At 38.6% G+C, this 126,101-nt stretch overlaps 6 protein-coding genes across 11 annotated transcripts; 3 read left to right on the top strand and 3 right to left on the bottom strand.

Moving 5' to 3' along the window:
- The first annotated feature begins 36,133 nt into the window (after positions 1-36,133).
- LOC129370292 (amphoterin-induced protein 3-like) lies at positions 36,134-43,020 on the top strand. Of its 3 annotated transcripts, XM_055046176.1 has the most exons (3): positions 36,134-36,496; positions 38,403-39,473; positions 42,436-43,020. In XM_055046176.1, exons 2-3 carry the CDS (start codon positions 38,456-38,458, stop codon positions 42,459-42,461), a joined length of 1,044 nt encoding a protein of 347 aa, XP_054902151.1. In that variant the 5' UTR covers positions 36,134-36,496; positions 38,403-38,455; the 3' UTR covers positions 42,462-43,020. The 3 variants fall into 3 exon arrangements, with proteins under 3 accessions (XP_054902151.1, XP_054902150.1, XP_054902149.1); XM_055046175.1 differs by having other exon boundaries at positions 36,134-36,410; positions 38,403-43,020; XM_055046174.1 differs by having other exon boundaries at positions 38,403-43,020.
- A 5,073-nt stretch (positions 43,021-48,093) lies between these two features.
- Positions 48,094-65,558, bottom strand: tasorb (transcription activation suppressor b). 3 transcript variants are annotated; one of them, XM_055046171.1, is made up of 23 exons: positions 65,125-65,558; positions 63,629-63,774; positions 63,419-63,511; positions 62,513-62,585; positions 62,231-62,322; positions 62,009-62,143; positions 61,809-61,933; positions 61,666-61,697; positions 61,308-61,413; positions 61,039-61,142; positions 60,808-60,917; positions 59,883-59,955; positions 59,687-59,761; positions 58,586-59,449; positions 56,555-56,865; positions 56,357-56,459; positions 54,527-55,356; positions 53,185-53,331; positions 52,812-52,971; positions 51,842-51,950; positions 51,100-51,278; positions 49,992-50,126; positions 48,094-49,859 (listed from the first exon to the last, which is right to left on the bottom strand). In XM_055046171.1, the coding sequence occupies exons 1-23, from the start codon at positions 65,426-65,428 to the stop codon at positions 48,616-48,618; spliced, it is 5,550 nt and encodes a 1,849-aa protein (XP_054902146.1). In that variant the 5' UTR covers positions 65,429-65,558; the 3' UTR covers positions 48,094-48,615. The 3 variants fall into 3 exon arrangements, with proteins under 3 accessions (XP_054902146.1, XP_054902147.1, XP_054902148.1); XM_055046172.1 differs by having other exon boundaries at positions 48,094-49,856; XM_055046173.1 differs by having other exon boundaries at positions 53,185-53,307; positions 65,125-65,557.
- A 384-nt stretch (positions 65,559-65,942) lies between these two features.
- On the bottom strand, positions 65,943-70,641 carry asb14b (ankyrin repeat and SOCS box containing 14b). Of its 2 annotated transcripts, XM_055046163.1 has the most exons (10): positions 70,610-70,641; positions 69,969-70,093; positions 69,001-69,053; positions 68,782-68,913; positions 68,529-68,687; positions 68,195-68,440; positions 67,794-67,962; positions 67,172-67,706; positions 66,926-67,079; positions 65,943-66,807 (listed from the first exon to the last, which is right to left on the bottom strand). In XM_055046163.1, the coding sequence occupies exons 2-10, from the start codon at positions 70,091-70,093 to the stop codon at positions 66,632-66,634; spliced, it is 1,749 nt and encodes a 582-aa protein (XP_054902138.1). In that variant the 5' UTR covers positions 70,610-70,641; the 3' UTR covers positions 65,943-66,631. The 2 variants fall into 2 exon arrangements, with proteins under 2 accessions (XP_054902138.1, XP_054902137.1); XM_055046162.1 differs by lacking the exon at positions 70,610-70,641 and having other exon boundaries at positions 69,969-70,587.
- A 774-nt stretch (positions 70,642-71,415) lies between these two features.
- On the bottom strand, positions 71,416-100,417 carry dnah12 (dynein, axonemal, heavy chain 12). The gene is made up of 73 exons (XM_055046161.1): positions 100,331-100,417; positions 99,904-100,131; positions 99,686-99,776; positions 98,646-98,835; positions 98,229-98,298; positions 97,994-98,143; positions 97,717-97,912; positions 97,282-97,470; positions 97,044-97,197; positions 96,216-96,307; positions 95,937-96,115; positions 95,701-95,836; positions 95,487-95,612; positions 95,266-95,400; positions 93,110-93,303; positions 92,787-93,030; positions 92,491-92,676; positions 92,191-92,391; positions 91,870-92,064; positions 91,669-91,790; positions 91,442-91,577; positions 91,211-91,357; positions 90,650-90,769; positions 90,317-90,473; positions 90,063-90,235; positions 89,806-89,958; positions 89,484-89,723; positions 89,123-89,368; positions 88,885-89,004; positions 88,686-88,795; positions 88,425-88,608; positions 87,518-87,658; positions 87,355-87,438; positions 87,034-87,222; positions 86,801-86,920; positions 86,473-86,661; positions 86,241-86,392; positions 85,610-85,748; positions 85,290-85,456; positions 84,932-85,187; positions 84,197-84,493; positions 83,837-84,015; positions 83,456-83,648; positions 82,981-83,142; positions 82,691-82,885; positions 82,348-82,481; positions 82,099-82,261; positions 81,910-81,990; positions 81,177-81,353; positions 80,944-81,075; positions 80,771-80,860; positions 80,534-80,674; positions 80,198-80,439; positions 79,970-80,117; positions 79,738-79,883; positions 79,402-79,616; positions 79,116-79,308; positions 78,167-78,359; positions 77,902-78,074; positions 77,325-77,465; positions 77,037-77,195; positions 76,630-76,925; positions 76,296-76,549; positions 75,330-75,470; positions 75,111-75,248; positions 74,804-75,037; positions 74,535-74,723; positions 73,626-73,729; positions 73,343-73,547; positions 73,094-73,231; positions 72,916-73,007; positions 72,046-72,113; positions 71,416-71,691 (listed from the first exon to the last, which is right to left on the bottom strand). The coding sequence occupies exons 2-73, from the start codon at positions 100,113-100,115 to the stop codon at positions 71,498-71,500; spliced, it is 11,892 nt and encodes a 3,963-aa protein (XP_054902136.1). The 5' UTR covers positions 100,116-100,131; positions 100,331-100,417; the 3' UTR covers positions 71,416-71,497.
- A 1,308-nt stretch (positions 100,418-101,725) lies between these two features.
- Positions 101,726-103,997, top strand: LOC129370335 (glucose-induced degradation protein 8-A homolog). Its single transcript, XM_055046265.1, has 5 exons — positions 101,726-101,830; positions 102,159-102,294; positions 102,387-102,583; positions 102,705-102,902; positions 103,498-103,997. The coding sequence occupies exons 2-5, from the start codon at positions 102,177-102,179 to the stop codon at positions 103,669-103,671; spliced, it is 687 nt and encodes a 228-aa protein (XP_054902240.1). The 5' UTR covers positions 101,726-101,830; positions 102,159-102,176; the 3' UTR covers positions 103,672-103,997.
- A 1,576-nt stretch (positions 103,998-105,573) lies between these two features.
- slc17a9b (solute carrier family 17 member 9b) lies at positions 105,574-115,957 on the top strand. The gene is made up of 13 exons (XM_055046462.1): positions 105,574-105,980; positions 107,161-107,358; positions 109,279-109,418; positions 110,263-110,362; positions 110,634-110,764; positions 110,994-111,090; positions 112,334-112,430; positions 112,659-112,746; positions 112,831-112,865; positions 113,389-113,504; positions 114,251-114,306; positions 114,407-114,436; positions 114,944-115,957. The coding sequence occupies exons 1-13, from the start codon at positions 105,847-105,849 to the stop codon at positions 115,120-115,122; spliced, it is 1,401 nt and encodes a 466-aa protein (XP_054902437.1). The 5' UTR covers positions 105,574-105,846; the 3' UTR covers positions 115,123-115,957.
- Positions 115,958-126,101: the final 10,144 nt, after the last annotated feature.

Below are 126,101 nucleotides of genomic sequence, written 5' to 3'. Positions count from 1 at the left end.
TTTACTCTAATCCATGCAGTATGTTCAGATCTTTGAGCATTTTAGCACCTGGCACAGTTTAGAGAAAAGAAAAAAAAAACTGAATCAATAAATCAGATTAATTATTGACCATCGTGTAAAGACAGCGAGACATAGGTATTTTGTGTTCAGAGCAAAGTCTTTCTGTGTGAAGAAGCTTTCTAGACACCTAATAAGGCAAGGTTGCCAGGCAACCATAACCTATAAAAAACATCTTTACATTAGCTTATTACCAGAATAAGAGAATGGTGTTTCTGGGTATGTGGTGGGTCATTAAAGAAAGACCCAATTTGACAGCATACAAAGGTATATAAATAATAATGAGGATTTCTTTTTTTTTTTTTTTTTAGTTAAAACATTTCTTTTATTGTTTGTTGCAGCAAAATAAAAAAATAAAAAAGAAATAGTTCCTCTGAATGGTATAATGAAACCTGAGGACTTTTATATTTATAATAATAATAATAATAATATTATAGTAACAGTTATATTTTACTGAAATTATCTTACATGGAAAATATATACAATATACTATCGTTTACCTGCGGGTGGATGTGCCGTGTCGTCATGATCCGCAGTAGCATCTCCAGCCTGGCTAGCTTTCTGAGAGGACAAACTGCCGTTTCTTAGCCCTCTCGAAAGCAGACTCTCTCATTGCCGGTGCAGTGAAGTTATTCCAGGCAAACAGGGAAGGAACAGCTCCACTTCTAAGGCGGCTGGTGGTGGATCCGCTAACAAAATCCTCCGGTGTGAAGTGGCGGCTACATACGAAAGTGCTCCCCGTCTTTATGCAAAAGTCCGGACCTTCATCTCCTCGGATCGCCTGGATCCACTGCCCCCGTTGCTCCGGGTCCGTCGGATAAGGCTGTTTTCTTGCCCCACATGAACAAACAGGGCCTGAAAAAAAACAACTGCGCCGAGACTGAGCCATTTTCCTAGCCTTTTAATATAGCTAACGCTATAGCCACCGTAAGTTGTCCAACCCCACATCCGCTTGCAATTTACCCTTCAAAAGACTTGTTAAAGATTCGATTTAATATCGATGACAATAAATGCTCCTTCTGTGAACAAGATATCGAAACGATCGACCATATCTTCTATGATTGCAACCATACCAGAACCTTTTGGTCTTGTTTAGAAAAGTGGCTCAGTCCAAACTCAAATTTCATGATTCTATCTCTAAGGATATGATAATTTTTGGAGTTCTGTTACCAAACAAAACTATGGAACTATGTTGTAATTTAATTTTTTGTTTGGCAAAATGTTTTATACATAAATAAAGAGTGCTGAAATCGTCCCCAATCTTTAATATTTTCCTTTCTGAATTCCAGTTATATTTGAAATCCTTGAAATATATTGATTCACATAAAACCCTAACTGAAATCTTGATGGAATTGCCCACTGATGTACATTAATACAAATACCTTAATCCCCTTACCACTATTTTGATAGTTTTTTTTTTTTTTACTTTTACTAATTGTAATTCTAATTTTTATTGTCAATATTACCTTGTATTCCAATTTAAGTATGCCTCTTATTCATATATCTTATACAGAATTGTACTAATGTGATTGCCTTACTTGTTTATGATTATTTTGTTTCTAAATTGTGTTCATGTAATGTCAGGGTGGTGTGACGTCTATGTGTATAGCCCCTGACAGTATTGTGTATATGTATTCTCAGCCACGGAGTTAATAAACATGCAGCGACAACCCCGGCTTCTGCCAGCTGAAGGAGACATTTATTGGATTTTCCTGAAGGATAACTGCTTTGGTTGGGGCAATTTCTCTGCAAATACTTCAACAAACCCCATTCCTGTGTGTTAATTACACAGTCTGAGATGTGCTAAACATTTTTACAGCCGGGATAATTTGGAATGTTTGATAAACCATCACAGCAGAAAAAGGGTTAAAGCTAAACCGTCTAAGCCTGACATTGATTGGTGTCTGTATTTTCTGCAGAAGCTTTACTGGAGGGGATCAAAAAAGAAAAGTGGACGGTTCTGAGAAAAAGCTTTCATTTAGCTTTCAGTGTTAAACATTAATATTTGACATTGATCTTCTCATCAAACTTTCAACAAGGAAGCCAATAACTGAGAGGATGACCCATTTGTTACTAAAATGCCACGAAACAACTTCTGAGTGACAGAAAACTAATAACTACTAATAAATCCTTGTGTGGCCACATTTATTTCCTGGAATTGAGACAATTTGGTTTATCGTTTCTGCTATTGAAATATTGCAGGGATCCTTCCATCCATTTTCCTTTTTGGAAGTCACAGTTGTTCCTTCCAAACAAATCAGAAACATAACAAAAGATAAAACCTTCACTTTCATAACAAATCAAGATGCTTTCTCAGGAAAAGCGTGTCCAGCTCAACTGTTTTGATCTATGATTTCCATTTCCATTCAACGATGGGATTGTGGGAAGCTGTTCCCACAGTAAACATTGTCCAGTAATAAAAGGCTTTTTTTTTTTTTGAGTACACACTGTGACTTCAAATGAAATGTAACTTTTTGTTTGCATTTAACCTCCCCTCCCTCACCATCCTTTCCTCTTCCCCTCTGTCAGCTCAGGCGTCTTTTAGTTACAAACCATGACAAGTTTTAAACGTCAGCATATCAGATTTCACCGGATTAAAACATTCTTGTTAATGAACACAATATTCTCTGCAGATAGGCATAACCTCATAAATCCTTTCTCTGAGGTTGGCAAGCCTGCTAATTTGTTGCTCATTTTGATTTATGCTTTTGTTGCCTGGTCACTCCATAACGACTTTGTGTTCAACACATTTGTTCTGCTCAAACCCCTCATGAAATTCTTCTACTTTCCTTAAAAGCCAGCCAAATTATTGGACAATCAAGACCATTGTTCCATATTTCATGTGAGCTCTGAGCATTTGAAAAAGCACTGCTGTTGTCGTCATTAAAACTGTATGAGTAGATTACGCCCTTGCTTGTCAAATAAGCTGCAGTGCTGTTTGTGATAGGGGGGGGACATATTTTTTTCTCATCTTGCACAGCTCATTACCATATGGAGTTGCGGTGCGGTGGAGGACAGGGCTGCTTATTTCAGACAAGTGCCCCTGTAGTTTTCCTCCAGAGTTAAGAAATTGAGCACAAAGGTACAGGCGCCTGCATTTTGAAAAAGAATGTGTTTAGTACGAGCACTTGTCGCCTTGCAATTCATCAGGAACATGAATTAATTTCCCGCACTCATTAGGCGGAAATTAACGGCACAGCAATTACTGCACATGGATATCACATACGGTGGAACGATAAATCACTACCTTTCTGGAAAAGCTATAAGCTTGATTAGAGACTGCCTCCTGAGCCTTATGTCACCTACTTTAGCTGGAGGCAGAACACAATTAAAAGAGGTTCAAGTTAAACTGTTCCCCCATCCTGACCGAAGCGAAGAGTGCAGTCTGACGGTAATCTCTCGGGTTTAAGTGCTCAGGAAGGTGCATGCCTTCAAGGATCCCTCATGTCACTTCGCCCCAGCCTTTTCTCCCTTAAGGTCCCAGTGGGCCAGAGATCCCACGGGACAACTGTGGCTGGAGCTGTTTGTCACAAAAGCAGCTGTGTCCCCAGGCCTGTTCCCCCGTCAGTCCACTGGAAACCTTCCGTAACCATCCCAGCTGTTCTCAGAACAGTGCGTTCCACATTCATCGGCATCTCAGCATGGCTACTGGGATTTAAAAGAGTGGCTTGTTATTGACCCATGGTGACCCCAAGATGCCACTCTTTGTTGCAATTCTATATCAAGAGGCTCTGGATATTTCTTTCACTGGATTTTCTCATTCTGCATGATGCCATGAAAAATTTTGGTTTGTTTTGTAACAAAGTCATACATTATTAATTAAAGTCTTTGGGATAACTTGAAAAAGAAGCTGTTAAGAGTGGCTCTTTTGTGGGGTTAGTGATTATGTTGACTCATGTCAGAGCTAGGTTTTTCTCATTAGTGAGAGAGTATAATGCAGTAGATGATGAATTTATTTCAAGTATATGGATTAATATGTATATAAATATATGTGAGTATGTGTGTGTTCACACACAGCTACCCACTGATGTACGTTAGTCATGGCTCGTTTTAGACAGAGCCTGAAGATGAGAAGAGTGACCGCTAAGTCAGGCTGCTCAGACCGCAGTGTCATCTACAGCTGAGGAATCGCATTTCCTGAAAGAAAGTAACAGCGAGCACACTGTGTTTACAGAGTTTGCGGGGAGGGATGATTGTGTTTTGTAGCATTTAATGGGCGCCCAACAGTGTCAAGTGAAAGTGAGTGCTGTCAGCACAGGGCACACCACACCACAATACAGACAAAGCAGAATGGGACTTCTTATGGCTGCTCTGGGATAGAATGGAGCCCAGTTCATTTGCCGCATATCACGTTTTGTTTTATGCTTTGCAACATTTCCTCATATTTCTTTCCGGGAGCCAGCAATGGGTTGTTTTATATCATTCCTATTTCCCCACCTCTCTGCTCACTTTAAGCTCCTCCGTGTCACGATGGTGTTTTTTTTTTTTTTTTTTTCCTCTTCTTTTGGAATTTCTCCCCTCCTGCTTTCAAGCTGAAAATCAAATCTATAAATCAAAGGCAATGGGAGAAAGACGTGGAGACTGAAGGGCATTTAAATCCTTTCAGGGTTCCCAAAGCTTCAGAGGGCGAAATAAACAGGAAATTAAAATGGAGCAGGGAATGGCAGCAATCCTTCTTTTTTGGGGGGGAGGGACTGAAAGCAGGTGCATTTCTCAAAGCTTCCTGCTTTAGATTCTGATCTAATGGGAATGAATCATCCTCTCGCTTATTAATTTGTCTGAGAAAGAAATACCCTGTGCTAGAAAAGCTGAAAAATTTATCGCTTTGTTGTGTTATGAGTCATGGCTGTTGTGCAAAAAACTATTCATATTCCAATTTCTAGGGTTTTAAATTGTTTCTTCTTATAGTTATTTCAAACAGTCTACAGCCACAGCTGCTCACCTTGCTGTGAATTCAACAAAGATACTGGCAGGTTTTCAGAACACTCTTCAGTGGCATAGAGCTACATAATTATAGAACATTAACAAAGACAAAAAACTCCACCAACTTGTTAAGCTATTCATACTCAAACGTTAAAATTAAAATTATGATATTCCGTTTTTCATGCAATGTTTTTCAGTGCTAAGCAACGCATCACAGAATTCAGCATGCATATGATCAGGAACCAAAGTGACAAAAGTTTCATAGGATAAAGTTTTATAATATATCTACGCAACAATTTTATAATTCACACAATTGCATGACTAACAAATTGGAAGATCTCAATTACATATAAAACAGAAAAATGAGAAATACCCCCCATTTTTTTGTTGTAAAGAAAAATAGAAGCAAAAGAAAATTAAAATCAAGGCAGGTAGATTTCATCAAAAGAGACGCGCTGCCCTGTGCACAGAACATTGCTGTACAAGGTTATACCTGGAGGCTGAGATGAGCAAAATGTAACGGTGCTTGCTGCAGCAGGGGTAAAAAAAAAAAAAAAAAAAAAAATCTTACATGTGAATTGTAGGTTTATTTTTATATTCTGAAGAGCGTCTGTTAGGTGGTGTTCATCCTGCTGAGCAGCTTGTTCAACACAGCTTTTTCTTTCTATTGTCAGCACCAGAGCATCCCCCAGCAAACAATCTGACTGACTTTTTCTATTAGTTTGTCCAGCTTCTGTGAGTCACAGGTTGGAAACTGCTGCCCAGTTGCAAAGCCTTTGTAAGTGGTCACAGCCTGTAAATATTCGATCTACAGACTTCATCCGAGCGATCTGCTGGTAAATTAAAACACTTTTGTATCTTCATGCGACGCAATCCTGTCAAATTGTCTGGTGTTTATGTTGTAGAAGGTTTTTTTTTATATATATATTTTAAATTTATTGTGACAGTTATTGTAGAATTCAACAAGGAGGAAATGTACAATAAAATAAACTTACATCTTACAATCACGTGGTTGCATAACAGCAAACACTCATAGACAAAGACGTTGTTATCTACCTTTTGATTCAGTTTCAACATTTAATCCCTTGAGTACCTACCTAACATCAAGAAGAGTGAATCTGATTTGCTGACAATAAAGTTGAGCTATGTTGACAGTATTTCCAGAGATTTGAGAGGATCTGATTGCACAAGGCATATCAGCAGGAGAAGGGTGTAAATGGCCTTCCTACCTCAAAGATTCTAATCCACAGAAATAGATTATGAAAATAATCAGGGATGTTAAGAACAGTTTGGCTCCTGAAATGTGGAAAAGATGTATCAAAGAGAAGCATAAATATGTCTCAGTATGCAATGTTAAAAACTCAGTTTTCTTTCTTCAAAACTAAATGGAATTGGATTAAAATTATTTTAAAGGTAAAACTACTAAGCATTTGAATAATTTTGGTCTTAACCACTGTACAGTGTTTCATTAGCTGCAGACTTTCAATGGGAGTTAGCTGCTACTCTGGAACCTGTGTAGACATTTCTTCATTAAATGAAGAACATTATGAAATGAAGAACAGCCATGAGCATCCTCTACATCAGCATTACACTCAGAGTCTTCCAGTCAAGTTTCTTTTAAAGAACATTCAATAACAAGCCAATGAAAAGTGCTACACATGAAAAAAACAGAACACAACTGAAACACAACTGACAAAACTAAAAAGAAACATATTACAGTGGCAGAATAATAAGTATTGAAAAATCATAATCCAGACAACTTGTTTTCCAGTTACTATTAATAACAGGTAACTCTAAAGCCTTTATGTATTAAGTATTAAAGATATCATCATTCCAGCAGTTTTGAAGAAGCTTGGACAATATGAGTTGCAACAATGTTTTTTTTTTTACTTTTTTTTAAGGATTTGAATTTTGTTTAAAGTAAACTAGAAATTTGAGGTGAAGGCATCCTAAATCACGGATGGTACTGAACTTTCTACGTCTCAAGAGATGAGATTAACATCTAAAAAAATAAACACTATTCTAGAAAGAGATGTTAGTGTTCTTGGGCCTCCAGTCACATAGAGATCTTTTTCTGCATATTTTTACTTAATTCTTTATGGTGGATGAAAAAATAAGCTCAGCTGTTTGTCAGTGATCTGTCAATTTCATCAAAAGCAAATCCTTTTCTTCAAAACTGTCAAATGTCATTTCGATTATTGCAATGCTTTGCACTGTCAGTCATTTCTTTAAATGATGCAAAATGCAGCAGCTCACTTGATAGGAGACTATCACTCCAACACTGGCCTTTCTACACTGGCTGTCTGTTGTTCAGGACTCAACTGAAGCTAAAAAACATTGAAGGAAATTCAAAATACCCAACTGATTTATTGAAACATTACGGCCTAATTAGACATTTCAACATCTCAGTTGCTACTGGAAGTCTTTCCCTCTAAATAAAGATCTAGAGATGATTATCACCATCACTTTCAATCAGAACTGACCCCAGACATTTAACATTCTTGATTAAGACATACGTGTTAACCAGCTTTTAACTTATGAGTATGTTTATATCAATTTGATTACTTATTTACATTTTTTTTTATTTTAGTTATGCTACTTTCACTAATATTTGAGCTTTGCTTTATTTCATGTGTTTCTCTTTATCATATGGTACATCATCTTGCAATGGCAAGAAGTTGTTTGTAGACGAGCTATTTAATGACAATAAATTTAACAATGACATTGTTTTCAATTAAATATTTTTTTAGCAATTGCTTTGTTGATAAATCTAAGAACTTTAACCAACTCCTCATCTTGCATTTAGAAAGGCATTAAACATTTGATTAATTGCCTCAATCTTTTGAGCTCATTACTTCTTCAAAAGACCCAGTTTCTTCCGTTCCAGAGGCACAAAAACAAACCCCTTAAACAGATACATTTTCCAACAGGTTTTATTGATTATGGTGGAGGACCCAAATGCAAGCCTAATGAAAGTAGAAATATCATATATTGTGGGTTTTAACAAGTCTGTCAGCAAATACAGTAGCTGAGGACAGATCATGAAACGCAACACATAAACTGACTGGACACAATTAGTGGCTAAAAAATGAGCACAAAACTAAAAACAAGTGGGAAACTCAAAGCCCATCGTATTATAAAATGCAGAGCAATCATTAAGCCTCAACATTCTGTGTAAAACATTTCCTCAGAAATACAGATGCTTGTGTTCTGTTAAAATATTTCACACAAAGTAGTAGTAGCCTTTCTTTCAGCAAAGGTGTCCTCCTTGGTTTACATCCACTGAGCCTTGTCAGGTTCAGAGTGCATCAAGTGGAACAGGTGGAAAACTACCACTCACATTGCTTCAGGTCAGCCTGACGGGCTTCATGTCTCTTTCATTGCGAGTGTGCGTTTTTTCCCCCACAGTCCACACTAACTGCACTGACTTCTGTTATTGAATGGCATGTTCTGGAATAATCTCAGTTTAAATATGGCTTTGAAACTTTTTCATGATGTTGCAAACTGCTGAAACAAGATAATTATTGATTGTTTTGCAGCCTCTGAATTGCCATATGTTTTCTTAATATCATTTCAGATGCTCTGAAATGATATTCACCTTTCTTTTCTTTGGCATTGTGTGAAAAATCTGAAGTCGTCTTTTACAGCAGTAAAAAATAATATTTACTTATTTATTTATTTTAATTTAGGTCGAGTTAAGAGCAAGGAAGTCTCGTTTGCTTTTTTTGTTAGAGAATCTTAAGATTGTATAAAATAAAAAAGAGTAAATAAAATCTTTGTCTCTTCTTATGACTGCATTATGTTTTAGTGCTTTTATGATGTAAATCACTTTGAAGTGACTTACTGCTGAAATGTGCTATGGAAGTAAACTTGAGTGAGTGATTCTTATTCAGTGGCTTTCAAAGTTTCATCAGAATATTTAAAATATTCATCACACTGATAGCTCTTTTTTTATCAACGCAACATCTATCCAGCAGACCAACGTTGATGTTTTGTCAAAGACAAACTCCCACTGCAGCTAAAATAGCAAAGCTGACTTGAATTTTTATCTAAGCAGGCCTTTACAGCCAAATGTGAAAGAACTAATCACAGAGACATTAAAGGGAACACTGAGGCATTGTGTTGACTCATTCACAGGAAATACATAACTCTCAATTCTATACGGTGCAGATGAAGGGCTATCACAGGCAAACATTATGAGTCATGTAATTCCTGACAGCCTCTTTGCTGAATTTTAATTAAAGCTAAGCCTAATGCCTGTGCATACATAGCAGCCTGTGATCACCCAAAGCAATACTATTGATTAACATCATATAGATCCTTGCACACGACATCAAAAAGGCTGCTAATATTATTCATCACAAAGCGATGTCTCCTTATCAAAAGAAGGCTGAGAACTTTGTACAAACACAAATAAATTAGCAGCTCATTAAGCATACATCACTGATTCTTATTCATTATCTTCAGCTGAGTTGTAAATGGGAAATCCAAAACTGGAACCTAATCCGAATGATTGTTGCGTGAAAAACGACACTTCTGGCTTTTTTTTCTTCATTGAACACTCCTGTTCGATAAATTGCGTACCTTGAGTCTAAAGTTATAAATCTTGGCACTCCGAGGCAGAAGCAGGAGCGAGAGGCATGCTTTGCTTTTAAGTGGAAGCTTACAATTGAACCTCAGGCACTAGAGTCCATAAATTGCAGCATCAATTATTAACCCAAATCTGTTTTAATGTGCCAAAAGAAACCCCTGTGGGCACGCTAATGCAACTAACAGGAAACAAGAAGAACAGATAAAATGACCAGTGTTGGCCCTTTTTTACCTTGGAGCTGACTGAAAGTGCAAGAAAGTGTCCAGCAGAATAAAAAGAAAAAGAAAACATCCTGTCAGACATTAGCGGCCATGCAGTTATATAAGCAGTTGAATAATACAGAGTCCCATTCATTGAAAAATGGAAATGTGCTGCTATAATTGAGTCGCATCGATGTAATTGATCATTTTAAGAGACACGTCCATGATGGAGAAAAGAAGTAGCATGTCAACATTTTGACAGCCGGTATACTTTGATGATACATGCATGAGAGTTGAAACTGAAAGTGCACTGAAAGCAAACAATTCACCAACTAAGAGAGGACCTGAGCCATCAGCAGAGAAATGTGCTGGCTGAAAATTGAATTAAATAAATGTCCTTGGCTGAAAATGAAAAGCAATTTCACCATCTTCCAAGTATCTGTCCTCCTAATGTTTTGCAGTGTTATATACACTTTGTTTGTCTTAAAAATCAGTATACAACGCCCGACAAATACTGCAAATCTATCAGGATAGGGATGTCCATATTAACTGATAAGCCAAGCAAGGAGAGAATCAATGAGATAAGCAGGCAAGAAAGCCACAGAAACTCTAGAGGAACTTCCTCCACAGCAGATTCTTCCACAGCTCAGGTGGAAGAATCTGCTGACAGCATAGTTTGGTTCAGAGTGGTGAGAAGGAAGACACAATGGAAGTGGTTTTTAGAATTTCTTCAAGCCAAGTAAGCATCCATCCATTCACCTATTATCTCACTCGCTTATCCTTGCAGGGGCTTGAGGGGGGCTGGTGCCTATCTCCAGCAGTTATCACATGAGAGACAGGATGCACCCTAGAAAGGTAGCTAGTCCACTGCAGGGCAACACAGAGACAGGAAGGACAAGCAACTGTGCACATGCACACTCCCAAGGACAAGTTTAGAGAAGCCAGTTAACCCAACAGTCATGTTTTTGAACTGTGAAAGGAAGGCGGCGTACCCAGAGAGAACCCGTGAATGCACAGGGAGAACATCCAAACTCCATGGAGAAAGACTGCAAGCCAGGATCTGGACTGGGTGATACTAACTGTGCCTCTGTGCAATCCTGCAGTAGGCAACAAAGTAAAAAAAAAAAAATTATAATATGTATATCGCCAGGAACACACCATCTGCAAAGTTGATTCTACAAAATGTTATTTGAGACAAGCTGATAAGGAAAGCATTAGTTCTTGGATTTTTTATTTTATTTTTTATTTTTTTTTGCACAAAAAAGTGTAATTTCACTTCACAATTAGGTTTTACTTTGTGTTAGTTTATTGCAAAAATCAAAAGAAATGGATTTTTCAGAGTCTCATTCTTCAGCAGGTTGTGTCAAATTTTGTACATTCCATTGCTTGGCGTATGAATAAATAAAATGAAGAGAATGAAGATCAAGCTTTGAAAACAAAAACAACAAAACACTGCAGGACACATTTCGCTTTTCTCACATCTGAAAATTTGTTCAATTTGAGTCAAGACACAAATGACATTTTCTCTCCTTCGACTGCTTAATATTTAATAATTCACCATGTTTCTGGAAGGGGAAAAAAAGGCATCCTGATATGAGAGCAAGCCCCAATTTTGAAAATGAGTGCTTGCCAGTATAGTGCAGCAATCCAATTCCCTCTGCTGGGCATACATGATGCAAAACCTGTAAATGTTTTTGATTCTCATGCATTAAAATATTGCTCAGGGCACACTACAACACTGCTGCACATCTAGCCAGTCGGCGGGTGGAGGTTGTTTTTACTTATTTAAGCGATTGGCTTTAATTTCCACCCAGCGATCACTGCGGAGGCTCTTCAGGACATCCTCACATCTCTGCCTTCATCTGACAGAGGAGGAGCTCGGAGTGTGCGATGGAAACGCCAAGGCTGTCTTATTAGTGCTTAACTCTCCCACTTAGGCTTCCGGATTGACAGAAAAAGTAAGAAAAAGTGCTCACGCAGGCTGTGCCATAAACAGTGGCAGTGATAAATATCTGCTGTCACTTCCAACATGACTCACTTGTCTGAGTTTTAGCTTTACTGCACACAAAAGAGGCTGGGCCAGAGCAGCCCTATATGCCACAGTAAAATCTTTATCAGATAACACATAATAGATGCACTCCATGAAAAAGCTTATATTACCACAGAGTGCACTGAAGTGGAACATAGCTCAGCTCCAAATAGAGAATAATGATAGCAGTTTTAGAAAGGCACAAACCGACACTGATCCAGGTAAAGAGGAATACAAGTCCCCATTAATCTCACAAAGGAGGGCCCATTCATGGACTTTTGTGAGAAGTTCACTTCCATTTCTGTCGGACCAGACTTCAGAAAGGAAGACAACTATTCATCACATGCTGTTCTCATTTGTAGCCTGCTTTTAGGTAGGTTAGTTTCAGCAAGCGAATGGGCTGAATAGAAAAGTCTCTGGAAAATAATACTGTGTATGACAATATGGCATTCAGCTTAAAAAAAGCAATTCAATGACTGCACTGCTAATGGAAACATACAAAAATAAAGGTTCAGAGGTTTGCTAAGGGGACGCTTATGTTAATGCAGAGAAATATTCCCTGAAAGTGTTGATCTACAATATGCGGTCAACTTTTCAAACATTTCTCATGTAGTTATGATGTGATGCTCTGCTGTGAAACTTTGGTCTGTCAATTTCAATGAATGCTACTTTCCACAGCAATGTTGTTGCAGTTTAAGACCCTCCAATGACAATGATGCCCCACAACATGAGTCCACAATCAAAAAGAAAACCAGAAAATACTTTTTGAAAGAGCTTGTAGGAATGTAGTATATCACCAGTATTCAAAATGATAGACTGATCATTTAGATTGCAAATCTTACATTTGATATTTTTCTTCTAACTGAAACTTTTATGCATTATATTTATATTTATTTTTTAATGTTGTCATATTACAAGCACAGACTCAAACAAAGTATTGCCTCATTGTGAAAAAGTTTAATTATGCTTAGATCTAACCAGAGCACAGACTTCCAGACATTTGCTGTGTTTCCTGCATAGCAAATTCTGGCAAAACTGAAAATGATACTTTTTATGGCTTTCTTCTTGCAAGAAGACCAGATTTATGGTTGAACAATCAGTAGTAGTCTTTTCAACAGATTCACCCATGTGAGCTTTGAATCTGTAGCTCCGTCAGTTATCATGGCTGGTCTAATTCCCAGTTACTGCCATTAATGTTTTGGGTTTATTTTACATACTCACAACAGTATCTCAATCCAGATTATGCAGTGGAATACCTGCATTTTCGCCTGCACCAAAGGATACTATGGAGACGGTCAAAAAAGCCTCGGCCTCATTAGCAGGTTCTCTAGCATGACAAGTTGTTTGCAATCCTCCACACATTAATGAAAGCTAAACTCATTCAGAAGAGCATACTGTTGTATAAATTATTTACATTGGTTTGTTTGAATCAGTTTGTAACATACTAAGAAAGTAATGTTATGTGTCTTTCTTTTAATATAATTTTGATTAATGAAACTTCATTTTGAAAATAATAAAAGCTGCATAAAAAACATCAAACTACAAAAATAAATTCCCCAATTTACATAAGAATTGGTAGCTCTGTTAAAAAAAGTGAGTTCTTCTCCTGGTAAACTTTGAGCAAAACATTGTCAAAGTGTTTTACAAATATCTAATGATCCAGTCTGACGTGAAAGCAGAATGTACTGGGCTCAAGTCAGTCCTGAGCATGTTTTATTAGATTGTCCCTCTAGAGTCTAAACACATGCAAATCAGGTGATTTAATGACTCCAGCTCAGGTGTTATAGCGACTTATTACTTGAATCATTTAGGGCACGGTGACAAAGGTTGTTTTTTGTCTGAGATGCTGAGAAATTTTCCTCAGGGTTTTGAATAATACTGGGAAATTGGGGAAAATGAATGAATTTTATGCACTTATTTTCACTCTGATGCAGCAGAAATATGCAGACTAAAGACTGGAATCAACCTGCTGAAAGCTTCTTCCAAGTTAAAATGAGTCTAAACTGAATTTACAGAATGCATTATTTGGATGCCATTTATAATATAATAATAATTAAAAAAAATAACAAGTATTTGTACTTTATATGGTTTTAAATTACAATGCTGGGCAAAAATATTTATGCCAACTCAATTTGATACAAATCTATGTTGTGTTCTGCTGTACAATTTCATATTGGCTTATTTTGGGATATCTGGCTAAATGGAGTAAATTATTTTTGAAGTTTTATTTGTAATATATATCATTCTGGTTCCATTTGCAATTACACACTACGTTATGTTAGTCTATCACATTAAATTCCAGTAAGTTTGTGGCTGCAATGTTGAAAAGATGAAGTGGTCTATGGGGTACGACTCTGGATGGCAATATACCATATTAAGCTAGGAGGAATGACAGAAGCAGATAATTGAAGGTTAAAACCAACTGTATAATCAGTAAATTAGTCTCAATTAAGGTTGCTGACCACTTGCCTCCCAGAAAGAAATCATCCAAAATGTATTACCATTTATGCCCTGCCAGCCACATGATGAATTATGAAGTGAAACTCGATAATAGGAACCGGTAATACTTTTTTTCCCCCAAAAAGCCATCAAAGTCATCCTGCTGGTGTTCTGTTTGATGAAAATACATGTGGAGATTTACACACAGCTGCCAGGAGTGCAGTTATGTGTGTCTCTTTCTTGGAATATTGCCCATGTAGAGAATTAGCCAAATTAGGTTATAGAAAAATAATCGATGTGACTTAATTAAATCTTGCTTCCTTAAAGCATAAACATAATTAATCTATATTTTCTTCCTGAGGAAAGGAGGCATTTTTTGTTCCAGTTAAAGTTTACCTCTGAGTAATTTAGATTGACTACCTCCCCACTAAATGCCAGACACAGTGGGGTTGAAGCAGGATTGGCAGCCTTTTACAACTCCTCCAGTTTCGTTTCGCAGAACACCAACAACATGCAGGGCACATATGCTACAAAACAGCCTTTGCAACAACACTCCAAAGACACTTCTAACCTGGATTGAAACTTTTCAGCTGTTTGAATGCATTGAGCAACAGAGGAAAAGCCATTACTGAGATGGTACAGGTCTTAAAAAGCTCATGTGTGCATGCTCTCCCATGTGCAATGAGCTAGTTTGTTTGTTGAAAACCTTCCAAGTGGCAAAAAAAGCAGCTGCTATCTCAGCAGTCTCAGGGGGCTAGTTAAATTTAGAAAGATAATCTCCTGCAATATGCTGAGGGATTAGGACGCTAAAAAGCACCGGCCTGGGAAGACGATAACGCCGTATAGTTGTGGACAACAAGAGGCCTCCAGTGCATTGTGGGGAACAGAGAAGTATGTTTAATATCAGGCTAATCAGTATGCAGATCAGGAAAAACAAACAGCAGTTGTGCAATGACACGTCTTTGTAATTTGCCACCGCGCCCTCTGTCTAAGAGCTACAAATGACGATGATGACAATGACAGTTCATCTTTGGGCTATTAGCATTGTCTCCCAAGGCTTCATTGCGGTACTTTAAGAGAACATTACCTGCAGGAATGCTACACTAAAGCAGGGGATGTGCTGTCTGTGGCTTAATCAATGTAATTTGCATATGCAGGATAAAACTAATCCTCGTCAAGGGGAAGGTTTCACACCTGAGGCCATTTCTTGTCCTTCCCAAACCATCCCAGTCCTAATAAACGATCTCTTGGCACCATTCACCTTGCCAGGAAGAGAACAAAACGCACTGTGTGCAGAGGGAGGGGAACAGTACAGGGATGTTTGGACTATGAATGAAAGTGCGATGTGATGCAGAGAAGAAAAACTTCTGCAAGGCCTGGCTGAGTGTTTGGGGGTGATGAGCATACCGGGGATAATGCCGCTCTGTCTGGAAGTCAACTCAACAGCAAGCTCCAGGTGAATAACAAAATGTGAATCTGCAGGAATCGGGTTCGAATGAAAGGGACCACAGTGAGTTTGGCCACCAGCTTGCTGACAGGGATAAGACCAAGGTTGTCGAAAATGTAGCTGGAGGTAACAGCTCTCCTGCTGATTCTTGGTTGTGCTGCAGTGCTACACATATTTTAAAGGGCCAAAAAAAATACAGAAACCATAACTCAAGGTAACCTGAGAAAGGAGGTGGTATTCCTCGGTCAGGGGGATTTGTGTCACATTAAAGGAATGCTGAGCAGAAAAAGACTGGTTTTCTAAACATCCCTTAAGGCCCTGCATTGTGGAGGCAACCCTTTCCATCTTGAGCTCTTCATTCTTCATACGATAAGCAAATTTACACTGGCAGACAAACGTGACATTTTCCTTGAGCAGGAAAAGCTTAACAGCCAGCTTCATAGGTGGGCAAGGTTGATAAGATGACAGCTGGGGACTGAAGAGAGTGGAACAGCACCGTAAAAAGAAGATGACAGAAATCAGTAGGAGAGGGATTTTTTTTTTCCAGACATCTATTTTGTAAAGGGTGAGGTGAGAGCAGAAGTGACCTGCCTTCACCACCCAAGTGTTCCTCTTTATGCCTGCCTCTTTATGGTAATGCCTACCTAAGGGTTGAATTTTCTTCAGCTTTTATGAGCCGAGGCTCATGTAGTTCTCAGCAAACGTAGTGTTGCTTATCACCTGTGTGAGGCAGAGCACCAAATTCTATGACAAATATGTACAAATATGCAAAAATATTAATAATACTTCACTTTTTATTACATTACTACCACAAAAACTGAATTCTAAATCTGTATTTTATGTCATAGACCAGCATCAATTCTGCAATTTTTCTTTATCACACAAGGTTTTCAATGAAACATATCAAAATGGGGGCATGTATTTACCACAGTTTAATCTGCGACCCCACAATAAATTAAAAGAGAATCAGTTGGTAGGCACACAGTACTTGTAAAGGAGTAGCGAAGACCCTCAGCTATGTAATTTGTATAAAGGCCAACAATAACCCATGTACTCAACACATCTGGTTATTTATGCAATATAACCAGATGTTATTTCATGTAAATCTGAAATAATAATCTAAAACATAACAGAAAATAGTATGACAACAGGTTGTTTTGCATCTAATCTATAGGTTACAACAGGACATTTAAAAAAAAAATTCACTGAAGTAAGTTTTTTTAGTCTTTTTGCCGCCCCGAAAAGTTGATAATCACAGCAATGAATTATCTCTTATTTTATTGTCATATGTTCCCTACTAGATTAAAAGGAAAGTGTGTTTTTATTTTCTCTTATTTTTCTCTACACCGCTCTGCCTGTGGAGTTGCACAAAACCTGGAGCTGCGTCTCCTGCTGCGTGCTGCTGTGAGGCATGCTGGTGTGATGTAATGCAACGTGAAGTTCTCCAGGGCCCAGCAACGCCATACGTGAGATGCTTTAACATCACCAGCCATCATGAATAATAGGTAGAAGAAACTTGTGTAGTTCAGCTTAGAAATGACAGCATTGGCCAAAGTCTCTCTAAATCAGATTGATGATCCATTTTCCCCGCCCTGGGCCTGGAGTAATGTAAGGGCCCAGAATCCACCGAGGCTGCAAAGAGACAGATGGGACCTTGTCTGCCGTGACCTTGCTGAGCTAATATTTCTCGCAGGCCTTGTCTGTTGCTTCGTCATTAAAGGTGCCAGGTCTATTTACATTGGGAGAATACTTCAAAGATACTGTTTACTTGGACAAAACACAAGTGAGGTGAAAAAAAAAACCCTCAGCAGTTGGGCAACAAACAGAACTGCTATCCAAATGGCCAGTGTTGTGTGAGTGCTTAATATATTTGGGAATTTCATTTGGAAATGATATATTTCAATCCAGATGCAGCAAAGGCAATTTGTGTGTTCATAACCCAGCCCTGGGATGTTTATCTACAGGTTAACACTTGGCTGAACAGCAAAAATGTAAGTTTTGATGATGGTGCTAGCACACGATACACTCAAATAGATGGGAAAAACACCAACTAGGGAATATCATATGGTAATAAATTAAAAGTAATAAAGCAACAATACTTAGCTCATCTCTTGTCTTTGAAATAGCTTAAGGTTGTGCTCCAACTTTACTTCTTTCTTTATTTCTATTTGTGCAGATGCTATAGAGACAGGTAGATGAGGATCTTGTGAGACTTCAGCTCCTCTGTGGGTTTAATCTCGTGGTTTCTTCTGTCTTTTTCTGTGTTTTGTTGTCGGGTACACAGTCTGTTGCAGAACGTTTCGCTCTTCTTGTCACTAGAGACACCTTCTTCTCAACTGCAGATGGTTTACAGTCAGATCTGAGTGAATTTGGGTCAGATCAGATGGCTTCCTTGCGGTACAGTTTTAACTGGCACTATGTCCAAATGCCTATAAGTTTTCCAAAGTTAGTATGATTTAAGAAAGATTTCAGTGTGAAACTTTTGTTTTAGACTTACATATATTTTATATATATATAAAATATTAATTTATTTTTTAAGTTACTTGAGCAAAAGATACATTATGCAAGAAGAAGAAACCTACAAATTATTCACTTTTGGCAAAACTTATGCAGACCTAATTTAAACCCTAATTTCACCTGCCTCTACTTGTTGTGATTAAGTTTGATTTACTTGGAGTTATATTGTGTTGTTTGAGTGTTCCCTTTATTTTTTTGAGCAGTACATTGTTTATCATCAAATTAGACTAGACTTTACCTGATAATATCAAATCATTTCCTCTTGCTTCTCACAATTGCTGGCTACACTTTTGGTAAATTCCTCCCAATAGAGCTTCTGGAACAGGGACCATCACAGCAAATGATAACTACATCTATGAGATATATTTGAATTTAATTAATTATTGTTTTTCTAATTTAATCTGAGAGTTACATTTTAAACATTGACCTGTCCTGTTTATGCAAAATTCAGGCAAGTTTTAACTTTTGAATCAAAGGATTATGAGGCACATACATTGGACAGGATGAGGTGTGAAAAACATTTTTCTCAAGAGAAATAAAGGGCAGGTGTAGCACCACCTAATGTCTCTCTGTGAGAGTGTGTCTTAAAATGTCACGCTTGTAAATATCTGCTTTCAAGTGTACAACATACAACAAGATTTTGTCTTCCGATGGAGACTCTGAGTGAGATTACCTGCTTAAAGACAATGCCATAACTTGGTATACAAAAGATCTTATATTCTTTAAGACTGTAACGCCTTTGAAATTAACTAAACGGCTACTACAAGAGAAATATGAAAGTTTAAATATTGCAAATACTTAAAAAGGACTAGAATAACTGCTGTTTTCTAATGAACAAAACTGCGTAATTCTATTGGGCAAGCATCATTCATGATGCACACAACATTAAGCTCTTCTCCAGTGTTAAACCAACACAGTTAGCACACCTCACACAACACATTCTATTTAATGATGTAATGTACAAACAAGAGTCTGTAAGACTCTGTAGAACAGGGGCCTTAAGGGTCAGTGTTCTGGAACATTTAAATGTGTCCCTGGTCCAACACACCTGAATCAAATGGCTGCATTACCTCCTCAGTATGCAGTCAAGTTCTCCAGAGTCCTGCTAATGACCTAAATAATTGATTCAGGTGTGTTGAAGCAGAGACACATCTAAAAGTTGCAGGACAACAGCCCCTGAGGCCTGGAGTTTAAAATCCTTGTTATAGATTACAGGTATAGAAAATACAGTCAGCTGTTTTCCTTATTTTTACGATGTCATTTAAAGTTCAGAGGCCTTTTTTCTTTTAAGGCTTTTTTTGGTTTAAGATTAAAGGAAGCTATGTTTTAGTTCACCATTTTCTCAAAGCAGACATTTGTCTGCTAATATTCTTACAAATATTTTGTATGACTATTCATACAATATATTTGTTGATTGTCCAAACGATTGACAAGTAAAACAGACAAATCACTAAATTCTTCTGACTGTAAACAACTGACAATATCTTCTAGACAGCCAGTAGTTACAGAGGGCAACACAAGTCTTAACTGCAACTTGTCTTAAACGTCTTTGCTTGTGTCTGTGTGGAGGCATCTGTGATGCTGTGTTTGATAGAGAATGAAAAAAGTGCTTTTTAAAGCACATTCATTGAATATGGCTTTATTTTTGCAAGTCACAGAGTTTATGAATTATGTATGTCTGCACCAAATAACTTATTGCCAGCAGAATTTTGATTTTGCTGTCTAAACCTCAACCACATTGTTACTTATCTTTTCGTGAATGTCGGTGCATATAAAAAAGTGTCTTTTTTACTCTTTTCTGGTAGTACCTAGAGATAGATCTTGTCGGCACCTGGACCCTTACAACCAACCTTACTTGGCTGTAAGGGTTTTCCTACTTACAATGATTTTGTGGTAGAAGACCCTCATTAAGAATCTACTTCACTTACATATGAAGTGTGTGTAACCTTAAGTTTGTATCCACATGTGCAACAACTTGTTTACCTTCACTTTCTTAGATTTTTCAAAAGTTTTCAGGCTCTCCATTAATGCAGCAACAGTGTTATGTTGATACCTAGAGGGAAAATAAGTGTACACCATGGACGTATGCTATCACCTTGCAACGAATCTCTTGCCACCAAAGTCAGCTATGATTGTGTTTTAAAAATACAGAATGAACGTGAAAGTGTTTGGGCCAACTCTCCAACTAGCACTGCAACAATTTTTAAATTATGATGTGGAATTGAGGAATTTACAGAATATAATCTTCTGTTTTCACTTATCTATTTTGTATTGATACATAATAAAATGTGGAAGAAGTCAGTCTTTTTCTGCTTTTTGTAAGACTTTAAGCCTCAGAATAAATCTTTCAATTAAGAAAGAATCCCATAATTTTACTCAGATAGGAAACGTGGGCTAAGCAGCAGTTCGGCAGGTCACTGTTACCATCAGCCAGGAACACAGAGATAAGAAAATAATCAAAAGGAATAGGCAGAGGGTAACTTCAGCTACACTTCACTGGCAGATGAGCACCCAGTTTTCATTCTTTTGGGTACCTATTTTCCCATACTTTATCTAAACCAAACAACACTCTGTCTGTTGGTGTGTTTTGCTTTTTTGAAGACCTTTTAATCTTTCACAACCTTTCTGCTGCTGCAGTGCCAAACATGCAATAAAGTAAAAGAAGAGCATAGAAGCCCGAACTCTTTTTATCTGCAGTTTCTTATCTCTCATTAGCCATGGTCTGTGATGAGAGCCAGGGCTTTGCAAGGGGGGATTATCTATTGAAATATGGCTTCATTTTGGAAAGACTTTATCAGCAAAGCTATTTAAATTTTGATAATGAAGAACACTGTAAATCCCCCAAGTGCATTTATACCACAGCATACACACAGAACAACAGAGAGCAGTGGGTCGCAATCATTGTGTAATCATTCAGACAACAGCACACATACAAGTCCCTGAGCCTCCAGCAGCCCCACCACCCCAAGGCAGCCCAGCCCCCAATATTTGCTGGGCTTATGATTTGTTCTGGGATCCAAGCAATAAGTAAAGGCTTCCTCATGGCCTTGTAGCCAGATTGAATTGCAAAAAACACGTTGCACCTGGTGCAGCAAGAGTGGGAAGCAGAAGGCAGCAACACTGTCTGTACACACTACCTGATGGCTGAAACCTTATTGAAAATCTGATAATGATATTTGGGGAACCTAATGGTTTTCCTCTGCAGGCAACAATCAGTCTCACTCAATTCCATTTTCATCCCACTGTCCCCCATATCTCCCATTCTCTTTTTCATCTTCTGCCTCTCCCTTCACAGCATGCGGCCGACAGAAATGTATGATACACAGATGCATGGCACAGTTTTAGAACCAGCGGCACCATGTCGCCTTGCCTTTGCATTTTGTTTTCTAGCAGAATTAGTCTCGGCGTTATTGAATAATCAATGAGTGTCACTGCAGGTGATCAACACAAGTTTGCTGGCTTGTTATGTTTATTCCATTACATTAAAATTCATCAAATGGAAAGCATTTGATGAGGGATTAAAATATAGATTCTTTGTCATGCTTGAAAGGGGAATTATTACTTTAAAAACTATTTCACCTTATGAAACTATTGACTCTGTTGCCTTAAATTTCAATAAAAGGTATGTGTTTACACCTCTGCTGAAAACAAAGGTGTGATGGCCCATTTTTTCCATGGAGAACATAAGATTTTTCTATAATGAGCTCTAATCATGCCATATAGATGTTATCTGAGAGATGGGAATCCACATATAAAGCCTTGTCTATAAGCTGCTTCAACAGCAGACACAAACAACACATCACCTCATTGAATGAGCTCAAGGCTTTCAACTCACACTGCCGTTTTCATTGTAACACATTCACAATAATTAACAGAGCTAAGTTTTTTATTGCGATTAATAATGGAGTAGACGATAGCGTTATTGAGCCTCACATCAAATTGCACTCATTAATTTGACTTTCCTCAACACACCAACTTGGAGTTCCATAAAGCAGGACTGCTGAAAGGTCAGTGTGATCGTTATATAACTTAGCTGAAGAACAATTATGAAATGGTGTAATAGGAGTGTTTTCTAATGAGCGACATGAGAGTGACATCTCCCTCTCTGTGGAGCTAATCTATTTAATTGTTAAAAGATGAAGATCCACTTCAGAGATCCAGCACAACTCAGATATGTAACTTAACCCACTTCTCAAAATTACTGCAGCTGGATGGTAATGCACTTTTATTGCATTTGTCTTTTTCATGCTGTTGTAGATTTGTATACCTCTCAAACTTACACTCTTTACTTTGATAGTTGTTTTGTGTGTTTTAAAGGGTGCCAATTACGGTGCATCAATATAAAAATGGCAATTTGATAATCTAACAGTCAAAGCAAACCTACACGCACACCCCAGTTTTCAAACAACTCAAACTTTGCATGCATCACAAACTTTATACAAATACATATCAGATTAAATTCAAAAGTTTGTTTATAGAAACTAAATCTGTTCAAACCAGACTGTGTGCTTCTTCTCACCTCCTGAATATACAAATGAAGATTTGATTCTAAAATGCCAACACTGAGCAAACAATATCTGTCTGGGCTTGTAAAATCTGGCAACATTTAAATGAAAAATGATGTATGCATTTGAAGCGACTGCCCATTTATGTAATAAACAGTGCTGCACTCTTAAAGACCAGAGCTTTTTGATTCAAGCATTTAACATGACAAAACTGTTCATCTTTTTTCTCTTTTTCTAGAGAAAATTTCTAATGTACTCGGTACGTCTTTAAAGCATCAATGCAAATATAATTTACTAGCATATTTAATGTAATCACATTTTTCATTTTTACTGTTTTTATAGTAAGATACTAGAAGTATATCTTGCACTTTTTTTATTTAGGAATGAATTGAATGAAGGAATCATTCAAGTATCCATTACAATCAGAAGCTCTAAAATAAAAACATCTTCACCACAAATTAATTTTGAACCATAATTCTGAATGTTCGTCCTTCCTGCTGCAGTCAGAGGTTGTGTTTAAAATTTTAAGGAGTGTCTAGATCTTGTGAGCACCTGGAGCTCTATGTGGGGAATATGTTTCTCTATCTCTTTGATCACTTGTACACCTGCTGTGTTTGTGACTGAAGGAAGAAAAACTGTGTTGTGATGCATAAACAGGTGCAAACTGCTTGCATCTGCTGGACCTGATGAATTTGTGAGTCAGGCACAGAAATAACGCATAAATAAATAACAAATGTAAAATGTGCAAAAACAAAAGTAATTTGCATCGCTTTGTGAATTTGCCGCAGATTTCTAAGCAAACTTATGTAAATCATGCATACATAATTGAGCTACAAACTCAGCTTCTTCATTTGCATTGTAGAATTATAAAAGGTAATATTTACATTTAAGTTTTCTTAAATAATGTACAGAGGCTGGGTATGTTGCTTTTGAACTAGAGTTTGAAATATTTGCAAAATCAAGGATTATTTCAGTTGTATTTTAGCTTCACTACAAATGAAGCTAAAATACTATACAAAATAATAGGGATATATGAGTATTTTTGCTGCAAACTTGTAGCATACATTAGTGCATATTGAGTTACACTCCACTTGGGAGACGAAAAACACTGCAGGCTGCTCACAATAAACAAATGGCTGATTAAAACCTGCTCTACCAGCTCAGTGACCTTCATCGATAACCTCTGGATCTATTGGTCCTCCTCTTCCTTTTTGAAAGAGGAGGATGCAATCTTAATAAACATGGCATAAAGCTACTCACATCAAACCTTTTTTATTTTATCAACAAGGACAGCAACAGGATCATCGCGTCAGAAGAACAAGCTCAAGGATGTCTGACTAGGACGGAGCCCGCCGCATATCAGGAGCATGATATTCCAAGACAAGCTGATAAATCGACTGGAGATGAAGCGACTGATTCCCTCCCTCCTTTCCCCCCTCCCTCTCTGCTCCTCCAATCATTCACAGGATTCAATAGATACCAATGAAGAAATCTCTTCCGGACCAGAGTTTCTTAAATTTACAGATGAAATGAATCAACAGGTTCGCCTCGGCACATCTCTCATTAGCACTCACGTCGCAGACCTCACTACATTTAAGCCACCTCCCCCTGACTTTCCAGATGATCCATCAAGCTGCGTTTTTGAGGTCTAAGGCGGAGGACCAGATATCATCTTTACACCTGTCTCCATCCAGAATGTGTCTGGCCCCCGGGTTCTGCAGAACAGGACATTACCTGTCCAGATCACTACAAGAAAATTTACAAAAAATAGAAATATGAAATTCAGCGGTCCTAATTCAAACCTTAGAGTGATCCCCTGCCTTAAGGAACCTCAGACTGAAAATCTTTTTGCCTCCAAGCCACTTAAAGTAGCTCTTTTAAATATCAGATCACTCTGTGCTAAAGCTCTATTAATTAATGATTTCATCACTGAGTATAATGTTGTTATGTTTCTGACAGAAACATGGTTGAATGGCAATAATGACCAAATTGTACTAATTGAATCAGCGCCTCGTAACTACAATTTTTTTAAGTGAGAACAGAAAACATAAAAAAGGAGGAGGCGTGGCTTCTATATTTAAGAAAACCATAAATTGTAGTAAAATGTCTTTGGGTCATTTCAGTTCTTTTGAGTATCTTGGAATTCATTTTAAAGGCTACAAACAAACTTTGACACTAACTTTATACAAAACTCCAGCATATGTGGAAAATTTCTTTACTGACTTGAATGATCTTCTTTCTCTCATATGCATTGATTATGATTGTTTAATAATTGTTGGTGACTTCAACATTCATGTGGACAAACCCCAAGACAGAGGGGCAAAAAAAGCTCTTTAATATTTTAGAAAAGTTTGGTTTAACACAACATGTCAAACAAGCAACACACACTCAAGGACATACTGTCACAAAACGTTCTTTCACACAAAACACAGCAGAAACATTTAATCAGATCTACTTGTGACAGGCTCACAAACCTTCATATGACGTTACCACCTGAGTGGTAACGTCATATGATATATATATATAACAGAATGCATTTCATTCTATTCTCTCAAAGTGTGTTTCAGTAAACAGCTGTTGTCTGAACACTTCATTTGAAAAACAAATCACCTTTGTCTGATTTTATCATTAAAGTGAAACTTTTTTTTAAACTGCTGTGATCTAAAGAAAGTTGTTTGTGTTTTTAAAAACCAACTATTGTAATGCTTTCTGTGTCTGTGCTGCCCCAGTCATTTCTAAGTCCCATCCAACTCGTTAAGAATGCAGCAGCTCACCTTTTAACTCACAGTCCCAGTGGGGGGAATACATTTCAAACTATTAATATTTGCTTTAAAAGCTCTTCGCAGCAGCTACTGATCCGCATTAGGTCCTCGAGGTCAGACAGTCAACATTTACTTTTAGTTATACAGGCAAAGAACATATGGTAGAATCTATATGTGGCAGCAGCTGGATTCTAGACAAGATTTTTGATCTAAAGCTCAACGTTTCAAAACCCAAAACTGCTTTTATGCAAGTTTGCTTTTAATACTTAAAAATGTGGTGGCAATAATCTTGGTTATTCAATCAAACAGGATTGATTGATTTATCAATCTTACTTTTTTACCAGATTTTCTCATATATGTATTTTATTAAACACTTTAGTCATTAGCATTACGAATGTGTAAAAGGTAATAACACATAAATAAATGATGACCCATGGCGAAATCACATTGCAGCAGTGACTGTAAAAAAGCTTACCTGGCTAGAAAACCTTCTACTCTCCAAGGTTTCGCCACTCCCCGTTTCCATTTCCTGTGGGTGAAAAAAATCCCCAGTAAACTAAAACTTTTTCTCCTTCTCCCTCTTTGTCAAAGCCTAAAGTTTCCAATCCAAGCAAGGACAGAGTTTTCTAAGAGAAAAAGTCATGAAATGTTTCAGGTAAACATTTTCTTTATGTCTGAAGAAAATGAGAAGAAAGATGTTTGTCTTGTCTACCATTCATCATCCTGTCTCTTGTGCAGAGTGTGACCAGAAGTTACCCCCAAAGTACACCCCTGTTCGTGTTTGTGTAGTTTAATTTTTATCATTGTAAATAAAGAGTGTTTTGCCTTTTCATGGTTTCTGTTTTGGATCCAGAACATAATAAGAAACATTGCACAAATTCGGAGGCCTAATTTCCATGAAAGTGTCACTTGCTTTTAAATCTTAGGCTCTCGCCCAGATACCAGGACTGAAGTCGAGTTCTGTCCCCGTCTCTTGCTCTCCAATGAACGAGTCTTAGCCTATTTCCCTGACAAACTGTCTCAGTAGCTCTAAGGAATTAAAGAAGGCAACAGCTGACTCGGATTAAACAATTCTTTCGAATCTCAGCCGGGATCACGTCACAATAAAATAGCTGATATATTAAAAGGTTGAGTTGACTCAAGGGACATTGACAAGTTGATCATAAGAAAATTGTCTTTTTGTAATGAAAAATCTTGTCTTTCCCAGAAAAACTTGCAGATAAAAGGTGTAAGTAGTAAATCAGGGAACAGGCTTTCGGAATGGTGTTGGTCGGTGATATTAACAAGAAATCAAATTAGACTGCAGTGTGGAGCAGCCTATCTTGATGAAAGCAGAACTTCACATATCTCACCTGTTCTTACGGTTCTTGTTCCTCTTTTTATAGGACTTTGGGGGGTTTGGTGGGGTTTTTTTTTGTTTTGTTTTTTTACTTTGGTCTTCTCAAATTGTCTGCCAGGTCTTGGACTGTTGCCATAAAGAAAATAAGACATGATCACATATCACACGGCAATTTGCATAATATGTCGACACAGATGTCAAACATTTTAGTCATAATCTTCAACTAATTTTCATCAAGCTTGGAGATTTTCACACAAAATCCTAAACTGTAATCTGAGCTCACCAAACTCATCAAAATACGTCTTTATATCTTACAAATGATTATTACCATTGTAACACAATCATTATTAAAATTACTTTTAAGCGTTAATTTCATAACGACTGAAGGACAGTGTATTAGTTCAAGTGCACAACAAAGTAATCAATGCTGCAACAACAGCTCTAAAATAATGTAAAATGCCCAGATTTCTCTGTTTGCACATGTACTCTGTGAATTTCTGCCAGCCACAATCGATCTCAAGGCCTTGGCTATACAATGAAAACAATGAACTCCCTGCAAGGTGCAATTAGAAAGAACATCGTGATTGACCTAACGGAGGAATCGAAAGCTTCACAACTGAAGGCTGTCTAATACTGCACTGGCTGATTGATTGAATACATTTTGGTCCCAGACAACATCAGAGACCTAAAAGAAAACTTGTGCTGATTTATTTTCCAAATGCCAGGCTGAATATAAAGTTGATTCCCCCCACCGTTTGATGGAACATTCAGTGGACATCCTTGTTTATTTTAGGGGAATTATGCAGAAGTAAATTTTCCAGAAACGATTTCAGACTGAGTGGGGTGAGCATTAGCAAATAAAATTGTCTTTGCACAGCGAGTCTCTGTTGGGAATCATTGGATAGTCCTTTTCTGAAAATAAATGAAAAGCTGATACAAAATTTCATCTTACACCGGCAGCACCCTTTGCAGTCAAGCTGCTCTTTGCAAATGTAATGGGTACAGTTTAGAAATGCACAAACCTGAATTACTGTTTTAAAAAAAAAACTGCTTGCAATTCTATGCTCTGGCTTTATACACTCACCAGCAAACTGTTGTCAGCTCATCTTCCTCGAGTCTTCTTCTTCAGAAACAACTTGAGTAATGTTGCTAGAGACCAATAAAATGTGACAATTTTATTCAATCAAGCATAGCATCTCATAGGAATGGATCGTGCTGATTGCCGATATTTCAGTGGTTCCTGGTAATGGCGTCTGTGGTTGAAATAGGTCAGCTGGTAAACATCAATCTGCCAACAGTATCATTCAGTATTGCACACACAAAAAAATGGGACTACAACTAGGTACAATGCATACAGATCCAGGTATATATAAAAATACTGTGCAGTATCTTGGCTGTGCCAAGGACTGCACATTTCTGGACTGAGATGTCTGATGTTCCTGGGATCTGTTGTAGCCACTGCTCCAGTTTGGGGGTTACTGCCCCGAGGGCCCCGATGACCACAGGCACCACTGTGGTCTTCACCTTCCAGGCCCTCTCCAGTTCTTCCCTGAGGCCCTGGTATTTCTCCAGTTTCTCGTGCTCCTTTTTCCTGTTGTTGCAATCACTTGGTATTGCTACATCTACCACAACGGCTTTCCTCTGTTGTTTATCTACTATATATATAATTATTATTATTTTTTTTTTTTTTTCCCCATTCCTCGACAACCTCTCATAGAATAAAATACACGGTTTCTAAACTTCGGACACAAAGAGAAACAGAAACATGATGAAAGTTCAAAGACATTTGAGATCACATGAGCGGTTCTTTGAAGTATAGCACAAAGTTGGGAATAGTTCCAGATGACCAACTATCTCCTTTACAAGCTCCAGCACTCAATAGCTCCATGATTAAAGCCAGTCGAGTCTATTGATTGAAAAAGAAGGAGAAAACGTCCTGAACCTCTCTCCTCCCCAGTCTCCGCTCCCCCGTCTATGAAAGTGCTGGAAAACCCTGACCATGTCCAGGCAATTTGGGTGAAGTGGGCCTGTCCTGTTGCACTCACTGACTCCGGCCATGCTCTGTTACCTCATCTCATCAGCTGCGAAAGTATTTGTGCTTGTAGCTGCTGAGAAAGTGGCTACGAGTTAAATTGAGTTACCTGCTCGGCGATGGTTTCATTTTCCACGGATGGCCCCGGAGATCCTTGATGGAACCGCAAACTACTCATCACCCAACACGTCCCCGAGTGTCTGTCTGAGCAGAGAGCAGTGACATAATGGCAGCGGTGGCATGGCTCAGGTGGTGCAGAAAGGTTCGCTGACGGATCCATCACAGTTTCCCAAAGTTGGAGTGCAGACATATAAGAAACACATTGATATTCCCATCTTTCATCTGTGTGAAACGAACACCCTTTTTCCCTTCATGCTATATTTTATTTTTTTCTTCTTACAAACTTTGACTTAAGTCTTCTCTTCAGCTTTAATTGGAATTGAAATTAAAGCAAACATTTTCAATTGCATATTGGACGAGTCCAATTCAAAGAAATTCCCTAAATAATGAGTAATTTTATATATCTATAATTTACATATGACACTCATTTTATGATTGTGATTTTTATTGACTGCACTGGTTACAAAGCTATGTGCACTTATCTTCAATATCATGGAACTTACAGTTTTCTTATACACAGTTTTATTTGTATATTCTTATTTTTTATTCATATATATTTGTATTTGGTCTAACTGAACTCTGAGTTCATAATTTCATTTCACCTCCTGCACTACATGTGCTATGAATGACAACAAAGTCTCCTTGAACCCTGAACCTTACACACCCATAATATTTGTAAAAATTTAATTTAGCAAGTTTTAAACAAAGAGAAACATACACTTCTTATAATCATCAACAGTCTTCTGGTTTAATTCTTGCACCGATCTTCTTATCAGTACTGGTAGAGCTCATTTAAACTGGTTAGTTGGCATGTATTTATGGCAGGTTTCAGGTGAGACTTGTTTAAGAAGCTCATTATTAGCACGCATTGCAAAACAAATTATTCATGTTGGAGATCACTATATTTTTGGAACAAAGTTATAACCACCTAGCTGTTGATACAGGATGTATTAAAACACATAAAGATTAAGACCTTTTTTAATTATTATATGTATTTTGTGCAGTTCACCAAGACCACAAAACAGTCATTTCAGATTGCTTAACTGTTGATAAAATGTTGTTAGGTCTTATAGCCTCTTTTTCCCTCCTCCAAACAAGCTTGATGTCATTGTGACCCAAGGAGCTCATTTTACGTCTTGTCTGATCATAAAAGAAGATACTTGGCAGGTCCATGTTGGCAGCAGCAAATTTAAGTTGAGCTTGAAGGTGTTGCTTTTGGAACAGATGCGTCTTTCTTGGTCTGCAGATGACAGTTTGCCCCGAAAAACTGAACATTTGATACAGCTGGGTGCTTCAGCTGGACAATGGTCTCAAATAAAACAATAAATCTGGCTTTGGAATGGATAAAGTCGAATAAGGTCCTATAGGGGCCCTGATCTATAAAAATGTTATGTGCAATGCTTAAAAATTGGGTACAAGCCAAAAATCCAGGCAGTTTAAACAAGCTCTACCATTTTCTGTCAAATGTCCAACTACAGTTATGCCAGATGTGCATTGATGGCTATAAAAAGTGCTTAGTTTCTCTGCAGTTTACTAAGGGGTAACATTCCATAAAATAGTTGGGATTGTAAGCATATATTTGACCCCATGTCGTTATTATTCTATGTAAATTAGAGATAATTTATTATAATCCAACGTGCGCATCCGGTTGTTTTATAACCATTTGAACTTGAAAATAGAATGATTCAAATGCCTCATTAAACACCAAATTGATATGCCATTCATAGGCGAAGTATGTAAACTGATTAGAATTACACGTTTTGTAACATATGTGAATACACTTTAAAGTTTTATGAACAGGAAACAGAAACTTGGTTAATGTTTTGACTGTGACCACAAGGCAGAAGATTATAAGCAGGGAAGAGAGGTGTAAACAACCAACACGAGGAGATAAAGAATCCACAGGATAAATGCAGAACGGGAAGCAAACGATTAGAGGAGAAGAAGACAGGCACAAAAGATGAAACCAGAAAAAAGATTTCCTCGATGAGCAGGGAGGAGGGAAAAGAGACTAGACTAGCCATGTGAACGGAGAGAAGAGCAGGAGATAAAAATAAGAGGAATGTAAGTATGAAGGAGATGAGAGAATAACAGATAAAAGAGCAGGGGAAGAGTTGACAGCCTTCCACCCCACAGTCCCGTCACGCAATTTACTGTGTTTTGGTCCATAATGTTTTATGGCATGAGCACTGATAGCACAGTAGTCAGTAGCGATCTCATTTCACAAGCCATATCCTTCAGTAATGTGAACACAAAGGCAGAGGCAGGGCCATTAGCAGCGTCCAGCGCTCATCTACTGCCGCTAATGCATAATTGGCTTCCATGGAAGGAAGCAAGAAAGGATAAACAGCAAGCAATCATATTAACTCCTGTGAATCCTAATTGAAATCCGTTAACAATCAACAGAGATAATAGAGGCTAAAGAGATGTGGGGCAGTCCCTAGCCCGAGCCCTCAGCTCTGCATGCCGCTATAGATGAGCTGATAAAAGTGAAAACATGAGCTCGGATTCTAATCAAGAGTTATGCTTGTGGCTCGTGGGTCATGTAAAAGCCAGAAAACAAACATCTGAACATCTACATCAGATTTTACTCCTGTCTGAGATTTCAATCATTATTTTATTATTTCTGGCTGGAGAGCAGAGACAGATAGCTTGGCTCTACAAGCAAGATGAGTTTGTACATACTGAATGTTGTAGCACTTCCAATAAAAATTTAACAACTGCTAAGATTATAATACTAAGATTATTATCATGTAAAATACCTGACAGCAACAGCAAGTATTAACATCGTCACAGTGGTGTATTTGTTTGATATCTAAAGATATTTGGTAATGAAATGTAACACTATAGAGCATAAGATTTTACAATTTTATCATAAATAAATTTGTCAGCACAGAGAGAACATGTTAAACCACCTCTGATTTTTTTATGAAGATTTTTATCTCCATTTCTAGTAGCTCTATTACTTCTACCTTGTTTCTAGCAAGAAACAAGTAGTGGAATGTGGCTGGAAAACAAAAGAAGCATGACTGGGTTTAGAAAAGCAATCTGCAGCAGATGAACAGTGTATAAAACTAGTCATATTATGTTCCTGCCGAAAATTCTCCCACATTAATTTGTCATAAATCATCTTTGCAACATGCTTCCATCAACAACTTAATAATAGTCAATACTTTTGGTAATTACACAGAACTACAGAGATAACTAATTGATTAATAGTTTCAGGGGCTGATGTAGTTTTATGGCAAAATCTGAAACTCTGCTAACATTTACTTGACAGAGAATTGTCATGTAAATTAGCGGCAGTTATTAAATCTTGCTGCTACGTGTTAATTTAGTGTGTTGGTAGCTCTGCTCTTAACTCCTAGTATTTTATTGTTTCAATATTTGTAATAAAAGAGCTCACTAAATCATAATGATTCAAATGGAGCCTTAAGCCACTAGATGGTGTGGTTGTCTCTTCTCATTGACTGTACTAAGCAGCACATTAATGAGCTGGGCTTGAGTGGAGAACCTGGAGATGGAATCGTATTGTGTTTCAGTCCAGAGTGCAATGTGTGCCACAAATATTATGCAACATATACAGACCAAAATCCATCCAGGATTTGGGGGTTTGAGGGATGGATTTTCTCAGATAATGCAATGCAATCAACATGAATGCAGAGCATGTGGTGCCACTGAGCAGTGATTTGTGACGAGCAAACAATCGCATTCTGCTTGAAACTCCCTTTTTTTAGGACAAAAGCTCATCCAGACTGAAAATTGACTGAGGAAAGGAAGAGAAAAACAACTAAGCCGAGTGAATCTTTATCCAGACACTGACTCATTCATATTTTAAAGTCTGGCTACAAGCCCTGCTGACAAAACACTGTAGAAAGAAAGGAATAAGAGCTTAACAAATGTGCACATGATCAGGTTCAAAGGTTCACAATGGGCAGAGAGCGGTTGTGGTGATGTCACACCTCCAGGGGCTGCAAAGCTTCTGCAGACTTACAAAAATTGTATCAGAAATTACCAAAGATGTTTATTTTCCACAGATTTTTCAGCTAACCTTTCTGAAGTTAGTTCATAAAACAATATTGCTTTGATATATTTACACTTTTTTTTTCCTCCTAAAGATATGTTTCCTTGGCATTTTGTGTTGTATCTCATAGTGTTTGCCAAATATATTTTTTTCATTTGCCAACAAAAACAAAAGCTGAAAGGAAAAGCTTGTCTTCTAAATGGTAAACAGTATTTCCAAACAAATAAACATAATGACATAGTAAGTCTCTGCAAGATTTTGTTCTACAAAAGTACTCTGTGCGTTTAAGAGCGTAAAAGTTTATAGAAACGACTGTGTGCTTTGCCGTTTCTCAAGGGCAAGATAAGAGCAAGCATTTCCCTGTGCTACAGACTATATTTTTTTCCCAACCTCTCTCCCTCTTCTGGAGCAGATGGTTAAAAGAAAATCGCTTTCTGCTGGAGGCGGGATGCAGAGAGGTCAGGATTTAAGCTTGGAAGTCCACTCTGAACCTGACTGACTAGGACTGTTCTGCATATACTGAGTCTAATCAAATGTATGAGGAAGACCGGATTTGCGTAGCTGCTTGATGCAAAGATACTGATTAGATTAGGGATTTTTCAGAACAGCAGGCTCAAGTTGCACTATGGAGCCCATCAACACACACATAGGCAGGAAGACGCAGAATCAAACAGGGCCTTGCAAAAGATCTGCAGAGCAATCCACGAATGAAAGAGGAGGAAGGATCTGTTGATGCTACAATCCAAGCAAACCTTATTCAGACAGAATACACAATGTCTTGCAAAATCCTTTAAGCTCTTTGAACTGTTCCACATTGTGTCCCTCTGCAACCACAGACTTCAATACCTTTTATTAGGATTTGTTGTGATAAACCAAAACAAAGACGTGGATAATTGTGAGAAAGTAGGAAAATGAGACATAATTTAAATTTTTTGATATAATAATAGCTGATGAAGAAATAATATTGGCCATTTTCAGCGCAACAAAACCAATGAAAGCCGCAAGTGGCATCGCACGGCCCTCGCGGCTCAGCGCCGCTTCGGCTTCATGGCGACCACAGGGGTTCCAGCGCCTAAAAAGTCTAAAAGACTTAAAAACTCACCCAAGCTGTCAAACGTTTCAACTCCTCATAAACAAGAGGAGGGGCAACAGACGCATTAGAGGGATAGAGGATACGGCAGAGAGCATTAGAGCTTTAGGCACTTAGTCTGTTAAAACCAGAACATATCTGTGCCATAGCAGATAATTGTGCAATGAACTGTTACTGTGTGTCTGTTTATTTGTTTTAATATATGTATTTGAATATATGTATTTATATGCAATACATACTATGTATTTATGGTACTTTCTTTCGACTAGAGTCTTAATATCTCAGCAGGTACATCATCAAGAGATTATTCCATCTGATTTTTACTTAAAGGGGCTAAATATAAACACACTGCACACATTTTACCTTTGTTATTGGCTAAAAAGCTGAAAATCACAAATTATCTTTGCACCTCACAATTATGTGAACTTTTTTTGTTCGACTAAAAAAGTCCAACAAAAGTGCAACAGAATTCCAATCAAACACACTTTGCAAGATTACTACAGATAATCAACAAAAAATAAGAGCTACAACTGACTAAAGAACACACAAAAACGTCAATACTTCTTCATAAAGTTGTGATTAGATTGATCTTTGAAGACAATGAGACACAATTAAATGCAGAAAGAACGTCCTTTCAGCCAATGCTGAAAACAATAAGGTGGAGAAATATTGTGTCAACAATAGCACTTCAAGATGTGTGAAAACAGAAGATGTTTCCCTTTGAAAGCTGCAAACAAATGCAATTATTGACGTTTCCCTGGCATGATTATAGAACTGTTCTAAAAGCATCATATGCAGAAGCATGAATCATTACAAGCTTCTACAGATAAACATTCTGCTTTAAAGGGTTTATGTGACCCAGTTGCATGCAGAGAAACACACTCACAGCTTACTGGAGCAATCTATTCAACAAACACCACCGTTATGTAATGCTTGCAAACAATGAAATAAATTGAAATATTTTAAGGGATGTCCAGAAAAAGGTTTGGTAAAAAGAAATAGAAACTAATTTGAAAAAAGTCAAAACCACGTTATACTCCCACGTAAACACATCTACCAGTAATGCCTGTTTTTTTTTTAAAAAGCCTTTTTAACATGTCTCGAATGCACTTGTGTGGGTGAATATCTTACATGTTGCTGTAAAGCTGATGACTAGCCTGGGGACAAGATTGTGTGTAATGCCATTGCTTACACACAGCATGTGCATTGCTTTAAACACAAATGCATCCAACACTGAAAAGGGACTTTTTTTTTTCTTCTCTCAGAAATCTGACTGAAGGCTTGTATCTAGCATTTCCTTGCTCCCTGCATTTGCCTCCATAACCCGGGCTCACCTCCAGAGAAGTGAACCCCATCCAGGAGATCCCCATTCTTCTTCCGAATGAGTGAGTGGGAGTCAGTTGGCGCTGCGGGCGCTCATGAAGAAGGGAGGTGGAGGGTTAGTGCTGGCGGTGAGTAGGTGGATGCTGGGAGGCAAAGCTAATTTGCTGTGACAGAAATCAGAGCTGTCAGGCCTACCATGACCAAGCAGCATGGACAGCATAGATCCAGTGAAAATCCACAGCTATGGAAAAAAAGGAATGTTGGCGACCCAGAAAGGGGGGGAAGAAACAGGGATGTGGTGCAGAAAATCCTGGGGAGCATGACTGAGTGTGCATGGAAAGAGGAAAGGAAGGATTTACCCATCCAGGACCACAAAAACAAGGAAAACTGCACTAGAGTTTACTCTGCAGTTATAGAGGTGAGTAACTCAGACATTTAGGAGAAAACCAACAGAGTGAGAGTCGCGCACTAAATTTCTGCCCCCTAGAGAGCACCGGTAAAAGGTTACCAGGATAACTCATCTAAAATTCATGAGAAAAACTCCTGGGCTCTACTTCGCTACTGTAAGCAAAACATTGAAAAATCTCATGGAAAATAATATAATAGAAAGGAAAAAAAAAAAAAAAAAGAGCCTCAGAGAAGGGCAGCCACTGGAATCATCACTTAACGATGAGAGGGGAAGACTCTAAATGACAGAGAGGAAAAGAGGAGGGATTGTGGGAGATTAAGTGAGCTTGGTGCTGTTTGTAAAACACTGCAAAGCACCACAGGATGTTTGTCGACTGGCACTCCTATTCGGGATGAAGAGAAAGTCAGGAGGGAGACCCTAAACTTGGTTGCAGAGAAAGCGAGGGAAGAACATTATCCCCTGAGCGGCGCTGAGTCTGAGCAGAGGATCCAAGAAGGAGATAAGGATTAAGCTGCTGTGTTGTGCGTCTTCATTAATGGGATACAAGTTTGAAAAAGGAGACTGAGAAGAAGAGAAAAGAAAAAAAAACCTCAAAAGTTGGAGGTTAGTGCTGTCAGGCGGTTTATTTTGGGATTTGGGATTCTGGTTACCTTCTTTCATGTTTTGGAGAGAAGAATTGAATCAAACAAGTAAGTCAAAATATTCACTCTTTTGGAACTTTTAACCTTTGACCTCTGCATCCAAACATACTGTTTGCATAGGGAAAGCTGTCTAAGCTTCAGTTTATTTGTTTGCAAATGAGAAGAAAGGACTGCAGAAGGTCAAGCCTGTCAATATTCTTTTACATATGTTAATGTCAAACCTTCCTTTATAATTACAAATGTATTTTCCACCCATGTAAAGCTTTTTCATATCATCTCTGACTCAAATACTATTGGAACAACCCAAACTGTAATTTGAGCACATTTGGTCAGTGGGAAGCAAAAACCCATTGCTAATAGAAAACCACTAAGTGTTCTCCTAATAATGTTGCACAAGATTTTAGAATACAGAGATGAATTATTTATCATTTGTCTTCAATTCTGGATATCAAATTTCAGTCTGCGATGTCTAATGTCCTGCAACATGTTTACATGTTTCAGAGCTCTAGTAAACTCAAATAAAATGGTAAAATTAACTCCTAAAGTTGTACTTATATTGACCTAATTATTTGCAGAAGCAGACAGAGACATCTAAACGCTGCAGGTCACAGCTGGAGTTTAACAGCAGGGATTTAGACTGTCCAAAGTCTCGGGTCATCTCTGTTCTCTGTGTCTCATTTTATGGGAGAAACTTGATTTAGAGTCTGAACATGGTTACATGTTTTGGATTATTCTTATCTTAAATTTTCCCCACTTCTTAGTTTTCTGGTTGAGTTCATAATGCTAGATGACATTTGTTGGTTCAGTTCACAAAAAGCAAACTTTTTTTTGCCTCCCTTTCCATTCAAAGTGCCAACATAAATACTTAGTATGCATTGATACACTAAGTGGATAATGTTTTTGCATACCAAAGAAACTAATATGTACAGTCTTCCTTATTTCTATCATAGGGAGTAGATTAAATCAGACCCAAGGAAAATATATAGAGTATATGAATTGCCTGGTTTATAAACAGCCAGTAACATGTGGCTTGGTATTTCAGCTTGCCCACCCCAAAACATTTTAGATATGCTCTCGTCAGACATCTGTGAATAGGCACGTTTTCCGTGAATAATTTGGAGTCACATTGCTCAGGTAAATCTGCGAATAAGTAAATCGGCGAACACTGAACCATGAAGAGGTGGGGATGCGACGTAAATGGCTCCTTGTCCACCACTGCAGCCAGTGGCTGTAGAAATGAATACTACTGGACAGAAAAGAGTCATGACTTACGGGAAGACTAGAGTCTAAACAAGAGATAAACAAAAATAGTTTAATATCAGACTAAAGACAGACTTTTCCTAAAGTATTCAGGGTGAGGATTATGCTACTGCAATATCATATAGATATTTTGTAAGGCTTTTTACAAAATTAACAAGGAGTTCCACATGTGTTTATTTCTGTAGTTTAATTGTATTGATAAAAAATTATCTGGATTTATTCAGAGAAAGGTAGTGAATAAAGGGGTGTTTTGATGATTAATCATTTGAGTCATTTATCAAAGACAAAAAAGGGCAATTTTCTCATCAAAGCTGGCCAGATGTATTTTTAACTTCAAAGAAAATAATCCTACTGAAATTCCCTGAAGCTTTGGATAAAATGTGAGCTTCATTTTTATGACCAAGTAATGAAAACCTAAATAAAGTACCCATTAACAGATAAATTTATATATACTCGGAGTCTGTGATAGCTTAAAAAAAATGCCATCATAAAAAAATATAGCTTAAGGCGATCCTTCTTTCATGCAAAGTGATTTTTTTAGGGAAAAATTGTCTATTTTCCTCACTTGTCAATTGAGTTAGTAGAAGACCTTATGAGGTAGTTTTCCCGTATATCTGCTAAAATGTCATAGCTTGCAAATAAAATAGCCCATGTCTAATATTCTTGCCTTTTTTTCCATTTGATTATCATCTAGCCAGACGGAGCCAGAGGGAATTCAAGAATTTAAAGGATCTGACTCCCTGAATTATGACCTCTGAACACTTTCAAGTTCTTTCCCTCCTGCTGTTCTGCGTCCTCCACAGCTCTGAGCAAACCTGCCCTTCTAAATGCTTCTGCATGTCTGACACAGTGAGATGTAGTTCTGTTGGTCTGCACGAACTTCCTCAATCCCTGCCCTCCTTTCCCACCAACCTTGACTTCAGCCACAACCACATCATCCGGCTGGATCCAGACACCTTAACCATGACGCCCCGACTGGAAAAGCTCTGGATGGCCCACAATGAAATACGTACATTGAGTCATAACGTTTTTCGTAATGTGTCTGGCCTGAGACTGCTGGACTTGTCCTCCAACAGGCTTCAGATGGTGGAGCAACACTACTTCCAAGGGCTGTGGAGGCTGGAGGAGCTCCGTCTCTTCAACAATAGGATCACACAAGTGGAGGGCAGCTCGCTGAGCGGTCTGAGCAGCTTGAAAAAAGTTTACTTCAGCTTCAACCAGATCACACACTTCCCATTTTTCTTCATCCAGGATCACACTCACCCTTTTCTGGCTATGCTGGACCTGTCGTCCAACCGGATGTCGAGTCTTCCGTGGGAGGATGTGAAAGCTTTGCCACAGTTGGTGCAGCAGGGGCTGTACACTCACAACAACTCATTCATCTGCAACTGCTCCATGTACGACATGTTTAGGCACTGGAATCTGAGTAAATACAACTCGATCAAAGACTTTACAGATGAGCACACCTGCAATGTTAATGGGGACCCTTGTAAATCCATCCGGTTCTTTCGTGACAATGGGTTTTTCCAGAACTGCACTGAAAAACCCATCATACAGCCTGAAACGGATCTCCCAGATGTGGTGGTCTTTGAGGGTAACAGGGTGCACCTGGACTGCCAAACATCCATTAGCAGTACAAACCTCTCATTTACATGGCTTTCCCCAAGTAGGGGCTTCATCACCCAAAGCAGCATGAATGACACACGTATTAACATGTTTCCCGATGGCACCTTGGAGATACACGCAACCACGACCAACAACTCAGGTGTGTATCTTTGCACCGCTGTGGACATTAAACAGGCATTGAATGCAACATGTAAGGTGAAAGTGATCGTGCTGCTGCGGTTCCACACTGGTTACACAACACTGCTAGGCTGCATTGTGACTTTGGTTCTTATCCTCGCATACCTTTTTCTCACTCCATGTCACTGCAGCTTCTGCAAACAGCCTCCAGTGCACTCCAACCAAGGCACCTTGTCGTGCATTTTCTCATATTTTACAAGAAAACAACCCAACACTGACACCTTGAAGCATGTGGCCTTCATGGAGCATCCAATGGGTGAAGATAGGATAGAATGGATACCTCAAAGCTGAGGATAGGCCATGTTCTTTGGTTAGTTTGTCAGTAGACAAAGAGATTTGGTTAACCTTATTGTTTGGAAGAGCTGAGATGTCATTTGAGTGTAAATGCAGTAAGAAAAATCAAGCTCTAATGTCTCTTTTTCATCTTCAAGAGAGGGGGGGGAAAAAATCAATTTTCTGTTCCAATTATTTTTTGTCTCATGACCAGGTAGTCGATATAAAAGTTTCAGCAATGGTTTATTACCTTCACTGTAGAGCTTTTATCAGTCCTACAATTCAGCTAATAACTTATTTTTTGCACTCAGCCACAGCTGTGTGAGGAGTATTTCTTGTAGGATCAGACTGAATCTGACTCACTTCTCACATAAAGTATTTAGTGTGAATTAAAACTCCCTCAGTATGTTCAAGCTGAGTGATTGTGTGAACTGCACGAGTGTAGGTTTGAAAAGAAAAGCAAAATGTTGACTTGTTCATCAGCTGCAGCTCTGATGGATTATTGTACAATACCTGGAAAAAGTATTTACACTCTTGAGTTTTGTTCACATTTTGTCACATTACAGCCACAAACATGGTAGCCAACACTAAGAGGTGAGGTGAAGTGAAAGGAAAAGATGCCTGGTTTTTTAATTTGCATTTCTTGAGCAGTATCACAATGATACAGATTTTTTTTTTTACAAATTAAAAACTAAAAAGTGTGTATTACTTTTGTATTTAGCCCATTTTACTCTGAAGCACATTAAAAAAATAGTGCGTTACTTTCAAAAGTGATCCCATTTTTGGGAAGATGGATGAAAAACTTCAGACTGAGTCAGAGGTTCACATTCCAGTAGAAAAAAAAACTACAATTGACTAGCTTAAATTCAAGCAAATTTCTGTATTGCAATGGCCTATACACAGTTGGCACACACACAGCTAACTAACAATCTGTGGAAAAACTTTGATATTCACAAGTGCTCATCATTAACGCTGATGCTTGAGCTATTTTGCAAAGAGTTTGCAAAAATTACATTCTTAAACTATGCCAAGCTGATAAGAAAAATTTGCAGATGTAACTTGCAGATAGCTGACTCTTGAGAGCCAAATACACTAACATTCAAAGAACCACTGCAATTACTCACTTTTAATGTAGCTTTTATTTTTAGTTTTATTTTCTAATTGGGGTCTTTCAAAGACAGCTGCTTGCAATGAATTGCATTTAGGAGTCTGAGAGTAAAGGGGGCTTATCTGACAACACATTTTATAGATTACCTTCCACTTGACATCTGTGGACTGTTTAGTGTTGATTTCCCATATAAAATGTAAAAATAAAAACAGAGTATATGATTGCAATGCCAAAAAACCCCCAAAACAAACAAACAAAAAAAAACCACAAAAGTTTGAGAGATGTAAATAGCTGCATGTAGGTCTATGGATCAGTCTGTCCTGAAACTTTCCCATTTCCCTAATAAAGGATTTAGCACCTAATTAAGATCTAAATATCATCTTCCCTTCCATGGCTTATCTGTCAGAAAACAGAGGTTCCCCCGGAGTAATCCATCATGCATATACATAACACATTCAAACCTGTTGCATTAATCTGCCAGAAAACAAGCCTAAAAATCTCCATCTGCACTCCGCTTATCTGACAAATGGTGAAACAGAGAAATAAGGAGTCTCGACAAACAAAAACCAAGCAGCGACTGGGCTGCTCTTCAAAGAAGGCAACTCTTTGATCATGCACTGCCGAGCACTTTGAGTGCAGAGGAACAAACATGAGAACTAAATTTGAACTGAAGTGACAAATTCTTCAAGCAGCTCTGACGCACAGCCAGCGGGGGCATTACTTTGTATGGCTTTTTTTTTTCTTGTTATTTGTATGTATGGGGGGTTTTGTGTATGTAATTGATCTCAACATGCTTGAAATGACAAAATTACACACCACAACGACAGAGATTAAAGCAGTAGAGGATGGACTTTTATATACTTTCATGGAGGCGCACGAGCATTCATGATAAGGAAAAAATAGTGTTATTCTTGTAAAAGACTGAAGAGAGAGTGAGGCTGACTGAGCATGAAAGAGTATAAAAAATAACATCCCTTAATCAATTTGTCCACACCCATGCTGCCATATTTCATTGAGTTTGTATTTTAATCTTGATGCAAACACTGAGTGGGCTGCAGAAGATTGAAGGGAATTAGATGTAATCCTTCATGTAAAGTCTAAGAGGTGCTGTCTCTCTCTGCACATCTCACAAAGAAAAACATACTCTTTGAGTGGGCACCTTGAACAGAAACTCAAGCACAAAAATGGTCATCTATAATGAAACAGTGCATGAAACTTTCAGAAACTCTTTGGGATTAAGCCAAAATCTGTCAGATGAGGAGAGCACTGCATTGTTCTTTCTTGTTTCCATTTTTTTTTTCAGGTTGGGAAGCAACATTTAAATCCTTCAACAACGATTACACAACATACTGCTTCGTGCTAGATGCAACGTCATGACCGCCTTTTTGGTTTTCATAGCCAGTGCAAAAGAGACACAAACTGATGTGATGACTCTGGATCTGGCTTTAGCAGAATAACATGAGGACACACGATCAGGTCTTTTGTTAATTCCTGTATTTTAAAAATCCCTCTAATCTGGTTCTGTTCTCTTACGTGCACACAGCTGGAGGTTGGATTTACGGTTTCTGATGTGATTTGATGAAAAGCGGAAACACAGATGACTCGATGTGAACATTTCAAAGGTCAAAAGGATCATCAGCGGACCGCGTTTATGTAAGACAACAGGAATATAAGATTTCAGGAAGAAGATACAGAAAAGAATCTCATCCAAGTGTGTTTGTGCAGCTTGAACTGTTTTTACATGTGACAACATTCTAATCATAGACTTTAACGTACTTTATTTGCATTTCATGTGATACGCATACATAAAATGCTGCATAATTGTATTATGAAATGAAAACTGTAACAATACATGTTTCGGAAAATTAAAAACAAAAAAGTGGAAAGGAATTACTTGCTTTGGTTTTCTGCCTGCCCGTAGTGATACATTGTAGAGACAAGTAGGCAATTTCACCTGCAGGTCATTTGCACATGTCCTGATCTAGAATTGCAATTTGTCTATTTTTCTTTGCAAAAAATATCAGTGTCAGTCATGGAAAGCTTTGCTTTAAATCCACTTTCAAACGTTCCACTGGTTCTGATTTACTTGAGCTCTTCACTGTCCGTTTTGGTGAGGTTGTGGCTCTTGTTTTTTCAAATGATGGGTCAATTATGTTTCTTTATAAACCCTATATTAAACCTTCCTTATGCTCCTTGTCCACTAATGTTCTTTATAACATTTAACATGACAAAATGTGAAAAAAAGTTAGAGTATGAAACCCTGCACACAACATGCAGGGTAAGGTACATTTCATTTATTTCCATAGAATAAAATATAATGTCTTCATTTAGGAGCTGTGCATGTTCAAATTTAGTTCAGAGGAAGACGGACATATTTAGTTGGCTATAATTAAAGCCGTTCTCTTAGCAATTGTTTCATGCTAACAATTACACAACATACCTTCCCAATAATCACGCCAAAAAACTGAGAACTAATTTCTAGCCTACACACAAAGCCTACATGGCTCAGTCTGCCTGCCTTCTGCAAATTATCCAGAGTCATTCTAACAAATTACCCAGATGTAAATGAAGCAGCCCTTGATGTTTGAAAAGATGCCCTTCTCCTAAGCAAAACACTCCATCAGGCTTCAATTAAGGCATACACTTCCCTTCCCAGATTAATTGTTTTTTCCTAGTTCGGCTGAGTTCCCAGGGATTCAAAATCATCTTAGTCAAGAATCTAATTACTGTGAAAGGGGAGTTTTATCCTGAATAGTACGAGTTGAATTGCCTTCACTTGTGGAGGGAGGCTTTGACTGTCAGTGTAGGCTATTACTGAGCTGTCAAAACAGTCATCAAGCAAGAGTGGAGGCACCCGGCTGTGTCAGATACATACGCATCTCTCAGACTAAGTGACATCCTCATACACAAGCCAATGGGAGGCCCGGTGTCACAAAAAGCCCTTATTCTGTTCTAACTGGAAACCCAGAACGGAGCATAAGCCTGAGAAATACGGCAGGCGTTCGTTTTTTTGAGCAGCTACAAGCCTGGGTAGTCTGCTGCTCCCTGGATCTTTTTTGAGAGCTAGGTCAGTTGCTTCCAAAAAAAGATCAAAACAAATGCACACTGTTACAGCAGACAACAGGCTGTTTATCATACCTCTGAATCCGCAGGCCATGTTCCGTGTTTACAAAGTGGCATTAAAGCTGCGAGATGTCACACGAGCCGAACAGAAATCTGGTCTTGGAGCGCCGTGGGGAATGAAACACGCATCGATGCCACAGGCCAATAGGTAAATCATATTTCACTTCAAACAAACAAATGAGTTACACACGACAGATCTAAGACTGTCAGCACGTTAGGCGCAGTGTTTTGAGGCTGTTATATTTTTACAGTGCTGTGGTAAGTGGAATTTAGTTAGGCATTATAGGATTTGACAAGCACAATGGCTCTGAGTATTTTAAATTTTATATACTGGCTCTAGTGACATTTTTTACAGCAACTTTTCGTATTTTATTCTTCCTCTGTGCAGTTCCTGACATAAATCTGTACTGATGCATCTGGTTAGATAGATAGCTACATAAAAGTATAGATATGGGTAGTAGATCCATTTCTTTTGTCTCTCTAAGTAAAGGAAGTAGTGTGAAGCAGGTTTTGAATAACAGAAAACCTACGAGTAATTAAAAACATGTTATCTCATAAAGAAAACAGATTTATTGTTTCATTGATGCTTTCTAATTCTATAACACAGGCAGCAGAAAGATGTAGAAAATCCAAAGTGTGCATTTTAAAACGCAACTGAACCTTGTGAGACTTCTGAAATACTTTCCTTTCACTAAATATCTTTCATACCTTGATGCACGAAAAAATATACGCCAGTGTTGTCATGGTCGGTTCTTACCTCACGGACTGAAGTGATGACTCATGTGGACGACCTTCCGTCTGACCTTACAACACAGCCAGGCAGAAAGGACAGTCACGCAGGCGGTGGTGAGGCAACAAGAGCGAGCCGGGAGGAAGGTAAAGGCTGTTATTGAGCCCCCAGGCTGCTGCCAACAGGGGCCCGAACCTCTCACCTTTAACCATGCAAGATAGATACGGTGGAGTGAAAAACTTTTGCTCCCTTACAGATTTCTTCTCTTTCTGCTTTTTTGTGTTTGTAATTGCTTCAGACCGTCAAAGAAATGTTAACTTCATGGTCGCGGTAGTGCAATGGTCAGGGGCTGCATTGTTGCTTTTACAATTATTTTCTACCAGAGTATGTTGCCCCATCATCAGTTTGGAGTCTTAATCTCCAGAAGCCTGATAAAACAGGACAATCATCCTTTCTACACCTGCTCGTTCACCTCAGAACAGCTCCAAAATAAAAATAAAAATCTTAGCAATTCCCAAGTTTTTGCACTGGCCTATTTAGAGTGAGCACCAAAATGTAGCTGGCTTTACCTAAAGCAGACTATTCATGCTAGAAGCAATCTCATGTCATTGATTTAAGGGAATCTGACAAATATGGCATGGGGCCGACTATGAAAAAACTGGATTTGGATTTGGTTTCAGACATTTTCTCATCAGGTTAATTTTCTAATAAATCATGAGCTCGTTCCAGCTTTTTGCATTAAGTCATCGTATCTTATCTTTTCTTTTTTTTCCCTTAGTCTTAGTTTGATAAACTGAAACGAAACACCAAAATAGATGAAATTAAAATATAGGCAAATACTTTATATAGCACTTTATGTCACACAAGCCTAACAGAAATCTGGTCTGTTAGGCTTGTGAGAGTCAATGACAACTAATAATGCACCAGCTTTATAGGAATGTCACATTACTTTGTAGAATATTTTAATCACTGTATTAATCATAGTGGGTGCTTTTTAGCGACATTGTTGTAATTATATATGCTCTTTGTCACTATGGTTTTTCAGTTCGCTATTTTTTCTGTCTTTTGTAAAAGCAGATTCTAATTATGTTTTCTTGTATTCTCTCTGTCCTTCTCCCTCTCCTCTATTCTTATTTCAACTCTTAACAGCACCTCTCTTTATGTTCCGTCTCAGTGTCCATTGCATTTAAAATGAACCTAAAGCTACATGCATGCAATGGGATAATGGGAGAGGTAGTGTTCTCCCAGAAAATGAGATTCAGTCTTTGTGTATACCACAAATGTAGCAGGAGCTATTCAAATATAACTCCAACATATCTTATGTAAAAGAATAAAGGACTTTCAATAAAGCAATTTAGATTTATACAAAATGTACGTCAAAATGTTCCAGTATTTATATATATATATATATGTATATATATATATATATATATATATATATATATATATATATATATATATATATATATATATATATATATATAAGCATCTCCTAAATTAAAATATGTACCTTGATTAGAGCATTAGCTTGACATTTCAACAAAGCTCTTTCACATTTGATGCTTTCTCCCCGAAATCAAATTAACTGAACAAGAACAAAACAATGATGTTATTAGAGTAAAATATGTAAAAAAAAAAAAAGAAAAAAAAGTCAAACTAAATCAGCATGAAAACACAAATCTGTGCTAATAGTATCTGAATTAATCATTTAAACAATATACTCTTAATTTGTTGTTTGCAATCTTGTTGTTTGTAACATATTTTTGACGTTTAGTCAATTTTCACATTAACTTTATATTTTTCACTGTCAAATGTGTAATGGAAAGTTAACACTTGAGTAGGCTTACCAAATACTTTTTTTACTCAAGTAACTTCTTTGATTATTTCATGGATACTTTTTTTTTAGCAAAAATACAACAAACTAACAGTATTCAACTAATATATCCCACCAATTATAGCATTTATCTAACTTGAGTTCAAATAGTAAATATTAAAGGGGAAGAATAATGTAGCATATTCCAGGCACATAGTGCAATTGTGTAGCACAATCAACTTTGCGTTACCTTCACTTGTTATACAATTGCTGCATATCGACTGAAAAGAAATTTGAAATGGATCCTCTGACTCTTAAGAAGACGCTGCCTTCAGAACGTCATCGCGTTTAATTTCACCGAGAAGTAGTTGACGCGAGCTCGGCAGGTGCGCAATCACCAGGTGTTTGCATCTTCTTCCTCTTTTCCGCCACCTGCCGGACTGGAATGTGAACGCCACGTGTTTGACGCTGTCGCTTGCCTGCAGGACTTGAGTGGGGGTAGTAGCGTGGGGAGCGTGCTCTGTACGGCGGAAGCAACACTGGTTGCTGCGGAAAAGGCAGCAACTGGTGAGATCAAGCCGTTCTGTAAGCAGAACGACTGTCAAGGGAGTCATTCTTTCATCAAACATGAATGAAAGAATCAAACCAACACTCCTGGTACGTATAACGAGGAAATAACATAATATAATGTAAAGCTCAAAAAAGCTGACTTTACATAAGACTGCTATTAAAAAAAAAGAAAGAAAAAAAGTGTGCCCAATGCAAAACACATATACATGTTTTTGTTCTTATGAGGTTGAATTGACATTTCTCTTAAAAACTGAGTGCATGTGGATTATTTAGTTTGTGCAACATACTTTCTTTTTTTGTCTCCAAGAACAATCTGTGGTGGGTTTTCAGGTGACTAATGCATGGCATAGTCATCTAAATTGCATTACTTGTGGGTTTTCCAGGGCTAACAAAGCATTTCCAAAGTGTAGTGTTGCAGCAAACATAGACATTTGTGTGTTTGTGTGTGATGGATGGATTTACCAGCAGCTCCCTTAATGGTTTAAATAGAATTTTCCTGGTCAGTTATTCTGGAATTGACAACACACTGCCAGAAATGGGCGGAGGTTTCTTAAATTTAGGGGCAAATGGCGCCCTCTGGTGTGTGTTTCTATAAAACACGGGATCGTGAGGCGAGCAAAGACCCTCCCTACCCCCAACCCTGTAGTCCTTCCTGGACAAACGTCAACCATCGTAATTACACTTTCAGTGGTGATAGGGCAGAGCCAGGAGCACTCAGCATGGAGTCTGCACTTCTAACAAACTCCTCAACACACAGCTCACACTGCAGGGGAATATAGATCTGGTAAGGTGCATTTATGTTAAGAAATGTTTCCCTCAGTATTCAAAAGTTTTTATCTGAAAAAATCATTTTCTAAATCCCATTTAAGCCTAGTTTTTACAGTTCACTTCAGTTTTTCAATGTGAAGTTGGGAATTTCTAAATCAAACCCATATTTTTGAGTGAAATGACAATGAGACGAGAGGTATTTTTCTTTTTTTAATGGTTTGATTGACACCGTCAAACCCATCACACAAACAGGTTTTGAAATGTTTTATTTTTAATAGAATTTTGGACAAAGAAATGTCAAATAAAAAACAAAACAAAACAAAAACAGCAAAAGTGAGATTCCATTCACTTCATTTTGTTTTTCTCTAAAAAAATACCAGCCGTTTGCCCCGTTATTCAGAAACCGTTTCAAAAACCAGAATGAACAGAAATAGTGTGGTCAAGTCTGAGAAGCTGGAAGGCCATAAACATTTGTTGGCAAATATAAATATAGTGGTTTGAACGGGGTCTCAAATAGATCACACGGAAAGAGTGTACAGACAGTTTTCACAACAGTAGGACACCTGGCACTGCCTGTATCAACTTTTATTAATGTAGAAAACCAGAATTAATATTTATCGATTTAAATCAATGCTTTTATGACAAGAAAATATATACATTCAGCCAGTTCTGTCTCTGGTTTATGCTGCTTGCATTGCCCCTTTCATCCAGGTGATTGTCTATTCAGGGGCATAGTTGTGAGTGTATGTGTAGTCTGTGTAGTAATTCTGTGGCCCACCCCTACCTGATGGGTAAATCCAAGGGCAGGGCCCAGTTCCACTCCCGTCCCCTAGTTCCTGTCCTCGTCCTGCCCGAGGCCAGATTCCTACCGGAGGGACCCCTCTGCCTCTGAAGCCCCCTAAATGACCAGGAACCAAGGCCCCCCGCACAGGTCCGTGCTCCATATGTCCAGGAATGCCACCTATACTGCCATAACCCAAACCCCCCACTGGATGTGGAGGAAGCTTTGGTCTGGGTACAGAGCCCCCTCTGGTGGCCGCTGGGAGAATGCCCACTGGAGTTCCAAGGCTTTCAGTGCCATTCCCCTGAGTCCTACACCCCTGGGCGCCAGGTGTGCTTCCCACAGGGATCTCACCTGTTTTTGGGACGCCGCTTGGGTCCGCTGACCTGGATGTTACAGCACCCTGGCTGCAAGCAGGGTCACACGTGCTCGTTCCCGTCGAGCCCCAAATGCTTTCCGCAGATCCACTGAGTATCCTGTCATGCTGGGTGGGGGTCCCACCAGCATTTTTAGGAATGGCCCCCATGTACCCGGGCTGGGCCGTGTCACTGTGGTCTTTATAAGGTAGAGTGCTGACGAGCAAGGAGGCGCCGGCAGAGACCGCTCCTCCAGCATCTGACCCGTACGGCTGCCCCTGCATCATGAAGGGAGGAGGAGGTGGAGGTTTGACTTCCAAGGGTAGGGAAGCCAGGTTTGCGAGAGGTCCTGCCATGGCCATGACGGGCGGAGTCGGAAGTGCTGGAGCGGTGGTGGTTGGGGGGCGGTACTCTTGCTCCTGGATGCTGCTACAGGGCGAGGCGGGATAAGCTGGAGATGCCACATAGTTGGAGGAACTGCTGTAGGATGACCAGGAAGCGGAGGGGCACAGAAAACTCTGGTGGGTGTTGACAGGAAAACCTCCTGGTGACAAGCTGCCGATGTCTGAGCAAGCCAACCCGATCTGGTTGGTAGCTTTGAACTGGGAGATGGCCGTTTTGAGAGAGCTGGACTCGAGTGCCGACGTTCTGTCAGGGGTTGTTGGCAGGTCTGGGAGTGGAGGGCGAAAGTCTTCCTTCTCCAACTGAGGCAGCTCAAGCTTATTCTTAGCCTCAACCTGTTCTAGGGGATCAGACATGGTTGGTGGCTCGCCATCATCGGAGTCTAATGACATGTCCTCTGCCTCCACACACTCATCATTCACTACTGGGAGAAGAGGGGAGGGCAGAGAGAGCGGGAGAAACAAAGCCGTGAAGGAATGAAAATAAATGAGGAAAACTGGAATCTCTGTTTTTTTTTTGTGTGTGTGTGCTTAATGTTCCTGTTGATGATACTCACCAGTGGAAGGTGGTGTAGGAAGCTCATTCTGATTAATGGATCCAATCAGACTGTGGAAACCGCTCATAACATCGTCGATGCTCGCAATCACTATTCCGTTTCTAGAGTACTGCAGGAACATTTCGAATGGCCTCTCTGTTCAAACAAGAAATTTAAAAAATTGTTTTGAGTAAATCTTCTAACACTAGAAAAAAGATCAAAACGAGAGCTGTACCCTTTCTGTCCTGTTTTCATGAAGGTCTGACCTTTGACTCCAATTATTTTTCTAAAAACTAAAACATACAAAAGAAAAATTGTTCCAGATTTTAGGGTAGAGGTTTAAATATTACATACCACAGAAATGGAGAAATATAATATTTAAATTTATGTCACAAAGATAATCTGAATTTAAATATACTAAAAAATAAAGAGCACAAAATTACATACAGTTTACTGATGTCTTACAACAATTTAACCTAATAACTACCAAACAGCTTTTTGCATGTTTGCTCTGGTATTTTGATGTTCATCTTTATTAATGAGACCTTGATGAGTCTGAGGTTGGAATGCCTCCCACACCCACATCCTAATCTCTGGCTCCCTCTACTGGGACTGGTTCACTCCCAAAATGTTAGCATTACTTTAAATGAGAAGAAACATGTTGGTGATTTTAAAAGATTACATTAAACTTGACAAAGTATGATTAATTTTGCTGTTGTACAAAGAATGTAACATTTGGACATACTTGACGAAAGCAGGAATATATATTGAAAAATGTTTGAATATTAGTATACTTAACTTAATACTTTATGAACTCCTTAGGAGCATTGAACAACAGTAATTGTCCTGCAGGTCTAAAAACTACCTAAATCAATGACAACTCTTCATGCTGTCAAAAACTTATTTATTAAGTGCTGATGGATAAATGGGGGGGAAGCAACTTGTACAAATCCCAGGAAATGTGACTCAGTCTCAGCTTTGATGAATTTTAGAAATAAGGGGAGAAATTTAAAAAGTTTTTTTATTTGATTTGACCATCGATCAGTGGTCATCGATCAGTTGGTTGATTTCCAAACTTTGTCTGGGAAGTAGAAATCAAAATGATGAAAGCGGTAAAAGGTTATGATACCTGTGAGGAAGATCAGGTGCCGCTGTTGTGTGTGCTGAGCTTGGAGCTTGATGAGGCATTCCAGATCCGGAGCCTGGCGGGACTGAGTGTCACACTCATGATATGGGAGGAACTCCACCAGGTGCTTCTTCTGGTAAGTTGTTAAAAGGTTCAGGAGGCCCATGGCATTGGCGTTTAGCCTTAAAGAGACAGAACATTACATGAGAAACCACAGGGATAGACAATCCTTTCAAAGATCAACGGTTACAAGAGTCGGTGCCAAAGCAGAATATCCTATTTTTCTATCAACTCGTTTATCAAGACATTACACTGAAACTTAAGAATTGGAACATTTTCATAAAGCTCAATTAATGTTCCAGGTTGAAAACATTATGGCTCCAAAAGGTGTCTAAAAGTTGTTATGAATCAGAGAACATAACTATGAACCAGAGGAAAGATGTTTCTTTGTATCTCTGCAAAGATCCAAATTGCTACTGAAGAAAAATCTTAGTTCCTGAAACAGGTGGGTGTAAATTATAGATGTCGATGTTTTGTTGCGAGTATGAGAATTACTTTGGTAAATGGAGAAATTGCAAACAAAAAAAACGGCAAGGATCATTGTTATCTTTGTTCTGTCATTCTGGGTTAGTATTTGATGATCAAGTTGTTTGCCTTCGGTGACAGGCTAAAAAGGGAGAAATAATTATTTTTAAAAAATTTTAAAAAGCAGTTGTGTGATCTGATTGCTGTGGTTCATACTGACCTGCCCAGCTCTTTAAGCTTCTTCTGGGACTTGCAGTGAACCTTCCACTGCCAGGGATGTTCAGGAGTGCTCTGTTCCTCCAGGAACTTGAGCAGCCCCTGCAAACGATCTGCACAGAGCAAGCAAAGACATCAGCATTCATTAGCGTCATTGCTATGAACTTTTCTTTAGCTTCAATTTCCCATCTGAAAGGCTTTTCACTGAACATACAGTCCCTGCAGACTAAACCACAACAAACCTAGCAGGTAGTACAGATCTAAAGCAATCTATGGCAACTTTTCAGATGCATGGAATGCTGTATGTTTGTTCTGAATCATGAAAATGAATAATATTAACGCTTGTCTAGACAGAAGTGAGTAGCAGCAGAAGAATTAGTTTTAGCTTACAGGTAAGGTGAGAGATCATTGACTCATTGTGAATCAGGTCAAAAGCATTTTGTTAATGATAGGCAAAGGACATGAAATTTTTAATTATGTCCAAAATATTTATTGTGACTGTATAAATGTATTTTGTATTCCCATTGTGGCCATGGAAGTTGCAATGGAATCGTGAAGTAACTAAAAATTCTCAACCCAAACGCAAACTGATCACTTCCAGCCAAATAAGAGGTTTGCTTTCAAAACTTGATCAAAAGCAATTACTTTCCTGTGTCATTTAAAAAATGGGTGCTAATAAACATCTAAGGAGACCCGGCATGTAAAGCTTTGTTCCAAACATTTGTGGCGCCCAAACCCAGCAGCCTTCATTTCTTCTAAATTGATTTCAAAAAGCCCATGCTGACTGCAGCTGAGGCTCTGATGAATTAATTACACACCGTTTTTATTTCGATACAGCCTTTCATACAAACATGGAGAAATGAAAGTGGTGTACTTGGTCAAGGAAATTTCATAACAGAGTCCAAACATTAACAAATCCGGCCTCAACATTCTGATTCCGCTTCTTTGTTCCTGCTATGAAAAGTCAGACCCACCCTGCGTGATGAGATCAGGGTTCAGGACGAACTCGTCAGACACCATGAACCCCCCCGACACAAACAGTTCGTTGTATGTGTGGTTCTTCACGTCGTCCAGAGAGTCCACTCCAGCAAAGCTCACAGAGGGCAGCTTCTTTAGAGACACCAGAGCTGGAATCTGCAGTGAGACGAGTCATATTCATTTTCAGAATAATCCGACAATAAATATCACAATAAATATCAAGGTATACTTTAGACTGTAATGTCATCGTCATGGATGTTTGCTCCGGGAGCTTTACTGTGCGTTTAAGTTTAGGCGCAAGTATTGCTGCGAACACAGAGTTAAAGACTGGAAGTGGAAGACAAGCAGCATGAGGAGAAGCTACTGAACCTTGTGCACATGTGCAGCGATGTCCTCGTTTCTGATGATGATGAGGAGCTTGTCCAAACTTCCACTGTTTTCTAGAAACGTCTGCGGGCTGCAGTCACTGTTGCCGAGACTTTTCAAGTACTCCTTTGTGACAGACAGGAGAGCCGTCTTGTTAGAGGCAGAAAGACAAAATGACTGTTCTCCTTCAACAATGAGTGACACATACACACAGTACAGCACTGACACAGGAAAACAGGACGAATCCTGCCTGTGCTTCAGACATTTGCACTTCATTTGTAAACATCCGCGTGTGCAGACTGCACCAGAGGCTGAGGATTTAATTAGAATATGTATATACATGCAAACATTGCAGCAATTAAATTAGGAATGGAACTAAAATCTTATAATTGAAATTGGAAATTGTAATTTAAAAACTCTCGAGATCAGTTTTTTTTTTTTTATGTCTAACCAGTGAAATGCAACGAATTATCAAAGAATTTGAGTCTAATTAGAAAAATAACAGTTAAGTCTATCTGGAAAAATCTCCTAAGGAAAACGCAAAGCTGATTGATCCTGTAAAAAACTCTTTAACCAGTCAACTGTATCTATGATGTCATTAAACATAACGTTTTGCATTTTGACAGGAGGATTCTGAAGCTGTCCCACTATTTCAGTCTACAAACACACCAGTCAATGTTAATAAAATCTGATTAGAGTTAAGGACATGGTGATAATCCTCATAAAATAAAAACAGGGCTCAAACGATTAACCAGATTTATAGTGATGTATGAAATAAAATGATTAATATAGTAATTGATTGTCAACTGGCCCATACAGAATCAATAAAACCAATTTACTAAAAGAACACCAAACTCAGAAGAGGAATTAAACCAAAAATGTAAAAGTATTTAAAAGCATTTTGTATTCAAGATAAAAAACCAACAAAACTTTTCTATACGTAAGTTCTACCCAGAACTCCACATGTTGTACAGGTAGTCAGGGAGGACTGTGCTCTTCACATGTTGATATTAGAAATACATTTTTTACCTGCAAATGAATACTAAAAAGGCATGTGTGGCTAAATGTAAAATCTAAAGAATGTTTCCATTTTCTTAACTTGATTATTCATCTGAATAAGTGATAGTACAATTGATAAAATAGTCATACGTTCAAGCCTAATCAAATTACTTCAATATTTATGTTTTACCTGTAGAGGGAAAAATATAAATGATAACAATCAGCAGCTCAGCACGAACAGAACATTTTTATCAGGCAAAGACAGCCTGATCGGTGCATCTCCAACTGAAAAAATAATGGAAAATGCAGAATCCCCTCATCAGTGAAAAGTCCCTCAAGCTTGTACCTTAATCTCCTTGCAGATGGTGCTGTCCTCGCCTTCTTCCCCGGAGTAGATGTAAAATTTAACCGTGTTCTTCGTCACGTCCTTGAAGATCTCCACCAGGCTGGTGAAAACCTCAGGTTTGAGCTGCCCGATGAGGCTCCCGCTGAGCAGGGTTGACCCGCCGTCCGAAACAGCGCCGGCGGACTGGGCATTTGATTCAGGAGAGTCTGCTGTGGCCTGAGAGGGGGAGTAAAGCCCTCCGCCCAGATCTGGAGAGGACGCTTCCGTTTTGGCCTTGACTGATGTCATCTCGTTGCAGACGCAGCTCGTCTTACCGCTGTCGGCCTTTGAAGCGGAGAGCTCAGCTTTCGCTTTGGAAGTCTGGACAACCGTAGGGGGCGGAGTTGTAAGACTAGAAGTCGTCACAGTGGGGAGTGGCGGGGTGACCTTGGGGGAAGCAGGTGGAGCGGGGATCAACTTGTCCATCTTTTCGCAAAGCGATTCGACGTGTCCCTCGACAGACACGGGGAGAATGTGGGGGACAACATAGTCTGAGAAGCAGCTGCTGGGCTGCCAGCAGTGGCGCAGGAACAGGCGTGAGGGAAGCTGCGAGGCATAGCTGATATGCCGAGTCTGCATAAGGTCTCTGATGTCGGAGGCCAGACTGTGGATCTCCTGGTTCAGTATGGTGTCCAGACTGATGGAGGGAAGGAAGGGGACTTCATCTCCAGCCAACGCAGCTGCAGAACTTTTCACTTCCAGGGCAGCAGGCGTCTTTGGCTCCTGGCTGGTTTCTGCCGGCGGCGCGGCCTCGGGCTCTGGCTTGGACTCTGCGAGAGACTGAGGTTTGTCTGGAGGAGTGCAGAGAGGAGACTCATCACGGTGATGCCAGTTTACTTTGACAGCTTCCTAAAGTTTTAATTGGTTACATTTTTCTAACTTGAGTTATATATAATGATTTTTCTGAAATTTAGCACCATAAAGGCTTGATATCCTTATAATAGGAAATGGGTATATTTTGCCTACAATTGCAATATTTTGCCTTCAGCATTGATTCTAGTTGCCTTTCAATGCATAAGAGTTCGTAAATAAATTGTCCCCCTCAGCAGTTTTTTTTAAAAAGCAACTAAAAATGTAATAAAAATTTATTTTGCCGAAGTTTCTGCATTCACTGATGTTTTATGTTTTCAGTTTCTCTTTTGAACATTGCTTTATGATCCATGTCCTGAAATGTTCAATGTAAGTACATTCACTTGCACAATCTATTATGAACCTTCTGATTCAGATATTGCTTTTTTTAAATTTTTTTTTTTACAAAGGTTCAAAGACTGGTTTGTGTCAAATCCACGGTGCAAATTTATGATGTGTGAAACATTTGTGCTTGTATAACACTAAAGACTTCAGTCAAATCAATGCTTTGTTTGGTACCCACCCAGTTAAACAAACGGTACAGCTTCAATGTTTGAAAAAACATTGAAGATGTAATCTGTGGGGTTTCACTATTAAAAAAAACTATTTAAGTGAAAAAAAAAAAAAAAACTCAACAGCATTCAAATATGAATCACTGCCTCCTTTGAGATTAACCTATAGCTCTGTTCACTACACCACAAGTTCAACTGAAAAGTCCTGACAGAATAGAAGTTTTCATTCAACCTGACAACATTAAGCCTCTTATTCACCTCAATTTGTTTAAAAACTCAATGGAAGCCACAGAAGCACACATTTAATTGGAAACTAAAAAAAACAAAAAAAATAAACAAAAGCGCTACGATGGGAAACCTGAACATCTTTACGACTTCTACGGTCTGAGAAGATTATATGTGAGACCTTTTAGGACCTTCTTTCAGTTACCTTCACTGACAGGAATATCACCAGATATGCTGTCTGTGGGTGGAGCTGATTGCATCGGCGAGTCTGAGCTGAATGGAGTCCCAGGACTACAGTCCATGTCCTCCTGAACAGAAAACACAACATGTTCCAGATCCAGATCCAAAACAAAAACCTTTTAACACTGAAACTCCACTTCAATCAGCTGACTGGTGCTCTCACCTCGGTGTAGTTTGTCTGTGGAACCGTCTCTATTTGCACCGCAGAGGCCGAGTCGGACAAAATGGACTCCATCACTCCTGAAGTGCTGGATGATTCGCCGTGGTTCGCCAGGACGGTCACGGAGCTCTGAGCCATGGCTTTGTTGAGGGTTGCCAGGAGGATTTTGAGGAGGCGCTGCGTCTCATTGGCCGTTGCGGCATCCGTGTTGCTGCGGTTTCTCAGGTCTGTGTCATAGATGCCCATGCTTTCCATCACCGCCGTCAGGTTGTCTCTCTGTCCGGCCTCATCTCCGATGTCGTCCATCTGGCCAGCTAAACAAAAAAAACAATCAGACTGAATCTGGTTCTGATATTGTGAACTCAGTAATTATATCCTTCGATGCAAGCGTGAAGGACAGATGTATTATTATTTTATTCTGTTGGGAATCTAAACTACACTGCTTGAAAAAGAAACACACCAACATCCAAACCCAGCAATGAATAATTCAGAGGAAAATCTGCAGACGTAACATAGTGGAAGGCATTAAGAACAAACTGGCAAAAATGATCAATGTATCCCACGGAGAACTGGATTTAGAACTGGACTCAAACTAAAAGTGGGAAATCAGGTCAGAGGCTGAACCAGCTTCAGCAGAAATTCATTAAGCCCAGTCAAAATGAGGCTCAGTAGTGTGTGTGGCCTTCATGCGTCTGTGGGACCTCACTGAAACACCTGAATGTCCTCCCAGACCTGGAGTATAGCATCGAAACGAGACACAATGTACCACATGTGCTCTATTGCACATGTGTAAAACTCACGGCCCCGGGACAAGGACTGGCCTGCAGTGAGTATTTATCTGTCCCTTAAGACGACAACAACAAAATAAATATAACTTTCAAGATAGTGTGCTTCAATATCTGATGAAATCAAAGCCATTTTATCTGTATCCTGCTAAATTACATAAATATGAAAAGATATTTAGTATCTCATTTTAAGAGGTACTCATCGAATGAAGAGATAGGTATTTATAGATACTTTAGCAGTTTGCTAAAGGGTAGTTTTATCAATACAAGCTGCCATAACCGGCCCTTTGAGGACATTCGTGATTTTGACGTGTCCTCCTGAAATGAAAATGAGTTCGACACCCCTGCTCTGTTGGGGTCAGGTGTGAGGAATGAATAAGCCAGTCCGTAGCAGCAAAGCCTTCATCATGCAGGAATTGCTTACACACTTCAGCTGCATGAGGCCTGGGAACCCAGGGCCCACTGTACCAGCATACGAGCAGTCCGGCTACTTCTAGCTAGCACGCTGGGGAAGGAGCGTCCCTCCAAAGAAATACCCTCTAACACTACTGGTGAAGCTACAGGATGTCACAGCCAGCAAAGCGCTCTCCACGCTGTCTCCAGACTGAGTGCTTCACATGAACCTTACGCTCATCTTTTTTTGATGTGCCATCTAAGATGAGCTGAGCTACCTGAGCGATCACGTCTCGTGCTGCCTCTAGCTGTGAGCGTGCTGACAACACAAAGATGAGCAAGATGTCAGCTGGAAAGGATGAGAAAAGAAAAGGCCTGTGGTCACCATCTGACAACCGCTCCTTGCTAATTGGCTCTTGTTTCCACCTGTGGCCTCTTCCATTTGCACAACAGCAGGTGAAATTAATTCACACTGACTGTCACTTCCTAACTGGACAAGTTGGTTTCACAGATGTGTAATTGACATAGAGAAAGCTGTGGAACATTTTGTTTCCTCTTATCTAAGTCCTTTGAATTAAAAAAATAAATAAACTAAATGAACCCAAACCGGTCTCAGCGAGGAAACCCATCTAGGGAGTACTGCATCTCTAGAAATCATGAATTTTTCAAAAGAATCTGCTAAAGATGCACATCAAGCTTTCAAATTGCTCAGAACTAATCAGGCTGTGCAAACATGCAAATAAAATCTTCAGACTTTCAGAAGAGCTGACTTTGAAAGCAATATGCACAATTAATTGTCAAACAAACTATTAACCAATTAAATTGGAAAGAAAAACTTAATTGCCTCTTGTCTCACCTCTGCTGGGTTGGCCGTTGCTAAGGTGCTCCGTGCGTTGGTGTTTGTTCATCCCTCCACCAGCGTCACCTTCGAACTTCCTTTTCAGGTTGTTGGCGTCCCAGCTCCCGTCCTTTTCCTGATCCTTGCCGGGTTCCTGCACCAGGTTCTTCTTGTGTAACTGGATCAGCTTCAGCAGCTGTTTCATCTTGTCCTGATCGTACTCGCTCTGGGACAGCCGTGCCTTCTGAGGCTCCATGTGGGGCTTGGGCTGCAGGTGGGCGCCGTTTGAATGCGTCGCGTCTTGCCTCCGTTTGGCGCTTTCAGGAGGTACTTTCTCCTGTGGGAGCCTCTCGAGGGAGACCCTCTCTGCCCGGTCCGAGCCTCTGTCTGAGCCTCCCCAGTCCGACACAGGACTGTACTCCACTGGGACTGGAAGAGGAGCACAAACAGGAACTGGAACCGGAACCGGAACAGGAACAGATGCAGGTGGGGGCGCAGGTGGAGGAACGGAGGCAGGGTTCCTTATTCGTTCAATCGTGTCCCGTGCCTTGCCCAGAGGTAAAAAGTAGTTAGCAGAGTTATGGACGTACGACCGTAACACGACGTCCATGTTGAATTTGGGTCTAGGCACCGAGAGAGGGCTCGCCCTTTCGTCAAAACTGTTTTTGTAGTCGGGCAGAATGAAAGGCCGCACCGTTCCCGACTCAATGCGAGTCAGGTAATCTGTGGCTTGCCGTTCCACCCCGAGACTCAGCTCCTTGCCCGGGTTCGGACGCAGCTTAAACAAGGCATAATGTAGTGCAGGAATAAAAGGCTCCACAGTGGACAGGAAGGCCGGTTGGGGCTCCACCGTCAGCGGCTCTGGCTCCAACAGCCTCGAAGCTGCAACAGAGGAGCGGATGTCAGGGTCAGTGGCCAACTCAGCTCTACCAGCTGCACTGTAGCACAGCTGGAAAGGTTAAACAATTAATGTCACTACATCTTCATAAGCAGAAAAGGTTCCCAGAAAATTTTCACAATAGCACAAAAAACATTAATACAGAGATGTTATACTATGAGCTCCATAAAAGCTCATCGCAAAACACCCCGGTTGGTCAGAGACCACGTTAACAGACTTACAATACTTCACAACCATCCTGGACTCCTGAAAAATGAATAATGCTTGCAGCTTCTTCTCCATCCGACCCCGTCGCTCTGGGAAACAAACAGCAGCTTTTTAAAAGCTCATCCCTCACTGAAGGCAACAAGTAGGTGATTTGACTGACAGAGATTTATCAGAGAAAAGGAGGAAAAGTACAGAAAATCTTTCCGGTACCTTTTGACTCGACCATCTGAGCAGAGGACAACAGGAAGAGGAAGCCCCTGTCAAACAAGGACTTTACCAGCACCTGGACACAACGAGCAGATTATGTTGGACTCGCCTGTTTTCTTATAAAATGAACACGGTAATGCCATCATTTATTTAATTAATTTAAACCCAGGAGGAACAAATGCATTTTTCTGTCTGAACATTGGTTATAATAAGGTCATTTTTAAAGATGCACCAATCAGATTTTTAAAAGCTAGCTCTGATTTTGAATTTTCTTGGAACACTGACCAAACAATCCATGCAAAGAACAACCAATGCAAAGAACTAACATGCAGCATAAAGAAAAATATACCCAGGTAGCGTATCGATGTGCTGCTTTTATATGAAGCAACAAAAAAATTCAAAGGCTTCAAGATTCTCCCCATTCATGCATGAAAGCAGAAATATATCAAAATATTTTTCACCATTTATCTTCAGGAAATAAAACACTTTTATAAAATAAAGTCTTAATTTTTGCAACAGAAAACCAGTCATCTCTCGTCAGTGAAAATCTACAGAGATATTTGTAAGTATTGAAAAAAATTACAGTGCATCCTTGTAAGACAGAAAACAACCACCTAAATTTTTTTAGCAAATCTCTAAACAAATTAAATGAATTAAGGACTTTAGTGTTTCAAATTGGCATCACAAATGTTCTATTTTGGTCACTACCCAAATTTTCAGTGTTTGCTTAGTGATTGGTTTGTTTTTAAATTAATGAGAACATGTTTCTTTATCCATTAACAGACAGGTCAGTTTTCAACCATTTCTTAATGAATATTTGACCCGATCTGTCTATATCACAGATTACTTGGTGCATCAATAGTTGGGTTTATTTATTCTGTTGATTATGTCTCGAATAAAAAGCCCGGGTAACAGATAAACATCTCACCATTCGGTCCCTCTCCAGTTTGTTGATCAGTGCTGCCAGACTGCCGCTTGTCGCTTTACCTTTTCCTTCCACCACCTCAAACAGGCTGCAGGACATCCCACACTTCATCACTGCAGACAAAACGACATACAGATCATCTATAGTTATTTTTAATTATACAAACCAAATACTGCATTTAAACTAAAGCTCATCTAGTTTTACAACAGATGTAAATGTGTGTGCACTGCTGACCTTCCCGTGATATACTGTAGGTGTCCCAGGAAAACAAAAAAGGAGGGATCTTCCTCTTCACCTGATCCAGCTGCATACCTTGATTCATCTCTAACTTCTCACGCCTGCAGAGAACAGAAACCGCTCAGCAACCGCGCCGCGATGCATAACTGATTCTTCATTGCATATTTTTTTTAGCATTTCTTTATTTCTCACATGTAAGAATATGTGCAGTGTTAAAGTTCAGCTGAAAGGGGCTTTAATGATTAACAGAGAAAAGGAGTACTTGCAGCTTGAAAGGAAGGTAGGGACGTGAAAAGGACCGTAAACAGACTGGGAATAACTCCTGGCCCTTGTTCACCAGCGGGCCACTCCACACAGTGTAGCAGCTCTTCCCTGCAACACCATCAGGTCAAACAGTCAGAAATTTAACAAAAACCTCATGACCGTAAAGCTGTGGGTAAATATACCACTGAAAACCACACTAACTGTTTTTTTGTTTTTTTTTGCACCAAATGCTGAACCCAAATTCACAATCATTAAACATGTTTTTCTTTTAAGATTCATGGAGACTTAGATGCAAAACTGTTGTATAGCTGAACAGGAAAAACGAGAAATATGGAGTAAATGAAAATAATAATTAAATACCTCTACTTCCTTCAGGAGAAATAGTGTTGAACCTGTTCAAAAGAGAATCTGGATGTTTATATATAGAAACAGATATTAAACAAGCCAAGCAAGCTTCCTATAGATGTTTACGGGGCGTCACCAGTACCTGCAGGATAACGTACCTGTGTGCAGTCATAGGAGATGCTGCAACCTCCTTGCCTTTGTACTGAAAGGAAACCACAGCGTAGGGGCACACGTGCCTGGGCCGCGGTTTGATCTCATCGAACGCAAACTCAAAAAAATATTGCTGCAAAACAAGCAGTTTTAGAGAAACTAAAATGATTGCAGAAAACAGCATATAAAAATATGAGCTAGCATTTACCTGCGTGAGCTCAAAAGCTCTATATGACAGCAAAGACGTGACCCTGTTGGCACTTTTGGACAAGTGACAGTCGAACTTGGGTGAAAGTTCGATGGCGTTCTTAGGCATGTTCTCGTGGATGTGCTTTATTCGTCCCTAAGAAGTAAAACAGAACGACAGACTAGAAGTTTCACATGTTAAATCAAGAACGAGAAAAACAACACAAAATGACTACGGGCTTACCCTCATGACTTTAAAGATGATCATATCTCCAAACGAACCCACTTCCAAAGGATTTATTTGTAATAAATCAGAGTATTTAGAGAGGTAAACACCTACATTGGAAGTTAAAAAAAAAAGACCTACATTACCACAAAACATTGGAAACATAACAAATCTTGTGCATTTCTTTCTGTTTCTGCTGACACAGATCTGTGATGTTGCATTTTGAAAACAGCTACTGGAACATTTCGAGTACTGAAGCATATTTTTTCTTAAACAATAACGCAAAACAGAAGAGCTTACCCACTGATGGGTTTCCTAATGTTGTAATCCTGCAGTGTCCTACTGACAATCCCTTTTCACAGATCCACTGAAGCTGAGTGGAAAAACAAGACAACACTTAGAAAGTCAACACTTATCTAACTGACCAATATCTGTTTAATTTCATTTTATATTTCGAGATAAAATGGATCTGTTCATATAAGTGGACATTTATTTTTAAATGCCACTACAAATTCACATGATTTTTTGGGACCATTCTGATCTAAATTTAAGAACCTTATAAATTATGCTTATAAAAAAATCCCTGGATAGGTTAACTTAATAACCTCTTAACTCAATAACTTACACTGGCTCACGCTCATTGTTTTAGGCTTTGGTATGCAACTGTATTATTTCTGGCCTCATGTTATCAAACTATATTGTAACCATCATAATGATTATCAACACATTTTTGCCAACCCTGATATCTGTAAAATATGAACTGTTCAGAAGAAGATGGCAGTGGATAAGATAACAAGACTGTTATGATTTTTTTCATTTTTAATTCCCTAAAAAAAAACAACAAGCCAGTTTTATATACAGATTATTTGCAGGTGTGTGGGACACGGGTGTTTGGTAAATGACATTATGAGTCTTATAGTTTTTAATCACAGCAGAATATCTCAGTCAGAAGTACAGCTCCGAGAATGAATGATTCCTGTCTCCACACCTCAGTTTATCTGAGGTGTGGAGATGAATGAATGAAAATTAAGACTTAAGATGAGAAATCTGGACATATGGGATGATTTTTAAGGCCCAAAACTGAAGTAATAATATGTAAGACTTTCCGTGACTTTTTTAAGACAAGTAAGCAGATGCTCCCAAAAGAATCAAACACCTCTAGTAACTTTTCGAACCACTGGATTGTAGCTTTCAAAGCAAACTAACCTTGGATTTGTCTGGAAAAAGGAAGCAGTACGACTCAGCAAGCTCTTGATCAGTTCGCCCCTCCTGCTTCATTTCTCTCCGCTTCTCAATGAACTGGCAACAAAAATGAGGCAAAAAGTTCAATCACACCAGGCAAACTGAATCTCTAAAAGACGATGCACATGCAAGCAACAATTTCCGGTTTTTATGCGAATGAGGACTTGGACCAACCTCCTTCTCCAGCAGCTCGTTGTGAATCAGTCTGGCCTTACAGTAGGAGAAGCTCCCGCGTGACGATGCGTCCAAGTAAAAGGAGGAGATGATCTTCACGAGGTCCTCGAACTCCCGACTGTCGGGCGGCAAAAACTGGTACAGACCTGCACACAGACGTTCACAAGAGAATCAGTGCAATGGTAAGCTGTACCAGCAAGCATGTTACAATACATGAGCTGAAAAGTGATACAAGCCGTGGACATTTAAAGTAGCAAAATTCTATTCGACTGGCCAAATTCGTTTTTGCAGTGTGACTGTATTACATTTTTTAATCCAAGGACTCCTTTATGGCTTTAATTCAAAAATATTGTGCAGATCTGATGAGCCGGACAGAAAAAAGAAAAGAATAAATCTGTTCTTTATGGTAAATTGTAAAATTTATGATTCTGCATGGTTTACACCTAAAGTCAAATATTAATTTGAGTGTTCAGCAAATTAATCTCATTAAGAGTAGAGTTGGAGCTTTTTTTTTTTTTTTTTTAAGAAAATCTCCAACTCACTGTCCAACTGTTGCATAGTAACATGCAACAGTTACTATGAATCAACTGCATCTAAAACCTTACACCAGCCGTAATATACACGATATCAATTCAAGTGCAAGCAAACACTTTTAGCCCCAAAGCCTCTATCTGTGAGGAAACTGGTCATACAAAACCCTCACTACATGGGAAAAAAAGATGAAGGCAAGTTCACTCTGTACACCAGCTTTACATTTAAACTCTAGGATGTACATAGTTTTATTTTAAAGGGGCAATATTACAAGAGCAGAATCTAAAGTGACTTAACGCTAACAACTTCTTCTAAACTTCTGCATTTATAAACATTTGTTGGCATTTAAAGAAAGTTTTCACTTTGTTATGTGGACTTCAACATTTCAAAAGGAGGAGGTCCATCTCTGGAAGCTGCATGTGCAGGTTAATGAACAGAGGGATGCTGTGATGAAGTGCTTAGAAAGAGGGATGCTCTGTTATCAGAGTTGGGGTGAATTAAGGGGAGTCCAGCTTTGAAATGGGTTTGGGTTGACTCATGGGTTGAATTAAGCCATGCCCTTCAGTGAGGTCAAAGAGACACCCTCATGTCGTCAGGTGATGGTCGCAACACGTTCGCGCTGAAGCACACGTTCAGGGGGACCAGGGTCCCCGGAAAAGCTGCAGAACCCAAACAACGTTTGCTTTCAGATGGTCACTCCTCAGATGCACAGCTTCCAGACGCAACACTGCTGGTAATCTGAACCTTACCCACCAATGCTAGCGTTATGTCTGCAAACAGTGCTACACCAACCAGTGCTACCCGTGTGTAATCTAATGTGAACTGGGTAAATAGGACGAATCTTTTCAGAAGAATTCAATAAACTTGCGGAACCCAGCAGCTAGCTAGCAGGCTAACTGCATGTAGGAGTTAGAATTATGAAAGCAGGACAGGCTCCGTTCAAAATAGCAGCGTTATGACAACACCTTTCCGTTCTCTCGTTTTCCTCGGAATCTGGAAATTTTTCCGTGGCAGCTCTTCGCTCGATCTCTGCGCCGGCAAGGGAGACCTGCTGGAGCTCCGGGCGTCCGCCAGCACGCTCCTCCGCCGTTCTGGGGCTTCTTGTACGGGCATTACACCGTCTCTGCATCCAGGCTGATCGCCATTTTGGTTGGCTGTGGCCGAAGTGGCGGCTGAATTCTTGTCGGCTTCGCCGCCCTCCGGGAGCGGCTCGCCTGTCTCCGCGCATTCTGAGTCCGCCTTTCCCGCAGCCTTGGGGTTCAGGGCCATTTTGGGGCAGCGTGCGCTCGGTAAAGGCTTTGTAGCTCTGACGATTACGACGCCGCTTTCCACTCACTTGCCTCTTCACCCAGCCTCCGCCATTGTAAAAATGACGTTCACGTTCTTCTCCACCACTGCAAAACGTTGCCGTCACTGTTTACATGCCAGAAAATCCACACCCCCTAACGGCCAGAGGGAGTACTGCAAGACGTGATGTTTTGACAAGCATGAGTGAACGGATGTGAAAGCGAAACTTTAAACTCAATATTGGATGTTACATAATGCTCCATCGTCAATATATTTATAAATTCCTGTTTCCAAGCAATTCTTATACATTGTAATAATGTTTTCTAGATATCTGGGTCTTTAAGATCATTTTTCTCGTGTCCCGCACTTATTATGAGTCCCGTACTATTCCTATTCCGTCGGCTTTTAATTCAATCAGCGATTAAACCGCACACCACTTCTCATTATACATTCCCTGTAAGCAGTTGTCATTTTAAAATTATTGTTGAAGACCAAAAAAATTATATACATTTAATTTAATTTTGCAAGTTTGATAAGAACTATAAACAATATAAAACAAAATACATTGACATGCATCAACCTGCACAATCCAATGGGTGTTCTTGAAATGTAATTAAAGTTAAATACATTATTTGTGTTAACTTAAAAATAAAAAATAAAAAAAACAATATCATGAACAGGAAGCATGTCAAGCGAATGATTGCTGGGGTTGTGCCATTAAAAATATGCCTGTTTAAAATTTGTAAAGACAGCTACTGCCCTTTGTAGGGCAGTTCTTATTAGACCTATAGTCCTACATACTAAAAAACAAACAAAAATGAAACAACAGAGGCACCTTATGACACAGAAAAGTATTTTTTTCCCCATAAAAATAGAGGGAATTTGGCAAATGTGAATTACCCTTAAAGTCTACCTGAAAATGACAACGTAAGAAATGCACAAAACCTTTAAATTTTTTCCACAAATGCTGTTCTTTCTTCCACCACAGAGTAGTAATATAAAAGCAGATGTATTTAATGCAGGCAAAATAATATGTACCTGCATTGATCTTTTTTGTCCTTAGGAAACCCCAGCCAAAACTCTACAATTTATTAGTCATAAGATCTAATTATGGTAAAATAGCAGAAATGTAACAGAAACTTATCAGACTTGCTGATATCAATACCATCTTAGACTTTGTCTTCTTCAGAGGTTAACCATACTCCCCCTACTGTAAACATCAAACTCCTTAAAACGCAGATAGTCTTTCAGTCTAGAAGGAAGAGGAAGGAAGTTGACAAAAACTGGGGCTCTCAAGCGCAGACGGCTGAGATGCTCCCTTATCCTCAACCGACACAGGTGCTTCAGGCTCCGTGTGTTTCCTGTCAGTCAAAAAGAAAACAAACAAAAGCAGTGAGTGCACTTTAGGGTACATCATTTCTGGCAAGTTTTTTAAAAACAGAAATGTAATCCATCCATCATAGAAAGAAAAATTCTCACTTTGAATATGACATATTTCTGGCCACTGCTTCTGCTGCTGCAATGTCTCTTTCAGTTTAGGGCAGAATGAGACATGGTCAGTGTAGTCCAGCATGATACGCACAACCTGACCAGACAAGGGCTTCAACCATGACACTGTTATAACCTCACAGAACTGTGAAGGGTCAAAAAGGCATTGGATACTTAAACATAAATCTGAAAAAGCCTTCTCCTTTTATTAATCTTACTTTCATGCAAGTGTCTCACCACCATGTCTTTGATGACTGAGGTTGTCCAAGGAGCGTAGTCATGAGAACTGTCACCATATGGACAGTCAAAGCAACGCATAACATCATAACCTTGGTTCAGAATCATCCTCAGCATGACTTCATCCTTCAAGGCATATTGCAGGGCTGAGGGGAAGTGAGTGGTGTTTACTCTGGAGTAGTAGTTGACATTTGCTCCGAATTTTAGCAAGGTGTTGATAAGTTCATAGTTGCCCTGTCGGAGGGCCACCTGTAGGCACTTGACAGGATCCTGGTTCACCATTGCTCCAGCTTCTAGCAGTAAGCGGGTGCAATGAAGGTCGTTGTTGGACACTGCAAAAAAGAGGGCAGACCTGCGCTCATCGTCATAGCTGCGGCGCACCCTTGGGTGCAACATAAAGTTTGGGTCAAAGCCAGATTTGAGCAGAATTTCTAAACACTGGACATGTCCTCCAGCAGCAGCAGAATGAAGTGGACTCATTCCACTCGCTTTGATAGCCTGTAGGTCAGTGACTGGGATGAGGATTTCCAGTGCCCTGTTAGAGTTAATATTTAGTGTTAATGTTGAATATTAGTTGAAAACTTGTCTGGAAAATGAGAAAGTGAATTTTGATATTCTTTACAGTCTGTGTCCATGGTATGCCACACGATGAATTGGCAGGTGCCCACTGTAAAGAGGAAGGTTGGGATCTGCCCCGTGGTCCAGGAGCAAGGAGATGATATCAGGGTTTCCTGAAGCTGCTGCATCAAATAACACAGTACCAGACTCCAACTCTGACCTCACATGGGCTCCTGAAATATAATTTGGGCACCATAAAGACACATATTGAACAGGTATTTTGTGGTTTTAAGGTTCTTATTATCTGCAATCAAGAGAGGCAGAATGAGATTTCTTGGTGTTTGCAGGATAAAGGATTTGAATGATATATAGTTTGACGTATGCATTTTTATTTTGCAGTATCCAACCATTACCCTTCACAAGCTACGTAGGAAACCAAAAAGGAATATACATTGCCGTATTTACCTTTTTCCAACAGAGTCTCCACAACATTCAGATGTCCGTTCTGTGCAGCCAACGCAAGTGGAGTTTTCATTTTAACATCAAGTGCATTCGGATTGGCACCCGACTCCAACAGCAAGTAGACAAAGTTCTCCAAACCCAAAAACGCAGACTCATGTAGAGCGGTCCTGTTTAGTGGTCCTGTTTGGTCTACATTGGCATTGTACCGAAGCAAAAGGGTGGCTAAGTCATACTGGTCATTTAGAATAGCTTTGAGTCAAAGAGAAGGGGAGAAAAAAACAACAGTCAGAATACTAGGCCAATGCTAAGGATGGCAAAATGAGCTGATGTTTGATACCTGCCACCAGTGGCGAGTCCTGCTCATCATTTTGAACATCTGGGCTGCAACCATTCTGTAACAGGAATGTGGCGTTCTGTCTCAGCCCATGAACCACGGCAAGAAACAGCGGTGTCTCACCCTTCAGAGTGCGACACTGAACTGCTCCTGGGGGTGATGCTGGAAGAAAATACCCAGAAGTGAATCAACAAGTTAGACCCCCTGGAAAATATGGGTTTCTACAGTCAAATGTTTTAGCTGTCATTTTTATCACCTGAAAATATAATCTCTAGTATTCTTTTGTTGTCCTGCACTGCGGCCTCGTGCAGTGGGATCCATCCCCTCTCATCAACTCTAGACAGAGTCTCAGGTTGCTCTGCTAGTCTATCCAGTGCAGTCTCATCCCCTAAATATGGAAATTCAGAACTTCTGATATTTCACGTTTCTCTGAATAAGATCTTAAAAAGTTGAAAAAAAAAAGAGATTAGCTTACCCTCCTTGATAGCTTTGAAAATCTCATCAGGGTCTGCGCTGGGCTTCAGATCACTAGTTAATAAGTAATTGCAAACATACAAAGGAGCATTTAAATTTAGATTCAGCTGGTGTACTAAATATTGTACATGTCAACCTTTTCTCAGTAAATATTTCAAATAAAATCCCCCATAAAAATTTGCGTTAAAAAGGGAAATACTAAGACAAGCAAGTCCTAAATACCGTTGCTAAATGCAATCAATAATAAGTAAAAGGCGTTTCCTGTAGCATATTTTATTTTGGTGTAATTTTGATCCATTCTTCAACACAAGCTGCCCTCAAAACTTGAAAGTCCCCAGGGGCATTTATCCCTGCCTAGTTTCCACAAGTTTTCGGTTGGATTTATGTTGTATGACTGACTGAACTGTCCTGCCAACATTTACTCTCTTTCTCTAAATAGAGCCAACAATTTGCTCAGCTGTATTTTGGATCATCGTCTCATTTATTCATGTAGTATTTATTTAGACCATCTGTATTCTTTGTCCCAATTCTTTGTCTTTCTGAAGCACTGAGTAATCATTTGCTGTTGAACAGTTCTTCTAATTCTTTTTGTCTCCCATGTGAGAAATCTTTTAATCTTTTGTAGTTGCTCAGCTAAGGTGATTTTTTTTCTTTTCTCTTCTAGATCCCCCATCAGGGCTTACCACAACAAAGTCAAGAGGGTGTTGAGAGAGCTATTTTCTTTAATCCATTACACATTATCAGTGTTAATTAGAAACCTATTTGAAGGCCAGTGATTAGGAATATAGCCATCCATCCATTGTCTATACCCGCTCATGTTTGAGGGCTCACAGGGGGAATAGTTCAGCTATTTGGGGGCGAATTTTATGTCACTATATGTTAAAAATATTTATTTACTGAGAAGAAAATTGGTATGTACAGTATTTAATTTTCTGAATGTAGCCTAATCCAAACGTAAGAAATTCTAACCTCGGATTCAACCCTTTGAGTTTTCTGTACTGACTCAGACTCTGTTCAATTATGTATTGCGTCGCCTCATCCTCATCCAGGTCATCCTCTGACTGATAAAAGTCATCTCCTGTTTGAGAGCTCATCTGATTGTCAGGGGAAAAACAGTGCAGATAAAGGTGCTCTGAGGGAAACATCCAAAAAGCAAACAATAACTGATATATATACATGTGACATTAACATTTGCAATCCTGAGGAAACAATACATTTTAGTCAAGACAGAAATAGAAGTAGCCATACCTTTAGCTGCACCAAATACATTCAGGATATTCATTTATAATCTATATTCCTTTGCAAGTTGCTGAACCAAAGCCAATAACGGTTCAAGCAGATGTCCATAGAATAAACATTATCTATGTTTCATAAAGGTCAAAGCAAAAGCATGAAGATTTACAACATATATTTGACTTGAGATAGCATTTGTTACACAGTAATCTCAATGTAACAGAAAAAGTGTCAGAAAGACACCAAAAGTGAAATCAAATTTCAACATAAGAGCAAAGGTAAAATGACAAAAGTACATCTCACAAGGTTAGAGAGCCATAACATTGACAAATTAATTTAACCAGGTAAAATGTTCCTATTCAGTGTTCAGTGTTTACCTCAAGCAAAATGGCTGTACTCCCCTGGCAGTTTTGACACTAGTAGCCAGTGGGATCCTGAGTGCACACATATACTGCAGCTATTTATAGTTCCCTCTCGCCATAAATATCAGATCACAGGGTTTTTACAAACAGCACCCCACTCTGACCCACTTAACACTGTAAACAGCTGACCAGTTTAAAGATATCTTCAAATGTTGCTTACTTGATATCTTAATCAGTAACAATAATGAAGTCCTTGATATAAACAAAAAAGATCTTGACCTTTCAAACTCTATATAGATTGATTTGAAATCACAGCTTTTTAGTTTGTGTACATTAATGACATTTGAGCTTACATAGTAAGCTAAGAGCTCTAATCATCAGACAATAAGTATTTTATTTTATTTTTTTCTGGAAGAGCACAGGCTTTACAAGCTCGTGTTTCGAGCAAAACTTGTTTCGTAACATTAAAACTCTATGACTGTGATTTTCATTCAGTGCATGTCTACAACTATTCAAAGTTATTTAAAGCTTTTCATTGAAAAACTGAAAGGAAATATTGAAACATTAGCCACTTTTGAGTGACTTATCATGTGAGTACTTATGACCGAAATCCTAATGTTATCATCCATGGCAGAACTTTGGAGAAAAAAATGCTGTCTGTGCAGAGCTCAAATTGAGGCATTCCAGATGTTTCCATTAATTGATAAATAATATTGTAGGCTGTTTATTTTTTTAATGTCATTCCAACTTTCTGTTTTTTTGTGTTATAGTAACTACCTGGAAAAAAACGTACTATGCTCCATGACAGGCATACTTGATAGTTTGTCAAATGCAGAAATTACATTTATTTTCATACATCAAAAACTATTATGCAGTAAATCTCCAGCAAAATGTAATCTGCCCTCAGTCATCAAGCTGGCACAACATGGCCACACCACGCTTAATCCAGTGCTGTGGACGCTTGTTTGTGGGCAACATCATTGAAATGACAAAATTAGTGGAGTGTCCTGTGGTAGAGAGAGTCCCCTTCCTCTCACTGGTCTTATAAAGAGGGCAAACATACAGTTGGTCAGGTGAAGTGTGGCTGCTCTTTTGAGCTGTGTGGAGAGAAGTACACAAAGTAATGAACAAGCAAATAAAAATGGTAAGGACAAAGATAATGAAACAATTTAAATAATAAACAGAATGGCAAAACAAAATTGGACTTGTAAAAATAACTTAAAAAGGTATCTTGAAATATCAAAAATGATTTGATATTTCAAATTTTTGATATTTGTCTACCACATAAAATCTCAATAAAATACAGTCAAATTTTGGGTTTCAACATTACAAAATCTGAGCAAGATCAAGGGCTATAAATAACTTTGCAAAGACATAATTTAAAACAAAATACATTTAACACAAGTTTAGAATACTGGGACTTGTGATGGACACAGCAAGGCTAGACTTACTGGGTTGTATCCAAATGATGGGCATAGAGTCAAACAGTATTTTGGGGTACTGCTCAGCCAGGACTCCACTGATGATAGAAAGATGAACAAAAGTATTATGCAAAGATGTTTTTCTGCATAAACTAAATGTGCCACATTGCTCAATTACTTCAGATACTACAGTTCTAAGTTTGATGCAGTGGAAAATGTCACTCTTTAGTGCAAGCAAGGCCTTGGTTTTAAGCTACTTATTGTGATGTGGTTTGTAAATCATGTTGTACAAAGACCCCAAGTGTACTTGAGACACCACAGGAAAGATGTAAAAGACTCCCTTCAGTCTGCTCATCAGCCTCATGCTAAGCTGGATAATGAGGTCATCTAATTACGTTCATTTAAATGGTCGCGGTGGCTCTGTGACTTTCAGTAACTATAAAACTGCTAAACTAGTTTTACTGAGAGAAAAAACATGATGCATGTCTCCTGCTCACTGGATGATTAATAATCTGTAAAACAGATACTCTTGTAATTTTGGAAAGCTCTCATTATAATGTGTTGATTTTTAACACAAGACTTGAAATAGCTTTCTCTATGTCTACTTTTATTTTCACTCTGCATGTTTAAATATTCTGTGCAGCCAATTCTTGTATTGATATTTTCTGAAGAGTTTGAGTTAGAGAAGAGCAAGGCCATTTGTCAAAGTTATGTTGTTGAAGACATTGTGCTTGTGATCGATGTCTTGGCAATAACTACAAAAAATGTCACAGGTGACAAAGCTGACATTGCTTTAAATTCATTCCATAATTTCCATTTTGCACTGCAGAGCTGTATATTTGTTTAGAAATCTTTTGGTACACGTCTTGTCCTACTTTGAAACCATATAGTTACATCTACCTGTCTCTGTCCCATCGAGCTCCATCGACAAACAATCCATGAACGTAGACACCATCGTTGGGTGCCGTCTCCGAACTGTCAAACGAGAGAACCTGGAGTACAAAAACCAAACAAGTCCCTGTTTTAGAGCAATCAGACTGAATATTTGACACGTGAAGACACAGCGGGTGTTTTATACCTCAAAATCAAACCCTAAAAGATCAATGGGGATATGGTATTTCCTGGCATAGTTTTGCATTGCCCCAGTTAGGAAAGCCTGGGTAAAGAAGAAGCCAGACATCCAGAACACACTGGGCTTTTGGGTTTCATACCAACTCTACAGACAAACAACGTAAAAGTGAAAATAGAATAAAATGTTAAAAAACCTCATACTTCACTTTTTGCATAAATAAAATTTGCTATATGCAATTCTTGCAGGATTCTTTACCTGTAAAAACTTAAGCCTAGAAAGAAAGTCATTGATGTAACTGCCCAGGGGCTTCAGGCTTGGATAAGAGCGGTTTGCCCATTTCTCTGGTACCTTGCCAACAATCAAACTCCCTGCAACAGCCTCCAGATCGGCATCCATCACCACCAAGCCCTTGATAGCTTTCAAAAGGTTCTGTAGACTCACACGGATGGTACTGCACAACCTAAGAAACCAAATCAGGAGTTTTAAATTACATAGACTGATTGGAGATTTTAGCTGAACAATAGTTCATTGTTCGTACGTGTTATAGCGCTCCATCTCTTGGACAAGGACTGTGTTCATACTCTCTTCATAGCGGACAGGGAACTTTAGGAGAGCTGCTTCTGTGTCAAAATTATTCGGAAGCTAGAAAAAAGACCAAATGTATAGATGGAATTATAGATTGATTGTCTTTGTGATAAAAAAAAACCCTGAATAATCAAAAGAAAAATACTTTTAATAAGCTGCCAGCTTTTTTTGTAGTAGGCTAAACAAGAATGTCCTCATATGTTTCAGTGCAGTGAAATAAATTTTCATCCTTCATTTCATTTAGTTAGCAGCAAAATATCTAGAAAAATCTACAACTACAAGGCAGAGGGAAATGCTGGCACTTTGTGCAATGATCCTAAATCCAACTATAAATATGACAACATGCATTCAATAAAAAAATCTTCTGCATTTGCTAAAAATGTTGTCTTCTATATTTGATTAGACTTATTTTTTTAAGAACAAACATATGTAACCATGTCTACTACGAGTCAATTTGTGTTTCAATAATTCAGAGACAGAAATGAAAAAAAAAAATGTCATAACTGAGGATGGTTTCTGTTATCCTCTATATCCTTAAAGCAATAAAATCCCATCTGACCATTGTTTTGAGATATGCAATAAATGTTGTTAGGCGTAACTACGGTAAACAGTTTATTCATTGCTTTAGTTACAACTAAGAAAACACTTTATAATTGATCCTTTTAACTTTGAAATGGCCAACACCAACTTATTACATTGGCATCAAGGTTAGTCTTCTTTCCACTAAATGACATTAATATTAATTACACTGAAGAATAAATTAATTAGTTTCATTTATTTTTGCAGTTGCTGACATTTATATGTGCATACCGATGTTAATAACACACTGATGAATGAAAGATACATTTGAATTGGTTGATACCTGAGTGAGGATGTTATTGGCTATTTCAAACAGGGCGTGGTCACCCCCAGAGCTGCTCCCTCCTTTCTCCCCTCCACCCTGAGTGAGTAGCAGTGAATCAAACAACAGCTTTGTCTGCTGCAAATCTTTGGAAATGTCCACATTTTCATGCATCCCAAACACCTCTGGATTTTGGGTGAATGGAAGATTCTGAAATACAAAGTTAATGTTACTCATACAGTTTAGGGGAACAGAGGGGAAACATTTACCCACATGAAGAATATGTATACCTTGATGAAGAGAACATAATCATCATAGCTAGATTTGGGTGGTGCAAAGTATTCACCACTGGGTGAGAAAGGGTAGCGAAATGTCTCAATAATTTCTTTGTTGTAGAAATCAGCCAAGATTGTCAGCAAGAGCCGCCGGTCCCAGTCATCTGTCACACGGCCACCGTAGTTACACTCTCCAGTAAGATATGTTATGGCCTCCAAGGGCACCTCCTCATACTCATTTATAAATAGCTGCAGAGATAAGAAGTGAAAGATGTTTTGAATTTGTGACGATAAAATTTCCAGTCATTCCTGAATAAAATACCTGGAGTTGTCTGATGCTTATCCGGAGGTCAGACTCATTGAAGCCATAGGGAATATTCCAACCCAGTGGGCCAAACTTTTTCCTTTCCTGAACAAGTGCATGGAAGAAGCACAATCCAAACAGAAGCTTTTCCCAAATCTAATGAAGGAATCCATAAGTTATAAAAGCCCCTCAGTGCAACAGATGAATTTTAATTAATAGATCCCAGACTAAACTCACCATCTCCTTCTCAGGGCAGTTATTGAAGAAGTTTGGGTCAGAGATAGGGTCAGATAAGTAAGACTGCAGGAGGTTGAGACGAAGCCCAGTAGGGGGCTCATTGGTCATTTTCACCCCATTCTGAAGGATGGTCACTGGAAACTGATTTCAAATATACACACTTAGTAATTATGGCTTGACCTTTTTCCACTATATGTAATCAGATATGACAGGTTGCCCTAATTGTTTGCAATTGCTTACTTATGTATCAAGCCTTGCAAGAGTATTCACACCCCCCAATTGCTTTCAGATTTTGTCAGATTATACCAACCACAAACTTCATTGTACTTTATTAAATGTTTTTTTTTCTGGCAAGCCAACAAAACAAGTACGTAACTGTGAAGTGGAGGAGTTTGTCTGATTTGGTCTGGACTTTGACTGGGCCATTGTAACACATTGATGTAAACCATTCTATTGTAGATCTAGCGGTATGTTTAGGGTATCTGCCTTGCTGGTAAACCTCTGACTCAGCATCAAATCTGTCTTTCAGGTTTTCAAAGAGAATCTGCCTTTATTCAGCTCCTTAGTATTTGAGCCCGTCTTCCACATTTTTACAGACCCTTAATGGTCTGTGGCAAACTGTTAACATAGTAATATGTGTCTCTCTTTTAATAAAAAAGAGATACACATACACTTATAATGACTGTAGTCGAGTAAACAGATTTTTCCACCATTGCCACAGGTCCTCCAGATTCGCCATAAAGCCCTCGGCAATTTACACACAGGTGACCTTTTTGTACTAACTAGATGACTTTAAATACAGTGGAATTTATTGTTATTTTAGAGTAAATGGGGTGAATAAACCCCACATTGAAAACCATGCTTCCTTTTCAGTTCCACTTCACATCAATCCACTACTTTCTAAATCCTCAAAAATGCATTGAAGTGTGCAGTACTTTGAGGGTTATAATATTAGTGAACCTGTACCTTAGGTGATGGATAGCTTGTGAGCCACAGGCGGAAGTCTTGGTGGCATGTCGCAGGGCTGAAGTTCTCGCAGATTTTTTCTAAGCTTGTCATCCAAGAAACGGCCAAGTGACAGTTCTGTAAACACACCCATGATCCCTCCTCCATGGCTGTTGATATCATTTTAGAAGCAATAGGACCCTGACCTTGACCCAGAGAGATAGACTGGAACTTGTTGCCGCTCATTTTCTTGTCATTGGCAAACTTTAACAAGCCTACAGGAGGACATTGTTATTTTTAATGAGATGGGCTTAAAAGCGTTTTTAAAATCTATCTTTTGTACTGACAAACTCACTAGCCATGGGGTCGGCTCCTGGAGAAAGCACAAACACAAGTGGGATGGTGGAGTTGGAGTCCAGATAGCTCTTAGCCAAGTCAAAGGGAGGAGGCTGGACAAACTTCTTCCCCAAATTGGAAGATACATATTTAATCATACCTGGCACCATCTTATCAGGTCTAAGGCATCGAATAACAATCATTTTCTGCAGGGTACTGAGTTTGTCACACCAAGGTTCAGGTAGAGGGACACTGAATGGCTCCTTACTCTCATGAACAACCTTAAAGTCATCTGGATTATTGATGAAAGCCTCTCTGTGCAGTTAACAACAAATAAATTCATTATTTACAAGACAGACCATAACAAATGGGAACATAGAATGAACAGCTACCAATGTATTTGGTTGAATGACTACTATTTTTTACCTTATGCCTTGTAATCCGTGCAGTTCATTGGCTCTGCAGATTTCATCCCAGCATTTTTCCTGCAACCAGCTGGAATCTGGGTTAGGAACAGTGTTCTTCAGACCTACTCCTCCGGTCAACAAGAACATGAATTCTGAATGTTCAAGTTCACCCTTTGCTCTGAGAAAGTATTATAATAGGAGTACAAAGACACAAATATATAATACATAAATTTGACCTTTCTACATAGTCTCTTGCAAAAACAAAACAAAAAGTGAATAAACGAAACATTGCTTGTTTTTTACTTACAGGAGCAAATTGCAGCAGAGGAGAAAGGAGAAGAGGAGTTTGTCCTTCTCAAAGAGAGATCGGCAGATGTTGCAGTACAGGTTGAAGGTGAAGTGATCAATTAAATAATGAAGTCTTCTCTCCAGAACCTTGGACTTGTTACTAATCAGTAAAAGAAAATATAGCTAAGTTCAGATGGAGAACAGTTCTCGTCTTTCTCAAAGAATATTAAAGTACACTTTAAAAAAAAAATGTAGAAACCAAGTATTTAAAGGCCAGTAACATGCTTTAGTTTTTATGAAAGACATTTATTTTTTCTGAAGGTGTCAAAATGGCACAAATTAAATTATTTATATGTAATTTGTCTGTGGTTAACTGATTAGGCACAATGCATGTGACTTAACTGTCAAAAATATTTAAAATAGTGACAACATTTTAAAAATCGCACTTCGGATGTAAAAAAAAAAAGCAGTTCACAATCTTATTCTAGTTAACCAAGCTTGTGTATTTGTTGTTTTGTTTTTTTGTCAAATGAGTATTCTCAGATTGTGTCGTGTGCAATGAGCATCTGTTAATCCTTTGCACATATATAACCCACCTGTCTTGTATGGAGTTGATGTAGAGATTCACAAACCAGTTTAGAGAATACTGATACATAGGGTCTATGTTGGTCAAATCAGCGATACTGAAGAACAGGATAGACGAGTGCTTGGCAATAGGTCTGTAACCTTCTCTAGACTCTGCGATCTTGATTTCAGTTTTCTCTGCAATCTTGGAAATGAATAGAACAAAGGGGACAGATGGAACTTTATAGACTCATTAAATTATCCTTCCTAATTTGATTTGTTCAGTATAATTTATACCAGTTGTTTCTTTGTAATCTCATTGGACATGATCTTTGCAGAGTCGAGAATCTGAATAGCACTCTCATCCTCCAGGATATTCCCCTCAGAAGACTGTAGCGTTTCAAGGATTTTGTCTTCAATTTCCTTTAATTGTCTCTTATTTTCAGCTGACTGTAGAATCAGTGCGTTTCTCTCCTCTTCCAGTTCTGGCCTGCAGCACACAAGAGAAATTTCTGTTGCTACAAGCTGGCTGTTTGCAGACATAGCTTAGTAATATCTTACCCAAAGCATGTAGCTCTGAGACTTCATTAGTACAACAATTAGGAAGGTGGGCCGAGACCAAGACTGACTTTCACCATCTTAAATGACTGCATCTCCAAACACATGACCAAATCAATGCACAGTATTTTGTGACTCTTTAAATCATTGTCATAACTATTACACAAAAGCTAATTATTATTTAGGTTGGAGGCAGTGCTCCATAAATGGTCTTCCTCAAGCAAAACAGAAAAAAAATAAATTCTGGTGAGATTATGACTGTAAACCAGCAGTTTAAGACAAGGATATATTTTTTGATATTTTCACTGCCTTACTCTCTGACTACAAATAAATACATCACATTTTTTGTTCTCTGTATGTGTTTCACAAAGAATATCACTGGTGGCAGCCAGACTCCTTCCTCGATTTTCTAAGAAAATAATAAGAATCAGCTTATGTGTGAAGAATCACACAATGTAAACATGATGATGGGTTAAAGAGTCATGAAAGACTGTTTTCATAAACCAATTTGACAGTTTTAAGATGATTAAAGTCTATTTTGCTCTCTGGCTCTCTGGATTAGCTGTTAGCTCCAGCTTCTGGTAACAACCTATCTGTATTCAGACTACGATTAAGAAAATCTCAAAAATCCTGCATTTTCCTTTTGACATAATCCAGTGGTGTAAAAATAGTAAGCATTTAATGCTACCTCTCCTTAGCAACTACAATCCCCAGCAACTGGTCCTCCAATCCCTCTGGTGTGATCATGAAATTGAGTAGAGACACTTTGGTAGACAGCTCTGGCAGGTAGTGTGGGTTCCTCAGCTTTGTGGTGATGTACAAACGGAAATCGCTTGAATACTCGATCACAGACTCACCAAGCTTGATGCAACTTACACCACCTATGTAAAATGAAGAAGTTTGTAAACAGAGAAATGTATTATGTAATTTTAAATCACAGATGTTCCTGTGGTTGCTATCAAGTCTCACGCCACCTTGTTTGAAGATTTGTTTAAGCAGCAGTGGTTCCAGAGAAGGGTCTAGCTCCTCTCCTACATTTTCCAGCAGTAAGGGTGTTCCAAACTGGATGCAGTTTTCTAAGGTTCTTAGGTAATCCGCGTCTGTTAACTTAATTACGCTCAAGTTATTTTCCTTCTCTGAATTCTTCACCCACCTGTTGGCTTGACCCTGAGGGTCAATCATTAAAGGCCTACAAGAAAATCAGATGAACACTGTGTTTACATTTAACCAGAAGTAATATTTCTTTTCACACTACTTTTAAATAAAAATAAAAAGCTATTCAGAAGTAGATTAGAGAAACAAGGACATACCATCTGCGTGAATTACTGACAATGACACCATTATCAATAGAGAAAGAGTCACTGGGAAGGCCTGCAATGTTCCAAGCTCTGATTTTTATGGGATCTCCCAGAGTTTTACTGAGAGAAAAGTCATCTGATGATGGAATATTCTTAGACTGGACACATGTAATTAGGAAAAGAGCAGTTAAGATATATCGGTTGTGAAAGTGCAATAATAAAGGAATAAAGGGAGGGTGATTACTTGACAGAGAGAGGTCCATGTCTTGGTGCAGTTATGTCTAAATCCAGAAGTAAAAGCCCCCAAGTAGGCAATGACACCAGCGGAAATAAGAACATCTCCAGTCAGGTTGTCATACGTGTTCTGCAGGTCATCTGCAGCTTTCGACCATCTAAGAAATGAACACATCACAAAATAAATCAACTGCATGCATTCATGACAACTGGAGAAAACTTGCAACATCACAGTGACCTGGTCTTCTCTCCACCAAGACCTCCAATGAGTTTTTCAGCCCTTTCCAGCTTCTTAGCACACAAATCCACTTGGTATTCGAGCTGAGCTTTTTCCTCTGTTTTTTCTTCGAAGGTTTTCTGAAGTGATGCTAGGCGGTCCTCGACCTCCTTCAACTCAGATCTCTTCTGGTCTAGAAGAGCGACAGTGACAGCCAGGGACTCCTGCGCCTCAGCAAGACTTTGCTTCTTTGGAGCAACGACCTAAAATCAAAGAAGGAATTGTTGACTTACATAAAAGACAGAAACTTGCATGCAAGCATTTCGAAAAAGCAATGAAGGACCAAAATCTCTACACCTTTGCCACTCTGTCATAAACCTCTATTGCTTTGATCCACTTGCAGAGGCCTTCTGCAGCTGATGAGGCTTTAGCCACTTTGCTGGGGTCAAAGTCAGGATTCGTCATGTACTCGCTTCGAATTTTTTGCATCACAGCAATCTGTAATTCAGCAGTCAGTGGGCTAGTTAAAAAGCATTCATTTTTGAGACATTATTTTTTAAAAATATTTAATTGCTGCAATTTTATGACACTTACTGGAATGTTATCCTTGTCATACTCTTTGAGATCTCGTAAAAAGTTCATGTCACCCAGTAGTTTCTTGCTTGGACCCCAGAAATCAAGAACCTAGGTCATAAAAACCATAAGATTGTACAATACGTAATTGATCATCAGGAAATTTTAAAAGTTCTTCTTATACTTTGTGTCACCTTTTTTCCAGTCCCAGCTGGATCAGCTATCCTGTCTGGTTTTATGTCCTTCATCACGCATACAGCTGACATCACCAGCTTCACTCCTGACGGGGGATTTTTCATTGACTTCACAATAGTAACGTCCGCGGGCTGGAATAAGACAGACAGCTTCAAGTATTCTGCTCTCTGAATTGCAAATATTTCAATGTGAAAATTAGTTTTAAAAATAAATGCAAGTGAAGAGCACCAACTTTTAATGTGTCCAGGGCAGCGACAGCAGCTTCCAGAGCAGGGACGGCTTCAGCCAGTTCACTTTCACACTCATTTTTCAGAGCCTGAGCCTCATTAGCTTTTATAGTTGCTGCCTCTTCATCAACTCGCACAACTTTACTTATGGCTTCTACTTCAACTGATTCTTCTTCTATCACCTGTTAAGTCCCATACAAGATTCACATTTACATCCACACACAAAACCTTTCAAAGTTTACGAACCACAATTCAAAGCAAGTGTCAGGATCTTGCATTTTTAGGTTATTTTGTAGTTTGATTTGATTCTAGTTTAATTATTTTGGGTTCTTCTTTTGGTTGGATCTGTCTTGTTCCTGTTTTCCTTTAGTTCAGTTCTTTTTAGTGATTCTAGCTATGTTTCTTGTTTCTACTGATTCTTGTCACTTTATTTTAATTGTGTTTCTTCAGTCTAAGTTATTCTTTAGTGTTATATCTATGTCCTGCTCCCTAGTGTGCCTCCTTCTCTCTCCCTCACACCTGCAATTTTATTTTTTTTAAATCTTTTCTTTAATGAATAAAACAAGGTTAATTCTATGGTGTCTCTTTGTAATTAAATCACTTAAAAATGGACAAAAGCAATTTCTACTTCAAAGAGATGGATATTTAATAGGTTGTCATTAATTTTCTCATGAATGTATAATACTCTAAACTATAGTGTTGATAATGAGATATAATAAAGGTATGATTGGTGGTTACCTTCATCATTTTGTTGTTCTCTATCTTTGCAACTTCAAGCTTGGGTTGTAGCTCTACTAACTCCTTTTTCATTTCAGCAACCTGCACAAAGAAAGCTAACCTGTCACCTTTACTCATTGTAGACATTTTTAAAAATGTCAGAAATGAGAGAGCAAAAACAAACCTGATGAAAGGTATTTCTACACATACCTGAGATTCAGCAAAGGCCAGCTTATCCAGGCCATTTGTGTACCTCTGTTTTGCCTTCATGACAGTGTCTCTCCGCTTAGTCAGGAGTTGATAGAACGTTGCAATCAGCTCCAGGTAGGATGTGGGAGTCACATAATTAGTGCGCCCCAGTTCATCTAGGAATCTAAAATGAAAAAAATTGTGTGACTACATTTTACATCTTAATTTAGTTCACTGATAAATACCATGCTTCATTTCACTGCACATTACTTCTGTGAGAGTTGTTTGGCAGAAGTGTGAAACGTTTTGCAGATGGGGATGACCTCGATCCTCTCATTGTCCGTCATCTCCAGAGTACCCAGGAAGCAATTAGCTACTCTCTCAAGAGCTTCTTCTGGCCATGGCTGTAAGGGCGCAACAAAGAACATGAAACATGACTCGTCACACAGACATGAACAAATGTAAAGATAAAGTTCTTCTGTCCCTTTTTGTTAACCTCTTATCTAATTTTTACTTTTCTTTTATCAAGTCATACACATTTATTTTTACAGCAAAGTGAAATTCAATATATTTTATGTATATAAATATCTGCCGCCTTATAATTCCACAGTACCTGATACCAGTCAATAGTGCAGCAGTTTATTAAAGATGGAAATTGCCGCAGACGATTTCGAAAGGCGATCCCAATAGGACTAAAGGCAACAACCACATGCAGGTTCTCTCTACAGCGTGAGATGAAAAAGGCAAAGAGAGTCAAGGGGCTCAGCTCCAGATTTTTGTTACCAGCCTGGGCAACCGGACGTATTGCCTGCAAAATCAAGAGAAAAGCATTTAAACATACCCTAAAAAGACTAAACAATTTTAGCATCAGTACCTTTCTTTTAAAGGTGTAAAGTAGCTTACCTCCAAGACTTCTTGTTTCTCATCTGCAGCAAACAGATTGGGCACTTCTCCTGTGTTCAGGACACTGTCCACATCTTCCAGAAAACCCTCATCCTTGATCTGGGCATCAGTTAACAAGAACACCATCTTCTGTCCTTTACCCCCAGCATTTTTCAGCAGCATCTACAATTTTTGGCATAGTATGCGTAAATATGTCATACAAAAGCAAATATCAAAACAACCATCTTAGGAAAACATACAGCTCCTTGGACTATATCTGAACTTAATTCATTGTGTGTTGTTGCAACCACAGACGTTGTATTTGTCCTTTGGATTTTTCATATTTTGGTTGTATGTCAAATTAGATGCCGGTACATTGAAACTCATAGCTGTACAATGTCAAAATGAAAAAGGTATCCAAGAACAATATATGGCTTAACAAGGCACAGAATACGACAGTGTGAGGTGGAAGTGTCTTCAAATCTAATAGTCAAACCTTGAGGTCGTCTCTCCACTCCGTCATGCCGTAACTCTTAGAGATCTCAGGCTGGAACAAGGTCATGTGGGCCATTGATGTGGCCAGGCGGGTAATAGACTGGCGGCCGCTGCCTCCGACTCCAGCAAGCAGAGCATTGCCTCCAGGCTGCTTTAGCACACGGCTTACGCGGGACAAGTGCTCCAGTACATAGCTACATAAGGCAAAGTCTTTTACCAGGTGATTAATCATGTTACTTTAATAACATAAAAAAAGCTAAATTTCTGAATTTACAGCATAGAGGTCAAACCTGCTGGTGTTGGATGTATTCTCATCCAAAAATAAAGTATTCATACAAAATAACTTCACATTTTAAACGCTGGGAGGACAAAAGCAATGTACCGGAAGATGACGAGGTTCATCCGATTCTTGTGCAGCTGGTTGTATTCTTCGAGACATGCTTCCACCACCACAGCAAACGCTTCTGTTGATGGCACCTCAGCATATAAGCGCTCATCATCCTCCAGCTCAGGTTCCATGTAGTCACCAAAAAGAAGATTCCGCATGTCTTCCTCTACCAGCTGTAAAGACAAACACAAATTTAGAGTTTTCTAAATACAGTGTAATCTGTCACTGATTACTATGCTTTTACAGTTTAAATTGTAAGAAAAAAAGCATGAACACCTCTTTTGTTTCACACGCTGAAAGTCTAATAAACTGAAATCTATAAAACAGACAAAAGAAAACTGAAGTTTGGCTTACTTTGCTGCCTTGTCTCAGGTGATCAAACACCTGTTCAAAGGACTCTTTAAAATGATCTTTGACGATTCTGTTCATCAGTTCATAGAGCCATGCTCTGTCTTTGTCATCTACTAGACGATCATAGTAGACACGGAAGACTTCATGGACAAACAGGCGTATCATGGTATGTCTGCCTTCCAGAGACTCCGTCTTCAGCAACAGGCAGCCTTGAATGACGCGGGAGAAATCTCGTAGGTTGAAAGTGTAGTGAGACTTGGCTGGAGTCGGAAGAAGGTTTTCCATGGCTTGTTTATACACCTTTAAAGTAGAAAAGGGAAGAGCATATAAAAGACCAAGAACAAATCTGGGGAAAACATAAACATGAAGTTTAATCCGCTTAAACCTTTCCACCATTTGTAAAGTAACAATTACAAACATTAGTTTATTTCATTGGGATCAAAAGAATGTGGCGTATAATAGTGCAACAGCATTTTTTTCAGCCTAAATGAGTCCATCCTTTGTATAGCCTCTTTTTCTCAATGTTGAAAATTTATGGGGTAAATTGAAAAAGTGCTTTCATCATTATCTTTCTGCCTTACATTCATGTGCTACTTTGTGTTAGTCTGTCATATAAAACCTCAAAACATACACTAAAGTTAGTGTTGTAATGACATCAACCCTAATAAAGGCTTAAGAGTGTTTTTACAAGGCGCTAGTCTTAAGTGAAAGTTATAATATGTCTTAGAGGCAACTCACTTCCATTGTAGCTGCCACTATTTGGTTGCCAGTGGTATAATATTCAGGGGCGAATCCATTGTTTTTGAGGTAGAAAGCCACAATGGTGGAGAAAATGCGAACCATGGTGTCGTCACTGAAGGGATTTATGCTAACAATGTTGAAATGCCGAAGAAAGCGAGGCGTTACTGCATTTCTTCCACCACCCGGGGGACCCATTGCACATAGGAACTGGATGTCAATTAAGGTGATCCTTGTTGTATCCTTTAAGTCGTACCTAACAGAGCATAAAAAGTGACATTTAAAGGTTTGAAAAAAATGATTTAGTGCATTTTTCTTTGCCGATTGTTTACAGTGGCTTCTAAGGGTAGGTTGATACCAGTTTCGATGGTCCATGTACTGTCGTAGAAGCTCCACAGGAGGTTGAGCACCAAACTGCTCCAGGGCAGGCATGTTCATGTCATCTACAAAGATGACACACTTTTTTCCCACTGGAGGGCCAAACACTCCTTTCCTTCTCTTGTCCAACCTGGACATGATTATATTCTACAAGATACAACAAATACACAATAAAATTTAGAATGCTGAGAACAGCTAGATGTTACTGTAAGAATACCATTGTATTCAATTAATCAAGCAACTCTTTTAACAGCTAATTAAACAATGGGTATCAACAACTCTCACGTTACCAGAACTAACCTGGGTTTGATTGGCACTTGTCCGGGCTGAAAAGTTGATGAAAAAGGGCAGAAAACTGTCTTTGTCCAGATTGTTCATCAGTTTCTCCTTCACATAAACAGACTTCCCAGTGCCAGTGGGGCCAACAAACAGGGGAGGACTGGGGAGATTATTTGTGAAATGATAAAAGCATGTTAAATACCGTAACTTACAACAATATATAGTGCCAATCAGCAGTTTACCTAAATTCATCATTCACAGGAATTGCATATACATTTTCAACTTTAATGACCCATATTAACATTAAGAAATACAACTGCACTGAGTAATTAAAACAAGAATCGGGTGCAAAAGTAAACATATAATTTGATCTGTCTCTAATTAAACCATGGTCCAATATTGTACAATATTAGTGAAATTATAAGTAACATTAAGTCATTCTATGGATTAGAGGAATTAATAGTAAATTCAAACTAGTCCACATAATTCTAGTTTTTAAGTGTCATTAAGGTGTTCATTTAATCATCATTTGACATCCATGGCCATGATGGATTTATGTAAACTTCTGACAGGTACTGTAGATGAACTTCATATCTGTGGAATACATGCAGTTTTGAAATCTGAGTTGACTGTAATATCTAAGAATACTCACACTCCATGGTGGATGCAGAGGTCCATTAGATAAGTGTAGCGAATGGTATCTATGGTGGGAACAATGATGTCCTGCACCTTTGTGTTTTTATCTCCCAGGGAGACGTTCTTAATTGTTTCATTCCAGTGAAACCATTTTCCTCTTCCTTTAAACTGTGAAGAGGTTTACAATACAATTTATTAACTCAACACTAATAAAAAAAAAAACCCTTCAGAATATATGAGCAGATTACCTCATAAAAGTAGTCATACACCAGGCCTTTTTCCTCCATGTGACACTCCCATTTCCCAACTGTTTCAGGGATTGGACATTCCTGTGTTTCCCCAGCAAGTGTGGCCCTTACAAAATGACTGAACTTCTCTCTGCTGTCTGCATCACAAGCACCCCCCACAGACCACACCAGGGAGAAGGCAAAAGCTGCCTGAAAGCAAAAAAGAAAAGAAACAAAGGATGAGAACAGCAAAACGTTCACATAACAGATTAAAACCAAAAAGGAGGTGTCTTGTTTTTGTAAAGTTGTAAGTTGAAAAAAAAAAATCAACATGATAGAGTGACAGTACCATGATCCAGATGCGAATGTTCTTATCCTGTGGATGTGCCGTTATTGGTTCAACAAGCAACATCTCAAACAGTCGACACAGGGCCACCGCAGTGTTACTGTTGCTAGTGGAAACAACCTCCTGTGAGCAGATCCACATGATCAATTGTGCATTTTTTTGTACAAACGAGAAAAAAATGTTTCTGTAAGAGAAGCTTTTGCATCTATGAATTTGTGGAACAGGGCCCAGTTTACCTTGCACTGCTTGCGTAACTTAACAATGGACGGTGGCAAGAGCCAGAGGAAGAGCTCCATCAGCAGGGCATGATGCTCCTCAGACTTCAGAGGATCAGGAAGAGTGTTCATCCAGGAGATCACCAAAGGCTTCCAGCCCAGCTGAGAGGGTTCCATGTAGACCATACCACATCGACTGACTGTGGCAGGCTGCAGTTGCAAAATAATTTATTTAAAAAGATGCTAAAAAATACTTAATTAGACAACTTAAACATGTGAAAATGCAAGTCTGATGCACCAGAAGCTGCATACCACTATATAAACTGCACCCTTTTAACTTACTGAAGCTTGTGACAGATCCATTGCTTCAAATATAAGACTCATCTGGTTGGACATCTGAATTATCTCACCACTCATCAAGCACAACTGCAGAATTAGAGAAAAAAATATATGTTTATATATTGAAAACATAAGCATGCATATCAGTTTTACTTTAACTATGCACCTTTTTGTTGTCATCCAGTACAGTGTTCATACTTTCAATCCACAGTGTATCTATGGGACCGTCAAACACCACCCACTTGCGCTCTGGTGTGTCTCCCAAAGCAAAGTCACGAAAAGTGTTGGCCACAATACCGTCTGTCCACTGACAGAAAGAGAAAGCCAGTAAGTGAAAAGAAATATCGAAGAATGGGCAGCATATTATTATAGGTGTAGAGACTGATAAAAGTATTTATATGTGATTTTTTCATATTAAAAACACAAATGTCAATATTTTCAATGGAGTTAACTGGGGTTTTCAGACTAACACAAAGTAGTGTTAAAAATTTGATGCAGGAAGTATATTTATATAGTGCATGGCAGCAGCAAGGCAATTCAAAGTGTCGTATGTGATGATGTGGCATGGCATTTTGCATTTAGCAATCTTGAATCAATAGCTTGAAAAAAACACAATAGCTTTTCACATCTAAACACTGACATTTCATCACTTCAATGTAGATAAAATTAAATAAATATCAATTTGATACATGTTGTGGGTGATTCCCCAGCTTTATGGTGAACTTGTGGTCCAACCTGAAGTCTTTATTTTATCATCGTGCAAACAGTTGATCATTTCCTGGATGTAGATTCATCCATCGTCATAGTATCCCTGTCCATGCTGAGGAACAGCAACCCCACAGCTTGATGCTGCCACCACCACCATCATTAGGATGGTATGTTCCTTCATACATATAATTTTTAATATAGGTTGAAATGTTTACCCTGGTCTCATCTGACTAGTGCACCTCCTTCCTTTGTGGTTATAATGTGACAAAATGTGAAAAAGATCAAGCTGTATTTGCAAAGCACTGTCCAAATGAACACATAATGCTTTTGTGATATCTTGCAGATCATAAAAGGGACATATTTACCTCATGAGAAACCAGGTCAAACTGTCCAAAGAGCTGTCCCATAGTAATGGACTTTGGATTTAATGTCCTGAAGATGACCTTCTCTTCTCCTTCATGTCCTTTCTCATTCATGAGAGTCAGAGTGTCAGCTAAAACATGCAACACCTTTGTTTTCCCAGCAAAGGGCTCTCCCACCAGCATAAACCTGTAAAATGACTTTTTTTTGTGTATAATTGTATTTTATGGTAAATATGACCACATGAAAACCTAAGCATGACCTACCCATGTCTAACTATCATCATCTCATATGTCTGTATGATCTTTTGCAAGAAGACTTCAGTTGGCTGCACATTATGCTTTTCACAGCACTCTACGGCAGACTCTAAGAACAGCTGGTAAAAATAAAGAAAGACAGATAAAAACAACAATACATTTAGAATAGCAAGACAGTAGTTTGAGTAAAACTATTAACACATCAGACCTTATAGTCGGCCTCAGGAAGAGAGATGCCCGGAAAAAGATCGCTGGTGATTCCGTTGAACAAAGGAATATCGTGGGACAGAAACTTGGGCTCATTGACATCCTTTATGGATCTCAGTAGCTGAATGATACAACATAAGAAAGTCACAAATAACTTAAGATGATCTGATGACTGAAGCTGCAATGAAAAGCATAAACTGAGGTTTGTCAAACTAATTATGTAACTTCTGCACAATTACCAGAATGTCTTCATTCTCATTGGGATACTTAAGCTTGAGGTTTCCTGCAGCGACTAGCACTGCTTTGACGGCCCTCATGCCATAATCATAGTGAAACTGGGAGGAGAGCTGCTCTGAACAAAGCCTGTAGGTCATCACAATCTTTACTGACAGTGGTTTGGCATTGAGGAAGCCGTATGAATACAGAGAGATCTCTGCAATCAGAGCGTAGTTTGGGACCATCATGGCCACTGTTCGAAACAACACCTGCAGAAAAGCAAAATGTACAGAAAGACTGAAATGTTCCCACGTGTCATTACATTAATAAGGTACGTTAAATGATACAAATAAAACATATCATGCATTATTTCTGACAAAACACCTTGAGGTTGTCCGGAAGCTCTGAGCGTCCCGCGTAACCGGGGTTCATTGTTATGGAAACAAAGCAATTGGGATTGAGCTTAAGCGTAGTTCCTTCAAAATCAAAGTACTCCAGTTTCAGTTCTATGGCCCTCTGGATGCACAGAACCTGCTGAGCCACTACAGACAGCACCTCCAGCTCAATACGGTTAAATTCATCAAAGCATGCCCAAGCTCCAGATGAGGCTAAACCTTTAAAAAACTATGCAAAGGATTAAAATATATATTAAAATAAGATTTTTAACACATACAATAATTCGCATTGAATTTCAAGAAAATAGTACTTTTCCCATTGCAATATAATCCAGCCCATCTGAACAGTTAAAGACCACACACTGCACAGCAAGAGCTTTGGCTAAATCCTTGGTGGTTTCAGTCTTTCCCGTCCCAGCTGGACCCTCAGGTGCCCCACCCAAATTAAGGTAAAAAGCTCCAATCTATAACAGAAGGGAACGGAATCAGATTTCAGCATTTATCAACAAGACAAGATGCATTATTCATATTTAAGATAATTTAAACAAATGTTATTTTTGTTAACTACCAGAGTTCTGTAGCATCTGTCAGTCAGAGGAGTGATGACCAGACGTGGTGAGTTCCCCAGGTACTCATAGGCGTAACAAACATCACAGTTGATAATGTGAACGCGAACGTTTTCATTGGTCCAATAGTAACGAAGCTGAGCTAGCCACTGAAAGTCAGTTTCATGCGATACACCTAAAAACAACAACACTAAAGTTCTTGGAACTGTACAAGAGAGCTCCTTAAATATTTTAATGATTTTAGGGACGGTGTTACCTTTCTCTATAAGATCCATGACAACATCCCGGGCATGGACGTCAATTGTGACGAGCGCTCCCAAAGTAATCCGGGTTTGCTTGGAAAGTTTTCCTCTCACCAACTTTATGATGTCATTCAGCTGATTCTTCAGTTTTTCATAATAGGCTTTTATACCCTTCAGAGAGAACACCATACTGTTATGATTATTTGAAGAAATAATCATTCACTATAGAGTTAATAACATTACCCTTTATACAGCCACACAATTAATCTTCTTAGTCCAATTTAGAAAATCTCATAAAAGTATGGTAAGTTCTCAAATCAAGCAAAATAAAACACAGAAAGACTCACTTTCACCCCTTTTCTGATGGCCTCATGAACCTCCATAGTCCAAAAAATCTGAGAGGTGCAAATAACTACCTGTCCAGGCCACTCTGTGACCCACTGGTCCCGTGGAGTCGCAGGATAGGCCTGCCATTTAAAAACATGAAAACATTTTATGGATCAGAAAATTTCTGTTATGTAAACAGAAGTTTACCCACTCATCATCAACATTGATGCCATTTACATTTCAGGTATTTATTGGTGCACTAGATAAAATTCTCCACAATTAAGGAACATTTCTTTAAAAGTCAGTGAGGGCATATATATTTGATCATGCATAGTTTGGCATTAAGCGTTCCTTTTCTATAACATTGAACCTCGGTTATAGTGGTTTTCTATCGAGAACAATGAGAGAATATCTTTTACTGTATGAACCAGAAAAGATCTGCATTCAATTCAAAATAGTTACCAAATGCTTCAAATGCAAAATTCCAAGCCCCAAATCCATACATTAATGCAAAACAGTCATGGTCATTATGAGTGTAGGTAAACTTCTGACACTAACATTATGTGTAACAGTGATCTTACCAATCTTGAGCGGGCTATCACATCTCTGATACTGCGAAGCATCACATCCTCCACCTGAATCAGCCACTTCTCCACAGCTCCTTTGGCTTCAGATGTAGAGATACGCTGGATTAAATCAACACGTTCGCCTTCGCTGCTAAACATAGCCTGAGCAAAAACAGTACATAGCCAATTAAAACCTAATCACGCACAATGTTACATTACGCATTTTGAATAAGAAAAGTGTTTTACCTGAATATCCAGATTGGGTAAGAAGTCCAGTTTGGAAATACCCTCAAAACACTTTTTCAAATGAGGCTGAACTAGGAGTGGATCTTTGGTTTCAGAGAGAATCTCAAGCATTTCATCATTTGACAGAAAGAAGAATCTGCAAAATAGATCACCATAAAAATTTGAATATTGCCACATATAATAAAACCAATTGGTCGAAAATTGCGGAATTTTTTTTGTTTGTTTACCGTGGGAAAAAGAGCCGTTTCTTCTCCAAATAAGCATTCAAACCTTTCATAATTTTATCGAGGAGCTCGTTAGAACTTTCCAGCTTCTCCAACAAACTAGGAAGCGCGGTGGCTGGCAGAATCTGAGATGAAGTAATGCAGAATAGCTAAAAGATCTGTTGTCAAAAATGAAATCAGTTTTGCTTTATTTTATTTTTTTACCTTAGGATCTTTGACACAATGTCTCATAATCTCTTTCCAGTTTCTGTCGACAGCTTGAAAAAGCCTTCCTTCTTCTGGGATCTGCTGCATGATGTCCTGAGATGAAAAGATGGGCTCCAGGTAAAGCCACTGGGCCTGCACCTTTAGCCACTCATCTATGATTGTCTGAATGTTAAGCAGGCGCTCCTCCCATTCCTAAAAAACAGAAAAGAAACTCTTTTATGATTTGATAGTACAGAACTATGACTAATACTTTTTTACAATGAAAACTTCAAAAAATTGTACTCATTCATAACAGAAATTGTTTCCAGAACAGTTTACCTTAATTTCTTTCTCAAATGGTTTGATGAAAGGAGAGCCCCTCATTGTTTGGGTCTTTACAATTTGATCATCTAACATTGTCTGAATATCATCCAAAGCAGTCAAAATGGAAACGCCAGTCTCTCTGTAAGGTTGATGGCTGAAGGCAACTCCGTCCCAAGTTTGCACCATGGTTTGCATGGCTTTCTCCAGGGAAAACTCCTACAATGAAAGATGATTTACAAGGTTAGCCTACATTCAGATCATAGTCCTTTTGTGACAACCTGTAGAACAAAACAAAACATCTTAAGGGAGTCTCACCTTACTAGCAGCAGCACTGATAGACTCAAACTCAGTCAGATAAGGTGTTAGGTTTTGTTTTAAAACTTTGCGTAATGTTGTTCCAGAATTAGGGGTTAGGTCATGATCGGCTATTTTAGACATGCTGTCCCAGTGACGTTGCCTGATACCCGGGTTACACAAAACAGACACAACGGGAACATATTCCTGTTGATGCAAAGATACATACATTAAAAGCTACACACCAGCAACAAAAATAAAAAAAAACAGTTATGTTATGTCATGTTACAATTCAGTCATCAGCAGTTTTTGAATACCTTAAACGTTTTGATCTGTGCCATAGCAGCAGAACACAGAATTACTGCTGGGTCATCTGGCCTTTTGACCTCTACCTCAGGGACCTTCTGCTTTTTCATTCCAGAAAGCTTTTCCTTCTCTTGTGCAGCCTTAATCTGCTTCTGCTGGAAAAACTTCAGTAATTTAAAAACATCCCTATAGAACTCATCCACTTGACTTTCCATAGTCTCCCCATTTAGTTCCAAGAAAGAGCCATCCATCCATCTGCTCACAAATAGAGAACAGGTTTATCACAGGGTGTTATTAAAATAAAAATGTTGCACTTTAGGGACTGATTTCAGACCTGCTTTCTGTGTTCTGCCATTTAAAGACGAATGCGAACAGCTTATGGTATGGTTCAATTTGTTCCTTGATGGTTTCAACTTCAGGGTAAGACGTCACGTCCCATTGGTAGAAGATTTCTTCCTTATTAACAATTTCTATTGCCTCCTCGGCGTCCCGGATAAGTTTCTGTATCATTCTTACCTTTGAAATATACTGTTCAAAAGGTATGTTTAATAAGATTATGGCTTTGGGGCAATCAAAGATAATGAAAGTTGCAGAAACAGCTGACAAAGAATGTTACTCTCCATTTCATACATTTACCTTGTAAAAGTATTTGTGTCCCTTTTTTATTTATTTATTTTTTTTCTTATTAGAACCACAAGCTTCAATGAACTTTACAAAGATTTTATGAGACAGACTAGCAAAAAGTGAGACAAAGTTCTGTAGTTTTCTAATTTAAAAATGAAAATCCAAAAGGTGTGGCGGAATATTTAACCCCCATTTACTCTGATACTCCTAAATAAAATTCAGTACAACTAACTACTGGCCTTCAGAAGTCATTAGTAAATAAGAGTCCCCCCTCTTATTTACTAAGAGTAAATAAGTGATAAATTTTTATTATACAACCAGCTATTCTGTGAAGGTTAGAGAACATTGTTAGTAACAAACGAAATAACAAAGATCAAGCAGAGAACCAGACAAATCAGGGATGAAGTCATATCTACGTTTTTAGCATGTTTATGTAATTAAATAATAGCTAAATTTTTATGTATAAAGCTAGAGCTTACAGGTCGCCTAAAGTGATTGACTGAGAAAGGAGGGCATTAATCAAAAATGCAAAGACGCCCATGGTATCTCTGGAGGTGCACCTCAGGTGAGAATATCTGTGAAAAAAAAAAGGTTTTGTAATGTGCACTTCACAAATTCTGTCTTCATTGAAGAGCACTAAGAAGAAAACTATTGGTGCCATGAGAACATTAATTTAAAAGTTTGCCACAAGCCATGCTGGGCACACAGCAAAGATGTTGAAGAAGGTGCTCTGTTCAGATGAAACCAAACTTAAGCTTTATATATCTTTACAGCACATCGACCTGTTGAGAACTTTAACAACCCCAACAGTAAAACATGGTGGTGGCAATACTGTGCAGCTGGTCACAAATGACAGAAACATGAATGGAGATTAATGGGACGACTGTGGTAAGAAGGATTGACTCGTGGTCTTGCAGTCAGAAAGTTGTGAGTTCTGTTCCTCGTGCTGTCAATGTCACAATATAATCTACCATCTGTGTATAAGTGTATGAATGTGTGCATGGTGATGCAACATGGTGTATGTGTATATAATTTACAAATTTAAAGTTGCACTGTAGGAAAAACCCAGTTAGAGGCTGCAAAAAAAATTCTGAAGACTCAGGCAGAAGTTGGAATTTGACCAGAACATTGACCCTAAACATATAGTTAGAGAAACAATGAGACGATTTATGTCAAAGTATATGTTGGAATGTACCAGTTAAGCCTATGTTGTCAAATTATATAGTTGTGGAAAGACTGCTTTGCTGCAGAGTTGACAAAAACAACACTGTGTGCCACAGATATATGGAACACTTTTGAAATTTGTATTTTTGAAATTTGTATTTTTTTAAAATTTTGTAAAACCATGCATTTTTGCCTTATTTATAAAGTCATAAAATCTACAACAAGCTTCCATACACAGCAAAACTGCCAAAACACCGTTTCTTTAAATCAAGTCTAACAACCCACATGATTATTGTTGCCTTTGACTAATATCAACTGGAATATTGATCAGTTTATTTCATGTATACTTGATAATGAATACTCTGGGTAATTTTAATATTGGCATCTGACAAAATTTTTATTGCTTGTTTCAGAATTGGTAACTGTATTATCTTATCATGTAAAGCATTTTGAACTGCCTTATTGCTGAAATGCACTATACAAATAAACTTGACTTAAAATACATTGAAGTTTGTGGTTATAACGTGAGAAAATGTGAAAAAGGTTCAGTGGATATAAATACTTTTGAAATGCATGAGATGTGTTAAAATGATCATGGTACCACCTGTCATGCATACCCTCCATGACAGGTCAATTCAAAATTGGTCAACAATCGAAAAAAAAATAGACAAGGTTTATGTAATAGCCAAAATGACACTGTACCTGCTGCAACATATCCAGGCGAGAGCATTCCACTATCTGCTCTGACAAGTTTCCCAATCTTTCAAGGTCAATCTGTAATTTTTCCCTTTTCTCTACCAGCTCTTTCTCTCCTTTCTGCTTGGCTCTCTGCAACACCTGGAAAATAAAAAACGTGTGCAGCGTCAAATCTAAAAAATAAATACATTAGAAATTTAAAGAATGATATAGTTTAGAAGACATACCCCATCGTTGTGCACAAAAGCATCAAGTATATTTTTGGGCCAAAGAAAAACAGTCGAGTTAAGTTCCAAATCCTCTGGTTCAATTATGTGGACATCCAAGAGATACATAAGTCTGGTGGCTGCTTCCTGTAAGTGCATGTTGGGATGTATATGAGATTTAAGAAATGTTTTTCTGCAAGACACAACAGCTAGGACCGAATGTCCAATTAATCACCTGTAGTTTTTCATTTAGGTTTGCAAGAGTCTTTGTCTTGGTCTCAATCATGTAGTCTACCATCTCAGCCATAGAATCTATGTTGTCTGGAATTTCCTGAGATTTATCTCTGATGAGTTCAAATTCAGAGCAGATCCTTTCCACACACAAAAAAGAAATCATGCATAATGAGACCATGAGAATGTCTGGAAATGAAAGACAAGCTTGACTGAAAATGCCACAAGAGGGAAACCTACTCTAGATTGTGCTCCCGATGTTTGGCGACCATTGTTTTCAGAAGAATGTCAGCAAACATTTTGGCTTTATCGCATAAGCTTTGTTTGAGCTCCTCACATTCCAGATGAACCATTGGGAAGTAGACTTTCGATGGGAGGTTGGTAATCTCCCTTGAGAGCGCATGAAACTCCTCCACTTTCTTTACCAGACAAGATTAAATACATTCAGACACAAACCAAGACATGGTGAAGTCAAAATGTGTCATAAAGTGAATTAAGTTCAGCTTTAAGATTCTTTACTTCAGTAAACTCTTCAAAAGTGTGCTCTTCTTCCAGAAAAGTGTCCACTTGAGTCTGCGCAGTTCCATTCACAAGCCAGTCATAGCTTTCAACTTCAAAATAAACCACAAAAGCAAGTTATAAATTTCAATATAATGGAAATAGTTTTTGGGTTTTAATTATGCATTTGTGCTGTTCCTTTTCCCAGCGTGGAATGATCATACAAAAGAGAATATTCTTAGTACGAGTAAATGTCACTTATCAGCACCACTCCAGAAGGTAAATATTAACGACTGAGTAAAGCAAACTAAGCATTTTCAAAACCAGTTTTAAAATTTGCTCGCGATCCTTGTCAGGCTAGAACATCTGATTGCAAAGGCTGAACTACACAATGCTGGAATACCAGTGTCAGTGTCAACAGTGAGCTGAGACTATTGTAGACTGTTGAGGATCCGAAGAAGACTGGTCAGACATCCAGCCACAATCATGGTGGAAGCATGCTGATGGCTAGAAAATGTGTTTGGTCTCTCTACAGCGTAGCACGTTGCATTCATTCAAAAATTAGTGGGAGTGGATGCATATAATTGAGCCTGTATATATCACATGGACCTGATTAATATTAGATAATATAAACACAAAATTCAAACATGTTTACCAAAAACATGCCTTCAAAAATCCTTAACTTTGTTTTTTATAAAAAACAATTTACCACAAGAAAAGAATGGATGAACTCCATTCAATTAATGGTTCAGATAGTACGACCACTGATTAAATGGTTATTTAAATTTTTTGCGGACCAAAATCAAAATAATATTTATGCCGATGATAAGTGCATGAGTGCTATATCACCGTAGGTCTTCAAATGTTTGTCAGGTTCTTCCAAATGTTTGCGCACAGCATTTGTCACAGTGACCCGAGCCCAAGTAAGGATCTCATCGGGAACGCTGGCATCCACACATGGAGATGAAGTTTGGGCCAACCAAGATTGCACAGTCTGTACTTTCTATAAATAAATAAGAAGGTAATTTCTTCTCAACACACACGCATATACACAAACACTAATGAAGCTTCAAATGAGAAATCTTACCTGCAGTGAGCTTGCTATGGAATTGAGAATCTCTAAAACAGAATCTTCTAAATCTTTGAGAGTTGGGTAAATGTCCATTTTTTCATCATCAAATGTCAAAGTCATGAGAAACACTGGCAAGCAGTGTTGATTGCTTGGATCGAAAAAGCTGACAAACCTTTTTACACTTTGCTGAAGCAGAAACTTTAACTATAAATTTGGGGAAAAAATATATATCACTTTAAGTCATAATATGCCTGGGAAATTGTTTATAATATGAAATACACCTCATAAATGATCTGTCTGCCATATTTCTCTATGAAATAATTTCAAGTGAAGGAACCTTTAAACATTAGTCAGTTGCAGACTGTAGCTGCGTCCTGCATTACATTTTCTAATTACATCATAGAAACATATTCTTAAAAGTAAAAACAATAAATAAAAAAACTGAAATACCTGATTGGACATGAGGGTAGATGCACAGTTGTAAAAAGAATCCAGCTGCTCCTCTTTCAGTTCATCTAAGATTTCCTCATTTGTTAATAATTGAATGATTTCAGGAAACCAAGTATTCATAATTTCAGATTCTTTCTTCTGACACTCTACAATTGCACTTCTCTGCACACTTTTACAATCCACAGGTTCGAAGCCTCTGTGGAAAAAAAAAATCCTTCCAGGAGACTGAAGACTTAGAACATAGAGGTGGTTATTTACCTTGATAATGTAATCCTACCTGAATCTACATGACACAAGTAGGACCATACCAGTGAAAGAGGTGTAACCAATATCTAATATAGCCTGCATCACTGGGTGCAGAATATGGAGTTTTCGTCTTATAAGTTTTGCTCTTTTTGTAAAGGTGCAATGGCAAAAACTTTCAATCCTTGAGAGAAATAAAAACAGACAAAAAAATAGTCAAACAAACAAATTAATTATTGAGTAATTATGAAGCCTATTCTAGAACTCACGCTGGTTGGCCAGAGCTCTGTACTTTTGAATCGTCTTCTACTCTGTCGGGATCCTTTAACACTGAGTCCACTAAAAGAAGAAAAAATGCAATAAGAAGACATGATTTACTTAAACTCCATTTGCACAAATCAAATTTCTCTGGAAAGGTACTCAGACTCCTTAAACTCATTCACATTGTGTCACTCTTCAATGAACAAACTATTGTATTTGACTAAGATTATAAATAAAATTACACAAAGTGAAATAACTTTAGAAAGAAATATATGGTTTCAAAATATTTTTATAAAATGTATCTATGTGTACTCATCCTCTTTACTCTGATACCCCTAAATAAAATCCTCTTTACAATTCTGAAATACTTTGTGTTGAGTTTAAGGGGTGCAAATACTTTTGCACACCCATGTAACTAGCAGTACCTGTGTGCTGGACAATCACGGTGTGGAATTCCTCGATGACCTCCATACAAAGCTCCTGCAGAAGTTTATCTGACTGAGGGCGCTCTATCAGTTCAGGAGAGATTCGGGCAACCATTGAGTCTAGCCACTCTTTCTGGATTGGAGCGAACGGTCGCCTCTCTACACAATGCTTCATGAACCTGTATTTCATCTTCAAGCAATGCAGAACAAAATAAAACCAATATGTATTTTAGAAAATCTTAAAATATCTTTGTTTTCTGGAAAATGTAACAGCTTGTTTACGTTCATCACACGGAATCTGTAAAAACTGTTTGAAGTTAGGTTAGCAATATTTCTTTTTTTTTGTACCAGGGTTTGTAATCAAGACTGTGCACATACAAGTTGATATTTTTCTCACAAATTCAGCTTCTCTAATTCAGAGAAAGAGTATTAACTAATAAAAAAAGACATTACAGGAAAGTAAAAAAATGTTGGCTTGTTTCTTTATACAATATTTTTTTCTTCTTTCTACTCCCTTTTCACTTGTGTATAGTAAGAATTGTAAGAGGATGCCATTGTAAATTAATGATGAAGTTTGTTGAATCAAGTGATTCATTTCTCAATAAATGCTCAAACCCCTATGATCTTCTCACCAAGATTCTAGATTATGTTCTTAATGGTCATTCTTTGTCCAGATGAATAAAATTGTCCCTGACATTATTATTGATATTTAATAACTATTTGCTCTGTTCATGGAGGTGGGGAAGGTTCAGGGTGGAATTGAAAAAAAATATTCTGTTGATTGGTCACAGCATGACATAACTTATCTGTGAGAACCAGGACTTCAGTTGCACTACTGAGAATAAAATACTAATTTTACTTCATGACATGCAAACCAGATTATATTATTTACGTAATGTAATTTTGTGTAGCTATTCAGTCTCCACACATGAGAAAAATTTCATCAACTATAGAGACTTTCCTTTTATTCGCAAAGTGAGCACACTTTGAAAATCAACAGGAGACATTCCACCCCAGCAGTAAATAACAAATATTCATACTCGGCGTGGAATCTCTGGTTCTGGAGAAGGAGGTTGACGCCTATCTTCCTTCTCCTTGGCCTTTGTGCGAGCCTCCACTGCGCTGGAGAGCCTGCAGTAAATCATAATGGACCGCAAACAGTGAAAACTGATGGTCAGTTTCAATAGCATCATTCGCCGCAACTGCCACAATCACAATAAATGATTTGTAAATGTAAGCAAAAAAAAAAAACACCTACAATGTCATTTGGAAATGTTTTTCTTGCATTGTTCTCCTTTGTTTCAGTAGCTTCTTGTGAGCCTCTCCTCTCTTCTTAATCTCTTCCGCCATCTCATTTTGTGCAATAATGGATCTCTCCAAAGCTCCTCGGAGTTTTCCTATTGGGGGCAGAACTGGTAGCTTTGGCAGGCCCTCCAGGGAGGCTTTAGAAATCCCCGAAGAGGTAGCCATTCATCACAATAGCCACCTGGGGAGGGGGGCGTAAATTTGAAGGTCGTTTTAAGTTTGTTGCTGGTTTGCTAACCTTAAATTTTGGTTTAAGCTCTCTCCAACTTACAGCACGAATAGAGGCTGAACACTCAAACAGTATTTATAAAAAACAACAAAAAAACAAAACAAAAAAAAAACATCTGCACAGAATAACAAGATGCACCAAATACGTTTACCTTTGGGCTTACGATGAAGTATCAATGCGTTTAAGGACGTGGGTTTGTAGTTTAATATCGCCGTCTTCAAACGTTGTTGGTGCCGTTACCAAGGCAACAGTAAGGGGGGGGCAGGGGGTAGTGGGCGGGGTCTGCACTGCACCAAAATGCACAAGAAAAGTTATCAAGACATCTCAAACTGTAGTTATAATATTAGCAAACAGACTTAAAAAGATTGATAAATACATATCAATGAATACACTAATAAATTTCAATATGACACATCCACTGTATGTCTATTTTTTTCCCCAATTATATTCTAGGTATCATAACATGTTGCTTCTGTTTTTGTAGACTACATGTCAGTAAATAGGAGTTTTTTTATTTGATTCAACCGCTTCGAAAAGTTAAGAGTATTAGTATAATATTCATAATATTCAGTATCAGGCAATGATTATCACTGGAGTACTTAAAACACATCATTTTTGTTCAAATGGAAGCATCATTGTCTCATTCATATATATATATATATATATATATATATATATATATATATATATATATATATATATATATATATATATATATATATATATATATATATATATATATATATATATATATATATTTAAAAAATTCCCTTCTCACCCACCGCGGGTGGTTCTTATCCTCTGAGCTCGGGTCCTCTACCAGAGGCCTGGGAGCTTGAGGGTCCTGAGCAGTATCTTGGCTGTGCCAAGGACTGCACATTTCTGGACTGAGATGTCTGATGTTGTTCCTGGGATCTGTTGTAGCCACTGCTCCAGTTTGGGGGTTACTGCCCCGAGGGCCCCGATGACCACAGGCACCACTGTGGTCTTCACCTTCCAGGCCCTCTCCAGTTCTTCCCTGAGGCCCTGGTATTTCTCCAGTTTCTCGTGCTCCTTTTTCCTGATGTTGCAATCACTTGGTATTGCTACATCTACCACAACGGTATATATATATATATATATATATATATATATATATATATATATATATATATATATATATATATATATATATATATATATATATATATATATATATATATATATATATATATATATATATATATATATATATATATATATATATATATATTATATATATATATATATATATATATATATATATATATATATATATATGTCCAAGGTTTACCTGTGTATTGTTTCATTGTTTCACTTACCTGACTTAATACAGTTAAATGAGTTCTGTGTGATCAACGTATTCTGAATATCAATAAATGTAGAAATTAAAGAGTTCAGCTGATTAACGATGTTTCTTCTAAAGAGAAAGTTATCGCAGATTGACAACACTGTTTGAAAGTACATCTTAGCGTCGTTTCAGTCCATACTCTATACCAGTTGGTGGCGGTATTGCACACCCAATGTTTTTCCCAACCGCCAAAAAAAAAAAAAAAAACCTTAAGAGAAGAAGAAGCGGCTCATCCTTCGTTAGCTTGCTAGCTACTGTTGGGAAGTAGCAACACAATTTCAGGTATTGTGAAGAATAACTTGTACGTTATATTGCAAGTATGTGGTAAGATAAGGAAATTGGATCAAATTAAGCACGACACGACTTGTTTGGGTCTTACATGGAGAAAAATATCTGCATCGGGAGATCGACGTGTTCTGTGTTTTGATCCGTGTTGATGGAAGCCAGGCTTCAGTGTTGTGGTTTTCACCGAAGGCCGTAACAGTTGTTATTTTCGGTTTCCGGTTTCATATTTCTGCTTGAATAGATAGCTAGCTGTTAGTTATCCTATGTGTTTAACATATGAAATCGTCCTGTTTGCTGTTAACACGGCCTCCTTACCCTCTTGTAGGATCTTCTTATCATCATAATGAGTTATGCAGAGAAGCCGGAGGACATAACAAAGGAAGAGTGGATGGATAAACTCAACAATGTCCACATTCAGAGAGCTGATATGAATAGACTGATAATGAACTACCTGGTTACGGGTAACGTACCGTCATTATCAGACGCACGTAAACATTTGTTTTGCAAATGCTGTTAGCTTTAGAATAAAATCATGTCATTTGATGTTTTGCAGAGGGATTCAAAGAGGCAGCAGAAAAGTTCAGGATGGAGTCTGGAATAGAGCCCAGTGTGGACCTGGACTCCTTAGATGAACGGATAAAGATCAGGGAGTTGATATTAAAAGGACAGATTCAGGATGCCATTGCGCTTATTAATAGTCTGCACCCAGAACTGCTTGATACAAACCGTTACCTGTACTTTCACTTACAGGTACTGTAAAACACGAAGTGGTCAACTTGGCTTTATTTTCTGATTGTTTCTCCAACTGCTTGACTTACTCTGTTGTATTTTTTATTCAATAATTTGCACCTGTCTGTTTTGCAATATGCAGCAGCAGCATCTCATTGAGCTGATTCGTCTGAGGGAGACGGAGGCTGCCCTTGAATTTGCCCAGTCGCAGTTAGCAGAGCAAGGAGAGGAGAGCCGAGAGTGTCTGACTGAAATGGAGAGGACACTGGCTCTGCTGGCATTCGACAACCCTGAAGAGTCTCCCTTTGGAGATCTGCTCAATATAATGCAGCGGCAAAAGGTAGAGTCAACAGACATTTGGAATAACATTTTCTGTAATTAAATTGACATATTTAGTTTAGTAAGTTGGTTTATTCTATGTTTTGGGTCTCATTTACCCTGAAATTTTCCTGCTAAAATAAGTAAGTAAAAAAAAAATTGGACAACAGTTCAGTAGAGTTAAATGCATAAAAGTTATGATAACATGGCACAAAAATTAAAAAACAAGATCTCTAAAAGTCCCTTTTGTATTCTTGTAAAAATAATAATTATTTTTATGATAAGGTTATGTTTTATTAAGGCCAAGACAGCAAAATTGTCATGTGCAAAAGTATTGTATAGGAATGCACATTATAAAACATTAAAGATTATTTGCAGTATAACCATGAAAACTCAAATCAAATAATATGTGGTCTGTCCAACTATTAACAAAATCTCCAATCAGAACAGTTTATGTAATGTTTCTATATGTTTAATATTAGAAATTATTTTTGTCCTCATGTTTTCTTTATATGATAATAATTTTCACTGTTTAGTGAATATTATTCAGTGGAGCCTTCACCACTTTAAGACTATTTTTACAAAAGCATTAATATGTGTCTTATTTTCTCTCCCAGGTCTGGAGTGAGGTTAATCAGTGTGTACTAGACTACGAAAACAGAGAATCTACTCCAAAGCTGGCCAAGCTACTGAAGCTACTGCTCTGGGCTCAGAACGAACTTGACCAAAAGAAAATTAAGTATCCCAAAATGACCGACCTGAGCAAGGGAACGATCGAAGACCCCAAATAAAGACTCAGATTAAATAAATAACATGTTGTTACAGAACGGACACAATTCCTTATCTATTTATAACCCAGGAAGCTGAATCAGTTAGAGTACAACCTTTTCTTTTTTTGTAAGGGTTGCCTTTTGATACTTTGTTAATTCTGAACTGGACTGATTGCAATTTAAGGTTACTTCTTACTCTATAACAACCAAACCAGTTACTTTATTTGGTATTATAATTTACATATCTGTCTATGTAAAGCTAAAAATGTTTTATTTACTCTAGTTTTTCTGTCTGCTGGCAGGGAATGTTGTTGGCAGGGGAGGTTGTAAATAAAGCCTAAATTAGGCTCATGGTCTGTGTGTGTGTGTGTGCCCACTGAAAGGATGCAGGGTTTCATCAGGAAGAACTGCTGGCTCAATGTGCAATTCTTAAAATAAAAACCTTCTTTCAGGAAATACATTTCAACCGGTGGAATTTCATCTGATACATGTGGTGAACATAGTCAATAAGCATTACTTGGGGTGTGAAAGTTAAATTTAAGAATCGCAATGTTTTATTTACACATGGTAAAAATTGTGATAGATACACAATCAAAAATAAAACGCTCAAGGTTTAAGTTACGGTAATAATTTGATTGGATTATTACCGGAGTACTAAAATCTACAGCATACTGTGACTAAGCTTGAGTAACATGATGTTTAAAGATGTGAATGGGTAAATACACTTGCAAACATGGAGACACTATTAGACTATTACATATGAGTGATTTACATTTGCCTAAATTCTGATGTGCTTTCTTTTCCCTGGTTTATTATTTGCAATAAAAGTTGATTTATCCTACATGACAAGTCACATAACTTGTGTTTCTCTCCATGGACATTTCAAACTTAGATTTTTTTTTTTATGGATCACTTGAGAAAAGAAATATATTTCAGGCAAATAATTGAATCTAATCTGAATATGATCAGTTTTACATTAAGTAGTTTGGTGTTAATATTTTGTTTAGCTGTAAAACTGGGGTTTTTTTTTTCTTTTTTTTTCGAACTTCGTCTTTAAATTAAAGGTAGAACCTCTCATCAGTTCTAATTTGTCCATAAGATCCTGAACGACACCAGCCAAAATGAGCTGTTAAAGTCTGGTTTGTTTAAAAGATAGCAGAATGATAGGAGTGTTTACGCTTCATCTTAATCATTTTCATGAGGTAGGAAGTATTTTTTTTTACTCATTATTCTTGCCTTACATGCCGAAAGTTCAGTTACACTTAATATTGTATTGTAAATAATTAAGGCCATGCGGTGACTCGTGACGTTTGTGATGTTTCCACAACAGTTGTTGAATTTTCTGACGTGACATTACGACACCAAATGGTGCAGGGGGGGGGGGGGAATAAACGTAGCCTTTTTGAGAAAAGACTCAAATCTATTTTAATGTTTTCCTCCGATTTCACAATTATGTTTATTTTATTGTGTCGGTCTGCGTGACATCCGATTTTGTAATTAAACTAACCATGTATTCATATTGAGACCTCTTACAGTATTAATATTTTTCGTTCAACTAAATAAATAAATAAACAATCTCAATGTATTTCAGAGAGGGGGTAAAACAACGTATCACGCTGCGCATCGTTGAGCCCGACGGCCCGAAAACGCCTCATCAGCTGCTCCCGGTGCCGCGATGTGGACGGGACAGCACGGCGCGGGGAGAGGGGAGTGTTTTTGTTTTACTGCAACGTCACGTTCAGAGAGGCCACGCGAGGCTGAAACGTCTACGTACAGTATCACATGAAACTGTAGCGGAAGAAGAAAGAAAGGACTGGCTGTGCGGAGAAAAAAAAAAAAAGCCTAACATCTGAATCACTTCCTGATTTAACCCTATCGACCGCGCGCAGATCTGCGAGCCTCACAGGCTGGAGCAGCAGCAGGAGGAGGAGGCTGAAGAGAAAAAGTGACACGTGGATTATTCCTCCCAGGGCATCAGGAGCAACACACTCCCTCCTCTAGCTTTTAGTTCCGCGACTTGGTAATAGACTCAAACATCGAAAGCTTGTGAATGTGACCGCGTCATTACTACCACCCCCTCCTTCCACCTCTACACGTTTTTTTTTTCTTGTTTTCCCCCCTCACTGACATATCGAAAATAGGGTGAAAGTGAACAGCGGGAGCCTTTGACGGGAGTCTGCCGTCACCTCGCGTTGAATGGCAGTTATTCAAAAACATGGCAAGAGCTCTAGTCCGGATTTGGTCTGTCACAAGGAGAACGTCCCGCCTGACAAGATCGGAGCACCTGGATGTCACAAGAAGCGGCCCGAGGCGCACTCCAACTGGCCGAGGTAACGTTTCCAACACTTGCAGAGACATTGATTCAAGTGTGGCGAGGGGCTTGACGTCAGCACATAGCAACTCAGCAGGGTGCTGGGGTTCCCGTGAGGGAGCAGTCACTTCTAATCCGAGTCAGCGTCGATACTTGAAAGACAACATAGTCCTTTTTTTTTTTCTTCGCCCGTCTCCGTAATCTGTTAGTGTTTTTATATTTAGATTAAAATGAAAATATATATTTCTTTCAGTTGTCAAAATCACATTGAGTGAAACTTAGATATTATAAAAAGCCATTATTCAGAGTGTTTCATTTCAAGTGTTTATTTCTCATTTATTTTCAGCAGACAGCCTTCAAAAGGAGGGTGAAGCATAAAAGCTTATTGCTGAATAAGAGAATGCTATATCGAGTCATATAATGAGAAAGTTGAGTGGAAGGAAAAAGTATGTTAGGAGCAGGTGCCACTAAAACAGGAATGGCAGAAATAAGAAACAGAGCCGATTTCATAGTTTTTGGATGAGTTACAAGGGGTGGAATGCAACCGGAATCCGTTGTTCAACAGGCATCACACACAAACTTGTTCAGGACGTGGGTTTGCAACTGTTGCATTCATTGCGCCAAGCCACTCCTCAACCAAAGGTGAAATCAGAAGCATTCTACCTGTGGTTAGGAAAGCAAAAGAGTACTGAACTGTTGCTCAACCCTCTTCTCAGAGGAAAGCAAATTTGGCAGCTCACTTGGAAATTAAAGTCTCAGAGGCATAAAATCAAAGTTGTTTGGATCCAGTGTGACGTTTCCACAGTCAGCTATAATTAGGGAGCCATTTCATCTGCTAGTGTTGGTAAACTGTGTTTTATCAGGACGGAAGTCAGCAAAGCTGTCTAAGAAGACATCTTAGAGCACTTTGTGCTTCCCTCTGCTGACAAGCTATATGAAAATGCCGGTTTCATATTCCAGCAGTGCTTGGCTAGCATCTCAATGATACAGTGATTTACTGAGATGAAAGTTTCTATGGTTTTCTACTTTTAGGATGTGTGACCAAGTTCTCTTTAAATCACTTCATCCCCTTTTGGTTCTCTAGAAGGGCCTTCACAAACTCCCTGTCTCTGATAATACATCTCCTACTAATTATTTTTAAGTCCCAGTATTTCTTTTAGAGTCCATTCAATTTAGTCTGCGTCCTCCATTTTTCACAGACCAGTGGCGAGGATATGGACAGTGGTGCTGCTGTTGGGGACATGTCTTCTGTACTGCGCCCGTGTGGCGATGCCCATCTGTGCCGTTAGCATGGCGGAGAAGTTCAACTGGACCAAGAGAGAGTCCGGCATGGTGCTAGGCAGCTTCTTCTGGGGATACTGCTTCACCCAGGTGTTTGGCGGTTACGTCAGTGACCGGTAAGTGCGGATTTCTGCTGGGTTTTCCTTACATAAGAAATAGTTTTAACCTATTTGAATAATAAACAGGACTTTACATTGTTTAATAAATAATAGCTGAAATACATGTATGATAGGATGGAGTCTAATTCTTTTTAAAAGTGCTTTTAGATAATGTGTTGTGAAGTAAATAAACTGAGTAGAATTGAATTAACAGTGGGAAAATAACCACTTTGTTTTGAAAATTAAGAAACCTCTGGCAGACAAAGTATGAGCCTACATTTGCCGCTACTTGCAATGGGTTTAGAGTACAGGAAGGAAATAAATAAGACACACAATCCCTGAGCAAGGACAGTCATTTACTATCCTTAAGGACAGTAAATGAGAGACAGTATGCATAGTTAATGGAAGCGCTCCATGCCATCTTCCTGGGAAAAGCCACCACAAAAGAAGGAATCATTAAGCAAGAAGTACTCCAAAGAAAAACAAAGTCAGAAAAAATATACAGCAAAGGCTGTCTAGAGATTAGATTAAACTAAATACAGATCAATGGTGACGGAGGCAGTTACAATAATTCTGAAAGTTGTTTTTTTTTTGTCAACAATGGTTCTGATTAAGAAGGATACACGGCTAAATAATAAAGGATTGAGCCAGGTTTCCTTTCTGTGCAGAGAAAGCAATATTCATCCTTAAAGTATTGAATAATGGCAAACATGGAGAAAATAGCAGAGTGAGGAAGAGTGGTTAGGATATCCTTTCCAGCAACCAGTGAGCCTGTGGCAGCATAAATATAGTCATTGCTCAGGAAAAACTAGAGGGCCGACTTCTAATCTTCTTTAGAAATGATTAAATTATACACTTATTCTTCTTATGTACATACATCTTTAGAGGTAAAACTTTGACTCTTTTCGGCTTTCTGCTGGTCTTTGGAGTATTGTGAAACTTTGCAGACTGTGGTCAACCACTCTGTAGCAGTGATGCAAACAAGTGCAGCAGTGTTTACTTAGCCTGGGAGATAATGCACTGTATTAGATTCTACATTATCACGTTAGGGAATTGCAAACAGGGTCATTATGAAACAGGAGCACCCAGAGATGGCATGTGTAAGGTGTAAGAATCCAAAAATTACAGTGTATGTCTTAATCATTGATCCACTGTTGCGACAGTCTTGTATTATGTCATTTCATCATATTTTGTTTCCAAGTCCAATCCCTTTTTTGTACCATCTTTATTATTAAGGCTATTGGAGAATTTTGTTTTTCTTTGTATTTTGCTTGCTTCTTAACTGTAGAAGGTGAATGCTTACCTTGATTTAAAGATTTCAAAAGGGCTGACCATAGTTTCACTTTGAACATTTTCCTTGACAAACAGCTTAAAAGCTCAATTTTACTGCACTCTGTTCAACTTCTCATTAGGAGTTTTCAAATTTTACTCTGTCTTTCTCTGACACAAGTTGTGGTAGAAATAATATATTTAAGATTTAAAATATATTATTTAGCACTTTAAAAAACATAATTAAAGTGTATTAAATTAAAATGTTAAATACGTTAACATATATTGCCATGTATGTCAACATAGCAATGTATGCAACACGATGAATCATCTTTGCTTACTGTTGAACCAGAAAAACCTCATGTCCCAATTACTTGTTACCAAAATGTATTAAAAGGTCAGAAAATTAATATTTTTAATATGATCTTTCTGTTGAAACATAACACATGTATTACAAGATAGAACAAGCCATGTTTGGAGACATGTAAAATTCTGGGTCAGTCACAGATATTTTTAAATTCCAGTCCCTAAAGAACATGCCGTCTCACGCACATTCATTGACAAAAAATGTGGTGTTGCAGGTTATGCCATTTTCAAGAGTTTGAAATCACAAATAAACAACTCTTTCTATATATATGTCTTTATCTCGTTCTCTTCGTGTCTGTCTAGTGTTGGAGGTGAGAAGGTCCTCCTGCTGTCAGCAGCAGCCTGGGGGTCCATGACAGCTTTCACTCCGATCCTCGCCCACCTTTGCTCCCAGCCAATCTTCTCCATGACACTGGCCCGCTTCCTCATGGGCCTGTTACAAGGTGAGACTGAAGCAGTGCAAGATGACTCATCGCTCCAGAACTAGTCAGCGTGGTTAAAGATCCAGACCATGAGAGGACTTGTTTCTGTCATGATAACACAGACATGACTTGATAAAGTTTGAAACCCTTTGGCAATTTTAAGTGTAATCATAGCAGAAAAACACAGGTCTTTTTGAGAAGAGTTTTATTCACATCCTAATGCTTTGTATTTGTATTTTTTACTACAGTTAAGCCAGATATTTTCCCATGCTGTATAGGAAGGCAGATAACCTTTTTTTCCTGCTGTCTGATGTTAAATCAAACTAAATGTTTCCTGTTTTATGTACTTAGTATTGCTTATCATTGCTTAAAAAGAAACTTTTGTAGATTATTAGCAGGATCAGTAGTATGTTGATAATATTTTTTTCTAGTCTAGTCCAGTACTAGACTAGAATTACTACTAGACTTAGTCATTCTAAATATCCTAAAACAGAAAAAAATGTAGTTTAATTTAATTTTACACAGTGAAGAAAAATGAATGTGTTATTTTATATATTGTATGCAAACATCTGACTTCAGCTAAAGGGAAGTGACTGTTATGTTTTTTGAATAATCATGAAGCAACATACAGGACTGTGGAAGCAATAAATTGCAGTATGTTTCCTCTGCCCAGTGTAGCATTAAGAGTTTATTTAGATATTTGACAACACAATATTGCTATAAAATGTAATAGAAATCAAATGTAGTAATAGACACCTTAAGCAGTGTTAAGCTCAAGCTTTTTGTTTCGGCTAAGTTGTTTTTTGTGGCTTTTCTAAAAGAGAATCCTTCTTCCCATTTCTTTTTGTCTGTGTATTGACTTTAGGAGTTCATTACCCTTCGCTGGCAAGCCTGTGCTCACAGAAGGTGGTTGAGAGTGAGCGAGGCTTCCTCATGAGCACTGTGGGGAGTGGCTCCTACCTGGGGTGAGTCAAATGTTTGGCACTGAAGAAAAATTGGTTGTAAAGCCATCAGTATTTCCTTGGAAAAACACCTTCCTGAAAAGAATAAACCAGGTTGTTGTGAACTGAAAAGCTGTTTTAAGAGCCATTTGGTGTGTGGAGAAACTTATCTGATAGATTCACATCCAGATGTATACACCCTGTGACTGTGTCAGCTTTGGTCGTGCTGTGCATGGACATCAAGTTACACGGAAGTTTTTGTTTGACTTTGTTCCCTTTCCGTCTCTTTTTTAAGCACGCTTGTGATTGGAGGTGTTGGTTCTCTCATGCTGGACCTGTATGGCTGGGAGAGTGTTTTTTATGTGTCTGGTCTCCTGTCCGTCCTCTGGGCCTATTGCATGTGGAAATACTTGCTTAAAGGAGAAGGTAAGAGAAGCTTGAGTTGCATCAGAATATTGCATGACTTTGCCTTTTTGTGTTTATTATGTAAAGCACTTTGAAATGCCTTGCTGCTGAAATGTGCTATACAAATAAAATTTGATTGATTGATTGATTGATCAGAAGCATCACCGCTGTAGTTTTATACTTTTATCATGTACCTTTTTTATGTATAATTGAAATGTATGAAATTGTCCCTGCTCGTGTGTGTGTGCAGGTCCTATAATTACACTTGAGTCCCTAGGTAATGGTGGGACCCAGTCGAAACTTAATAAAAGGCATTGGGCACGTCTCCTCAAGCAACCTGCAGTCTGGTAAGACAACACTACAGTCCGTGTGTCTTCAAAGAACAGAAATGCAATTGTGTTCTGTATTCTGTAGCTATGCTAACTTCCAAAGTTTGCATCAAGAAGTCATGTAGCAGATTATAGATCAAGCTTGAAAGTAACAACAAGGTCCAGCCTCAATGCTAAAACCACAAAAAGCTAAAACCACAATTTATTGTGGGTTTTATGTAATTGCAAAGGATATCAACCCAAGTTGTGACATTTTTTTCAAATTAAGTTGATAGAAGCCTTCTATTGACAGGCTTCCATGTCAGTAGAAAAAGTTGAGACATTAAAGGTTTGGAATGTCCTTCCTCCCAGAGCGCCTAATTCGAGGGCAATAGCATTGTTTCCAAGAGACTGTGATGCTGGGTGCTGGAGAAAGTCAGTCATGGTTAATAGCTTCCTTCAGACACATTTTAAAGCGTTCAACCGTTTGCGTTTGTCTAGTTTTCCAGACAGACATTTCTACACTGAGGTAGCACATAATGCAGAATGTTTTCTGGGGAGTATCTGGTGCTTGATTTTTCAGGAAGACACATCCCAGATTTTAGGAGAATAACACTGAAGTACAGCCTTGCTGTGTATCGTTCTGACTCTGGACACCAGCAGGAGGCGATTACCTGATGTTCTCAGAGTCTTGAGCTGCTTCATATGGTTCTAAAATGTCAGAAATGTATTTTGGCACCAAACCACATGGGCACTGATGAGATATTAGGGAAATATCTAACATTTTCCAAGGGGATAAAAATAACTATTAAAGACAAAAGTCTTAGGTTGTTGGTGATAATGGACTGCCTGTTCCTTTTGACATTGATTTTAAAATATAAATATGTTTTTTAAAAGTGTTTATGTTTTTATTCTGAAATCAAATTATTTCTTACTGTATGTCCTGTCAATCAGCACATAAATGCAACTTTTAATCCAACTGATATCTTTTTTCACTGACAGATAACTGTTTGGTTTTATTTGCATGTATACTCATTATTACCTGAAGAGGAATACATGAGAATTCACTGGGTGTGATCCTGAAACAATGGTCTACTGTTGGTTGACTTTAACCTACTTTTCTGTCTTGACACGTTGCGTTGTGTATCGAGGAATAGCTTAAAACAAGGCCACATTCATAAACTTCTGTTAAGTTAGTTGTACCTGTAAAGATTGCTGAACAGTATTTCAAAAAAACTAGAACTAAGCTCCTGTATTTCTGTCTTTTTCTCCCCTTAATTAGTGCTGTGATAGTAACGCACCTTTGCACAGCAAGCACTTTCTTCACCCTTCTATCCTGGCTGCCAACCTTCTTCAAGGACACCTTCCCTGATGCCAAGGTAACAACATCATCCCCTCATTCTTCTTCCAGTCTGACCCCTGACCTTTATTTCAGTGCAAAATGAATTTGAGTAACACAGATGCAACAGCTGCAAATATCAAGTTGTATTTATGGAGTTATAGTGCAATGGCTTTTCTTTTTGTTCAGTTTCGTATTTATTTATGTATCCAGCAGACAAAAATTCTGTCATGCACTTGTTAAGCTTGAATGTGTAATGTATCTGCAGGGTTGGGTGTTCAATGTCATTCCTTGGCTGGTGGCCATACCATCATCTCTGTTTAGTGGCTGTCTATCTGACCATCTTATTTGTCAAGGTACACAACCTGAGGAATGCATATCACAAGAATATTAGTTGTTTTTGAAATAGGAGGTACTTATTCCTGTCTTTATCTCTTCAGGTTTCGACACCGCCTCAGTAAGGAAGTTAATGCAGGTACAATATTATGAATTTGTCTTCTTAATCTTCTTCTGCAGCCAAAGGCTCTCTATCCCTCCTGCAGTAGATCGCTGGATTACATAAAATATATATTATATAACATATATATGAAACTGAATTTTTTTCTGCTCGGTGGCTGACGTGTTTTGAATTTTTGTGCCAGAAAAGAACTAGGAATTAATATTAATACGTATCAGCAAAGGTGAGAAAAACAGAAACAGGCCTTTGTGGTTTATTGTTTAATTTCTATCCAGTAGGGAACTCAAGAGAAGGTATTTTTTTCTAATCTTTTTGGAAATATGTCAGACACATCTGTTACTGTAACATGCCAAAATAGCTCTGAACAATTTCTATAGGCTATAAGCAAATTGGCTGTTCAGATTAAATGAGTTGCAGACTCTTAGTCTACCTGTGTGTTAAGTGAGAGTTTTATTAGTTGAATTCCTTTTTCTTCTTAATAGTGTCCTTGCATGTAGCAAACTGTTTTTTTAAATTTATTTTTGTCTCTTCCTCTTGTTAGTTTTTCTCGATGGGTGTGTCCAGCGTGTTCACGGTCCTGCTCTGTGGTAATACCACGTTCTCCTGGGCTGTAGCTTTTGTGTCGGCCACCATGGGTCTCACTACGTTCAGTCACAGGTACTGGCTCACACATTATCCCGCAATACCTGTCACTCTGCCTTGTGTTTTTGGACTTTGAATATTTAATTTATTTCCTCTTATACCACCACAAGACAGTTTTGTCAGTTCTTGGCTCCTGTTTGGCATGCAGTTTTAAATGTTATTTCAAGCTCTTTAGTTCATCGGTTATATTTTAATTTTAATTTTTAAAACAAACTATCTAAACGTTAGTGCAAAATCTACCTACCTGCTGAAACAGGCAATGAGAATTTCTAACCTTATCTAATCAGGCTGTTGTTTTAGTGTTGTTATTTGTGTATCAAAAATTATATGAATTATTCATGTTGAGCTTATTATTGCATGCAGATTAAAACACCTTTGAGTGACTAGTGTGAGTTTGCTGTTCTCTGACACGACGTGTGAGCAGGAGGGTATGTTGTAGAACTCTAAAGCCTGTATGTGAAAAAATATGTTTTTCCTGAAGCAAGCTGGATAGTACTAGATAATTTTTCTGCTGATTCGGAGGAAAGCAAGGAAAAAGTATAGCAAGTTTCAAAGCTGTTTACCTGAAACTGAAAAATGTTGTCATTTAACATTAGTTCTCTGAATACACATTAATAATACTCAAACATTTTACACCTTCTTCCCTTTTTTGACTGTGTACTTGGAAGATTGAATCATAATTATCTCCTCTCATTGGCAAAGTCAAAGGATTTTTTTAAGTTTCTTGCACTGATGTTAAAAACAAAACATTTCTGTTACAGCGGGGTTTCCTTAAATGTTCAAGATCTCGCTCCTTCTTGTGCCGGAGCTCTATTTGGTGAGTAAAACATTCAGAGTTTTAATGAAAAGAGTTTTAAGACTAAATATTAATGTTGTTTTTTTAGTATAAATGTTAATAGTCATGTCCACCTCTACAGGAATCATGAATACATGTGGGGCATTCTCAGGTGAGTTTCTCTTTAGTTAAGAAATCTCTTTATGATAAATATTTAAACAGCAGAAGCTGAAACTCCATAAATGATAACTGGTTCCCTTTTACTAAATTCAAAGTTTGCGATGATGTGTGGCTGTCAGGTTTACTGGCTCCCATGATGCATGCATATTTCATCAAGAGAGCATATTAAAGCCAGTGAATAAAACAGTCAGCAGAGAATGACAGCACGGGGTTTGTAAAGACAAATAGTCCTGTGACATTTTTCTTCATGTAGAGAGCCTCATAAAAATATGTGTATCCCTTGGACTTTCCCACATTTTGTCATGTTACAAACATTCATTCAGTGTATTCTGTTGAGATTTTACAATTTTGCACACAAAGTAGTGCATGGTTGTAAAGTATATGGAGATGGGTGCAGTTTTAAAAATGTACTAATAGAAACACAAAACGTCTGACTTGAATTTGGACTCACGCCAGACTTTTTAGCTGACAGAATGGTAACTGTTCTCATTCTGTGCAGGAGTCCTGATGGTGTACTTCTCGGGGTATCTCATTGAGGCCACAGGCTCGTGGGCATCAATGTTTGCCCTCATCACCACAGTCAACCTGATGGGCCTCTTCACCTTCCTGGCATTTGCCGAGGCTCGCAGAGTCGATATCGACTCCAGCAGGGTCCGCCACCATAGCATCCACATCTAAATCGTTGATGGAACGAGTGTGTCTGCGAAAATGTTACTGTGGTTAATCTATAGGCAGATTATCCACATTGGATTATTATCCAATAGATGATGAGCGGCATCTTGCACAGTTGAGATGGAAGAAATGGTTGTTTAGCTCTGCATTTACTGGAAGGCTACTGCAGAGCATTGTTACTGAGAAACTCTAGGTGGGATTCAGAAGGAGGGGAGCTCTGTCCGTTCAGAGAAAATGGAAGAGAGTATACTTGCACTACATCCAGGTTTCAGCTGGTGAAGTGGTTAAATATTTGAGAGGAAACTGTTTACATTTGCAATGTATTACAGCCCACAACGGAAGTGGAAAAGCTGCAGAGATTGTTTGTGAAAGCTGTCGCTAAGTGCTGGGTACTGCAGAGGGAACTCAGTGGTGGCGCTATTAGCTTGAGGTGCTCTCTAGCTGTAACAGACAAAGCTGGACAGCTTCTTACCTTGTAGGTGACCCCAGGAGAGTCCAAACTCTTCTACCTGGAGCATTTTACTCGTAAGCCCAATCAACTTATCACTGAGATAAATATCCGAGTGACATCTCATTAAGCGCCTGCTAATGACTCTGGCGGACACCCTTAATGTTGTGTCCAATTTACCTTCAGCGGACCTTGTGTTTGCAGTTACAGACCTATCAGTTTTCAATGGGGGTCAGAAAGCTTTAGGGCTTAGCTTTAGCTAAGTGCTTTCTCTCTGATAGATGTATTAAATACAATAATGCAATTTGTGAGACCAAAGGTTAATAGTAAATTATTATTTTTTTCTATGTTATAGCATCTAATAAAATGTCTCATTAAATTATTTTTGACCAATTTCATTTTTATATGGAAATATGTTTTTTTCTTTGAAGAGAAATTTATGTGGAGTCCAGGTAAAAAATCTGAAAGGACAAATGGAAAAGATGAGACCTGATTGTGTGTGTGTATGTGTTAATCCTAACTTGTTTGTATATTACTTGCCAAAAGCCATGGGAATTGTAATGCAGTCTTAGACAGTAGTTCAGGCCTTCTGAAGAGATGTATTTATTTTTGTGAGCCTTTTGGCTCTAATCCATTTGTAAGCTGTGAACATTATTCTTTTTATCCATTGTTTAAGTCAGGCCACATGCAGCTTTTCTTTTGACTCTTGATTTGTGAGCAATTGAAAGAAAATCCTTAAGTTTTATAATATTTTCTCAAAGTGAAAAAAAAGTTCATTTTTCATCATTGGTCCTCTTGCTTTTTCTGTCCTACATGTGTCTACTAATCACAGAGGCGTTAAAAACATTGATGATGTTGCATGTATATACATATTGCAAAAAGTACACTTACTCTCAATGTCTGCTCAACCATGCCTTCGCTCATGATTTCCATTTAAAAAGTTAATTTACTGAAATGACAGTACCATGCAGAGTAATTTGATTTGTTTTCCTGCTTTTAGCCAGGTGGAGCAAATATTTCCTCCTGCCTGTTTAGATGTGGATTATGTAAAGTTATACTTCATGTTTTATGTCTTTGTCAGTTGACAGCTTTCAAGAAATTATAAATTTTTTAAGCGATGTATTCACATGCTGTCCTAAAAACAAAGTCAATTTAAGATAAGAAATATGTTCAAACAAAATATTCTGTTTAAAAATGTTTTTAGTTTTGGATAAAAATGCAGTTTGTTGGCATAAAAGAGTTTCCAGTATTTTTGGTCGTTTCATTCTTGTTTTATCTGTGTGTATTTTCTGTGTCGCTCCACAGAGAGGCAGCATAGTGCAAGCAATGACAAGTCCATGTTACCTATCTGCAAATTCCTAGAATGAAGCCCTTAAAAAAAGTGATGCTTCATAAGTTTTAAGAATACCCTACAGTTTGCAGAAATGATTCAAATATCTCCTGCGTCAAGGACCATGTGCTGCAACTTCTGTGATTAAAAAAAAAAAACGTACTATTTTGTGCGTCAAGCACCTGAAAGTTGCTTGTTTCTGTCCAGAATTGAATCCGGATCAGCTGCTGAACAGGTTCTGGTGCAGGGCCCGTCATGTTCACACTAGCAGCTCACTACACGCCCAAATCCCGAGTGCGGGCCAGCGGGACGTATGCGGTGGCACCATATGGCAGGATGCTGTGTGCCATGTTGGCTAGCTGGCACTGCCCACGTGTGAATGGCCAGACGCTAGTCAACCGAACCTACTCCTTCCTCATGGGACCCAACGGCTTGGGTAACCATGGCGACGGGTGGCTTGTGGGGCTGCCGCGTGGCAGTGGAAACCAAAGAGGGGAATAGTGGGGGGGTCACAGGTGAATGAAAGTAACAAGTCATTTAGAAGTCAGTGGGGTGGTGAAGTAAATTTAGGGTTTGATGTACAGTTTGTAAAAAATATATATATACAAAAAAAAAAAAAAAAAAAGGTGGGGTTGGTCAGTCACTCAGACAGAAAATGGCGTAGTAAAAGAAGACATAATCATGATGAGTGGCCCACTATTTAATTAGCAGAAATTAAACACGAAGAGGGAGAATAGAAGAGCCAGGCAATTAAACCCTCCCCCAACTTGTTGGCTAGTTAGAGTAACCTAGTAAATGCTGGGCTGTCAGAGAGCTAGCGATACATGTAAATGAAATAGCCCCATTAATTAGTAATTAACATCAAGTTAATGACATTTCACTGTGTTGCCATTTCATCCTATGTCCTTCCTCTGAGGTGGAGGGGCTGTCTCTCCAGTCCCTGATCGGAAAGCTAATTAGAGCAAAGCTAAACTGCAGTATAGGACTACCTTATAATATAGAAGCTGGTCATTGTGTGAGCAGCTTTAATTGCTTTGTAGTAATAGATAAGCAGGCTTTATAAGTCTGACATAAAGGTTTTACATGTTAATTGCATGGTGTAAGCTAACGTTTCTCCAGCTGACTTGGAAACATTTTGAACATTTCACCTCCTTTTTCGACATCGTGTACTGTATCATCTGTTTTAGGGTTGGAAAAACTCAAACGATGTGGAAAGAAACAATTGGCCTATTACGTAGACAGCACTTTTTTCTTTGGTGGTGGTGGTTGGCTATTTGCAATAGACATAAATTCTAAAGAGAATTTCTTTAGACACGGCGACTAAAACCGGAAGGCAACACAATCATGTCGCCATCTTGAAGCTGTTACTTTGCACGACCGCAGACAGAAAGTCTTTTTGTTCTTGAGAAAAAACAAAACAATCATGCATCGAAACATCTTGCACTTACGAGAAGCAACACCCAAAGCTGAGGTAAGAGCAATGCAACGGAGTTCATAGCCAGACCAACAAGGCAACTACAAATGTTGTTTACGAGGATAGAGTTTAACAGGCAAGAACATGCTTTTTTAAAATTAGCAGCCGCAGCACAGTTTTGTTTCTGTGTTAAGTCCACATAATACGTGCATCTTTAGCTAAAACTGACATTCAAAGGCCAAACAACATCTTTTGAAAAACTAGCAGCAGACAAAGAAAAATCCATGTAGTGTTTAACCGACTAAATAGATGGTGCCCTATGAACGGTGTTTTGACAGTTTAATTTGTGTAAGGACAGCCTCACAAGTAAACCACAGACTGCTTATGTGGAGAAAAGTGAGACATGCAGAGCTAGTCCATGGCTCCTTTATTTAAAGTATTTTGTCACAGTTTGGAGAAATGGGAGAACTGACGCCTGTGGCAATCAGTCATAATGTGGGGTTTAGTGCGTCAAATTGGTTTTTGTCAAGTGATAATTTTTTCCTGTGGTGAATTACAGGCAGAATGGACACAGAGGACTGTTTGAATTTCTCTAAGATGCCAATTGCAGATAAATTAATATGTAAGTCTTTCCTTTTTGATCAAAATTCAAGATGGAGAGTTAGTCTCTACATTTTCTTGGGTGGACATTGGACTGCAACGTCGATGTTCCTATCATAACACCCCTATTTCTTTTAACATTTTATGATCTGCAATGATTAAATACAATTATTGTGAGCTGCAAGGGAAAAGTTGTCAAAAAAATATACATGCCCTTTGAAACATTTTGTTACATGAACATGAGAGAGTTGGCCTGTGTTGAATGTAATTCAGCATTTTTTACAGTCTGACTGAGGTGAAGTCAAGAGATGGGAATGTTCTTTTGTTTCTGGTCTTCCCACCCCCTGAGCTGGAAACAGCATGCTGACATGGCTAATATTGCACGATTTGTCTGTGGTCATGAGTATTATTGCTGCAAAGAAAAATAAAACATGAAGTTAATATTCATCACGCAGCAGTGATTTTGTCATGAACAAAGCAGTTTGGAATGTTTTTCGGAGGGTAATTTTGAGCAATGTGTGTTTCAAGCTTCCACTCTTCACTACGGCTTTCAGGTATTTTTTCTTTAGCCAATATCTCTGCCTCTGTTGACCATCTTTTCTTTGTTTTCCTCTTTTGTTCTTGTCTTCATCTCTTCCTGTAAACCAACTTCTGATAGATAATTGACCCCTAAAGCGATCCCCGATGCCTGAGTACCCTCACCATTTTAACTCGCCACCACAAACACACTCACAACCAAATATGTTGATTTTTGTCAATTAAAGCCCCTTCAGCTGTTTGCCTCTTGCCAGACATATGGGCCATGTTAAATCTAAAGAGCAAGTGGGGCCACCATTGAAAGGGGCATCATTTTAATGGAACCCTAAGGGACAAGACCCACACCTGCTTAATAATAGAGTAAACCATGAGCAACGCATTGGACAGATGAGGACAGTGTTGCCAGGGCACGGGGCATCCCAATTCAGTTAAAGTATTTATTGCGAACCAAAAACTCTAAAACTGCTTTTTTTAATATTACCCTAACCATTTGCAAACTTTTTTTCTTTTGTTTCCTCTGTCCTAACAGGAGACAGACAGCTCAGCCAGGTTTTCAGCTTTATATCTGCTAAGCCAGAAAAAAAAGAAAGGCACAAGCTAGATTCGAAACTCTCCCCCACAGCACTGACATATTTTTCCCATTTTTCTTAAAAAATAAAAAGAGTTGTGCGGTTTACAGGTGCAATAACAAATGTTTACAAACATAATTTTAGAAAACAACATGGTGTATAAGCTCTTGGCAGTGAATGGCAGAAGCTTAACACAAGGAGAAGGCATAGAAAACGTCACTGGAAAATTCGGCAAGCATTTTTAAATTGAATTTTTATTTGACGCTGCTTTCTTTTCTCTTTTAATTTACTCGGCTTAAATATTTTTTAATAGGCCTGCAACTGGACTGACTTTTAAGTGTTTTATTAATCATTTGCTCTAATAATAAAATCCAGTTTGCTGTTTTTCAGTCTGACCCAGAGTGGACAACCCAAAGATAGATGATTTAGTGGAGAATTATCGGGAATTTCACACGAAGCAGAGGCCGGCACTCTGTGGAAGCTGCCAGTTTGGCGAAGAAATTTACAATTGGCTATTGAAAATAGTGCTGGCTGTTTTGCTTATTGATGATTTGCAATAGACTTAAATTAAAAGTGTAAATTTCAGATAGATGCAAAATATGAATTAAGAAATGCATTTGAATTTTAATGCATGATGAGAAACAAAAGATCTTTGGAATTTCTCAAAAGTCAGTCTAATTTATGTTTGGTCAAATAATGCCATACATTTATTGTGCTATATATTTATCCTACATTGTTTAGTTTCTCTTCAGGATCAGATAATGATAATTAAATTTCCCATGAAAATAAATGTGGATTTTGGATTCCCAGTGCTTAATTTAGCACATTTACTATAAGTACAATTTATAAAGAAAACAGTATGTAAAGTTATGGGAGAACATGGATTCTTCTTTGCATGAAATTAACTTAACAAAATATATATATATAAATATATATATATTTGTCTATAGTCTTTTTTAAAAAATAGTTTCAAAAATACAAAATAAGGTGTTAAAGAATTTTAAAAAATGCATTAACGTAATAACGTTTTATTTATCATGTCCCAACAATCTGCAGCATTCTGTTTGTGCATGCACATGAGGATGTTAAATACCCCACTCGTGTCACTGCCTCAGCACCTCTCCATTCATCTGTTCCAGCTCTCCCCAGCCTCACACCCCTCACATCTCCAGCACCACCAGATCTTCCCCCTTTTTTCCCCTCACTCTCTCTTTACTAAAGTTTGGCCGTCAATCAGCAGTGGCCTCAGGCAACGGGCACTGATGAAAAGACCCCTGAGAGAAGGAGACCCAAATTAGATTTCAATAAGGATGTTGAATATTCATGTCAGGGAAACATCTAAAGGTAAATGCTTTTTGATCTCCTCACACAAATATCACTTGTGTGCATTCCCAGGTCCTGGTGCTCTGGTTCTGCACCGCTTACTCCCTCCCCCAGCCCCATCAGCCCGGTCCGGCCCTGGCCCCGGCCTCAGCTCTGTCTTGCTCCTCGGGGGATGCGGTGGAATAATGATGATCGAGCTACAAAGGAGGAAAAAGAGCCATAATGAATGTTTATACCAAAGGGACCCAATAGAAAGGGCATCCGTACTAAGTATTCAGTAATTAGTATTTAGCTGAAGTTGATCATTGAGTGCATGCATGCAAACACACGCAGACTTTGTGAACAAGTATTGAGAGAACTACTGAGGTGGAATCATTTATTGTGGGAACCTCCCCTGACAGCACCAGTCATAACATGGTTTCATTTCTCCTGTCAACATGTTTACTTTATTTGTATAATTGACTCACTTTGGGACTTTCTATCCCAAAATGTCAACAGCATTCAGAGTAACACGGATTCACCTGTGCTCCGTTTAGAATTACAATTATCACCATAACACATTAGAGGTAAATACGTCTCTTAACATCAGTCCTTAAGTTGTCTTTTTGTTTTGCCTTAATGCACCGTTTGCTTGTAAGTTGTACTTGCATGGAGTGCTAAAAGGGGGCCAGCATTCTCCCAATACCCTGAAGAAATCGCCATCACTTCCATCAGTGCTTAGATGGAAATGTGCGACAGTGCTGGATGTGTGGGGACTGCCTGAGGCTCTTCTCCCCCATAGAGAGTCCACTCCACTCGGGAGCACGCCATGAAACGAGTTCTGAAATGAGACCAAAGGATAGAAACACCATCTCTTCTTGATGCAGGGTAGGACCAGCTATTAGCCCGTGTCAACCCTTATCATGAATAATGTGTCAAAAGTGTTGGTGATAGCTGCAAACGAGCCACTGTGGCACATGATGCGGAATGACAACCCAACTTCATTCATCGAGAATACTAAGGCATGTATTCTCATCTTCCTTTATACTTTTCACTTATTCTTACCCCCCACCCCCGCTCTGTGTTCTTCTCAACCTCCCCCGCCCCTTTCTTACAACATGATGGTCAGTCTATTGCCAGGCAATCTGGTCTGTGATGTTGTTCACACCTCTGTTGAGCCAAAAGAAGAAGAAGAAAAAAAATATCTATGACAAGATATGATGACTTACCCAGGTGGTGTATTTCACTGGTCTCTTGGTCTTATGGGTGAGGACAGCCAACCAAGGTGTGTGTGCGTGTGCATGTGTGTGTGTATGGCTACAGTATTTGATGGTGTGTTTACCCGGGGCCCTGTGCTGTGGTGCTGTGATGCTGAGTGTCACCGTGGTCCGGCCTGAGCCCTGCAGCCAGAGAAACCAGCTGTGAAGCTGACAGGTTTGTCTTCTGCACTCACCTACTACACTCTTTCCTCGCTTTCACACACACACAAAAAACACACACTGACGTTCATATAATGAAGCACATACACAAACACAAAAAAAATCGCTCACTCTTTCATGGCCTGAGGTTTAAGTACACATGCACTCACAACTCCCCCCCGCCTCCACCCCCTCTCTCCCCACATCCACACATATCCACAGACAATCACACAAGCTGCAGGCAGCCTTTCTCATGCCAGCTACAAACACACTGCAAAAGGAATACGCTCACAGAGCTCTGCTGTATAGTGGCTATACTCACTCAACACATCCTCGCATTTTGATCAAAACGAGCAAGTATGAAACGGTTCTTAAACATAGTATTTTTCTTCAATATTTTTCATCATGTAGGCGGCATAACTCACGATAGTTTATCTTTGTGAAACTTATTAAGCTGTTAATACAAAAACTCAGAAATTCAGCATCGCCAAATAGATTTGACTGAAGATGCAAAAGATTTTATTACTTAAGAAGACCAAAAGAAAATGAGATTTCATTAATTAATTTACCAATAAATCTGATGCAAATAATAAACACAGTGATGTTGAAATATTACAGTGATGATAATAGTTGCAATAGTTTAATATTTATCTCAGACCTCTTTCTCTTATCTATCATGATGATTCTTTTAACTCTGTGGTGAAAGAGCATATTGAGTAGAATTGGTGTCATCTTTTACTGCAGTGGAAGACAATTCAACATGCTGAATATCTTATTGACTTTTTGACTGGCGTCTATACATCAGTAAACTAATATTGCTTTTCAAACAGACCTTTGCTGTATTATTATTGTCAACACTTATACAGTGATGATGTTTGTGTTAGATTGTGCAGATGTCTCATAAACCCTGTTTAAAATTAACAGGCACAACCCTGTTTCTTCAAGAGAACATTGACACATAAAAAATGTGATTTTTTTTGTTTTTCTCTCTACACTGACATACCTCAAATATTTTCATTAGGATTTTATTTGATATCTCATGGTTTTTTAAGTTTTTAAAAGCAAAAGTAATAAAAGTGTGGTGTGTATTTGAATTCAACCCCCTTTTCTCTGGTAGCCATGAATAAAAAACAATGAATCAAGTGGCTTTCTTTAAAAGCCAACTGATTAGTAGTGATCATCAATTTTGTGTATCCCTAATTTTAGTATAAATTCAGAAGCTTTTGTGTCTCAGAGGTTTGGTAAGGAACGTAAATAAACAATCAGAATCATGTTGACAAAGGAACAAAGTTCCTCAAAAAAAATCAGTTGAATATAAGCTTAAAGCAGAGTTAGGTTATAAAACAAAATGAATTTCAAGCATGTTATTTTTTTTGTCATTTGAAAATAGAAGAATGATGACAGAAATGCAAGAGAGCTTTTATCATGGAAGTGTTTAGAAGGCCCATTGTAACTTTGGAGAAGCTGCAGATATCTATAACTCAGTTGGGAAAATCTGCCAACAGAACCACTATTAATGCTTCACTCCATGAACCTGGCTTTCATGGGAGAGTAAGTCAATGTTAAATGAAAGCCATCTGAGGTCCTCTCTTGCAGATTTCTACAAGCCACATAGAGCACACAAAAAAACATATGAAAGAAGGGGTTTTAGTCAGATGAAACCCAGATGAAAGTTTTTGGCCTATATCCAATGGATAGTGTTTGTTATAAAATTGACACCCTGAAGAACGCATCCTTCTTGTGAAAGCGGGTCAGAGTGGATGGGGAGATGCATAGAGCTAAGTAAAGGGAAATCCTGGAACAAAACCCACTAAAGGCTGGAGTAGTCTTGAGTGGGGGGAGCAAAGGTTCATATTTAAGCAGGTCAACACAAAATATAAAGCCAGCGCTACAATGGAACAATTTTAGATAAAATCATATTTATGTGCTCTGTCAATGTCCATGAATAAAACTAACTGAAAATCTGAGGGAATACTATTTTATGAAAAAAAAGAGTGGCTTGCTAGATGTGCATAGCTGCAGACAGGCACCAAAAAATTTGCAGCTGCAATTCCCACAGAAATTGTTCTATTAAGTACATTTTATTTTTTGTATGCCTTGTTTGTTAAAAAAAAAAAAAAAAAAAGGATAAAACATTTTTACCCATACTTTGGAGTTCTTCTCACATCAAATCACATAGTACAGATTTGATTATACCATTGTAACAACTGAAAGAAACATTTCTATTCATCTTGAAATGCCCACATTTCAATTAAATTGAATTTTTTAGAAATTCTATTGACCAAGGAACCTTTAAGAAACCACACTTGTTTTAGATCCATAAAAATGAACTCTATTGTCTTTCACACATTGTAATTACATATCTGCCTGATTTTGCTGAAGGTTTACTTTACTTAAACTTAAAGTGAAATCTAAATGACCCATGACCAGAATTTCCACCATCAGATATCATGATGACTTCATTTTCCTGGGTGAATCCCTGAATCTGGCAGAACACACATGCTGGTGTGCAGCACATACCTGTCTATGTGCATTTGGCATCATGTGGGTCAATGAGGACATATAGCACAGCCATAAGCACCTGAACTTGTGGTCCATCCAGGAAAAGCTCATGAGTTTGCCTCAGGAGGTGCTGCGTTCGGCATTAACTCCCCCCCATCAATTCCTTTTTTCTCTTTCTCTCTCACACACACACATACGTCCGCGCACGCCCCTGCACACACACGCACACCTTGACACAGAGTAGTGAAGGATGCCATGTGTATCCAGGTGTCTGGCTGTGCTGTAGCGCCCTTCAGATGTCACAACGGCAGAAATCAGTAGTCTGACCAGAAAGTCTGCAGGCAGCATCTACGTGTGAGTGTGTCACATGTGTGTGCATGGCCATTGGGTGTGTATGTGTATTGAAGTGTGTGTATTTTGCTGCATCTGCACACACACATATTTGCATGTGTTTGCTTCTGCGTGAGATTGCGGTAACCTATTCCTAGAGGGTGGGGGTGAGAAAAACAAGTGAGAAAACAGCAAAACAAGTTAAGAGACAATGAAGAAAGCAACACTGGCACCTGTTTCCCCTGGTGTGGAAGGCAAAGACATTCCATAGACCAGTCCTTCTATGCTCTCTCTTGCTAAAAACACAAGCAGTAGCTTTATTTCTAGATATTGTGGCTAGATAGCGTTTACCCTATTTCATTTCCCTTGGTTTCCTGCTCTTTTTCCAAATGCACATGCACACCTTTTTTTTTTTTTTTTTTTTGGTTCAGTTATGTGGCCAGATGTCCAAGTTGACATAGCGCTTAAGGCGTTTGACTGGATGAAACAGCGCTTTGGCTGCGGGTAAAGAGGGATTAAAACAAGGCCCGAGGCA

Source organism: Poeciliopsis prolifica, unplaced genomic scaffold, assembly GCF_027474105.1.
Source record: "Poeciliopsis prolifica strain line A6 unplaced genomic scaffold, Auburn_PproV2 SCAFFOLD023, whole genome shotgun sequence".
Taxonomy (NCBI): Eukaryota; Metazoa; Chordata; class Actinopteri; order Cyprinodontiformes; family Poeciliidae; genus Poeciliopsis; species Poeciliopsis prolifica.
Note: the sequence above shows the minus strand (reverse complement) of the source record. Positions and strands in the feature narration are given on the sequence as shown.

Bases quoted from the DNA above. Each gene is read 5' to 3' on its own strand.
- asb14b (XM_055046162.1), bottom strand. From the start codon at position 70,177: ATGTATATATATCAGTTATTGTTTGCTTTTTGGATGTTTCCCTCAGAG. The intron at 67,080-67,171 runs GTGAGACACTTG...GACCCTTCACAG, and splicing joins CAGTCATCAAAGACATGGTG to TTCTGTGAGGTTATAACAGT. The intron at 66,808-66,925 runs GTGAGAATTTTT...TTTGACTGACAG, and splicing joins AGAAATATGTCATATTCAAA to GAAACACACGGAGCCTGAAG.
- slc17a9b (XM_055046462.1), top strand. From the start codon at position 105,847: ATGGCAGTTATTCAAAAACATGGCAAGAGCTCTAGTCCGGATTTGGTC. The intron at 105,981-107,160 runs GTAACGTTTCCA...CATTTTTCACAG, and splicing joins GCGCACTCCAACTGGCCGAG to ACCAGTGGCGAGGATATGGA. The intron at 110,765-110,993 runs GTAAGAGAAGCT...GTGTGTGTGCAG, and splicing joins ATACTTGCTTAAAGGAGAAG to GTCCTATAATTACACTTGAG.
- LOC129370292 (XM_055046175.1), top strand. From the start codon at position 38,456: ATGACCTCTGAACACTTTCAAGTTCTTTCCCTCCTGCTGTTCTGCGTC.
- dnah12 (XM_055046161.1), bottom strand. From the start codon at position 100,115: ATGGCTACCTCTTCGGGGATTTCTAAAGCCTCCCTGGAGGGCCTGCCA. The intron at 84,494-84,931 runs GTGAGTTGCCTC...TCTACTTTAAAG, and splicing joins TAGTGGCAGCTACAATGGAA to GTGTATAAACAAGCCATGGA. The intron at 78,075-78,166 runs GTATAAATTATA...TTCATTTCCAAG, and splicing joins AGATTACAAAGAAACAACTG to ATTGCAGAGAAAACTGAAAT.
- LOC129370335 (XM_055046265.1), top strand. From the start codon at position 102,177: ATGAGTTATGCAGAGAAGCCGGAGGACATAACAAAGGAAGAGTGGATG. The intron at 102,295-102,386 runs GTAACGTACCGT...GATGTTTTGCAG, and splicing joins AATGAACTACCTGGTTACGG to AGGGATTCAAAGAGGCAGCA. The intron at 102,584-102,704 runs GTACTGTAAAAC...TGCAATATGCAG, and splicing joins ACCTGTACTTTCACTTACAG to CAGCAGCATCTCATTGAGCT.
- tasorb (XM_055046171.1), bottom strand. From the start codon at position 65,428: ATGGCCCTGAACCCCAAGGCTGCGGGAAAGGCGGACTCAGAATGCGCG. The intron at 60,918-61,038 runs GTCAGCAGTGCA...TTTTGTCTGCAG, and splicing joins CTACAGTATATCACGGGAAG to TGATGAAGTGTGGGATGTCC. The intron at 51,951-52,811 runs GTGGGTCTGACT...TGCTCTGTGCAG, and splicing joins CCCTGATCTCATCACGCAGG to ATCGTTTGCAGGGGCTGCTC.